The 108,584-nt window shown below is 38.9% G+C and overlaps 5 protein-coding genes and 1 long non-coding RNA gene across 9 annotated transcripts in view; 1 reads left to right on the top strand and 5 right to left on the bottom strand.

The window, feature by feature from the left end:
- The window catches only part of LOC105940036 (proto-oncogene vav), a 25,223-nt gene extending 17,685 nt beyond the window's left edge, over positions 1-7,538 (bottom strand). Inside the window, 6 exon segments of the mRNA XM_036136673.1 lie at positions 2,138-2,199; positions 2,202-2,253; positions 7,232-7,269; positions 7,272-7,347; positions 7,453-7,508; positions 7,511-7,538. Coding sequence (XP_035992566.1) covers positions 2,138-2,199; positions 2,202-2,253; positions 7,232-7,269; positions 7,272-7,347; positions 7,453-7,508; positions 7,511-7,538 — 312 coding nt within the window.
- A 7,194-nt stretch (positions 7,539-14,732) lies between these two features.
- Positions 14,733-41,799, top strand: sh2d3a (SH2 domain containing 3A). 2 transcript variants are annotated; one of them, XM_012882450.3, is made up of 19 exons: positions 14,733-14,832; positions 15,031-15,122; positions 15,258-15,375; positions 18,804-18,865; positions 20,101-20,234; positions 26,890-26,929; positions 27,065-27,181; positions 29,290-29,433; positions 30,261-30,556; positions 30,961-31,046; positions 35,328-35,447; positions 35,525-35,682; positions 35,763-35,963; positions 37,083-37,244; positions 38,482-38,597; positions 38,814-38,985; positions 39,085-39,196; positions 40,405-40,590; positions 41,153-41,799. In XM_012882450.3, the coding sequence occupies exons 2-19, from the start codon at positions 15,033-15,035 to the stop codon at positions 41,347-41,349; spliced, it is 2,511 nt and encodes an 836-aa protein (XP_012737904.2). In that variant the 5' UTR covers positions 14,733-14,832; positions 15,031-15,032; the 3' UTR covers positions 41,350-41,799. The 2 variants fall into 2 exon arrangements, with proteins under 2 accessions (XP_012737904.2, XP_012737905.2); XM_012882451.3 differs by lacking the exons at positions 14,733-14,832; positions 15,031-15,122; positions 15,258-15,375; positions 18,804-18,865; positions 20,101-20,234 and adding an exon at positions 23,736-23,866.
- Positions 19,854-23,634, bottom strand: LOC118563211. Its single transcript, XR_004931102.1, has 3 exons — positions 23,544-23,634; positions 23,390-23,454; positions 19,854-20,261 (listed from the first exon to the last, which is right to left on the bottom strand). It is a non-coding gene; the product is annotated as an uncharacterized LOC118563211 (long non-coding RNA).
- A 2,758-nt stretch (positions 41,800-44,557) lies between the features above and the next one.
- trip10b (thyroid hormone receptor interactor 10b) lies at positions 44,558-73,047 on the bottom strand. Of its 2 annotated transcripts, XM_012882453.3 has the most exons (15): positions 72,813-73,047; positions 65,372-65,487; positions 63,906-63,959; positions 59,515-59,662; positions 59,303-59,365; positions 56,923-57,027; positions 56,657-56,785; positions 56,395-56,541; positions 53,669-53,824; positions 52,870-52,893; positions 47,683-47,792; positions 47,211-47,343; positions 47,064-47,131; positions 45,945-46,054; positions 44,558-45,843 (listed from the first exon to the last, which is right to left on the bottom strand). In XM_012882453.3, exons 1-15 carry the CDS (start codon positions 72,834-72,836, stop codon positions 45,698-45,700), a joined length of 1,533 nt encoding a protein of 510 aa, XP_012737907.2. In that variant the 5' UTR covers positions 72,837-73,047; the 3' UTR covers positions 44,558-45,697. The 2 variants fall into 2 exon arrangements, with proteins under 2 accessions (XP_012737907.2, XP_012737908.2); XM_012882454.3 differs by lacking the exon at positions 52,870-52,893.
- Positions 73,048-91,427: 18,380 nt separating this feature from the next.
- On the bottom strand, positions 91,428-96,336 carry LOC105923467 (microfibril-associated glycoprotein 4). The gene is made up of 6 exons (XM_036137431.1): positions 96,264-96,336; positions 95,680-95,723; positions 94,729-94,926; positions 93,746-93,842; positions 93,449-93,616; positions 91,428-92,215 (listed from the first exon to the last, which is right to left on the bottom strand). Exons 1-6 carry the CDS (start codon positions 96,298-96,300, stop codon positions 91,944-91,946), a joined length of 816 nt encoding a protein of 271 aa, XP_035993324.1. The 5' UTR covers positions 96,301-96,336; the 3' UTR covers positions 91,428-91,943.
- Positions 96,337-98,152: 1,816 nt separating this feature from the next.
- Positions 98,153-102,930, bottom strand: LOC118556419 (microfibril-associated glycoprotein 4-like). Of its 2 annotated transcripts, XM_036137432.1 has the most exons (6): positions 102,863-102,930; positions 102,278-102,321; positions 101,323-101,520; positions 100,361-100,457; positions 100,063-100,230; positions 98,153-98,837 (listed from the first exon to the last, which is right to left on the bottom strand). In XM_036137432.1, the coding sequence occupies exons 1-6, from the start codon at positions 102,897-102,899 to the stop codon at positions 98,566-98,568; spliced, it is 816 nt and encodes a 271-aa protein (XP_035993325.1). In that variant the 5' UTR covers positions 102,900-102,930; the 3' UTR covers positions 98,153-98,565. The 2 variants fall into 2 exon arrangements, with proteins under 2 accessions (XP_035993325.1, XP_035993326.1); XM_036137433.1 differs by lacking the exon at positions 102,863-102,930 and having other exon boundaries at positions 102,278-102,339.
- Positions 102,931-108,584: the final 5,654 nt, after the last annotated feature.

The raw sequence follows: 108,584 nt of genomic DNA, 5'->3' as shown, positions 1-108,584 counted from the left end.
TTTAATTTAGATTCTTCAGACTTGAGGCAAGTTTCCAGTTTACCTTACTTTCCTTCAGAGAAGCGGGACATTGCATATATACGTTTTCCTTTGGTCTAGAGGGCAAATTTTACAAATAATCTGTATTCAGCAATTATGGCATCCAAATGTTAATCACAGCTCTTAAAAATTTTAATTTCTAAATTTTTCTGTCGTTCTTAATCCAAAAGTTTAATTGCATGAACAGGAAACCATCTATAGTACTTTGCAATGTTTTGTTCTACAACAACAAAATATTTCTTGATTCCTTTTTTTCAATTTTTATATCCACTTAGGGTAGTACTATCTAGGGAAAGGAGAAAGAGAGCGATAGTACCTATCTCCACCTACACACACACACATATATATATATATATATATATATATATATATATATATAGTATATATATATATATATATATATATATCAAAATACACATACATACTGAAGCATACATAGTCATATTGAAGAAATTAGAATATGCATTTTAAAGAGGCTTGTTTGACAGATTAAAAATACCTTTTAAAAGACAAAACAACTTTTAAGCCAATATTAAATATACTTTCCATTAAAGGTAGAGTGGACAATTTGTCCAGAAATTTAGGTAAAATACACCCAAGACCCTTTTTAAATGATAGCGCATGTGCAGGACCATCTTATCTGCTCTTCTGGTCCTCAGGGAGATTGTGTAAAACAATCTCCCAAATACACTCTGGTCTTATTTCTTTCTTCTGAGGCCTTCCTCTTCTTCTCATAAACTAGTCAGACAGTTTGCTTCTTGGGACTCTCAGCCAATTTCAAAGTATACGACGAGAGCAGCGGAGCTACAATGAACGGCTGAAACCGAAGCTCACTGAATTCAAAACACTGGAAATGCACATGAGCAGCAAGAGGAATCTAGCAAGGAACGAGCACACAACGCGTTGCCGTTACGTGAGGGTGTCACAATGGTTGGCACGTGGGACAACCAGCAGATAAAATGATCCCCCCAGAGCTCGAAGCAACAATAGGATCGTCCACTATACCTTTAAGTCCCTATTGGTGCATGAAAAATGTTGCTTTAGTTATTGGTCTGATGCAATATTCTGACCTTAATGTTTTGTTTTATTAGCTGGAAGTGGAAAAAAGTCCTAATTAACAGAAATAAAGGCATTAGTAGGTGTTAATCTATATAATGCATTTTCCTTGGTGAACTGAGTTACTGATAAATATTCATATATTCTTACTGCTTGGATAACCTTCACAGTAAATCCCTTTCAGATAGGGCTGGATAATAATTCAATATCAATATATATCGATCGATAGACATATATCGATGATAGGATTAAAGGGTAAATAAAAAGTTCAATAAAATAACAGTTTTCCTTCCTTATTTATTCTAGCCTATCTTGTAGGTTAATACTACAGTCATTACATCCTCCCAACCAATCACAAACGCAGACCCAGAAATGCTCCGTCACCAAGCTCCGCCCCCTTCAACATACAGAGAGCATGTGGTATTTTTAATTTTTTTTTTAAATTTGCAGATTTGGTAAAAGTTGGTGGAATAAAGGGTTGAGTTTGAATACAGCGATTGTGAGTTCTATTTCTAAAAATAGGTCATTAAGCAACAGTATAAAATGATCAGGGCTGCACTTAAGAAATAGATAAATTAAATATATATATATATATATATATATATATATATATATATATATATATATATATATATATAGGGCATACTTTCAGACCAGATATCATTACTTGAGCAGTATTAGCGGCATCCACTTTTATATGTTAATGCTCAGTCAGCTAATCATCTGCAGCCGCACGCACTGCCATGAAACAATTAAATACATAGTGGAAAATGTATATGTTTACTTTCAAGAAAAATGCAAATGCATTTATTCATGGCATTTATTTAAATGAGTATTAAATAATTATTATATTCAATTTTAAAACTTTAAAATAAATTTTACACTTAGTCTTAATTATTTATTTTCTAAATCAAATGTGGCATTTTGCAAACCGCCACTCGCTCCAGATCTTTCTAAAGATAGAAAGTTACACCATAACATTCTGATAAATGAAAAGGCATCTGTGTCCAATTGGACACAGATACAAGGACTGTGTTCATACCTTTCCAAAGTCCCGTACGTCGAACAGTTCAAAGGCTTCAAACAGGTCATTCTTCTTTAGAAAAACTTCTCTTGACAGACAACCAGGAAGGTCCGGATATTTTTCAGGCACAGAAACTAAAAAGAAATAAAAACATTCACTATAACTCTGAATTTAAAAACTCAGTTTACTGACTTTTTGTTAGATTCTGGTGTTTAGTGTTTTTTTTCTTTTTCTTGAACTTCACATCACTTTCTTTGCACTGCAACCAGACAAACTATATATATATATATATATATATATATATATATATATATATATATATATATATAGATATATATATATATATATATATATATATATATATAATAAACTATCAACGTTTCTGGGAACAACGGATTTTATTTTCTAACAACACTCTGACAGAAAATCTCATTATTATATTGATGTGCAGAAATGATTTAATTATCAGTCTTCCATTCTAGCCCATTACTTTACAGACTAACAACTCACGAGTAATTACATAAAGTGAAACCATATCGAAATACTTATTTTCAGCCACACCATATAATAATCTTTAACTTCTACCGTCTACTCCGCTTATCGTTACTGGGTAAAAAGGGGCCCGGTTCCTGTCTCGAATGTTCACTAGGTTAGAGGCACCCAGGACAGATGGCCAGTCAATCACAGAGCAATAAGAGACACACAGAACAAACAGCTATGCACACACACACACACACACAACACACCTAAGGGCATCTTTAAAAACCTGTTAACCTAACATTTGTCTTTTTGGACCATGGATGAACCCAGATGACCCAGAGAAACCCCATATATGTGTGGCACAAACAAGCAAACTGTGCCGAAAGAACTCAGGCTTGGATTAAAACTCAGGACCTTCTTGCCGCAAGGCAACAGTGCTAACAACTGCAGCACCATGCAGCCCACATAAATGAATCAATATTATCCAAATAAAAACAGGGACTGATAAAAACGCGTTTAGCAAAATCTTTTTGTAATAAGCCAAATATAAACAGGAGGATTTCTTAAAAATGCACACTGTTAGATCAAAACAACTCATAAAAACATTACATTTTTGATCTTATGCTGTTTCTTATTTTTAAGATGTAAAAAATAAGACACAATAAAAAAGAAATAGGAACATATACTTAAAAGGAAGCAAAATTTAACATAAATAACTTATGTATGCATAACAACCTATTTAAAAAAGGTGAAAGATTTTGAGTTTTTGAGTTTTTTGTTTTGTACTTCAAAAATAAAAACAAATATCCAGATTAACAACTATTTATATGAACATTTCTTTTAATTTTTTTGTGCTAAAGTTTAGGATACTTATTGTTTTAGTTGTACATGATAAGCTCTCTTTTTTCATGCTTAATGTAAGATTTTACATAAGCATGAAGAAATTAGTGACCTCATTAACAAGATCATGTTGACTGATCTCTTTTTCATGCCACCTGATATATTTCCATGAGGACACAGACCTGGATGGCAAACAGTCTGGATCTGGATTTTTGATGTTGCTGTTAAGACATCCAAGATAATGTCTGGCTTTTCACTCCAAAACAACCAATGATCTCCAGATCACTGGCCTTTGAGATGATCGTTTCTTTAAAAAAGTACTCCTACTAATAAATAGTACGTTCACCCATATAAAAGTACTATTTATTAGCAATGCTATTGACCTATCCTCTTATTGAATCATCAAAAGGTGACTTTTGTACATGCTCCTAATAACAGCTTACAAAATCTTTTTCTTCCTTTGAACAACGAGCCTGGCATACTTTTTTTTTTTGCTTAGAATTAACCCATTTGATCATGGTGTAATGCTGTATAGCCTGAAGCCACAAAGGTAAAGCACATTTAGTGGCACAGTGACTTCCAGACCATTCCTAGATAGTATCCCAACATATATATCACTATGTTGATTTTTTTTTTTCAATTCAGCATTGATCAACATCTTTTTTAGGGTTTGATAAATTATTATTTGCAAGATTTTATGACATAGTTGTCAGCCATGAATCATCCTTGCTTTAAAAATAAGCAATTTGGCAAATGCTCCATTTACACCCAATCCAATCAGAAATTAATGCCTTGATTCCATAATAATTTTAACTTCTTTCTCCTATTTCTCTAGTGTTTTGTATCACATTATTCACTGGAGACACTTAATGTCTCCAGTGTTCCTTGTAGCTGTTCCTTTTAGCTAGAGATGCAAATGTTTAATTGAAATGATGAACTTTGTTGTGTAAAATCGGATCTTGTGGACAGAACGGGTAAAATAAATTCAAACAGAATGCAATAAAATAAAGCAGTATCTTAAAAAAGTCCAAAAGAACTTTAGACGCCAAAATGCAGCAAAAAGAGAAAACATACAGAGCAGTTTAAGTGACACAGTGGTCAGAAATTTGCTTTATGTAACTTCCTGAGCCGAATGTTCCCTCACCATGCTTGCCTTCCTGACTGTTTGTCTCTGTGTTTTTTGTCATTCTGCCTCTGCACGGCTAAATGCAGAACTCTAATTTGAGAAAAGGGGAAACATTAAGTTCTAGCCGCTACTTGTGCACACATCACTTCACACAGCAGTATAAACCAACAAGAACGTTGCGCATTTATCCATGCAGCAGTTACTCAGAATATAATGGTGCAAGAGCAGAAGGAATATCCCCAACTTGTGTAATGTCCATCAGGAGAGCCAGTGTGCCGAATACACACGAGAGTGGACCCTCAGCCGTCTGTTAATTAGCGGATATTTCTCAACCAACTCTGACCTCACAGGATTTCCCAGAGTTTCACGTGCACACTGCAAATGTCAAGCAAAGTCCCAATCGCACCCCACCCCCACTCTCCCCACCCCCCCTCCCCTCCCCCGGCACCCACCACCACACACTCATTTAGATTCACACAAGTGATTGGAAATGTTGCCTTTAAACCGCATCAGAAATAAGACTTACATTAAAGGTTATGCCACAAACTAGACAGTCTCTGTGTGTCAACGTCTATCAAGCCATCCTGTCTTAATGTCTTTCACATTGACCCCTTTGCTAATTATGGTTGTCACCTCACTTGTACCCTGAAGCAGCAGTACGTTTTCACCATTCTGAACCTCTCATAGCCATCCAAAAAAACAAAACAATAAACGTGGGACCAGATCTCTGCTTAAATGTGAAGACATGTCAGTTTTGGTCTGATTTGGACTTTTTTTAACTTTGCATCAGCTCTTTGAGTGATTTAGAAGGCTATATACTAGCTTCAGGAACTAGCACTCCGTTTGCCTAGCTTAAAGCTATCATGTAAAACAGAATTCAATCACCAAAAGTGAAAAAATGTGTACACTTCATACTATTTAATTAGAATCGAACTATGTAGAAGAAGTTGTACTCTAATAAATGTTTTTATTAGTCAAAAAGAGATGTCAAACAGAAGAACATTTCGTTCAAAGCTAACCATGATAGCTAGCCTTATTAGCTTTAGAAGTGCGAGGACAGCTTATGTCATACTTTACCAACAGTGGAACAGTGTTTGACTACATTTATGACACAGTGTTCTTTGTTTTAAAAAAAAAACATTAACTAACTAAACTTAACTTAACTTAACTAACATTAATTGCTTTCAAAAATATTTGAACCAAAACAGGAAAATCCTTGATTCCTCATTTTCTGCTTATATTCAGAATTCAGAGAGTTGAAGTTGAGTAATAAATTGGCATGTCTATGTGCAGCGTTTCTGCAAGATCTAAAAAGGTCAGAAATCCAAACATCTCAATTCAGGGCCTTGAACTATTTCAAATATAACCTGATTTTTCAAGAGGGCTGACATTGCTTTTAGTTATGTCTTAACTGAATGTGTACTAATACAGTACTTCTAGATGACGATGATAACTATTATTAATAAACTTTTTATCTAGTACATTTTTAGAGACTTCTTACTATGCTTACACTGTCCTCAGGGCTGAGGGAAGCCCACTCCCCATTGACAAGACATCCAACAAAGCAAATAATCTGGAGAGAAAGCTAAAAGATGGCTATTTTTTGAGACTATGACTCCCCCAAAGCTGTGCCGCCCTGGGCAGAGAGCTATATCACCCTCGTCAGAGTCTGCTGGCTGTGAAAACACTACAAGGTCCAGTGATTCCCACTTCCCTGCATAACCTAAGAGGAATTTCCCTTTTGGCATGTGTTTGGAGTTATTGATAACTAACGTCACACTTTTTATATGTTATAAGGTTAGCGTATCTTTGAAAGATTTTCAATAACTCACATAGGACATTATAAATGTTTTATAATGTCTTAAATCCAACTCACCAAAACTTGCAGAAGCCCCCGAGCTGGTATGCCAGAGATATTGCTTACATTAAGTCATTTTTATACCTTGTTTTAGATCCATTTTCATAAATGTATTTATTGTATTTAAACTTCCCACAACAAATTTCACATAATACCAAGCATCGACTTTTTGTCTTTTGTCATCGCAAATTCCCAAAATTCTTGTCATTGTGTTACTGAGTTTAATACAAATTTCTTAAGGACAAGCTCAAGATATACTCATATTTCTTTTCTGCCACAATTGTTTTTTGTGTTTTGTTTAGTGTTCACATGTCTGATCTTCACCATTATTTATTGGAGTTGCTCTTAAAATCTCCAAAGAGCTCGCAGTGCTGGGAATGTTCAGCTGATTGATCAAAAATTGGAACAGCACAAAAAATCCCCCTATCTTCTTTTTTTTTTTAGGTGCGTCAAATTTGCCACTAGGCATGCAATATGAAAATGTGTTACATGATTATGCAGACAAGAAACGGAGAAAAAGGCTACACTAGAGGAACGGACTTGAATTATACACTTTTGTTTTTTTTTTGACTTAATAGATAACTTGCATGATATAATTTGTTATTTTTCAATGAACACTGTTTACCTGAAACTTAACCTCATCGGCATCATCTCTGCAACTACTCTGCATGCTTCCAGAGCAGGAAGATAAGATATTACATTATTTTCTTATCGTACTGCCCTTGGGCTTCAGTGAGGCGTGCTGGCTGAGTGGTAGCTATGGAAATCATCTATGGAAATGTAGCAGGAAAAGACTTGTGTGATTCACCTGGGACATCTGTGGCCGCAGGTTGATTTCTTTCAGGTGACGGCCTGAGGCAGCAGGTTGTTGAGCAGCTGGCAGAGCAACACACCATCTCTGAGAGCCTGGGCCAGGTCACACACCTGAGGGCATTGACCACATACACGTTTGAACCGAGAAGTAAAGAGATGGGGGAATGTACATTTGCGAGCAGGTGTTTAGGTGTGGGCGAGATGCAGCTGATATACCTGGGCGCCATCCCATGTGACCCGGTGGTTCTCAGGAAGAACTCGACACTCTATTACCAGATCGCACACTGCCGCCACAGCTCCATCTTTGCTGGTCCTTGTAAATTACAGTATGGACAGATTAATTCACAGTGTATGCTGCTTGAAAAAAAATAAAATAAAAAGCTTGGCTCTTTTTTTGTTGAGCTCTGATACAGTGAGATTCAGTCTAGTCAAGTTAGCAATAATTTGGTTGGCCAACAGAAGGCAGCGAACTGTTACACATGCAGCCATTTCCAAGAAGCAGCAAAAACCTGAAAACTGTTTAAAAATGTGTTCACTTTTAATTCAATATTTTTGCATGAAAATTAAAACGATCTAGTCTTACCTTCACTAATTTCTCCTTAAAGACTTTTTTCTTTTTCTCGATGTTCACTCCTTAACTTAACTTTCATTATCTCATTTTCAGACTTCGGCGCTCTTGTTCTGCCTTTCTTCCGTAGTGGGTGTTTCTGCAGAGCTGCACTCTGTTAAAGGCTTTTAACTTCATCCCGCAACTTCCTTTTTCCTCTGACGCACCCTCTCTCTCTCTCTCAAACACAGACACATACACACATAGAGTTGCTGCTGCTGTTGCTGCTGCAAACTGATAAAAAAAAAAAAAAGAGCGTGAGCCTGCATGAGGAATATGTGTGCAAACTTAATGCAAGGAGTTCATCAGATGCAAAATTACTAAGCATGCATCTGTTTGCGTGAAATGCAGAGCAGAGGGTTGCTTGGATCAATTTACAGAGAAGCACCTTCACAAATCTTTAGCTGAAATGCTGTATGCGGCGTTGTATTACACGTTAAAGAAGTGCACACAACAACAGAGAAATTGTTTTAATTTTAGTCGAGGTAAAAAAGAAATCCTAAAATTGCACATTGTATACTGAAACAGGTCACAAGCAACGAAACACCAACCAGTAGTGATTTTATGTGAGTCACAGCGGAGGAGAAGACCATATTCAGATGTGACATCTCATACAATGCCCCTAAGAGCTTCAAAGAGAGAAACTGTGATTTTAAAAGTGCCGTGACAGAGAGCTAGGACAAGTCCTTAAAACAGACAGAGACATTTTGCTTTTCGGATATATCTGTAGAGGCAAAAAATAGATTTATAGCGCCTTATAAACTGCGTTGTAATACATTTAATCTTTTCTAAACAGTCTCTCTAAAGACTTTAATGTGTTATTGCCCATTATAAGAAATTATTCCAGATTACTTGTGCTTCATTATGCATCCAAAGCTTTACATAGTTCTGATTTACTCATCTTAATCAGCTACAGCATGTTGTTAAAGCTATGTTCCTGTATACTGTTTATAGCCGATAGTATAAACACAGTTAAAGTGTAACTTGTCCGTAAAAGTTAATTGACGCGTTAAATTTAGTTTTTCTTCTTACTCAAAAGTGCATTTGTTGAACTCAGCTTCAACTTGGGTATAAATCTGTAATGCACATAGTATGCATGTTGTTAATTATTTTAAAAATGTCATATTTAAATAAAACTGAGGAAAAATACATGAATTCATCCATAATTGTTTAAATATTACAATTGTTGACTAAATAAACCTCAAATGTATTGATTACGATGTAAAATCATTGCGTGTTAAAAGTACATACAGTTGAGGTCCAGCCATAATGGCGTTCAGAAAGTAGAAGGGTTTAGTGACCTACAAATTAATGTGTTTTAGTATGAAATTTGCATTTCAACCCCAAAACAAAAGCAAAAGACCTTGTGAAGAGGCTGGCTGAAGCTCGTAAGAGAGTATCAGTGTCTATAGCAAAACAAATCTTGTACCGCTATAAGCAGAAAGGTCCCTCAGGGCGGAAGAAGTCATTACCCATAAAGAAACACAAAAAACAAACAGATTAAAGTGTGCAAATGCAATAAAGATAATACACCCTGTGGTTTCTGGCCAAAAAGGAGATGCATGGTAACCCAAGGAAGAAACGTCCTGTGGAAATTAATCTCACACACACACACACACACACACACACACACACACACACACACGCATGCACCCGCACGCACACTTTTCCCATCAAATTGAAAATCAGGACTTTGTGATGGCCACTCCAAAACATTGACGTTCTTGTTCCTAAGCCATTTGGTATCCGATTTATTCTGAAATGCATTTATGGGCAAGAAAATTAGCCTCTGAACCTGACTCCCACTATCTGGAGAAGTGGGACAAAATTCCAGCAAACTAATGTGAGGAGCTTGTGGAAGGATACCAAAGATATTTTAGCCCAGCTATACAATTTAAAATAGAATAGAATGGAGATTAGATTCCTTTATTTAACCAGGTAAAAAACTCATTGAGATTAAAAATCTCTTTTCCAAGAGCGACCTGGCCAAGACGACAAATACACATTTGAATAAATCACACACCATCATCAGTTTACAAAGTGCAGTCACAACATCCAATCATGCTTTGTAAATAGTTCATGTGTGGAGATTCACACAAAGGTAAAAAACAAAACAAAAAAGAATCAGAGGCCGTTAAAAGTTAATCAGAATCAGCTTTATTTGCCAGGTATGCGTACACATACAAGGAATTTGACTCTAGGTTGTACAATGCTGATGATGTGCTTACTTATATAATATAATATAATATAATATTATAATAAACAATAATACAGTAACACAATAATGCAGTATGAAAAGTCAAACAGTCTGCAGTATAGAAAACATGTAGAAAACAAGCGGACAAATTGGGACGATAATGCAATGGTGCAATGAGCAGGAAGCATGCAGAAGTAAATATTATTTCCATTGCTGTAATTATTATCTTCATGTCATAATATGTACAGGTGGAAGTGATGCACATACACATACAAACAGACGTGTCCACAGTGTGATGAGTGCAGAGAATGCTGGAATGACTTAATATTATATATGTTGTTATATACATAAGGTAGGTGGATTTGGTATACAGTACATACAATATGACAAATTGAACAGTGAAAATTAACACTGTTTTTGCCAGAATCAACTGTTCATTAGAGTAATAGCATATGGGATGAAACGGCCAAAATGGAAATCTGTTGAATTTAAACATATGAATTGGAAGGATTTCTCTTTCCCTTTCTTTTTAATCTGGCATAACAATTGTAAACCATTTTGAAAGTCCTTACCAAAAAATATAACAACTTTTAGTCCGATTTGATGTCAGCAAAAATGTATCTTGTGTCATCTGCACATAATGACTTGAGTATGTATTGAGCTCTTTCATGGTTAGTACAGCGCACCATGACATCATTTAAACTGTCGTTGGGGCGCGTTGCGCAAACCCTAAAATCAGATTAGCTAATCTTCACATTAAATCCCCTTCAGCACACTTATCAGTAAAGTGTAAATCCCACTCACTGTCTTTGATGGTTTAAGGCTGATGGCCAAAAAAAAAATCATGTCACTGCAACCCATTATGAACTAATTTGAAAATGGAAAAGAATTATATGAGCTTTTAGTAAATGAAATTGCATATGTAAAATTCTCCCTCTATTCATACCTTAAACCTTTTGTAGGACCTGAGTCAAACATCCTTGTCCCCAACGACTTTCTCAAGAACATTCGACTGTCCACTGTGGCTCTGAGCTCTTGCAGGAGGAGTGGATTGAAAAGTGCCTTGAGATGATGTGCGTTGTGAATTGGTGCTATATAGATGCAATAAAATTGAATTGAATCATCCAACCACCGTGTGGTCAAAGCTCATTTTCGCACCTTGATTCTTTCAGCCCTGATCCGTATCTCATGGTCATAGTTGAGGGTAGGAATGTAGACAGACTGGTCAGCTAGGTGCTTTGCTTGTTGGCTCATCTTCCTTTTCACCTGGACAGACCTGAGTAGCTTACCTGACTCCGCCAGATAGATTTGCTCCGCATATCCATCTGGAAACCTTCCGTTGAAGTAATTTTGGGAAGGGGCGAAAATACTGGTTAGCTGATTGGCCTATGTTGGTGATAGACGGGCCAAATAAACCAATCGGATTTGTCGTCGCCCGTAACAGAGCGACGACGAAAACACAACCACAAGCCAAGCTGCTCTTGCTGCTGCAGGTAAAGGCTCGTTAGCTCAGCAAAGAAATACTCTGTAATTCCGATAAAACTTGCTCGATAGCCACGCTAACGCTAGTTTTATCGGCTGAAGCCGCCATGTTCTTTAGACTGAACTGTCGCTTCCCGTTGCGTCACACCTCAACCTGCCTCAAAGCCATCGCTGATTGGACGTTCGTTTGGTGAACGGCTCCAAATTTTCTTTAACGGAGGGTAGCCAGACTGATCTGCGAGTGAAACCTTGAAAGCTCGCGAGATCAGGATGGTCTCACGAGGCTACTGAGTAGCTCCTTGATTGCCGAAAACGTGACCACAATCCTTCTATTCTTCGTCTGCGTTAGTGTACCATCACTGATGAAGAAGACTCCAAAATACTTCAACTCCTTTGCTTCAGGCGGAGATTCCCCAACATGGAGGTAGCTGTCCACCTTCCTCCAGTTGAGAAGCATGGATTCAGACTCACAGGAGTTGAAGCTCAATCCTGTCGCTTTAACCTCAGCAGCAAGCCGCCTCAATACACACTGAAGGTCATGGTCTCAACACGTCTGAAACCACCTTCATCTGCAAAATGCAAAAATTACATCCTGAGCTTTCCAAACCGTACAATCTCCTTTTCTGTGCCTTAAGCTCCTTTCCATAAGCACTACAAAAACCATTGGGACAAGGGGCAGCCATGGCAGAGCCCAAGCCCCCCTGGGAACAAGCTTGAACTGGTGCATAAGATGTAGACACAGCTCTAAATGTGGTTATATAAGAATCCAACAGCTCTTAAAAGAATCCTCAGCTCCCCCACACTCTGTAGCACCCACCAGAAAGTGCCTGGAGGGACACAGTCACAACACTTCTATAATTGCATTGTACGTTTAGATTGGATGAGCAAACACCCATGAGCCCCTCGGCACTTTCTGGAGGATGAAGATGAAGCCTGGACGTAAGCCGCACTGCTCTTCCTGAATCCAAGGTTTGATATTAGCCCAAGACCTGCTTTCGAGCACCCAATGGTAAACTTTTCCAGGGAGGCCAATAGACATTTTCCCCAGACAGCCATGGGCCAGTGAAGAGCTGCATCGACCAGCCCCACAATATCTATAGGCTTCAGCATCTTGGGTGTGTTTTGTTCACTCCTAGTCCCCTGACAACCTTGATTACACCTCCCCAATGGAGGACAAGACCATTGACCGAGAGGAGCTGACACACACTAGTAGCACAGGGTGGTGTTCTAGGAAGCTAAGACATTGTTGCTTCACTACAGGGCAGGCTGGAATTGTAGCATTTCCTGCATTGCACAGTAGGAATGTCTGTGGTTTAATGTAGCTATGCCTTTATGTGAAATGTTCATGTTCAGGCAACTCCAGGGCAGCAGAGCATGAAAACCTGAACATTTAGTGGTTCACAAGACATTTGGCACAATCATTAGCAAAGTGAATATAAGCGGACTGTGGTGTCGAGCTGCAAAGTTGTTCAAACAGGTTGTGCAAATCTTTGTTGATCAGAAGCCTCTTTAAGGAAGATGTTCATTTTCAAAAGCAACGGGCTCTGCTAAATTCTGTGCTCAGTTGCACATCTAACAACTGATACACATACAAACCAATAGCAATATATCTTATCCTTCATACCCTGCAGCAGCAGGTAAACTAAGACGGTGGCGCCACCAAGTGGGAGGTCACTCTTAGTGCTACTGTGAATTGATATACGGATCACATTTCTGGGTAAAATAAATAAATAAATAAATGACAATTATAGTACATCAACATCATGTTATCTCAAGAGGTTAATAAAATATTTAGATGATTTTTATATATAGCAACTTGGAAAAACACAAACTTAGATTAGGCTTTTACATTGGATGTAGATTTCACGATCCACCTCAGCAACAGACCTAAAATAAACTCCTGCAACTCTGTTGGTTTTTGAGTGCCACTCCGAGGTTAACTAGGGATTACTTCATAGAAACTTTCAACATGTGCATTAAACTAAAGGAGGTGGTTTCATACTGTGTTTCAAACATTTAATGAGGTAAAAATAACAAAAAGGTGCAAATAACTGCAGTTGTTACTATCTTATTTGGAAGGCAGCCCCTGGATTTTAAGGCGGGGATTGGTAAGAAAGTTGTGACTTTCCAAATAGAAAATTTGACCTCAGAACCTTTCTCCTTCACCTTGGTTGAAAATTTTAATTTCTTACGATGAATTGTAAGCAATAAAGAACATTTGTCTTTTGTTTTAATTAAATAACATACATTTACAGTACAATTCATTTTGCAATAATGTAAAATGTGTGTCAAAACAGTGGAACTTGGGAAAATTGATTAACTTAAAAAAGGTCTAAAAAGAATCACTGCTCTGACAGAAGATATGACCCTAAATGTGGGTTGATTTATCCTTTGGAAAAACATACAAATTAGCCCAGTTTTTCCAGAAAAAGAATAATAAAAAAGACACTCACTGAACTGACAGATGAGGTCAAGCAAATGCAGATTATGTAAACTTTAGAGTCGGAGGCTTGTTGGTTTGAGCTGTTATCGCAAAGCAAAAAGGCACTGGGTTAAATTTCCAGCCAGAATCTCACTGCTTGGTCTCCTCTCTGAACATGCATGGATTCTATCCTGTTGATCCCAGCTTCCTCCCATTGTCTGAAAACCTGCATGATAGATTAACTAAACTGTCTGCAGTTTGTGTCTCTGTGCCGGTTTAGTGATGGAGGTGTGTCCTATGGAGGGCATATGCTGCCTCCTGCCCGCTGACTGCTGGAGAAATGCTCTGTGCCATGGTTAACTTAAACACTAGATGTCTCTCTTACACAACCCGGTTTTCCCTGCTGATATGCTGCATGTGTCTGTCAGTTTCCGCTGTCTCGGGAACAACGGCTTGGAGGACACACCAGCGTGCATGCATACCTATCTCTGACATGACATGCTGACTGCTGCCTAACGTTTAAAACCCTTTTCGTTTTTTTTTTTTTTTCTCCCCCACCTCTGACATGCCTGTACCGGCTCTCTCCACCTCCCGGGAGCTTATTCCAAACCTTGCATGGTGATTTGCTGATCTCTTTGGGGTGCTGGGTGCCCGCTGTACAATCTGATTGGCCTTTGAGTGACCCTGCAGGTTTTGAGGGGGAGCGGGCCTCCACTGTAACCACAAGGAGAAAGTAGCACCGTCTTTATGACAGGGATGAGTTGGAAAGGACCGGCTGCAGAGAAAGGCGAGAAGAAAACAAGGGAAGAAGTAAATGAATTAGTGGAAGCACATCTAGAGGTTGGTCAAAAATACCTGTAAGAGGGCCACAGTGGATCCTGCAAGTAGGTAGGTGCTACATTCTCTTTCTCAAGTGACCTCTTCCTTACGCATCTGGTTGAATGTTTTCTATAGGCAAGATGATGTCAATCTAATCTTTCATTTGTCTCTCTGAGAAACTCTTTTGCTCGGAAACATGTTCAAGCATGTGTGTGTTAGTGTTTCTGTTGGTATGCAATCAGTTTTCTTTCTCCTCTGTTTGTTCAGACATGAATAATCGCTCTATCGCCTGGTGGCTGAGACAGATTGAACTGCCACAGTACACCAAGACCCTAGAGAGTGAATACTATGGTCTGGAGGTATGTAAAGGCTCAAAAGGCATCCGTTTGTGTTTCTCTGAGATGTACATTTTTCTTTCTTCTGTGTCGAAATCCCCCCCCCCCCCTTCAATCCGGTGTAATCCCCTGCTGGCTCTCGCTGTTGTTTCTCTGCAGGGTCTGATGCATGTAATGGATGGAGAGCTAAAGGATGCTGGGATAGAGGATGCAGCGCATAGAGAAACAATCCTCTCTCAGCTTTCAAGAGATCGACAGAAGCTGGACCCACTTTCTGGTCAGACACAACGGACACACAGTCTAATTTGCAAAACAAACAGTGTTTAAAACGTTTTTGTTAAGCTAAATCAATGAGAATCACTTGTACTTGTACCGCGATTTAAGTAGTCCGAAGCGCTTTACACTACAGTCAGTCATTCACGCACACATTCACACCCTGACGGTTGTGAGTTACGTTAGTAGCCACAGCCGCCCTGGGGCATACTGACAGAGGCGAGGCTGCCACAACTGAGACGGGGGGGTCGGCAACCTGTCACTTGCAGGAGGACGAACTTCCTAACTTCTGCGTCACTTTCGCCTAGTATCCCAAGCTGAATTACTCACACTGCTGCTAGCAAATTTTGTCATATTGGCAAAGGATTACAGTGGCAGCAAATCCCCCATTGTGCCTGGATCAGAAGAGCTTTCTCAGGAAAACCAGTTGCTGAACACACTCATTAAAACAATTATCTGCCAGACGGACAGCCGCTGGGTGATAGTCAACAGACAGATCATAAACAATCCCACAATTTCCGAGGAAATTGTCAACGGGAGTTTTAAAGTGCTGCTTTTCTGACTTCCTTTTGCCGTTTATTGTGCTGCAGTGCAAATGATAACTTTTGTGTAAACAGATACAACAATTCTGTTTTCCTGTAATTTCTATTTATGTCCTTCCCTGTTCTATTTCCTTATTTGTAAAAAACAAACATATATATTTTTTTAAATACTCTGTTATTATAGTTTTCAGGCCAGCAGCTTACATACACGCATATAATGTGGTCACTGAAATATTACAGCTCACACATCAATCCACTGCTGTTCAGATACTGTATGAGAAATCTCCATCTACTGTTAACAAAATATCCCTTTTATGTCTAACAGAGGAATTATATCCCCTTGAACTTAGCACATTTTGTCAAATTACAACCATCAACTTACATTATTTATTGGGGGATCCATGGGAGAGACAGAGGCAAAGTAGCACTTATTTGATAAGTTGGTAGTAGACGTAGATATTTTACGAACAAAAGCATACAAATTGTTATTCTGAGACCCCTGAATGAAATATAGTGCAAGCAAGTGCTTTTATAAATCACCACAATAATAAATTGTCAATCTGTGTGTAGTTTAATCTGTTTTCAACCAGCTGCTCTGCAAACGGTCCTTGTTTCTTTTGTTTTATTTAGTTTTGAACATCTTGCAGAGCATTGTTCAGTCAATCCATCTAGAAATAAAGAGAATAGCAAATGCTACTAAGAGATGGCTATTGACCTAAAAAGATAGAACAAGCCAAACTCCAGACCTGAATCCAATTGAGAAGCAGGTAGGGACATATCCCTAAAGGCCTGTCGGTGCATCAGACAAATCAGAGGCACCACACAGACTTGCTCATCAGGAAGTTTATAGGCAGACTAGCCAGATGGAGGAGCAGCAGACTTTGTACTGAAGATTTGTCAAAGTTTTAATGACCGTCTGCAGTATCAGCAGTCTGCTTTTTAACTTGGGCTGAAATTGCATCCCTTTCAAAATAGGTAACTTTTTCAACTTTTCCTCATTTTGAAAAAGGAAATAGCAGGTGGTGGAGCTGTAAACTGGTTTAGCACTGCTTGAAGAAGAAGTACACACTGACTCATTTGTGATATCGTGACTCATGTCACGAGAAACTAATAAACTTCTAATGTGACTTATTGCTTTTGATGGGCTGTTGGGACATGCCAAGGCACTTTTAACGGGGGGAGATTTGGGTTTTCGTTATTTTATTATCTTTTATCCTTATTTACTACAGCGCTCATCATTACCCCATTTCCTTTTGTACTAGTTGGACAGCAACCAAACGGGTCTAAAAACACCAAGGTCCTTTACAGCTTCAAGATAATGTGCATCGACATGTTAGTACTAAATTAAAATAAACTTTTAGTCCAATACATTTTAAAAACTTAAGCAAATTACCAGTAGATATAGTACCCTAAAAATCTATCTTAAATCTTTCTTATCATGCTTTTGTAAGATGTTGTTCCCTCCAGTGCCTAATTTATGGCTTTCAGACAGGAAAAGGAGTGAAGAGAGAGAAGGGGAAGAGTTGCTGTGATTGGTCTGGGCCATTAGTCAAACCTGGGACAGTTGTATCGAGGACTGATAACCCTAGAATAGCGTGCACCTACTCTGCCTACTGAGCCAAACTGCACCCCCATTTAATATTTTTTAAAAGGGGCCTTATAATGTATTTTGAACATAAAAAACACAAAAAAACATATATTCATGGCTCCTCTTGACCACCTGTGTTAGCATACACTCTAACCATGTGCGCATTCATTGTCTTCCCCTCTGGTTCGATTATTTCCTCTAAGCGGCTCACCAAAATAAAATCCCCTCTAAAGATGATTCAACTTCAGAGTTCGGCTTAACCATTAATTCTGAATATGGTAGAGAAATGATTACAAGGTTCAGCACTGAGGTCATTAAGACAAAAAAGATGCGGGCGACATCCCGAAGAAAAGGAGCTCCGAATCATGGTCGCCTCGTCTTTTTCTAAACTTTGACACACCCCTAAAAGGAGATTTCCTCCTCAAGTAATATCTGGAGAAAGAACGCGTCATCATAGAGACGTTATATGTTTTACGACGCGAATCCTTGTGTGTCTTAAGTGTCTAACTAAATGCACGCATATAATCCACACAGTACAAATGTCCCAATATTCAATCCCACTTTATCAGTTGAACCAATTCTTACTTTTAACAGCCAAAATAATGCAAGCATTTAATGAACAACTTATTAACAGCAGGTTGTTCTAAACAAACCATCAGTTCAAGGGCAGTCTTAAACAAAAAATACCTTTTTAGTTTTGCAATATGGCAAAAAGAAAAAAAAGATACACACATGTATCATTAAACATTCATTTTCAAGCACGCCAATTGACTTAACATTAAAAGGTGACAATTCCTTGCATTATTTGCAGTTGTAGTCACCTTGTGAATAGTCCACTTCTGTCAACATCCTTATTTAAATCTCTCTCTTTCAGACTGCTTGTGTTCTTGGCGAACTTAAATGCTTGAACTATGCTTACATGTAAAATTTTGTCCAATGCTTTCAACTTGAAAACATCGGTGGTTGCTGAAATAATGTATGCTGAACATGACAAGCTTGCTTGTCAAGTCACCTCATCTGGTGTTCATTAGCCGTTCATTTTGAAAGGAAGTCAAATGCCTCAAGGTAAACACATCAAACAGTTTACATCCTACTTCCACGTTGAGTTTGTAATTGAAAAGCAAGTAAAACAACCAGTCTGACTTAGCTCAAAAGCACTGTACTTAACATGCCTTTTTCTTTCCCTTTTTTTTACAGCTTCATTTTTATCAGACAATTATGAGAGTGGTTTGCAGCTTCTCTTCTGCAAGAAACATTTGCGACAGATCTGCAAATTTTCTTAACGGCTTTTCTCCCTGTCAGATTATCAGGTTGTGAAGCGCAGAGTCAGTCGAAAATATTCCCTGGGATCCTCATCGGACCTGGTGAGGCTGTAATATCTTGTAACATCACACGCCTTCACAAAACCCTAAAAGAAATCTTCACGGTTAAATTGAATTAATGAAGAAATAAGATTCTAGTCCGTAATATAAATAATAAATTGACATATCAATGGTTTGTCTCAGTTTAAAGGTTTCTAATAGGGCCAATGAAAATAAGTTCACCACAGAATGTCGGCAACAACCCAAGTAATCCACAGGTACAAAGAAATCAAAGCAAATTAGTCCACAAAAAATTGGGGGAAACAGCTGGAACGACATAGGGGGTATTGGACTTGTGAAGAAAGGGATGTGAACAGACATAGAAATAAAAAAAAAACATCTGAAACATTTTAGTATTTGGAAGGCATTACAGCTGCTTTGTGCGAATCAATATCAGCTGGCCTACGAAAAGATTTCTCATTACCAAAGAATTGCTCAGTTTTACTGTTGGAGTTGCAAAACTCCAATAGTAAAAAAAATAAAAAGAATGATGGTAACGGCTCTATGTCCATGCTTCTGAATTTTCTACTGCACCCCTGTAAGCAAAAAGGAAGTTCAAGCATGTTTAAAAATGTATGTGAAAGATTTGGACAAGCCACTGGGAGAACACAGGAAGCCAAAGTTCTTTCGATGTCATTGCACACACTGTGTTTACAGGAAGAAGGACTTTGTACATCACCTCAAAACCCCATTTTAAAGGGGCAGTTTGTAGGTAGGAACACCATGGTGCAAGCCTTCTTACAGCATATGGTACAGGCAGACTTCATATAACTGCAGAAACGATATATTAAGAAATGTCCAAAATCTAAAGATGAAACAAATTTGGATTAACATCCAAAACAATTGTCACAAAAAAGGAAACACTTGAAAAAAAAAAGAGTAAAACTGGTAGAATTATCCGGTTTATCACCTGAGTTGCAATCTGTGTGGAAAGATTTGTAAAAAATCACACCTGCACAATGCAGGTTCCTTGGGTTCAATCATCATTCCCTGTACCATCCCACTTCATTACATATAACTTAATTTATTGAATAATGTGCTTTGATTTTGATCAGCATGTGCACTTGGGTTATTGCTGAAATCTGGTGGACATTTTACACCGTTAGCCCCATTGGAAATATTCAAACTAAGAAAAAAACTGACACGTTATTTTAGTACATTACAAAAACGATGAAAGGTTCAATAATTAAAATAACATACAACTATCTTCATCTTGCAACCCTTTCCTGTTGGGGAAGCCAAAGGATCTTTTTCGTCAGAGCGTTCTTCCTCGTCTCCATCGTGCCGACAAGAAACACCGTCTGTCCTCTTCCTGCTCTTTGCTCCACCCTCTGGACGAGGACAACGCTCTCAGTCACGAGGGCAAGCACAGGTGAGCTCAGGTCCATCGTGTTTTTGTCTGTTAAGAGTGTGAAAATCATAATGGCTTTAGGAAGTACTCTGACTTTCTCTTATGAGCCTACTCACGTCTGGCTAATAATTAACATGTCTGTCATAAAGGCCGCGAGACTTTGTGAGCAGAAGACTTGCCATGCACAGAAAATGTGAAAAGCCTTCGTATGATGAGCTGTTCACTTTGTGAAATATTAACTCCCACTTTAATCATCCAAGATAAAAGCATTTTTTTATGAGTAATGCAATAAACGGACCATCTCAAGACTATATTAAAGTATTTAGATTGTTCCAGGGGTGCTTTTGCTTGTTGCTCTGAAGTTCAGGGTCTCCTAAAAGAGACTAAAATAATGAAATTAATCACTGACATTTAAAGCAGAGTTTAAACAAATACATAAGTGCAGTTTTGGGTAAAATTGATATAAAATAAAATAATATAAAGACCCCTGACTCAACAAACTGTTGCTTAAAAATCTCAAGTGCATCTTTAAACTGATTAAATAAGTGTGCGGAGTGATCTAAATCAAAACATTTAAAACCTTTGTCTGAGTTTCTATTAAAAATATGCTGAAGTCATAATGAATAAACCTTTTCCTTAGACTTTGGCCGCCATTTAATTTATTTTCCGTCCAGTTCTTAATGCGTTATGCATGCTGTGCCCAGCGTGCTTAAAGAAAAATAGGTAAGTTTTCAAGTTGAGGAAAACAAAGTGTCAATCTTTGAACTATCTGCAGGACAAAAACAATAGACAAAAGTCATTTTTAAAAGAAATAGCAAATTATTCAGCAAACATCCACCAATCCACACGGACCTAGCGTTTTGGGAGACCACAACCAGTATTTTTTAAAAGCGCGTCCCAGGGATAAGTTTCAGAATGTCGGTTTTCGTGATTCTGTAGACGCTTGTGTCTGATCGCCCGCCATGTTGCTGTGTTTACCTCCCATTACTTTGAGGATTACGAGAAGGCCGCAACCTGTGATCTTTAATTTCATCTCAATCCTAGCCTTTCATGGAGTCATCACCAAAGTATGTTGTTTTAAATAAAGCTTTAGTCACTCAGAAGTACTTTGTATTGAATTACAGAAAAGGAGACAAATGAATCCAAAAGAAGCAAGCAAGATTACCGCAGAGCATTTCAGCTTAATCTCTTCACTTTGGAGGTCAAACAATCCACTTTCTCCATTGTATTCTCACAGACTGATTTACAAATTTCATCATATCCTTCTGTTTTCAAGAAAAAAAGAATTTAATCCGAGTAGCAGAAGGTTGAGGTAATCCTAAACTGAAAATCATGTTCTTTTAAAGAGACAATGACTAACATAAGTTAGAATGTGGGCCATCCAGCCTTGGAGCGATTTGCCTCCAAGATTTTTATTGGGACTAACTCAATGCAGGTGCACTGACTGAAAAAGTTCAGAAACAATAAGTCATTCCTTATCGCCATACACCGATTAACAACAACACTCTGGTTCTTCACTGAAGAGGAACTCAACGAAATCTTCTGACCACACGCTGCATTTAAAAATAAGCCTTAAGTAACAGAGGAATAAAAAGCTCAAGACAATGTGTAGCAAGATATCCAAGGAGCTTAGTAAAATGAGTCATTGTGTTTGGTCGAGTCGTCAGCAATGAATACAAACAGGTTAGGTAAGAGTCACAGAATAAAGCCATTAATAAGTTAATTCAATAATAATAAAAATAAAATGTATTTATAGGTGCTTTTCAAGGTTCCCAGTGACTCACCACATGATGATTACCATTGTTTGAAAATCATCAGCGTCATGGGTAAAGACAAAAACAACAAAGTGAAAAACCAAAACGTCATAAAACCACTGTGAAAAATATATATTTTTAAAAGCATGTAAGGTTGAGCACAAAATTATTGTCACCACTGGCAGATTAAGGTTTAAAGTAATATTTAAATTTTACCAACATGTTTCTTCTGATTTGAAGTGATATTAAGGTTTTGGAGCAGTCCAGAATCTGATAGAGAATCTCAGGGGGAGGGGGGGGGGGGGGGGGGGAGAGCTGAAGATGAGGGTGATGGCAAGAAGACCTTCCAAGCTCAAACACAAGGAGCTCATCACAAAGATAAATTGTCAAAAAATCAGTGGAGACATGCAAAAACTTGGGCAAAAATTAAAAGATCGGTTTGACTGCTGTAAAAATATTCATCTACTGATTATTGAAAAAGGCATAAATAAGTGCTGATATGCCATTTTTTATCAAATAAAAAAAACTACAAATAAAAATAATTTTAAGTCCAAATCTACCAGGGGTATGGATGATTTGGCGCTTGTGGAAGGTTTCTGTAGTGATCGGGATGAGGCCAGGATAATCTTGAGCAGGTCAGTCCGAACAGGTTGGTTTTGACACTCGACTTTAATGTGTGCAAAGATGTTGATGATCAAATGTCCAGAGTGGCTAAAAGATATCAGCCTTATAGTGGACAGATGGGATCAAGGAGTGGAGAAAGCGAAAAGATGGCCGAAGCATGCAGGAGTGAGGGCATATTTGAAGTAGTTCTGGAAGAGCGAGTTCTGGAAGGGGCTTTGAAGGAGTAGAATTTTAAAACCAACACATAAGTGGGGAGATGGGTGATGTGATGTATGAGGGGAGTTCTGAGCGGATGCAGAAGCAGTTTCTAAAAGGGTTTGTGAGGTAAACCATATAAAAAGGGCATTACGGTAATCAAGATGTGAAGAGGGCATTAACCAGCATGGCACTGCCATCAGGGGCGAGTGAAGCCCTTAATGCTGTGGAGGTGAAAGCAAACAGACCAGGAGATATTATTGATTTGTGCAGTAAAGGAGAGGGTGCATGCTGCTGTTGATAACAGCCTCCTGACCGAGGTCAGCATTTAATGGGAACTCACCAAAAACATGTTTTAGTTTATTATTTTCAGATTAAATTACTGGTTCTGACATAAAACCCTTTGGATAATGTTAACGACATAGGTACCTTACTGTGAGTCTCAGGTTGTTCAACAAACGCCCACTGACCTGTGCCAGTCTTCCGGCGTTATTGGCAGCAGCAGGTTGGTAGCAAATAAAACAAACAAACAAAATTTGGGGGGAAAAACACTGGTAAGTACTAATACAAGAGTCCATGTATTATAAATAAATACGCAGATACCTGGTTTGTTGTTGCAGAACTACTGACAACAGTTCTCTTGAAGCCCAAACCAGCGTTTTCGGATCCTGTAACGTGTCCGTGCGCGTAAAAGTAGGTCAGAGTCACGCTTGGGAAGCTTAAATCAGCTGAGAAACAGCGCAGCGCGTTTACCTACAGCCAAAAAGGAAGGCAGGGTAGTCTTGCTGACTGCGGCCAGGTGATGTGCCGGAATCCCAGGAATGCTGACACAGACTGCCGTGTTTCAGCACACGGAGGAGGAGGAGGAGGAGAGAGAGAGGAAGGAGAGCTCGCCAAGAACGTGTGGGAACTCGTCCGACTCTGGGCAGGAAGGATAGTTTCAGGGGTGCAGGGAGGGACCAGGGGAGAGAGACCGACAGAACATTACATGTAACCCCGGCTGTTGTTTGGTCGGTGTTGGCGCCGGGCACAAGCCGCAAAACATGGCCGGGAGGAGCGAGCTGTGAGGCGCTCTTACAGGTAGGAACCACCGCGCTAGTGGTCACTGCTCCACCCCGGTGCGCCCGCCCGGGTACTGACGTTATCATCTCCAGCGCATATCTAACTATTTACTGAGAGAGGCAGGGGTAAAAATAACTTTAGGCACCAAGTTTGTTTTTACGTTGCTTTTGTTATATAGCACAAAAAAGTCCTTATTGTTCACGGTTTGTTTGCTTCCTGTAACCTTCCCCCGGGTTTCCCATTAATACCTGTTGCGCAATTCCACTGGCAGAGTTTTTGACTCTTCAGGTATTTGAATGTGTTTTAGGCCTGGCAGCGGTTGATTTTACAGAGCTGAATTACAGGTGGGCATTATAGGCGGTGGAGTCTGTGGCGTTCAGGTTCACAACGTGGGTCCTCGGCACATTTCACAGGTGTTTGTGGTGGTTATACCGGGGCCAACGCCCCTTAAAACAGGACATGGAACCTTGCTACCCCATAAAAAAAACAGTAAAACGCTGATTATCCGGACTTAGTATTTAACAGGAGTTGGTTGTTCGAAATGTATCAGATATAACCAGCTAAATAAAAAAAAAAGACTAAAAAGACATTGATTTAGAGCTGTCCATTTTTGACTTCTTTTTTTTTTTTTTTTGGTTGGGGGGGGGGGGGGGGGGGTAAAACAACACATTGATGTTTAAATGGTACAAGAAATACAGTACCCTGCAGACATATTAACGTCTCTAGAACTTTTGAGCGAATTTTTTTCATGTTTCAAACACAAACTTTTATGTGTTTACTTGAGAATTCCTAAAATAGACTGTCACAAAGTAGGCCATAATTGTGAAGCAGTAGAATAATGATGAATTTCAGAATTTCATGGCCATAACTATCATAAATGTCAATTTCTGTTCACTCCCCCTGGGTGACATTGTAGAACAATCCTTAAATGCAATTACCGCTGTCAGACATTTCGGGGTACGTCTTTTCCAGCACATCTACAGATTAAAATATTTCCCTATTCTTATTTGCCAAATAGCTCTAGCTCAGTCACGGTCGAATTGAGTAAATCTTTGAGCATCAGCTATAAACAATCTCTTAATTTTGTTTCATAGTTGGCTCATGAGTTTTCTCTTTTAGTTTTATTTACATTTTTGAACGTGGCTTTTAATTTTTTTTATATGTTTTGTTGACAGTGATTTGAAATCCCTATTCCGTTGTCATTGCTTTAACTGAATAAAAATAATGGTAAATGTTAAACAATGATTTCAGTTGATTCTAAAATAAGGCATTTGGATTTGCTTTCTGGATTGTTAGGTTAGGTTGCTTTAAAGTAAACAATGATATAGTCACTTTAACATATGTGCCACTCACAAAGTACAGAGGCTTTTTTTATATGGTTGAGTGGTTTTGTGTGCTTTGACACACATATTTGAAAATCAGTAATGAATAAAAGTGTAAGTATTAATCCACTGGAGTCTATTTTTCTTACTGCATAAAAATAAATGTGTTCATTTCCTTTTTACTCACCGATGAAATTTCAAGCCTTGTTACAAGAATTTGACTGCGGATTTTTGCGTCGCGTACCATTCATACATGGAGCTTCTGCCAGGGGTATAAAGTGACCCGATTCATTTGGCTTTAAAGTTTGAACGTGGAACTTGGAGCGCCACTTCCAAATTAACCATCTGTTTCCCGCTTCTAAGTCAGAAAGTCAACGGGATTTGTTAATCGTTTTGCTCTGTGCCCTTAAGCTAATTACTGTTAGCAAGATAAGAGTGATTTATTCCTCTGCTGTTTATTTGTGTTGTAAAGTGTGACTAAATGAAATATATATCAGTGGAAGTGCAAATAAATTATTTATTATTGAGCCTTCACAATGGAAAATGACAACCATTTTGGATTTTGAGGCCAGGGTTAGTCAGGAACCAGTGACATTCTAAGTTGGAGTAGATATTTCCAATTCAGAGCATACATTTCAGCCTTCCAACACCACTAGGTTAGCTGCAGCAATAACCAGCTTATTAGCACTGCTTTTGATTACATTAGGTCACATATACATTGCTCCAAAAATCACATGTGTAAACATGTCGCTGCAAAACACTGAGAAATACTATCACTGATTTGCCGGGTCACTCAGTACAACAATCGTGACGTTATACTGGTTTTACGGCTTGATGCAGCAACATGGTTGGACCGGGTGTGATATCATTCTGAGATCTGACTTCTGAAGCAAAAGGAACGCACCGTAACTGAGCAACTTTGATATGAGGACATTAGACAGACTTTCAGAAAAGATTGCTGCCTGGAATCTTGCAAAACTTATACTTAAGAAAGACCTAAATAAATGACAAGACTGCTTTTTTTTTTTTAAATCATTACTTCATACTTCTTGCATCTTGGAGAGACCTCAAATGTCGGTGGTTCAAAACTCAATCTGTCACTCTGGGTCCCTGAGCAAGACCGGTATGCCACTTAGTGTTGGCAGCACACTGGTCCCTAAGGGATGGGTTAAATGCAGAGACACATTTGAAGGGAAATATTTATTGTTATTAATATGAGTAGTTAGAAAAAATATTTTTTTATACTGGCAGAAAAATCTGTGGTGTGTTCCTGCCTTTAAATGAGTGAAACATTTATCTGACCTCTTAAAGGGTAGCTGTGATATCCGGGTTAAGGAAGCAGGACATCCCAGCTTTAAACACATCCATCTAGCAACCCTTGAGACTACATTTTTTTTAATTTATTTTTTTGTGCAGCAGTGATTTATTTTTGAAGGCCATATTCGGATTTAGACTTTTAGTTTACAGTTAACCCGGTCTATGTTGTCTTGTTCAGGCCTGATGTAAGGTGGAGGCTAATATGTTTACAGTGGCAGGAAGGGGGAAGCTGAGGGGAGGAAGGAAGCAAGAAAATGAGGCATGCTATTAAAAGTCTGTTGGTTTCTCTGGTACTAATGAAAGACCCAGACCTTGGTCTCCTGTCCTTGTCCAGCAGGAAAACCATAATCTCTGGCCTGTGCTGTAAACCTAAATCCTCTCTGTTTTTTTTTTTTATTTCAGCAAGAGGAAGAGTATCAGTGCATACTTCAGCCATCTAAAGGTAAGACAATAACCAAACAGCAAACTCTTGTTTGTTTGTTTTCTCGCACATGTTGGTCTGCAAAGCCGCTTTACCAAGTGGATTAGGAGAATTAAATTTAAAGGCTTTTTATTGTTTTCGTTGTTTTTGATATAGATGTTTGGTGCTCGGAAAGAGATGGACATTCTTAAGAAGGAGCTGGAAGAGGAGCTGAAGCTGAGCACAGATGATCTGAGAAGCCATGCATGGTACCATGGACAGCTGAGCCGGGAGGTGCACATACTGCATATGAATATATATATATATATATACATGCTGCATACACACAAATTAGATGATATGCTGTAACATGCCTTCTCCTTAATGAGATCAATTAGCAAAATCTTCAGCTTTCCATAAAAATATACAACAAAATATTCTTGATTCTTGAAATATATGTGATACGGGTCTCCTCTGAACTAATACAATCTGCATTCAAATTCTCATAAGGATCAGAAAAGATTTATCCTAAAAGGTATTATTCTCAGTTTGAAATGGTCAGTTAAAGGCAGAAGTACCCCTTAGTTAAAATTATATACGATGCCTTCTAAAAATGGCTTTCATTACAACCACAAACTTATATGTATTTTATTGCGATTTTATGTTAAAGGGTACAATAATTGCTCATCTCTCCTCTGGACGTTATTTTTCAAGTCTTTTTATTTTTATAAGTCTTGCCGCAGGCTCTCAATTAAATATAGGTCTAAACTTTGACTGGACCATTCTAACACATGAATAAGCTTTGATCGAAATAATTCCTCTAGCCTCAACAGAGCGGTTGGATTTATACTAGGGGTAAATTGCTCATGCACAGTTAAGTTACTTCTGAAGGAATTTGGATTTTATTCAGGGGTTTCGAAGTAAAGGAAGGTGAATATAAGGCCCCAGAGTTTTATTTGTAAAAATACAAACAAGCATTGAAATCCTTGTATTCTTTACCTTCCACTTAACAATTACACCCTGGAAGGCCGCGACACACCCTCTTAATAACTTTGGCTGAAATTGATAAAGAACTAACTTCTGTTTTAAAATATCAATATATCAATAATAAAAAATGTAGGTTTTAGGCTCCTTGGATTGTGAATGTGGCCTGACCCCTGTGCTAAAACATAAAATCCCAATAAAACTTGTTAGTTTTTTGTTTTAATGTGACAAAATAAAGAAAAGTTGAAGGAGTATCTATGAATACTTTTGCAAGACAACATAAAGACATATGCAATTTATAGATTTATTTACCAGCATTGTTCATCAAACCTTTGTGATTAAATAGAATATTGTGTTATTTTCCTAGAAAAACCCAGGGTATAAAGTATTTTTCTCACTTCCTCAGACATGTTGACAGTTGGTTGAGTGTTGCTGAGAACTTCTAGGATTGGGTAACTCCCTGGAGAGCAACACGCCTGTGGGATTTTTCTCAGGCGGCATTTCCTCTGAGTTTAGGAACACCAAAGTGTTGTAACCACAAGCAAGTAGATTACTCAGAATTGCATTGAAACTCCTCTGAGACAAGCAGGTGTACTAAACTCCTCTCACACGAAGTGTTTCGATTACATTTTTAGAATAGCTTTAAAGCTGAATAGGTTACTTTTGTAAAAAAAAATATTTTGTCATATTTGTTTAAACTGTCACTACGTCCTTACAGTAAAATATGAGACCGATAATCTGTGAGAAAAAATCCAGCTCCTCTTGGCTCCTCCAAGTAGTCCAACTACCATTTGCAGAAATGCAGCGCTCCCGGTCAGAAACAACCAATCAGAGCCAGGAGGAGTGTCTTAGCAGCTTTAAGAATACCACAAATGTTGTTATAGCTCTATTCATTCAAGCACTAATTCCTCTTTATAAGAGTAAGTTGTGTTGTTAACCTTACTGTCCAAACAAAATTTAATTGTAGTTATTTGTAAGACAGTTACAGATATGACACTGTAATCTGGGCACTGTGATCTGTGTCAGGTCTCTATCCTCCATCAAACTCACTGAATATGTTGTTGGCTTAGTGTGAACCTTTAACTCTTGGCATATATTAGGAAACAATCCATGCATTCCAAACAGTCTTTTGTGATATTGTGCACACTAATACTATATTTATATCATGTATACACGCTATAATATTAATCAAGTGCATCATAAAGTACTTAAAAGGTAAATGAGAGTTTATAGTTGCTGTCTTAGTGTGAGCTATACTGGAGTTAATTTTGACCGTAGTCCCTAAAATCATAACCTTTGTTTTCTCTCTTTTTGTGTCTGATTGTTTGTTCGCATTTTGAATAAATCAGGTGTAGCATCAGCACAAATGTAAGCTTGTATGTACAGCGGACTAAACTAGTCTGCGGCGTTTCTTCCAGGTTGCAGGGTCTCTGTTGGAGAGGGACGGGGACTTCCTGGTCCGAGACTCAACCTCTGCTCCTGGAGACTATGTCTTAAGCTGCTTCTGGAAGAATAGTCCGCAGCACTTTAAGATCATAAAAGTGGTTCTTCGACCTAAAAAGGTGGGTTTATGTACATCTACACATAATGAATTATGCTTTAATTTTTGAAAAATGACCTGTAGTAAATGTTTCTACAATTGTGACTTTTTCTCTTTGGCTTCTGAGTGCTGGCTGCTCTAAAAACTCACTTCCAGATGCCATACCTCTATAAGTTAGAGTCATTTTTTTTCTTTGTTAAAGGGGAGTTTGGAATAAACTTGAAAATGTATTCATGTGAGGATTAGTCTTTAACTTTGGGGTTCTCAATCATTAGTTTACGGGCTGTGTAAATAGTTTTTACACAGTCAGGCTTTGATCACTTTTAAAATAACTGTTTGAATTATGTGTTAGTGGTGTTATAGTGATCATTTGAATTACTTTCTAAAAATGCTGCAGTTATGAAACCAACAATTAAAACCTCAATGAGCGACAAAGAACACAGCTGTTTTGTTTTTTAATTAAGATTTTTACTGTCCAGGTTAACAAAATAATGACTAAACATGTATTTCATTAGTTGGAATTAAAGCTAAAAATTATAGCTGTCACAGAAAAACAGGGAAGTTCTCCTGAAGTTGAACCAGAAAATATCTGCTTTCTCTATTGGTCAATAATTTCTGCCATCCGTATGCAACTGTTGATTGACAGTGATTTCACAGGATTTTGAATATATTGATTAATTCAATCAATTTTGAAGAAGAAGGCTGTGCTGCAAGATTGATTTGAAAAATTTAAATCATTTGTTCTGTTTTTGTTTAAGAATAACCACTGCTGTGTATCTAAACTCACCTGCTTTGGCTCCTTTTGGGCTCCAGAGTATCAGCCTGATACATTTAGCATCTCTCTGACAGGGTTACTCCCGGGAGTTGTTCCAGTTTGAGGAAGAACGCTTCGACAACGTTCCCGCTCTGATCCGATTCCACGTGGGAGGGCGTCGACCCATCTCCCAGGGTTCAGGGGCCGTCATCTTCCACCCGATCAATCGGACCCTTCCTCTGCGTGTCATCAGTGAGCGTTACATGACGGTTAAAAGCGGCGGCGGCGGCACTCTAGGTAGAGGGGGAGAGAACCGGTCTGGGAGCAGCAAAAGATGCAGCCTGAGCTCCTCCCAAAAGGACACGCTGCAGGCCATCAATCCACTGCTAAGGTTCGAGCCTTACTGCTACATAACACATGCAGTAGTATGAAAAAGTTGGTATGCATACCTCCTGTGTTTATATTTTTCTTTCAAGGAGCCAGCCTTGTAGTTTTGTCATCTTTCATGTTCTTTACTCTCCTCAAACTCCAACACTCCTCAGTGTTCTGTCGTAATCCTGCACAAAGACTCAACTAGACTAGATTCACAGATGAGTTGAATAAGCAGCTCTAAAAGACGTTCAAAAGCCTGGAAATCTGTTTGATTAAAATCGCTTTACAGGATTACCAGAAGGTTTGGCTTCTTTTTGAGAGCAAGATAAAAAACAAAAACAAAGGGTGACTGAAAACATTTGCATGTGTCTTGCATGCCTAAAATACCAGAAAACACATCGGTGCATCTTGTATGTGTGACAGGAGTGGAAGTCAGCCCGCTAACATGGAGAATGTTGGACGGAGGCCTTCGCTTCAGACTGCACAGTCAGACAGCAATCTGCGAACTGGTACGTCATCTGCATGGGTTTTGCACATGCCTGTTTCTGTTTTTCTTAGCTTTCAACATCCAGTAGATTCACCTGCATTGTATCATAGCCTATTTTTGATTGCCGAACCAGCGGCTTATTCCACTGAATTCTTCTTGTATTTTTTATTTCTAAAGCCCCCCGTTTTTTAGGTTGTGACATAAAGGATAGAATTAGTTTTCAAGGGTTTTATTTTTGTTATTTAGACATCACATCAGAATTGGTGTGTTGAAACCCTTTGGTAAGATATACTGTACAGGAAAATGTCAAGGGCAGAACTGAAGCAACAGGTTTTGCTTTCCCACAGTGACTGAGGGCTTGACACATCAACTCATTTATTTTTGCAGTTTTTCTGGAAAATGTACCTATTACACAGAAAATAACCTCCATGTTGTAATTATATCCCCCAAAACTAACAGGCTGATATGAGCCTGCTCCAGAGGCCAGCCCGCCGTCAGCTGCCAAACAGGCGCGTCGTTCTTTGCTTCTTTAATTTTAAAACTGAAGTTAACTCAAACTAGTGAGTACGTTTTAATTAGGAGCGATGGGTTTTTCCCATTTAGTTTCCACAGTTTGACCTTCCAAACAACTGACTTTCTTGGAAGTGAGGAAGAAGTTTAGTAACCATTTGAGCCAGCTAACCAGCAACAGGTTGGGGAGGGGCAGCGCTGCTTCAAACAGCCAGACAACACTTATTACAACACATTGTCAGGGATCTCAGTTAAAGTCTGAATGTCCTGATCAGGATGTTTTTTTGGGTGTATTCTGGACCCTGTCATTGGATAATAGGTGTTGAGTCCCAGTCTGATATTTCTGTTTGAGTGGATTAACTCAGTGCCATAAAAATGCTTTGGATTCATAGCTTTAAACTGCAAAATAACAAGCGAGTATTTCAGCTCACTCACCAATGATGGTAAGTGAGCTCCAGTCATAAATGACATGTGTTATCATGGCAGTGGTTTTGTAGGACAGCCTTAATCTGCTGCTCCAACATGGGTTCAGCTAGCTGCTGGAACCTATAATGTGACAACATGTCACCTAAAACATGCACAGGTTCAACATTAGTTTTGGTGCGGTTTGCTTTAGTGCCAAGGGAATGTTTGTATCATTCTTCTGTTTTGATATGACTTATGGATTATTAAGTTTTTAGCGTGTATCGGTGCTGCCCCACTTCATTCTGTATGGATAGACCTGACAGAAATAGATATTTCCTGCTTCAGAAATGTTGAGACTTCACTTTTGTTGTTGTCATGTTGTAAAACCTGACAAAAATGACAAGTGGTTCTGTGGATATCTGGGACAGTTAAATAAGGCAAACATCATCAATAGGTTAAAAAGGCTTATTATGTAAGTGGGGAAAAACACAACCAACTGTCAAAAAATATTTGGCATTAATTACAGAATCATTTTGTAAATGGTCGTGATCATTAATCATTTTGGCTGTGTAAAATGGGGTCACATGTTTCTTGTCTGGGTTGTGGTAATGAGAGCCGAGTGTCATCTCCTGAAACCGATCAATGAACAAGACCTTGATCCTGGGATTGGATCTGGATATCCATACTTTAAACTGTTGGAACGGTGTAATGGAAGATTTTAGCTGTTTTGAAAATGGGAATTTTTGTTACTTAACTAAACCTGGAGAACAGGACTAGGCCCATGCCTAGATGCTAATTTGTTTTAAAGTTGTCAGAGTAAATTTCCCACATTTTACCAAATCCAAATAGGCTTATATATGAGGTAAAATTGGCTGAAGCAATTTGTAATGCAACAAGTTTTATACATTAGATATAATGGGGTGAAGGCATTGTTGTAGCTTTTGTTCATTTTTCCCTTTAAAGGTGGAGGAATATAGCCTCTTTTGACATTATAAGCTCATGTTAAATTTAAGATGAAGGTATTAAGGATGAAAAACTAATGGGAAAATATCAGGATTACTTTGATATGATGCAATCATCATTTTTCTTCCCTTCTTGTTCTGATGGCAGCAGATAACAGCACAGCAAAAGCCTGCTCTATTTTGTTCTAATTTACAAAAAGTTGCAAAGCTATAAAGGAACTTTAGGGATAAAAGAGAGATGCTTTCTAGATTGAACACTTGCAGTAGGAGTCTAACCTTTAACAAAAACATGTCAGATCTTTCTAAATAGGGAAAGCCTTGAAAAGGAGCATGTTGGGAATAAGTACTCACAGAGGAGCACTCAGGTTGAGAAGGAGGGTATTTTTTTTCAGATGTTTTCTTCCCCCAGATTTTCTGCTAGCCTGCCTGAAAGATGATGCTCTCCAGTATCTCTTGCAAAAAGACAACACCGTTGAGGTGCCAGTTTAGTTTGTTAATGTATTTGACAGAACCCGCAGTGGCAGAAAAACAAATTAAGTTAAAAGTCACTATTTTTAAAACCTATATTAACCTAATTTTATTGATAATAGTATTCTGGCATGTTATTGAACATATATGCTCAGCGACATACTGTTGAGACACATAGATCAAAGAGACCGTTTACTTAAGACTAAACTTTTCCTGTTTTAGGTAGTTTAGCATTACCAAAAGGTTTATCTATTTACTAAATGCCAGAATTAAAAATAGAGAATTTTTCAGAGAATAATTTTATACAAGACGACCAGCAGTTGTTTGTGGAAGGCTGTATTTCTTGAGTTGCTGCCGGAAGCACAGTCTCTGTTGGCCCTTCATCTGAGCCGTGTCTGTGTGAGAGGATCCGCTCAGGTTCAAAGAAACGGTGGTTCTTAGGAACCGAGTTACTCCGCAAACCTCAGAGGTTTCCCAAACGGGTTTGCTGAGGGGACAGTCAATTGTCTACAGAGCGAAGAGAAGACAGCCCTGTGGCGCCGGTGCTGATGGTTCTTGTGCGGGAAAAGGTGGCTCAATCAGAATATCCTTATAGAGGAAGGACTCTGTAGCAAAAGTGGGAATGCGTCAGCAGTCGCGATGATAAGTGCTGTCCAAATAGTGGTCTAAGAATCCCACGACATCCCTTACCGGTGCTAAGAACCCTTAAGGTATCCCACAATCCTTTGCGTGACAGGACGTATCAGGACAGCACCCTCACAGTAATCAACAAAAATGTCCGAAGACAAGAGAGCGTGCACCTTGTAGTTCGTTTTGGAAGGTTGTAGACCGCATTTTACTCGCATCCTCCATGTGCGTTTCCATCACGTCATCACGTCGCCGTTAAAGGCTGTCCGAAATTGGCACAGCAGTCCGAAGCTCCTTTCCTCCCCACAATAGCGTTCTTACTGTTGACCCGCTGAAAGGTCAATGAACAGGAGCTAGGCACTATTATCAAGGGTATTCGGATGGAGCCGGTGTCTCAGGGAGGCTGGTGATCCACTGATATTTCTTATATATTTCCTCCGTAAAGTTCTTTCCTCATCGTGTCATAAATCACGTGAAGTGCACCAGTTCCTCCTGCAGCAACATTGCCACACCGCATAATACTCCTGCCCCTGTAATTTACAGCTTGGATGGTATATGCAGGATTATCAACTTCCACTTTTTCCTCTCAAAAACAAAACAAATGTCATTATGAGCAACCACTTCAGTTTTAGTGTCATCCGTTACACCATTTGGTGTAATAGTGTCTTCCTTTCTGAGCAACCTCTCAGTCGATGGCGCTTTAGGACTTGTTCCCACTATGGACAATGCCACTCTCCTCCTGGATTCAGCCAGCATCTTCACAAGACCTTTTGCTTTTGTTCTGGAGCTGATACACAATTCATGTCCAGGACACAGAATCCATTTGCTTCTTTAACGCTTTCAGGCCTGGGCATCTTTTTTTGTTTATACATGCAAATAAACAAAGCGCCTTCATGCAGCAGGAACTTGCACCCAAGGATGAACCAGACATGTGGAGCGACTCTTTCCAAATCTTGGCTGATTTCTTTTTTACTTTTTCATGTTGTCACACAAGCTAGTAGTGGGTCTGAAGTGTGCATCAAAGCACCATTTCCTTTAAACTGCAATGTTCTGAATAGCCTCTCAGCAGCTTAAAAAGTTATGACATCATCAGTTGAGTTTTCTTAAATTGTTTAAATGCATGTGAATTTTAGTGCATGTAGCAGTCTCTAAAAATATCTCAGTAGTCTGGCATTGAGTGAAGGAAATCATTTAATAATTCTAACATAGCCTAAATGGGAAATGTTTAGAATGATTTAATGTCACAGTGAGGATAAAATGTGTTTTTTTTTTCTACAGTGTATGTTATAGATATCTAGTTTCAACGGTTTCTTTTCCTGTTTCTCATTCAGGCGCTCCAGATACCGCCCAACCGGAGGACGCAAACCCCGACCCCATTTCTCCCGTATTTCGTACAGGCAGCGAACCCCTGCTGAGTCCAAGACCACATCACACGCGCCCCTTCCACCCAGGTAATGAAGTAATGGGCTTTCCTTCGCTCAGGAAGGTGTAGTGCATCCACATAAACCACACCTTTCGCTTCCTGCAGGTGGCGGTGCAACTTTGCGAGGCTCAGACGGGCAGCTGCATCCCAGAGCTCCTCCTAAACCCCTCAGGGTCTCCACTGTCTTCGCCAATGCCACGCCACCTCCTCCCAGAGAGCCAGATGAAGACCCCTCGTCATGCTACAGCGAGCTCGTCATACAGGTAAAAAAAAAAAAAAACTATTTTATTGCCAGCAGTAAATTCTCTGCAGACAGTATAAATCCTCATGTTGTTGTGTTCAGATCCCTCAGTCTCAAAGGAAAGGCCATGTGGACCGACTGCGTGCAGAGGAGAAGTGGCAAAGCCGTGCACGCCTCACAGAGACTTCCTTTGGGTTTTTGGATGCCCAGAACACCGGGACATCCTCACAGCTGCTGTTTGAGAAAGAGCTCCAGAGGAAAGCAGCAGAGGAAGAGAGGGACTGGCATTTTGAATGGCCACATGTTTGTATAAATTACATTTGCTTTAGTTTCGGCAGTATTTATATTCACATCTAATTTGAATAGATGTAGTCACGGTCAGAGCTGTTAAATTGGCCTTATTCTGGGCTCTCGCTCGGCCACTCAAAAACTGCTCCTTTGTCACCTTACCTTTGCGCTTCAGGTCATTTTATATTGGAGGATTAATTTTTTCCCTTAGTCTAAAGTCCAGAGCACTCTCAGGCATTTTTTTTCCTAGAAGAATATTTCATATAAAGCTCATTAATAATAAGGGATTGTGTTTCTCATTGTCTGACAATCTCTAAAATGTGTTATGGCAAGATTATTGCAGGCATTTTTTTTTTATTTTATTTTTTTTTACAAGAGTTAGCTTCCATTGGATGATGTTACTAGAAAAGCTTTACTGGTGTTGTGCATTGGATATTTGGTTCTGACAGATTTTTCTGAATCCTGCAGATTTGTGGTTAGACACAATCCCGTCATGGAGGTCTGCAGACATTTCCTTTGACTTCATTTCTTGATTTCCGCTCTCACATGCGATGTCAACTGTGAAACTATAAATAGATAACCACTTCTCCAGATTATGATCCGGATTCTAATCATGTTGCAGAAGCATCTCAAGGATGATCAGAGAAAATCAGATGGTCCTGAGCTCAATTCTGAGTATCATAGTAAAGACTGTAAATACCAATGTGCTGATTATTTTTAAATGTTTACATTTTAGTAGATTTTTGTAATATGACTATATTTGCTGTACTCCATCCGGCGTTCCTGTTTTCTGCTGAAAGGCATGCTCTCTCTCGCTCTCTCACAGCCTAACAAATCTCCACAAGTCTGAGAAAATACAGTCTACTGACTTGATTTGATTTGATTCAAAGTTAAACAGCTGGTCTCTCACAAGATTTGATTGATCAACTTTACTATTTCCAAATATTTTATTAGGTTTGACAGAATCACAAAAATAATAGCAAAATAAAAATATTTCTTACAAAAATTTCAATTCTTTTAAAAACTACATTTTGCTAATTTAAAGAGTTTTAGCTGTTTAACTAATCACATTTTCATGGTTGCCAGAGCTTAATTCAGCATGGTGAGTTCATATTTTTATTGACTTTGTTACAGATAGAGACATCATCCTGTTTCCAGTTGGACCAGTTCAAGTCGCTGCTCTTGCCAGACCACAACAGGCCTCTGGAGTCCAATGTTCTGCTCACAATCAAAGAGCTCTTTAGCCGTTCGGATGCCCAAACTCTAGCTCTGCATATGCTCAGTGTTGACTGCCAGGTAGGAACATGCATTATGTAATGTCAACTGCACTTTTACTCTTTCCTTTATTGTTTTTGATGTAACTAAAAGGTGTTTGTTCAAATTCAAGATTACACGAAATTAGGAATTGGACAACTTCTATACGTTCAGTTGCTTCTTTCTGCTATGCAACTACTATGCAAGTTAAAAGGAACCAAGAAACACTGTTAATACCCTACAAAAAATATGAGTTTGCCCTAATTTTAACAAATTAATCCAAATATCTTGACTGCAACAAGCTCAGGTATGGGAAATAATGTATTTGTACTTCTCAACACAATTTGCCAGCAGGTTGTCTAAATGATTCGTCCATCGGGGCTGCCCGACTTTATGAAAACAGAAAATACCATATTATTGTTGAATACCCCACATTTTTCTTCTTAGTCTAAATGCACGGCTCCTGAAATACCACAGACTACCAGATACTGCATCCAACTAGCCCTTTATAATTAATCCATCTGCCCATCTGTCTGTTTGTTCATATGATGCCTGTAGAAAACTCAGTGTATTTATTCTTTAAACAGAAATGGACTAAGAATCTGGAAATCAGAACATGAAAAATCTTTTGCTGCTCTAAAGGTTTATTTTCCCACTGATTTCAACACGATCATCACCCCCATAGAAATAAATATATATAAAATGAGTAAAAAGAAAATTGTTTGAAATGAATCTTTTGAAAATTATGAATGCACAGCTAGGGCCAGGCAAAAAATTCAATAACAATATGTGTTGATCGATAGATGTGTGGCGCGATAGAAAAAAAGGGTCAGTAAAAAGTTCAATATAAGAACAGTTTTCTTTCCTTTTGCATTCTAGCCCATCATGTAAGTTAATACTACAGTCATTACACCTGCCAACCAATCACAATCACAGACCCAGAAACGCTCCGTCACCAAGCTCCGCCCCCTTCAAAGAGTTCAGAAAGCACGCATTCTTTTGTCTTTTTTAAAAACTTGCAATTTTGGTAAAAAGTTCGTTCAATAAAGGGTTGTGTTTGAATTTAGTGTCTGTGGTCTTTATCTAAAAATATGTTATTAAGCAACAGATTTAAATGGCCAGGGCTGCTATGTTTTGAATTTTTTGATAATTATCGATATCGATCAGTATGATTTCTATTTTATCAACGTGCTTTTTTCTATACCGTCCAGCCCTATGTGCTGCACATGAAGTCAAATTGATCCGAAATTGAAATTAACGTGAAAACATGGTAATGCAGGTAGCGCGCATTGTCGATGTGACCGATGAACAGAAGAGGATTATGGGAGTGAATTCGGGACTGGAACTTGTTACTCTGCCACATGGACACCAGTTACGACAGGATTTGTTGGAAAGGTAATCGTCAGCGAGTTACATTGTTCCTCAAAATAGGACAATTAAATGTGCCCGCCTACTGCCAAGACAACTACAATGTGTTTAAATTTTCTTTAACGAGTGTTTTGTATTCTTTACAATAGCTCTGTAAAGAGTGCATTGAACGTGGGTTGTGCTGAGCTCTGTCTCAATGGTTTTCTGTCAACCCATGCGCATAATTTCTGCTGATTTCCGTAGGCATCATCTGATCTCCCTGGGCGTGGCAGTAGACATTCTGGGCTGCACGGGGACCGTGAACCAGCGAGCAACTGTTTTACACAAAGTAATTATGTTGGCTCAGGCCCTAAAAGAAAACGTGCACAACCTTTTCTCCTTCTCGGCCGTTATGAAAGCTCTGGAGATGTCTCAGGTAGCGAAATTTGTGCGTCTCATTCACTTTGCAAGACGCTGAAAATGCGTAAAGATTTCCTTTCACTCAGCGGCTGCTGTTGTGCCTGCACGTTTTCAGATAGTGCGGCTGGACATGACCTGGCAAGCGCTGAGGAGGAACCACACAGAGAGTGCAGTTTTGTACGAGAAGAAACTCAAGCCCTACATGAACTCCCTGAACGAAGGAGATGGTGAGTATTTAGCATAAAAAAGAAAGAGTTAATACTTTTATTTGTTTATTTCCCTGCAAAACAGCTAAAGATTGGATGGAGGTTTTTATATTTTAAGTTTTGGTGGCAATTATTATGTTCTTTCATTCCAATTTAAAAATATAGCAGGAAATCACAGCTATTGGCTTTTGTTATTTATGCTTTTATGAATGATTAATTGTGAACTTTTCATTTACCAGTATAAAAAATACTTGCTGAAGTAATGGTTATTAGTGCCTCAATGCTGACTAAAGTTAGATACTATACTAAATACTTTAGAGTAGGGATTTTAGAGGAACTGTGAATGCAATATGGTTTAAAGTGGGGATGTATTAAATATGAGGGATTTTCTTCTTCTGTCTGCACTCAGATGTGTATTTTCAAACCTAAAGGACCAGTGACTACAGACACTAAATTTCCACATCCACAATTACAAACTTCATCCACAAAAAGAACTAAAAAAAAAAAAAAAAAAAAAACAACAACAAAAAAACATCTGGACTTCTATTCTGAAGCTGAATACCTTTTGCTTCCCATCCTGGAAGCTTTCTCAATGTCTGGAGTAGTTTGGAGTTCCAAGCTTTATAGACCTGCTGGCGAGGCCTCATTAGAGAGGATTCACATGTAGATTCACCTGGAACTGATCGCCCCTATCAAGTTTGCCTGGCTCACAGGAGAAATGTTGTTGTCACATGTGTGGAGGTGTGAAATGGGGTGAGACTTGGCAGGAATCAAACCTACAGCAGTGTTGTAAGTTTACATTTTACATAAATGGCTTCTTTCACCCCTTTCTCAGACCGTCTGTCTTCTCTGTCCAAAATGTGAAAATTTTGAGCGTCTTCAGCTTCAGAATAAAAGTCCAGTTTAAAAGTCCAGTTTTTCTAACCCGTTTTTTGGATTGATCATCACCTGGATGACGGAGAATCTTCACTATCACTTAGAAACTTCATCCATATGCTGTAAACAGACAACTTGACTGCATATTGCTTGATAGCTGTAATCAGTTTAAACTTTATGTAATTTACTTGGAATCTATCTATGATTAGATTGAATTGACTTGTATGGTTAGACATTTGTTATGAATCTTTACTATATTAATGAACTGAATTCAATTAAAAGAAATACTCAGGAAATACAATTGTAAGCTACTTCTTTGGGCAGTGACTGATGGGATTCATGTGTCTCTGCAGGTTCTGCAGTTCAGGGTCCGATTGCTGTGCCTCACCTGGTTCCTCTTCTTATGGTGATGGAGGGGGAAGACCCCGTGGAAAACAGCGACCGGGGCTGTCAGGTGCTGTACGACGTCCTCCAGTCAGCTCGCAGCGCTGCCTTACACTCCCAGGATTCCCAGAAACACGCACAGTCCCTGCTCACAGGTACACAAACACCTCTACATGGTAGCCTCAGCAGTACGATCAGAGAGGACATTTATTAAAATGGGTTAGTTTGAGTTTTTTAAAAAGAAATGTGAATGGGAGGTGATCAAGGGAACTCGGTGGTGACAGCTGCTGGTCAGGTAACGTCATAGTTAGTGCTTCTTCAAAAAAAAAAAAAAAAAACTTGGCAGATTTACCCTTTAAACTAATGAACTAATCTTTTTGTTTTTCATTTAAATATGTTTTTTTTTGCACAGCCTTTTTATTAAGCGTTAAGTTTTCTGGCTCTGCTGCAATTGTTCATTGCAGCAGATTTCTCCCAGAGGCTACAGGTGAATCTGTTTATGCATGTGGTTCCTGCATGGGGCCCATGTGAGTTAGAATAAACAGTGGTGGCGGGTAGCAAAGCGTTACACACTCCTAAACAAACAGTCTATGCTGTGGAGCTTTATGATGGTGTCTATTCTCTGTCACGCAGCACAGTAGAAGTCCAGTTTCCTTCTACTCGAGCTCTTAGGATTGGCGCAGTCAGTTCTGATCCATGTCTGTCGTATCTCTTCAGCAGGAGGATGGGAGCCGGTTCCCGAGCTGCTGGAGGTTTTCCGGACGGAGTTTGCCCTGCGGCTCTTCTGGGGTCAGCATGGGGCGGTCGCGGACAGGAAGGAGCGATACGAGAAGTTCGACAAGATCCTTCGTGTTCTCTCCGATAAGCTGGAACCTGTGGAAGTCAGTCCACAACAGCCGGGCGCTTTAACCTGAACCGGGTTTCTCCAAAAGGAAGCTCAGAGTCGGACTCCCTTACCAGTGGAAAAAAGGGGAATAACGTTGCTTTAACTGAGCCTTGATGCGTTCAGAAACCGAGGATATCACAGTTATGAGATCTTCACCTGCTGTAGAAAGAGACTCTTTTGTAAAGTTTGTCAGATGATTACTTCATTTTAACTGGAGCATGCGAGCAGACGTCTGCTGTGAACAGGCTTAATTAATTGATTTAATTGAATTTATTTTCCGTTTTATCAGGAAGCCTCAAAAGGGTTTGTCAAAAAGTGTTTTTATTACTTGAGATTTTAATGGAGCGACTTGGACATTTCCAACTGAGCTGTTGGTCCGTTCCCCCCTGGGCTGCTGTTGTATGAGACTTCATTTTTATTTTAAATAATGTTTGTCATTTGGGGGGGTTTGTCTTGCAATAAAATATTTTACTTTGAAGCAGTGTTTCTTAAAACTACTTCTGCAAAGACACTTTGGCACTTTATGATGCACTTCTTTAAAGGGTAATGTGTAATATCTGTTCACCATATCATACACAAAAAAACAATATTTAGTGGTGCAAGGGTGAGAGAAACGGATGATTAAACGTGATGTGACTCAGGCAGAAGGAGATCTCTGGAAGATTTTAGATTGGGAGTTTTCAAAGTTTCAGCCAGGAGTAGAATCATAAATCCCTCATTTCCTGTTTGGAACGTCCTGCATCCAGATGCAACTTATTTATTGCACACTGGGCAGCACAGTGCATCTGGATTTGCAGTTAGAATATTTTTTTGTGGCTTTGCTTTCTTTTTTTAAGTACAGGATTTTGGTAGACTTTGAGACGCTTCTATAATCTCAAAACAAAAACAAAGGAATCCTTTATTTTTCTTTAAATCCTGAAGAACAGCTTCCGTTTTGAAAGGCAGCGCTCTTTCTCTAATGATGAAAACATTGACCCTTTTTAACAGACATTTAAATTATGAAGCCAAATGCAAACTATTACATTGACAATATTTGTGTTACTCTTTCACTCAGTGCCTTGCAAAAGTATTTATAAACCTTAAAGTTTTCCACAATGTGTTGTGTCAGCTTATAGCTCCTTTAGAATCAGTTTGGCAGACAAATCCTGTTATTTGCCTGCTAAACTATTTTATCCTTGATATTTGTGATTGAATCTATGAAGGAAGTTGGGAAAATGTATTTTTGTGACAGACTACTGAAACAAGAATAACTGGAAATTAAATTTGGAATGACGTCTTGCAAAATTATATTTAGATACAAAATGGACGTTCATAGGTCAGAACTGAGTAAGAGTGAGTGAGCTAAAGCTAAAGTAACACATTGCTATGAAAACGATCTTTACTGGACTGAAGACACGAGGAAAAAGCGGCAGGAAATATTTAAAATTTATGAAAAATAACAAAGTCTTGGTACCTTGGAGAGAATTTAAAAAAATAGAGAAACAGATCAATGCATATCAAAAGATCTTGACAGATAAAAAAAAGAAAGTTCACAGTATTTCTAAACAAGTGTTATAAAAGTACTTTGAAACTTTGGAGAATTTTGCACTATAACCTCCCAAAATAAAAGCACTTTTATCCAGAAAGGCTCCTTGTGATCGTTCAGCGTTTCTACGCTGAGCTGCAGAACAGATTCACACCAAAATGTTGCAACATTTGCGTTTAATTACATATTTTGTTATTTAACTGTCACACTAGCTGAATCCGACTGGTGTTTCATCACTTCTGGAAGCACATTAGAAAGGTATAATTCACTGGTAGACACAATTATAAAAACACATTTTTACTTGTTACATAGACACACGACAGACAAAAAAGTGAACCCTGCTTTCACGGTTGCTGTTGGCTAAGTGATTTATTTCATTCACTCCTTCCAGTTTAGTGGTTTTCATCCAGTTAAAAGACATAAAAGCACATTTAATGAGATAATTTCACATTATTGTATCAAGAAAAGGGTTCAAGCAGAAAGTTACTAAATAAAGTTCAGCAGGTTATTAGAACTGATGATGGCTAAGTCATGTAGGAATATATACTGTATATAAGCACTGCTATAAACAAAAACAACACTGATGCTGAGCACGAGTTACAGTAAAAGTATCCATACCCCTTTAACCTCTCTTTTTGACTGATCACAATCCCAAACTTCGGTGTATATTATTGGGTTTTTATGTGTTATGACAACAGAAAGTTGTGCCTAATTGTGATGAGGAAGGAGAACGATACCAGATTTTCAAAAGTGTGGAATGCATTTGTATTCAACGCCATGAGCCATGCTCTGGTAGAACAACCTGTCATTACAGCTGCAAGCCTTTAGAGGTGCGTCTCTGCCAGCTTTGACCATTAAGGATTTCTTTTGTGTGCATTTTTTTCTTTGGAAAATAGCTTCAGCTCAGTCAGATTGGATGGAGCGTGTCCGATCAGCCTTTTTCAAGTTTTCCCACAAATTCTCAGTTCACATAATACTTTAAATTAAACTATCCCATGTAACTCTGGCTGTTTAATTGTTCTGTCCTGCTTGAGGATGAACATTCTCCTCAATCTCAAGTCTTTTGCAGCCTAATAACAGGTTGTCTTCCAGGATTGGCCTGTAATTAGCTCCATTCATTTCCTCATTAATTCCACCCAGCTCAGAAAAGCATCCCCACAGGATGATGCTGCCGTCACCATGCTTTGCTAGGTGGTAGTAGAGCTGGACGACAATTCAATAACAATATATATCAATTGATAGATGTGTGGTGTGATAAAAAAGGGGTAATTAAAAAGTTCAATTGAAGAACAATTCCATAGGTAAATACTACAGTCATTACATCCTCCCAACCAATCACAAACGCAGACCCTGGAACGCTCCGTTGCTAAGCTTAGCCCCCTTGAAAGAGTTCAGAGAGCACACTTTTTTTTTCTTTTTAAAAAACTTGCACTTTTGGTACAAAGTTGGTTGAATAAAGTGTTGCATTTGAATTCAGTGTTTGTGTTCTTTATCTAAAAATTAAACAGGTCATTATTAAGCAACAGCATAAAATGCCTAGGGCTGCACTTTAAATATATGTCTTGAATTTTTTTTGATAATTCTCGATATTGATCAATCTGATTTCTATTTTATTGATATGCTTTTTTGTATATTGACCAACCCTACGTGGCTGTATGGTGTTTTGCATGTCAGCAAGAAAGCTCCAGTTTGGTCTAATCTGAGCAGAGCATTTTTTCGCCTACATGTGTGCTGCAAACCACAGGAAGGACTTCCTGTGACACTTTTTCTGCAATATATTTTTTTCTTTCCACTCTCCCATATATGTTAACCTTATGAATAACAACTAATATTTGTGCCATCTAAAAGTTTTCCAACCTAAACAGTGGATCTCTGCAGCTCCTCCAGTAACCACGGACCTCTTGGGTTCTTCTCTGATTAATGCTTTCATCGCCCAGGTCTCTCAGTTTAGGCAGACTGGTAGGTTAGCAGTTGTGCCATACTCTTTCTTTCTCTTTATAGATCATGAATTGATCAGAGATCCATCAGGTTTTCAAAACCTAGGTCATTGTATATATATATGATGCACCTCGTCCTACTTGACACCCTCTTCCTATGATCACTGATTCTGAACCGACATGACGTGAATTTCTCCAATGTGAGATCAATAAAGCCTATCTTATCTTATTATTTTATGTTTTTAAATGTTCTCTAACAAACGTCTGATGTCCTCACAGAACATATACTGAGATTAAATTGTATATAGTTTCGCTCTGTTTAGTAAATACTTGTCTTCTGGAGGCAATTAGATGCACTTAATATAAGGGTTTTGACATAAAAGGGGTTGAATACAAATGCAGGCCACACTTTCACATTTTTATTTGTAAAAAAAATAAAAATGTATCATTTTTCATTCATTCTTAAAATCATGCACTCCTTTGTGTTCGTCTACCACATAAAACCTTACAAAAAATTACTTTAAAGTGTGTGGTGTTGACCTAACAAGGTGTGAGAAAATCCACGGGGTGTGGATACTTTAACGAGGCACTATACAACATCTCTTTTGTCATCAGACTGAGGCAAAGATAAGGTGAACATTCGGGAGATCTGTTTTTTCTAAGTTTTAAATGCACAAAAATTGATAAGGATCTCACCAGACTGATAACTAGCATATGGAGGCGGCATTTCATGCCACAGAGCGCTGAGATGCAGAATGTACTGTACTGCAATCAGCCTTAAAACCCACTCATATTCAGCTCACTGTAACCATCTCTGGCAGATAAAACACAAGTCGAGAGCAGCTGTAACCATCTTGTGTGACTTTGTGTTGACCTCTGGCTCTTGAACCTTCCAAAACAAACTGTGATGGAGTTTAAGGTGTGAGTCTAACATAGGATGTTGGTATGTAGCCCTCCTCTCCACTGGCTCTAAGGACTCTCGTCCATCCGTCTCCTTTATCCTCCTCCATGATACTCAGTTGCTCTCCTTCCGTAATGGAAATGGTGCCCTCGCTGTTGCCTGAATAAAAAACAAACAAACAAACAAACAAACTTTTAAGTTTTGACATTTAAAAGCGAGTTTATTCACAAAGAAGCTGAACAAGTGCATCACAGACGTACCTGCAAAGGTGTAGAGAGCTGTGCATTGGCCAACAGGACTTTCGATGTCTTCGAACTCATCATCAAACTCTGAGTAGATGTTTGACGACGAATTCTGATGAGCGCTTATGCTGGAGGATAGCAAAGATAAATTTATGGAATTCATTCTTATTCATAAAAGTGCTTCAAATTCATAACAATGACCTGTGAGACAAAAGTCTCATGTAGAAAAATAAAATAAAGCTAATTTCTTTTAGTTTATTTAGCCCATTGGATTAGTTAGACTAAACAATAAAATTAACAAAAAAAGGGTAAAAAGCTGACTATTATAATCTTTAAATTGGATTCTGATCTGTAAGCCATCCATTAATTTTCTTTACCCACTTAGCCAGGGTTTGTGCGTGGTGGGGGCCTATCATCTGCAGTAAGTCAGCATTAGATGGGTTATAACCTGGACCAGTCCATCACAGCGACACACATGCTCATATCTTAGGGCATTTTACCTAGCATTTATGCTTTTGGATGGTAATAAAAAGTCAAAGTACAAATGCACACGCAAACTCCAGATCCACAGAGAAAGAATCTGCCATGTATTTAAATCCAGGACCTAGCAGTCTGTTACAAAGATCCAGTTTGGGCTTACTTTTGTGGTTGAGTCCATTAAAAAAAATTAAAACAACACAATTTGACATACAGAAACTTTTACTTTATCACCATCAAACACCGTTGTCTTGTCTGAAAAGTTGGAAAAGTATAAATGAAAAAGTGTCAACTGAAAGATGATGTATCACTCAGGTCCTTGATGGATTTTTCCTTAAGATGTAACTTTAAGATAGCGTCTATCTGTTTGTTTTTTGTTTTTTTTGCCTGACACCTTTTCCTTAGTCCTCCACTTAACGACGTTCCTGCATTTAATGTCACATGGAACAATAGATACAAATGTATAACATATATACTAAGGTATAGTATAATATAATATGTTATTTCAGAAGATACCAAGGTACAAGAACCCACACCATCACAAGGATATAAAGCATATAAACAAGCAGACAAAATATAAAATAAATCTGAAATGCCTTCAGTCTGGCTTCTTGGAAGTAAAAACCAAACAAACGGCGTGTCCAGTGTTGTAAGCCTTACCCTAACTGAGTGTTATTGTTGGTGTTGTATGAAGAGTCCTCTCCTCCCACTGCCTCCGATAACCACGTCTGTGAGGAATACACAGGTCAGATTTTCAAACCCACACGGTAGTCTAAACATATGCATATCTGCAGTTTATGTACCCACCTCATATTTAGTAAGCTCCCCCCTCAGGCGACCAATGTTCTGACTCGTTTGCGTGATTTGGGGCTCCAGACTTGAGGGGTCGCCCATTTGTGGATTCTGCTCATACACGCCCCTCATCTTGTCCAGTGCCTCGCTGAGGTCAAACAGATAGAAAGGTGTTATTTTTATGGAAATGTGTGCACTGCAATGGAGGGATGGGATTGATGGGAAGTGTTAAGAGGACAAGTTGGATAACTGTCCATTAATAAGGGTGCACATATTTCAGTATCTTTAAGACCAGATAGTTTGTCTTCCTCTGAATAGAACCTGGTAACATTTCCACTTGGGTTTCCAAGCAATGAAAGCTTTAGAGAAGCAGCTTTTACACCTTGATGAATTTGTGCTGTGGTTTCAAACTCATGAACAATGAGCTCAACTTTTTAAAGTATTTTATAGTCGCAGGTGGCTGTCATGTTGTCTGTGGTGTTTTCACCTCTGGTCCTGTTCCTTGGTCAGTTCTTTGCCGATATCTTCGATCTTCGCCTGCAGCTTCTTCTTCCTCTGCTCTGGAGGAAGGTGGGAGAAATCCTCCTGAGAAGGAACCTACACATGCAGAGACAGTGCAACAACTCAGATGAATAGGAAAAGTGGCCAGAGCGTAAGGGAAAGCCCCAAGCAAAAGTGTTCATATCCCTTGAACCTTTCCACAGTTGGTCATATTGCAACCACAAGTCTAAATGTCTTGTTTCTTGTGTGACAGAGCAACACAAATTAGGGCATGACTATGAAGAGGAATTGAAGTGATACATGGGTTTCATTATATATTTTTTTTACAAACAGGAAAAAGGGAACTAAATGTAAGTAAAATTTTCTTGAGATGAGTATATTTTTCCTTAATTTGAGCAGCTAAATAAAACTATCTGCCAATGGAGTGAGTAAGCAACCTCTGTATTGTAGTGAGTATTGAGCAGGCAAGTTTAAATGATCTGCCAATGGAATAAGATTTTTGCACTTAAAATAGGTACAACTCATCTCCATCATCTAATTTCAAGTGTAGTATATCTAAGTATCTTATTTTAGGGGTCACAATACTCATTCCATTGGCAGATAATCTTGTTTACCTGCTCAAATCAAGGACAAATACACTAACTTCAAAGAAATTTGACTTACTTTTAGTTCCCTTTTTAAAGAGTGCTACGGGTTTCTACGGTGGATTCCGGTCTAGTCTGTGACCTTTCTAGCACATGAATATGCTTTGCTCGGAACAAAACCAAATAAAAAAGTTGAGTAAGTCCTCTTGATGAGTTCTTATTTGTTGAAACGTTTAATCTCGTCTCCAAGAGACTTCTTCAGTCTGGCGAGTTTCAGGTGAACTCAGCCTTATAAGCAGTAGCTTCGCATAGTTGCTCAACAAGTTTACTGGTGACACTCAAAACTTGTTGTTCACGTGCAAAAGAGGGCCAGATGATTGTTAGTGCTCTGCTCAATTTTATTGACTCGACTAAATTACTTTTAAAGCCAAATGGTTGCCCTGGATTTTATTTAGGGGTATCAGAGTAAAGGGGGCCTGTAACATTGGGCTTCCTCTTCAGAATCACACAGTACTTTGTGATGCTCTAACAGATAAAATCTAAATAGAAAAAGACTAAAGTCTGTGGTTGTAATGCAGATAAACTTGAAAAGGGTAAAGAAGTATTAATACCGAAAACCAACTCGTCCCGTTCTAATGTCTCGAGAAATGTCTTCAAACACTGACAGGTTAAAGCTCAAAACAGGGTGAAACACAGCTAGGAAAAATAATGTGTAAAGAGACGACAGCTTCAGACAGAGTGAGAACTACATCCTCATACCCTTTACTGTAATTAACCCAGAGAAATTAACAGTGAATAGCAACTCTGTGGTCTGGTTCATAATGGAAATATTACTCAGAGTAAACCTATAAGGACAACTCTTCCACCTGTGATGGCAAATAAATGTCAATAAAAGGGAAGGAAGGTAAGTGATAAAGGTATTTTGAAAGAGCCATTGGAAAATATTCATAACTATGACAAAAAACAATTTTTTTGTATGCTCTCAGTTCCTAAGAATTCGCATTTATTCAGTATTATTTTTTTCATATTCCATCTTTACTCAACAGCATTCTCCTAATTATAAACTCATTATTTGTTTTTTGTTTCTTATGTCTCAATTTGCAAAGGTTTCAGATTAGGAACATGTTATTTCCAGCTAACATTACCTGTTTTCCTCATTTCTTTTTACTTAAATCTGGTTTTAGATACAACAGCAGAAGGTTTTAGTCTGCATCTACCACTTATTATTTTTTTAATTGAACCTTTATTTAACCAAGAAAGTCAATGAGATTAATCTCCTTTTCAAGGCAGACCCGGCAATAAATAATAATAATAATAATAATAATAATAATAATAATATAATAATAAAAACTAAGAAAAATAAAGAAACAAATAGAAATAAAAATTAAAATAGGTCTAGTGCAAGATACGTAAAGATCTCAGTGACTTTGTCTTATGCTCTGCTATTCATGCTGTGGCTGAGTTTGTGTTCTTGAGAAATTTGATGAAAAAGGTTGTAACACCAGAACATCAAAGCCAGAAACTTCCCTCACTGGGAAGTATTCCCAAAACAACTGCTAACAAAGAACACTGCGTGAATATTCAGAGGAGCAGAGGGCCATTTCCCTAAAATAGATATTGTGAGTGATTTTTTTTTTAATGCAGCTCGTGTTTCAACTAGTGTACTGAATCATCAATTAGCATCTATTTCTGGCCTTTTTGATTTAAAAATAATGAGAAAATATTGTTGAAAAAATAATGTTCAGACACAAATACTGAAATTATAACTAAAGTACTCACAATATGTTTAAATTATAAGGATGAATTGTATTGGCTTGAAATGAATTTTCACCAAATTGGACTCCGTATGACGGTAAATGAACTCAAACATTTTGTTCGGGAAAGCCCTTTGAGATGTGATTTTTTTTGTATATTTGTTGCTATAATATAGAATTGCACAACGTATAAATGGACATTGCAATATCAGTGTACGCAGTATTGCATATACAAAGGGATGCTTTGATTCAATGTCTTAGGCTATAACATTAAAGGTGCCAATGCACTAAATTATGCAGAAATATCATCATTGCATTGTCACGTTTTATTTTTATTGCACAGCCCTGGTGTTATGTACAGTGGCTTGCAAAAGTATTCACACCCTTTGAACTTTTCCACTTTACAACCACTAACATAAATAGGTTTTATTGGAATCTTAAGTGAAAGATTAACATCAAGCGGTATACAATTGTGAAGTAGAAAGAAATTCTGCATGATTTAAAGAATTTTTTACAAAGTATTCATCCGCCTTTTCTTTGAGTGCAATCAATTGCACTCAAAGAACCAGCTGCAAAAGCTGGTTCCACAATGTATTGACTCAGAGGAGCTGAATACTTTTGCACAATGCCCTTTTATTTTTTTTATTTGTAGAAAAAAAATCATGTATATTTCTCTGCTACCACTTTGTGTTTGTCTTTCACATACATTTCCAATAAAATCTATTATATTTTTGTTATTGTAATGCGACCAAATGTGGAAAGGCCCAAGGGGTATGAATACTTTTGTAAGCCAATGTAAACAAACTGAAATGAATCTGAATTAAATTAAATGTTATCACGGTTTACACTCTGGTTATGTTTATCTGAAACAAAAAAATTAAATTTGATTTCGATATCAAAGCTAAAAGAGAATTGGACTTCGCTATTTCTATTTTTACACCATCACAGGTAAAGAGTAGGACCACACATGCCTGAACAACAAATAACACATCCTGTTCCAAAAATAAACTGACTTGGGTTAGATAGATTAAATAGTAACTCCACCTAGATTTTTAATCCTGCACTCACATCCCATGATGACAGCGGGGATTTGAATGATAATAATCATCATATTTATTTGTCACTGTAATTTTGTACGTGTCAATGAAGTTTGTCCTGTGCATTTAGCCCACCCCTCAGGTAGCAGTGGGCTGCCACTGTGCAGCGCCAGCATATTGAGTCTAAGAGTCTTGCTCAGGGGCCCAGAGCGGAAGTCTGTGGGATTTCCCAGAATGCAAGGGGCCTGCTCTCTAACCACTAGGCCACCACTCCCTCCACTCATGCGTCACAACTGCATATGAAATTAAAAAATGCTACGTTATAGTAATCCTTCATACTTTAACAAATAAATAAATCTGAAAGCCCTTAAAAGCAGAACCTCAGCTTTGAGCTGGTTGAAACATTTCCTTTCCATTCAAATAAGAAACTTATATACAAACCCTGTATTTACCTACACTATAAGCAGGTTTATTTGTGCCCTGAGCTTATGTCTTGGAACAATCAGGCATAAGATTATGACCAATGTCCTAACATTGTGTTGTTCCATCTGCTGCTGTGGAAACAGCCCTGAGCCACCAAGGTATGGACTGTAATAGACCACTGGACGTGTGCTGTGGTATCAGCACCAAGATGTTAGAGGCAGACCCCCGCAGCCCTTTAAGTTGCAAGTTAGAGCCTCTATGGACGGGGCTTGTCTGTGCAGCACATCCCACAGATGCTCAATCGGCTTTGGATCCCCACTCATCACCTAAAACCCACCGTCATCCTTCTCAAACCATCGCTGAAGAATCTTTGCTTCATGGCAGGGAACCTTATCCTGCCAAAGCCATCAAGGAATAACGTTTCAATGAAATGATGCACATGGTCTGCAACACAGTTTAGGTAGCTGGTATAAATACGGTCAATCTGGATGACAGCACTCAAAATTTCCTAACCAGAACATCTTCCAAAGCATTTGACTGCCACTGACCGTCCACATGATGTAAATCAAGCCGTGATTTATTGCACCACGCCATCTTTCCTTACTGCTCCCTGCTCTGGGTCCAATCCTTACTGTTCATTGTTGGCTGTGTCTTAGCGGGGGGTAGGGAACAACTTCAGAACCCTGACTTTCTGCAGTTTCTGACACAGCCTTCTAGCCATCACAATGCGCTCTCATTCAAATCCTCATGTTTACCCGTTTTTCCTGCTTTTAACACATCAGCTTTGAGGAGCAACATTTTTATGCGGCCTAACTTCACCCACCAACAGTGGACCTCATGACATTTTCAGCATTATTCCCTTCACTTGGCAGTGGTCATACGACAGCTAACAGGCTTAAATTGGAGGCAACCGGACTTTCGTTCAGTTCTTTTTGAAGACGTTTCCACACCTAGAAAAAGACTCCTGGACAGGTTTGGAAACGTCTTCAGAAAGAACTGAACGAAAGTCCGCTTGCCTACGATTTAAGCCTGTTTGCTGTTGCAATGACCCGGACGACTGAGAATTTGCACAGGCACACAGGTCATATGTTTTGTCTGATTGGTAAAAAAAAAAAATCTACAGTAGAAAAATGTACTCTGGTTTTGGAGCCAGTTGGCCATTAAAAAAACAAAACAACTTTTGCACTTTTCACAGACTTAATGTTTTAGCCTCAAATGTTTTCAGCTCGGATGCAACCAGGTATTTAAATGCGTCAGTTTGTTTTTGATGTGCAGAACATCTAGTGTGGAGTTACTGTTTAAATTCCCCGCCAAAAAGATGTCACCATTTCCTGTGATCCAACACCTTCTACATCCTTGTAAAGAAGAGCTTTACCGTGTGCTTTTCAGCATTTATTATCTAGACGGGGAGAAATAATGACACAGGATGAGACGGCGCGACAACACTTCAAGCTTATGACAAACAGTTTTACATTCATTTGTTGGCAACTTTTTCAAATGAGCAGGTCCTGCAGATGTGAACGCAGCCCTGAAAATATAGAGGTCAGAACTAGAGAACCGCTCACCAACCAAGCTTTATGTATGAAGGGGGATAAAAAAACTGCATGAAAGTTGTATTGAACTCGACGAGACTGAGAGACAGAGGGGATCACTGCAGCTTGGAGAGGGGGAAAGAATTGGGAAGGCAGGAAAAGGGTAAAGACTTAAAAATATTGAGCTGTAGACTGGAGAAGAGAGCAAAAAAGACAAGATGGAGGGATTTGTTGCAGGGGGGGGGTTGCAAGCTTTGGAGATGAAGAAATATTTCAAGCAGCAAGGATTAAAAGTCAAAGAGAACACAAGAGAGGCTTTGAGGGCATGTCTGTGCAGCAAACTGGAATCAGAATTTGTCCCTGAGCGAAAATCTTGGTTGATAAGATATGAGCTGTGTTGAAAAGTGTGCATGCATTTGTTTTTAGTCATAGTGTTTCTCATTTCTTGGTGCTAAAGAGACCAGAAAAAAAAAAAAAACTGTACGGAAGAAGGAATGCCATGCTAACGAGTTTTTACATTTATCTAAAGTTGTTGACCAGAACAACAGCTCTCTCTGACTATAGGAAAAAAAGACCAGCTCGTTAATATTTAGATCTCTTTCCTCACTCTCTCCATCCGTATTCAAAGACAGTCGGGTTCACCTTGTGTTTCTTGAAGAACTTGCGCTTGTGCACTTTCAGAGGGTTGAGGCCAGAATCTGGGTTTGCTGGTTTGACGCCCTGGGAGTAGTCCTCAAACTCCACGTCTGCGGGTCTTTCAAAGCCAGACCTGTGTTGGTCAATTAGAAGTTTTGAGTCCTGCATGGAGACAAACGATAAATATCACCACTGAATCAATGCATACAACGATTAAAAAAATTCACCTCTATAAAATTGAAATGACTGAACAGGTAGTTTTGCTTTTCAAGACAATTAGACAATAACAAGAACACATATATAATGAAAGGTTTTGCTCCAGATATGCCGTTTCTGAGTGCTGAATCTGTTTATGCATTTTCAGGTATAGCAGCTGTCAAAGATGAACTCGGATCACAGACTTTAGGACAGCTCGACCAGGAAGAAGATATCATGAAGATATCATGTGGACTGAGGCTTTAGGACCCCTGGCTGTTTATCAAAGCTGCACCAACGGCTGAAACATACGAGATCGAAGGCAGAAGACGGGTCCGAGACGGATTTAACTGAACGGACAAAGTTCAGTCTGTCCATGTGGATTTTAACTGAATCCACAAAGCGGACTCTGTTTTACTATGGTTCGTAAAATAGAGTTGCTGTTCTATTTTTGGTGCAGTCATTTTACATGATGTGTATTTTTGTTTCACTGAACCGAGCTTCCACTCACCACTGACTCAAATATTTTCTGTCAATCATACTGTATTGGTGTTCCCCCCCCCCCCCCCAAATTCGACAATAAATGAACCTGGAGTCCAAAGAAAAACTGAAAAATCTTCAAAAAGCCTTGAATGTATTGATCAAGGCTGTTTAAAGCATTAAAAGTCTGACAGCTGCCTGGTTCTGCTGAGGATCCTTGCACAGAACTATACAGTTTTATAATAAGATACTGGACTTCTCACTTCTCCCCTCTATGAGCGTCTCAGATCACAACCTGAATTATCTCCAGCCTGTACACAGAAAACCAGCTGTGACACGCTGGGAAGAGATGGTCTGAGAAGACAGAAGAGGCTCTGAAGGACTGCTTCAACTGCACTAAGCTGGTCCTCAACCATGTTCACCCCCATGGAAATCTTTGTTGGATCTGTCGGGGTTCGCCTACCAGCCTGGTATCAGTGTGGATAATGTAGTCACCTACCTCCTGCACCAAGCTTTGACCCAGCTGGAGAAGCCTGACAACACTGTTGGGAACATATTCTGTCATTTCTCAAAAGCTTTTCATGCCATCCAGTCTGAGCTTCTGAGAGAAAAGCTGGAGCTGTCAGGAGTGGACCACCACGGACATTAAGACTCTCACAAGCATCTGGGTGTTTATCTGGACAATAAACTGGACTGGAACCACAACACTGTTGCTCCTTAAAGGAAGGATCAGAACAGACTAACAGCTGAGGAGTGCTTCTGCAGACCTTTTTTGACTCTACCGGTGGTATTAACTATCATCTGTGGTATTTAGCTGGAGCAGCAGCTTATCAACAGGTGAGAGAAAGCAAAGGACAGAGCTGGAAAGCCCGACCCAGTGCAGGTGGTTGGACATAGGAGACCTCTAACAAAAATATCATCACTCATCCTTGTCTGGCAGCACCCTGAAGAGCTCCTGCAATGACAGGCGGCTGCATCCTCGATGCACTTTAAAGCTCCATAGAGCGTCATTGTTGGCTCTTCCTCCCAGCAGCTGCCAGACTTCATAACCATCACTGCTTCTGAAAAGCCCACTAAGCTGTTTACCTTTTATTTAAGTTGTCCATGCTTGCACACATTGAACAGTTTTTGCATTCATGTTGTGTTTGTGCAATTTATCGAGTCCGCAGCGGCTCTTTTTCTTAACCATAAAGTTTTCTTAGCATTACTGTACAGGCAGTTAATTGTTTTGTTCTATTTTTACATATTTTTATGTGCATCTGATCAAATAAAGGAGTATTCCATTCGACAATATTATTGTCAGAAAGCAGATATTCTTAAAATTTGAAGATGTAGGAAAATTTCAAAAACATCTCTCCTTTTTTTTAAATTCCAATTATTACCGTTAGATTTTATTTTTGTCTTTCTTTCCGAAGACACACCTGAACCAGTGTTTCTGTGTTTAGCTGAATTTCTTTAATGGACAGCATTGATTGCTCTATTGCTTCCCATTAGGTTTTGCAACTCCTAAATTTTCTTTCTCCTGAAACGTGCATCGGGGCAACACTTCTGTCTATCTCCTGTCTTCTCACTACAAATGTCAATCCAAATTTGGATTGAAAGCAGGACTGGGTTCAGTTGGACTTGTTTTTCATGGCATATTTGTTAGAATGTGGTGCTCTAAACTGGACGGATTCACTGGACCCTTCAGTATAAAACCAAATGCTCACAAGCTGGATGTAAAACAATTCCTCTAACATTAACGTGATGTGATGTGAAGCGAAATTTTGTAAGTACTTCCATAGCATCAGACTACATTGGCCATCTTTTGCTACAAGCTGCAATGTTTAAATAAACATGAAAGCAAATTTTGAGCTCTTTGTAAAAACAAAATAAAATGACCCTCATCTCAAAACATTCCCTTAAATAAAAGAAAAAAGTCCAGTCGATTTGTTTTTTTACTTTTTTTTTTGGAATTCCCTTAAATAGCAGACGATGGAACTGGATCCCTCTGAGTTTGCTTTTTGTCGGATCACAGGCATTTGAGATATTTCTGAGGAAAGAAGTGACAGACTTGCCTTTTTCTCATCAATTTTCGTCCCTGCAGCGGCAATTCCTTCAAGACATCTGGAGATGATTGGCAGGACGTTCTTTTCGATGTGTGAAAACAGGCAGTAACCCTCCGCCAGCTGCCGGATCCTGCGCTCGTCCATGTCTTGGAGTTTCTGTTCAGAACCCACATCAGCAGACTCCTTTAGACTCCAGTTTAATAGAAATGACCAAACATCATCTTTTTTTCCCTCATGCACTGCATCGTTACGCTGTGTTTTAATCTCTCACATTGAAGATCTGTGGGATCTCTGAGTAGTAGAAGTGTTTCTGCTCTTTGTTGTATTTCTGGAGTTCTGCTGCGTAGCTGTTCCTGCACTCTTCTGCTGTACGCGTGCGAGCGAGGGCGTGGTTCTTCGCCTTCAGCGTAACGGAGAAACAGAAAAAGAAAGAGAATTTAGGGTTAAAGGATTCAGATCCAAATGCAGAGGAGAAACCGGAGGAACGGAGGCACTTTGTCTACAAGTGTTCAGTTGATACTGTTTGCAAGTGTTTACCTTATCAACTTCGGGTTTGGTGGCATTATTGTCGCTCTCCGTCCTCTCAGCTTGCTGTGTTGCTTTGTCCGCCTCCGCCCACTCCTTGGCAAAGCGCTTTTTAATCTGCAGGCATGAACGCATACAAACGTATTACACTTCAGCCACAGCGGTATCAATAAAGCAAACATCACGGAACAAGGCCTAATTTAACTAATTAGGCAACCAATTAAGCTTTGTTCTCCCCAGGGTAAACTTGTCATAGGCGGAGCTTATTACCACAAAATAATGATCCAACATCTTAACATATACGAAGACATTTCAAAATATCAACCCATCAAACAAACAAACGGAAATATAATGGTAAATGGCCTGTGCAGAAGTGAGGCTGCCAAACAATCGGCACCACCGGGCCCTCGACCATCAGTTTGAGGCAAAGCAGGAAAAGTGCCTTGCCCATGGACACAACGAATGAGATAGTTGGAGAGGGGGTTTGAACCCACCAGTTACTCCTAGCTCCTGCGCCACTGACACATGATCCATCACTTGTGTTCAGTGGTGTCTTGTTAATTAGACAACATTAACATTGTCTGCGGAGGACACCCCCACAAAAACCTGAGTTTATCTCACAAATACCACCTCTCCCAGAATTATCATTCTTGCAAAAATATTCATACCACTTGAACTTTGTCACATTTTGTCTCAAGACCACAAACCTCAATGTTTTTTACAGGCATGCGTTAGACCAACACAAAGTAGCACAGCATTGCGAAGTGGAAAGAAAAGGATTTTAACTTTTTTTTTTTTGGCAAGTAAAAAGCTGAAGTGGCCTGCATGTTAAGCTCTCTTTAATCTTTAAACCTTAATTAAAATCTAATATAACTGATTTCCTTTAAGAGTCTCCTAATTAGTACATTAGAATCAATGTGTAAACTATCAAATCACTGCATAAATCCAGCTGTGGACGAGCAACAGCATGAAGACCAAGGAACACAACAGTTTGCAATTTGTCAGGTAGGGGACGCAGCAACCCAAGGGAAAAAAGGCGCTCTGGGGAAAAGATTGCCATTTGTGAGACCAAAGGTGTGACTTTTTGATCCACATGTAAAACTTCAAGTGTGATGCAAAAGCAACACTTTATGTCTGACTTGTCACCACTGAGCTATATAATACACTGGAGTGCTGATTTTGCCGAAAAACTGAAGTCGCTGGCCGCCATCTTGCTACTCTCTACTCTCACAGAATCCCATAGGATTTGCTTGCAACAACAAGCAGTTTTCTGGCTGAGTGAAAACGTTTCATAGGTAATTTTACAGTCAGTGGATGTACTAACACTATCAACTACTAGAAAATTAGGTGCTGAAATATTTTACATGTTATTCATATTAGATATATATATATGTATATATAAGCATGTGTATATGTATATATATGTATACACATATGTAAATATATGTTTTTGTATATTGTTATTTATATATTTATAAATGTTAAACATATATATTTAAATGAATAAAATGCAAAATATTTCAGCACATGACTTTCTCAGTACTTGATATTTCTAGAACATAACATAAAACTATATGGCATTTGACATTTTAAAAGTTTTAAGCTCCCCCTGAACATGAGAAAATCCTCGTTATTCGATGCTGTAGCGCACATATTCCCTAGTTACTGAGGGGAAATAGGGAGTACCAATATGGCGGCTGGTGGCTTCAAAGCGACTCGTTCAAACAGACGGCGATTAGCACTCCAGTGTATTATATAGCTCAGTGCTTGTCACACCATCTCCAGTGTGAAACACGACGGTGGCAGCACAATGCTGTGGTGATGTTTCTCTTCAACAGGGCAGCTGCTCAGAGCTTATAGGAAGCCATGCATTGTGTGGGACACGTTTGTGGAAATTGTAGGTTGACTTGCTGTCGATGTGTTTCGAAGACGCTCAGTTCCAAGTCTGAAAGATATCAAATCTGTTTGCCTATACTGGAACTCCAGGGGGCGCCTTCACCCTCCACTTTTAGAGCTTAGGAAAATGATCAACATTTCAGATTAATCATGAGACTTAAAATAAATAAATAAATTAATTAATTATGAGACTTAAAATAAATAACAGCAGTCAAACATTCAACTTTTGTAACTAACATTTTGACTTTGGTCTAAAGAAAAAGTTAAAGAGCTCTCAAAGAAATAGCTGGTTAATCTTTATGGGATAATTGGATCATTTGTTCAATAAACACATAAATGGCCGCCTGCAACAGAAACGCAATAACAAAATACAAAAATGTGTATAGAATAAAATATAAGCAAGAGATGAAATAAATCATGAACAGGTGTTTTCTGGTCTGCAAAGTTTAGCTGTTTGAATATTTTGAACATCTTAGAAAACAAACATTTGACTCACACTTTCTAGGTGTTTAAAGCTGCTTTCTAGATTCTGCTGGGCCTTCTTGGCATCAGACAGGTGCTGAAAACAAAGAGGACGCAATGAGCCTGGTGTAGCTTTGGATGACAACGCTGCAAAATTCAGTGATCCGGAATCAGGAATCAACAACTCTTGATTATTGATTTCAAACTTCCACGCTCCTCCCTCCCTCCCTCCCCTTCCTCCCTCACCGTTTTGCGTTCCTGTTTGAAGTCTTGCAGGTCTTTGGTAAGTTTTTCATAGATTTTGGCCGTCATATTTTCTGCAATGATCTCCCGTTGCCCTGCGTAATCATTCAGCTCATTCAGGATCTCCTGGAAGGATGCATGATTGCTGAATCTACAATAGGAATAAAGCGGAAAAGAAGACAGTTACTAAAAAAAAATAGTCAAATTTTCACTTTAGAGTTACACTCCACAATTTCATGGCGGAACAAAGTAAACAAAGAATATTTTCTAATTGAAAAAAACAATGTTAACATGCATGACTACACAACCTGCTGTACCTTTCATAGTACTTTCATGGTAATGACATTATATGTATTTATACATACTGCACTACATCAGAGAAACACTGCAAGGCAAAAGTTAAAGGTGCATCTCAGATAACTGGATAAATAAAAAAACTATTTAGTTAACTAATTAAACGCAAAAAGGGAAACTCATAACATGGATTCATTGCAGTCAGTTATTTATAGAGTTAGTCTAAGGAGGTATCAGTGTTACATAAGACTAATTAACCATTTTGTTTTATAACATAACTGTTTGTTACAGCCTATAAAATCATAAAGAACACTGCTGACTTAACAGCAGACATCCATTGACATCCTCCATAAGGAAGGTAAGCCATAAAACAGTAATTTAATAAAGTAGGTAGCTGCTCGCAGAATGCTGCATCAAAGCATATCAATGGAAAATTGAGTGAAAGGAGTGTGCAAGAAAAGGCTTGACAAGCAACAGGCGTTGCCACAGCCTGTGACATAAAGCCCATTCAAGAGTTTGGGGAACATTCGCATAGTATGAACTGCAGCTTCAGTCAGTGCTATAAGAGCCATACCACAGCCTTCTTACCTGGAATAAGGATAGAAATAGCTGGACTGTTGCTCAGTGGTCTACAGCTGTCTGTTAATATGTAAATAAAATTATTAATCAGGGCCCCGGTAGCTTGAGGTCCAGAATTAAGGCACCACGGACAACAATGATTTTGGTGGCCATGTCCCTCACTGCCAAAAGAACTCATACCTGATTTAAATATCCATTGTATAATTGTGCTTGATAGACAGACATTCTGGCCTGACCTAAACATTATAGAGCATCTTAAGCCTCTATCAAAGCAACCTGGACCTCCATACCACCTCACTAGGGCCACAGGCTGATCGCCTTCATGCCACGCCACAGTGGCAAAAGGAGCCCCAACCAAGATAGATACCTTTTCAGAAACCTAAAATATCTGTCCTCAAAATCCTTTTTGGTTGATAAATATTCTAAGTAGAAAAATAAAAAAATTAAATAAATTAAGAAACACTTGAAATATATGTGTGTAAATCATCTATATAATACATTTTTGCCCACAATGTCGGAAACATCTTATTTTCAAACACTTTATTCTTTAGATTCTGGTTAAAATTCAATAAAATAAAGAAACAAAAATAAAATAAAGCATTGTCTCTGTGAAAAACAAGTAATACTGAGCCAATCAGTTCATGAGAAAACCTAAAGTTGATCATATTGCATTATTTCGGGACACATGAGTTTCATGTTTTGAATCACAATGTCAACTCAATTACCTTTTGTCGTAAATTATAATTTACTAAAACCTCTATTGCAGTGTACTATATTAAACCAAGTGTTTATTTACGCCATAAACGTATTGATGACGTTTTCTGTGACTCAACATTATCGGTCTACGTTAAGTGCAGAGCATAGTTGCCTACAGTCAGGCTTCTGGAAGCAGAGACTTTCTTGCTGTCCCTCTGCCTATTGCTGTCAAAGCAAATATCTCGCCAAGAACAGTAAGCGTTCTAGCCACTTTGAAAAACAGATGTGCCAAAACTGCTTTTTAGCTGCAGAACAAACTCTGAACATCAAACTGGCCCCTAACAATTACAGTGAAGCCAAAGAAATTGCACCTCAAAACCACATAAAGTCATGTCTTTTTTTTTTTTTAACAAATGTTATAAAGTCATGTCTATTAAGGTTAGATTAACGACAATCAGTGATGATTACTTTATGTGTTTGTCTCAAAAAATACATAACGGAACAGTTGTTGCTACAGCGGATTAGGCGTATTCAGCTCACAGAGCGTCCGGGAAAAAAAAGGAAAGTACAAACATCTGCACAAGTGATTCATCCCAATCGATTACATTTAACTCTGAAACTTGGACGCAATCAGAAAAACATCATCCCTCTGTAATTTTCCATAACTCAAACAGGGAGCACTGCAGGGCCAGCACTACGAGGTGATTTTCACAATCCTAAAACCTTGAGTTAAAATACCATGGTTTCAGGATGAACACAGAAATGAATAACTTCATTTAACCACTTTTAAAACAAAAAGCAACAACTGTTACCTTGCTGCTGGTGAATATATTGAATATTACAGATACGAGGTTGTCTGTGTTATTTATCATCGTTCTCATTGAGGACATGTTGAGGATCTGTTTCATGTACGTTTATTTCAGCTAACAATGTTTAGCGAAATCCTACGTTAAATTGTACTTCAATCACAAGTATTCTAATAAATTTAATGTGCCAATTATAAACAAAAGATAATTTTAAAAGACTTTGTTCTTTCTTTAAAAGACAGTTGTGCATAGTGGTGGAAAGACTAAAGCAAAACATGGCAAATCTTTAGTAGGACTTTCTGGTTAAATAATAATAATGATAAAAAATAAAATAAGTGTCTATGCTGAATTTAGAAGAGTTTGAATAAGATTAGAAGATAAGAAATAACTTTTTGTCCCAAAATGGGAAACAATGTGCCTATTTCAGGGAAGCGTAAATGCCTCTTGCTGCATTAAACTTTTTTAGTCCATCTTGATAAACTGAATTTGGGGACATTTCCGGGGACAGGTAATCCAAAACGGGGAATGTCCCCGGAAATCGGGGACGTCTGGTCCCTAGCTGAGAGCTAATGCTAACATGCTAATTAGCCTAGTGTGGTTTTGCTAGCCTGCACTGTGCTCAGTAGAGACATGCTTTACATTTTTATAATACCATCTTTACTTTTAAAGGAGTGCTAACTGGACAGCAATGGGTGACATTCTTTCGTTTACGGCCCATTATTCCCAATGAGACATCAAGATAGCACGCTTTGCAGCAGCAGGATTGTGATATTTCTGTACCAACTTTTCCTGCCTCGCAAGATAATCAAACTCAGTCGTAGTTCATTTAAACTCTTTAATTATTGCTACAGATATAACAGCAGACTGTAGCAAGTTTTGCCATTTTTTTCTACCTATTTACTGACTTTTGAACATCAACACATCTGCCTTTTCTTAAATGGCATGCTTCTATTGGAAAGTAGGCCGAGAGAAATAATCCTCGAGACATATGTATGTGAACGGGAAGTCCTGGTTCCTGAAAATCTATAAATAAATAGTATCAATTACAAAACTGCTTTATTTCCGTCTGTTTTAAAGAGATTGTGATTTTGTAAAAAAAAAAAAAAAAAAGGGAAGAAAGGCCACTGGGTGAAGATTATCTTCGGATTAAAAGGTAAGAATTTTCTAAACATGCTTCATGTGAGTTTATGCTACTGCAACAAAAGACTAATTTATTTCCAGAATTTTTTGCACATCTTTACCCAGGGGCACTGTACATATTGCATGTTCCATGAGTGTTAACAAACTTACAATACATACAGTAGGATGTCATTATTACGGTAACTTCCTATCTACTTTCTCAATTATTTTAGAACAAGCTGCATAAGCACAACTGTGAGAGAAAAAAACTCCCTGTCCTCATATCCCCGGCTGCTGTTTCCAGCTCTTTCAGGAGGGATAACAAGGCGTTCCCAAGCTGGCTGCAACATAGAATCTGTTCAGCGAGGTCTGGGTCAGCCCAGAGGCCTCCTCTCTCTGGACTGCATCCAAAACACCTTCCCACATGGCCAAACCTCTTCGGACTCTTTCTAAAGCAGAAATTCTTCCAAATAGATGACACGAATACTTATGAGATATATGTTATGGAAATTAGTAATTGCTTCCATTTGTTGTAAATGACAGCACTTCTTGGCAAACATGCAGTATGACTAATTTGGTTTGACTCCAGCCAAATACACAATCGTCTTCAGAGGATATCTAAATGTTAAGGTAACTGAAATAATCTAAAAGTGCAATTTTCCTTAAAAACAGACACCCTCTCTGCCTCGCAAGCTTATTGGCATGGAAGTTTAATATCGGTTTTTTGCCTTTTGATTACATTGATTTTTATGGCTCTTTCACAGGTTTCTTATTTTAATAGAAGTCTAAGTGTGCCAGTAACAATCAAAGTGGCCATCAAGCTGTTTCAAAACCAAAATGAAGGGTAAGAAAAGAAAACCAAAAGTATGCATGTTCTCAATCAGTGATCTGTTCTCTTACTTGCACTCCTGCTCTTCTTTGTTTCCCCTTTTGGAGTACTTCTTTGTCAGGGACCTGTTAGGGAAGAAACAGAAACTAAGCTGATAGTCATACGGCAGTATCAATGAATCTGTTCACTAAAGATGTACAGTTCCCTTCAAAAATGTTCATCCCCTCTAACTTTGTCAAAATCCTTAATGTTGCTGCCCCAAATTTCAATGTGGTTTATTGGGAATTGATGACAGATCAAAAGGAAGCTGTGCATAATTGTAAAGTGTAAAGTAAGGTAAGTGTTTTTTCAAAATATTTTAACGATAGAAATGTTGGGGAAAAAAAGCGAGGCCAGTATTTGCGATCACCCACAAAAGTTGTAACTTTGAACCCCTCACTGCTGCATGTTCAGTTGCACGTCTTTGGGGAAAAGAGTTCAAGTCTAAAAATGTTGCCCAGTCTAGGGTGTAAAAAAAATCCTCAGACAGATCAGATGGAGAGTCTGTGGACATATGTTTTTGAGTCTTGCCGCAGAGTCGCAGTTGGATTCAGGTTTGGACTTTGGAACACGTTTTAAGCTAAACCATTTCACTGTGGCCCTGCCTGTACACCTCTCTAGCTGGTGGGTGAACTTCCATCTTTTACAGCCTTTTATAATTTACCTTTTGTTTATTTAGCATTTTCCCATAAAACCCGACTAAACCTGTCCAAGCTGAGAAAAAACAAATCCCCACAGTATAATGCTGCCACCATGACTACATGCAGTGCCGGTTTTCTGTCATATTTTCAGTTTTGCATGTAGTTTAATTTGACTTTGAGAGCACCTTCTTCCACATGTTTTATGTGTCCTGTACATTACTTGTAAAAAAGAAGAAACAGGGTATCACTTGCTTCTCTTCTATAAAAGCCAGATTTTTGAAGTGTACGACTAATAGTTGTCCTGTCAACAGATTCTCCCATCTGAGCTGCAGATTTCTGCAGTTTCTCCAGAAACGCCGTGGGTCTCTTGGCTGCATCTCAGATGAACATTCTCCTAACCCACATTCTCCAGTTATTCCACACTCTGTTTTCCGATGGGATATTATTTAGAACCTAACCCTGCATCAAACTTTTTAAGTTTTATCCCTGTTTTATCCCCTGTTTGGTATTTTTCTTGATCTTCATAAGAGTGTCGTGTCACTAAAGCTCTCTGACTAAAAAATATGTGACTTTTGAAGGTAACCGGCTGAACCAGATTGTTTTTAGAGGTATTAGATCCAGGGGATGAATACGTGCACACCTTTCTGATTTTTGAAAAGCTGAAAAACAGGAATCCTTTATCTTCCAGCCATAGTCATAGCTTTGTTTCATGTTTGCCTCTCACATAAAATCACACTAAAAGGCGTTGAAGTTTAAAGCAGTTGATGTGACAAAATTAGAACATGCTCTGAATACTTTTGCTGGGAACACTGCACATAACCGCTGAGAGAGAGAGAGAAAGAAAACACTTAGCACACCTGAGCTGCTTGGCGTAGCTCTGTTCTATCTCCGTCCGCTCCTTTACAAACTTGATGTAACGCTCCAGCAGGTCAAGGCCAGACTGAGTGTGCTTGTCGATGACATCATTCTGGTCCTAGAAGGAAAAGCCCAGAGCAATTACATACCTCTTGTGAGACTCACCATTAGGTTAACACATGTAACACGCAGCTTTTCCCCGAGGAAGTTAGTTTAATGTTTAACAGCGACACACTGCCCAGTTATGGGGTGTGTACTTCGCAGGAAATTGTCAGGCTGCTTAGATTCTTTTAGGAGATGTACGCAATGCGTTCTTTCATGGACAACAGTGCTTATTTCTTTTAAGTGGATTGTGGGGTTTTCTAATCAGCTTGCAAAACATAGTAGGAACCTAAGACCTTCTGTGAGCACATTAAACAAACAGTTCACAGGTGTAATAGTAAAGGACCCACATACAGTACTCTCCTTTCAGCCTTCAACTCTTGTCTATTTACACACAATACCCTGCTGAAAACACAGAAACTTGTTGGACAGGTAGCATTTGTTCTCACTGCACCCTTTGGCTTTTATCCCCACAGCGCTGGATAACAACACCCGCTCAAGGGCTTTCTGAAAACAGACCTCCACAAAACCGAGCTGACTGCACACATATAGGATGACGCGGAGACTCGGGGTGGATCCCTTGCTTGTTTGTGTCGAGTGAAATAATAAAAATTAAAATCTGTTTAACGGAGCCGTAAACACAGATACCGAGGTGTCCGAAAGGTGAAAATCTAAATGGGGATCACAGATTAACACAGTTAGTGGCGGTGTGGATAAGGCAGAGCTGGACACAGGCAGTGAGAGAGAAACGAGCAGGAGCAGAGAACAAGGGAGGACAATGGAGCGGCATGTTTGTACCAGGAAGGAAAGCAATCAGGGAAATCAGTTGGCTAGAAAGAAAAGAAAAGCAAAGCAAAGGCTGGTGTTGATAGAAAGATTAACCCGGAGAATGTCTGAGCTATATCACTCCTGCGTAGGAACATACTGTAACTTTTCTCCCTCTGCATGCTTGTGCGAAAAGAGGAAATTTTGTTCGCGAGAGAGAGCTCAGGAATGAGATAACCATTAGCTCAGTCTACCTCCACCCTGTGACTGACCGTCTCTGGGGCTGCTTAGAACCCTGGAACCAGTTTGACACGTTGCGGCTCGCATTATGACGCAGAATACTGGCAGCCGCAGAAATGTTTCTGGTCTTTGCTTATTCTGCCTCATCTGAATCATAATAAAAAAAACTTCACAATGGCAAGACCGGTTCTGCCAGTTGCTGGTAAACTGTTTCTTATCCGCTCTTGGTTTTTTCACCAGGGTTTTTGGTCAAACAGGTGGAACCAATTACATTTCAAAACTGCCTCCAGACATACTTCACAAACACAAATCAATTGTTCTGCTTAAAAAGCCTCTTATTAGTGTGGTTTACTAAAAACAAATGATGCAGCAAAGTGGGCTAAATTACATTAAAAATAAAATCAATGAAATTATAAACAGAGGTTAAGATATAAACATATAACCTCTCTTTTGTTTGATTAAATGTCCCTTAGTAAGCTGCACCGCTTTACTATTTACTTGTTCTTCAACATAGAAAGTCCCCCTGCACCATTGGTTCTGGATCTTTGTTTCTGTGCACTGATCTGTTCTGTAGGAGACTTCTTCCTGTATAGGAGGAATTGTTGAGGAGAAACAATACAATGAGCTCCGTCTCATATATAGAATATTTTGTTGTGCGTAGTTTTCTTTTTAAAATTGTTACCAATTTGTGTAATAAACTGAGCCTGACTGGATTATATCAGAACTGGCATAACATTTGAATGAAATTAATCTATGTGAGCAAGTCCTTTCATTTGCTCCTTTATTCAGGGGTCAGCACAGGAAATAATTTCAGCCTGCACACACCAGAGTTTTTACCCTGGAGGCTCTTACTGACACAACCGTGGTCAAACGCAGGTTCCCATTTCCAAAGAAGCAGACTTAGCTCACTACACCGCCACAGGGCGACACCGAATCTCTCTATGTGGTTCAATTAAAATTATATATACATTGCTGGATCTAGCTTGGATCTGTTTGTCATGTAGAGTGATTTTAGATTTAATTTGTTGTGAACAGGACTGAATTGAATTGTTTCAACAAACTTCTAGCATAATTCTGGGCTGCATATTTGACCAATCTACTTGGCATAATTTGTATATGATAATTGGCTTTTTCCTGGCTGGTTTAAAATTGCATTGGGGTTGAGGTTGGGGCTTTGTGGAGAACACTCTGGAAGACTGACGTTTTCCTTTTGATGTGTCTTTGATTTGCGTCCTATTGGAACACCAAATTCTGTCTAAATTGCCATTTAAATATGCCCGTCAGATGAAAGGAAACTGAAAAGTTTTGGTGTTCAGGAACAACCCAGAAACCATCAAGGCTCGAGCCTGAAATGAACTGGAAAACTATGAACCACCATAGATCATCAAAGACTGAAAGGGTGGCAATCAATGTAACCCTGTTCCAAAACCGATACCTTATGCCCATATGCCTTCAGGTGAACAGTTTTATGGTCAGACGACACAAGGGCTAAACTACTCAGCCAAAATTATAAGGCTTTCAAATCTGAAAACACTGTACCAACTTCCAAGCATGGTAGTGGCAGCACAGTACTGTGGGCCTGCTGTACTGGTGCATTGATGGTTGAAAGCTGAAGGAAACTGGGTGTTCCAACAGGACAATAATCCCAATCGCAGATCAAGTCTGGATTAAGAACAGATAAACCATGGTAAAAAAAATGGGCTCTTGGAATGGCTCTGACCTTAACTCTATTAAAATGTATGGATCATTTTGTCAAGAAACCATTTAAATTGAGTTTTGCCAATTCTACCTACAAGAGTTGTCAAACAACAAACTAAAATCATACCAGAAGCTTGGTGATGGCTGCAAAAAGCCAATATTTGAGTGGTAGCTTGCTTCAGGACAATTATCCAAATATTTGAGAGGGTGTTTGCATACATATAACCTGTATGTTTGGTTTTTTCCCTGATCAGAGAATTTCCCATAAATAAAAAAAAAACAGTTTTCCTTTTTTCATCAGTGATTTTTCTATATTGTATTATCAGTCACCTTTAAAAAAAAGAATTTGTCAAATGTCAAACAACTAAAGTTAAAATGACCTTTCTGATGATTTTGGCACCGGTAAACGTCTGGCCTGCCCTGTACCTAAAGGTTTGACAACCACTCAGAAGTTAACATTGCTGCAGCCGCTGTTTGAAATCTAAACACAACACGACGGCCAAGGAGAATGAAGGTGACAACAGCTTAAGAAGCATTTAATTAATCCCTTGTGACTAAATTCAATTACAAACCTCTTCATCAGCTCGGAACAGGTGGATCAATGAAGTTTGGGCTAATGCTTCATATAGAAGCTATCAAATTGTACCGAAGTAACCGATTCAAGTGCTAAATATGTCATATAAATCTCCTTAAACGTTTTGATGGCTTTATTTATTTTTTTGTTATTTTGTTGGTTGGGAAAGAGTTGAAACTTAAATCTCACCTACACGGTCAAATATGGATAAATTGTCCGGATGTGACACAAAATCTCTAAGTTATGTGTGTGTTTACTGAGGGGCATGAATTAACAAGCAAAGAAAGCACATCCTACAAGACTGGTAAATTTCAAGAAAGCATGTCAAATAATAAAATATGTTTCCATAAAACACTACAAACTGTTCATTGCTTGGAAATTATTGGCACCCAAATGACCTCGTGTCAACATTTTGTAAGGTTAGAGCGCTTAAAACCAGCTACACACACCTGCACCTCTTGTTGTCCAAAAGGAAGAGTAGATTGAAAATCCTTAAAAAATAATAATAAATTGCCAATAGAGATATATAAAAGAGATAAATAATTTCCAAATGCCTATTCTTCCTCAAAGGTGACTTTGGTGAGCTTTGAAGAAAATAGTTCTTATGCTTACACTATAAAGATGCTAAACAGCTCTGTTACCAGAACCCGTTGCAGGGTGGTAACAGCAAGAAGAAACTAATGCAATGATATAGGAAGGGGGAAAATATCAAATGAGAGCAATAATTTGAAGTTTTTTTAGGTATATGTTTACAAACTGGAACTGAAACTACAGTGAAGAGCTACAAACGTATGATACATATATGACCTGGTTGTTGAAAAGTGTGTAATGAAGTCATATTTTTTATTAGTAACTAAAGATGGAGAAACGTTTTACTCTCTTAAAGGAACATAGCGCAGGTTCCAGAGGTTTTGCAAATGTTTTCCCCCTCTGGTGACAAGTTGAAATTACACCAGTGTTGTGCACGTGGAAGGGAGAAGAGAAAAAAGCATCTGCCACTGTAACTACACAGATCTTTTGTTAAGAGGCGTAATTTTCTGAGGTAATAAAGTTATAAATATTGAAGTTTGCTCGTGTTCTCATGCTAGTCCGTCGATGATGACAGAGATTCAATAAAGAAGGTAGGTGAACAAGATCGTGCAGTGCCTCACACCCACATGCACATCCAGAGGATTCGGGCCAAATCACTCTCATAAACTGACTAATTGTAAATAGAGGTTAACTCTTTTTACACGTCAGACACGTCGTGTATTACGGCATGTATGGGAAGCAAAATAAATGATATTCAGTTGCCTCATGCACCTTTAACAATACATACAAGGACAGTAAAAATGTATTTTTTAAGAAATTTTGTCATGTTTACATTTTTAAAAATGTGACTTTGATAGTGATCGCTAGAAGCTAAATTGTTAGAATTTTAGGAATGACAAATCTTAAAAAAAGAAAGAAAAAAAATTTCTTAATTGGGACCATGAAAACTTTTAGAAATGTGGAAAGTTCACAATTTCATCTAAACCTATCAGTGTTAAAGAAACTATGTAGTGGTGTATTTCTTTTCACTTCAAAACAGAAAGGGAGAATGAAAGCACTTTAGCTCAAGTGTGAGCCGCCAGAGTTGACTAAATGTTCTCAGAAAAACTGACCGAAAGTCTGAAAGTCGGGTTGCTTCCAACTTAACCCTGTTTGGTGCTGCCATGATGACCCAGGTAGCTGAGAATTTGCACAGCCATGTAGCATTCAAGCCACATTTGAAACGCAAGCCTTAGGCAAAGTCCACCCTGTTAATCCTTAAGAACTTCCAAAAAAAGTCAAAAACAAAAGAAGAACTGATTAAGAACTCAAGAACTGATTCTAAATCCAGTTCAACCAGGTTAAAATTAACCAATTTATGTTTGTAGTTCATCACCTAAATATTCTGAACGCACTTCAAAGCTCCAATATGAACAACCTATCTTTTAAAACATTTAACAGCATAGCTGAAGGACTTAACGTGATTCACAAAGCGCACTGATTATGTCATCACCCAGCATGTGTTACATAGCTTATGTCAGCTAATTTACGTGAGCTGTTCAGCTAATAAATCATTTTGTTTTCTCCTGTTATCTTTGCTCATAAAAAACTGTATTTGATCATGGCCGATTAAAAAACCCCACAACTGACCATGACATTTTATTCTATTGGGAGTTTGATCAATTTCGTACTTGGGGGGCGACAGTGGCGTGGGAGTTAGGGAGTTTGTCCTACAATTAGGGGGTTGCCGGTTGGATCCCCTGCTTAGACCATCTCAGTCCTTGGGCAAGACATCTGAATTGCCTGCTGGTGGTGGTCAGAGGGCCCGGTGGCACCGATGTGTGGCCTGGTTTCTGTCCCAGGGCAGATGTGACTAATAACATAGCTCACCACTGTCAGTGGCTGAATGACTCACTGTAGTGTAAAGTGCTTTGGAGTTGTCAGCCTTGATAAAGCACTATACAAGTACAAGCCATTTACCATGAACAAAAGTGTCACTGGAGTCTTTAAAATATGTGTCTTTTTTTAACTTGATACATACCAGTTTATATCCAGGTTACTGGTAATTACAGCAAGAAAAACTAACTTGTTACAGGATGAAACTATTGCCTCAAACTACTTTTTATTATTGCCATTTTAGGTAACTATGATGAAACATTTGTCAATTTCTCACCTTTTTTCAGTAAAAAAGTTTTTTTTGATTAAACAATTTGTTGATTAAACTAGGGACATGCTCCAGTGGCGCAGCGGTAGTGAGCGTGACCCATCAATGGAGACATTGGACCACATTACAACTAATCTGGATTCAATTCCGACCTGAGGTCCTTTACAACATGCCCACCCCCCCCTTTAAAACTCCTTTCCGGTCAGCCTACTTTGTAAAAAAAAAAAAAAAGCCACTAGTGCCATAAAAACCTAGAAAAGGAATTTTTGAACAATGTGGCTCTGACTTATTTGTGACCTCCTGGATGAGTTCTCAGTACGCTCATGGAGTAATTTTGGTTGTCTCTTGAGAAGGTTCACCACTGTTCTGTGTTTTCTCAATTTGTGGATAAGCGCTCTCGCGGTGGTTCGCTGGATTCAAAAAATGACTTTTTAGCCCTTTTCATTCTCACTTACTTTGTTTCTTATGTGTTCAAGAGTTTTAAAATTTTACAATGATATGTTGGTACGTGAGCTGTTTTTTGGCTACTTCATGCTGTCACACAGGTTCCATTTAAGTGATTTCGTGTTTCCACAGTTCAAGCGGTAACCAGATATGGGTGCAGCTGGTGAAACCGAACTCAATTTCCAAACAAACAAGCAAAAAAATGCCGGTAACCACAATCAATTCATGATTCAACAATGGGGGCAATTGCTTTTTCACACAGGGCCAGGTTGGTTTGACTAGAGTTTTTTTACCCCTAAAAATTTTGATTATTTTACAATTGGATTGTTATTTGACCATTGTCTTTATCTCATTTTGAGTCTAGATTATTTGAAACATTTAAGCGTGACAAAAAAGGGGGAAAAAACAACTTTTTTACACTACAGTAAACACGTCTTCGCCCTTTAGACTCCATAGATGGCACTGTTGTTATTAAGTTGTGTGTAATATCGGGCTTTTCTAACCTGTTGAATGTTACCTAGATATCCAACTGAAACTGTCTTTTCTATGGAAGATTTGATCCCTGAGGGGGGTTGTGAAGAAAGGAGCAAGAAAGAGCAAGAAAGGCTTGCTAGAAAAGGCTGATAAAGTACACCAACAACAGTGTAAAGAGTGCATAGCTTCCTGTCAGCAGAGAGAGCCATAAACCGTGCTTTTACTACCCCTGCTAATGATGAGGTATGCAGAAGTTGCGAAATCTCCGTATCTGCGGGAGTCTGGACAGAAAGAGTTCCGTAAAGAAGTAATCTGCTCTAGGGTTAGAATTTCTCCACGTTAAAGAACATTACATAATGTGTCTTCAGAAACAAAAGCAGGTACTACAGACTTAGGAGATATTTTAAAGCTGTTTTTTTTTTTTTTTTCCTATCAAGAAAGATCCCAGAATGGTTGTCAGCTGTCATCTCACCCAAAGATCCGTTCCCCAGTCCATGTCTGCAGAAGTTAAGATGTTTTAGGGACAAAAAAAGAGAAATCTTCTCTGCTGTTGAAGGTAAAAACACAAAGCAAGGAAAAATAATATCCTGGTTTAGGAGCAAAGCTTGCACCAAACTTGGTTAGTATGAAAGTGAAGGAAATGTCAAGAGGAAGTCTACGCCTTCCTCCTCCTTGGCACCGACACGGCTGTCTTGTCTCTTCCAGCCGCCGAGAGAGAGAGAGAGAGAGAGAGAGAGAGAGAGAGAGAGAGAGAGAGAGAGAGAGAGAGAGAGAGAGAGAGAGAGAGAGAGAGAGTACCTAGGCGCCGTTTTCCAGAAACAGCTTCGAGCGCTCCTATAGAGGAAGGAGGGGGGAATGCAAACCTACCAGCTGTTTGCTTTATCTTTCAGAAGCAGCTTGAGTTGTTTTCCCCCATTAATGTTCTTGGAAGCCCAACACAGGAGCACAATTATATATATATATATATATATATATATATATATATATATATATATATATATATATATATATATATATATATATATTAAGCATATTAGACTTAACGCACCAGCGAAGGCAAGACATTTTGAAAGTGTTAATATGCAAAACATCATACTCAAGGTGATGCCTTGGCTGTCAAGCGTGAACACAGAACCATATTTATATTACAGACTGGTGGGTTGTTTGTACACTGTGAAAATAAATGTTGAGTTTATTTTTTTACAGTGTAGGCTACATTAAAATTATTGGAATTTTATCAACCATTGTAGTTTATAAAGATAATGTAACATAATGGTTAGGTTCGAACAACCTCACCTGTTTTATTTTGGTAATACATCATACATAAACATTTTGACTGTAAGTGAACTGAAGTGGCTGATTCAGTGCCCCAGTAAAATACCATAACCCAGTAAACCTCCCGATGATGCTGGTGATGATTCTCGGTCATCCAGGTCATGGTCTTTCCAAAAAAAGTAAAAAACAAAGCAACTGGACATGTTTTCCGTAGTTGAAAACAAGTCAAGTTGCTTTGTTTTTTTCCTTTTTTTTTCCTTTTTTTGGACCTCCCGATGATAATTCAACAAACAATTTGGGCCATTAAATAAATAAATAAAAAGTATCAAAATGTAAACTCTAAAAAAAAAATTAAAGAATCTGTTTAGAAGGAGATTCCAACCATTTGCATTTCCAGCTCCACAGCATAGACAGTGACTAAAATCACCTGGTTAAGAGAGAATGAAGCAAAACCAAGCAGGGTTATTACTTTCCTGAAACCGGATTCTCCACCTCTGGAATTATGCAGTATTCAAACGTTACATAGTAGCACAGTTAAAAATGCTCTGAAAACGCTTTGAATAGCAAAGCAATGTTTCATTTGTATATCCCAACTGGGAAGTCATTAAGCTTCCAAAAAGTCTAATTTAGCTCTACAGGAGAAAAAATGGTTTTAATAAAAGATTATGATGCTTCCCCCAACAGTCTTAAAACAAGACAGTTAAGTTGATTGGTCTTTCTAAATTGCCCCTAATGTAAGTATGCTTGGTCGTTTGCTCTGTCTCTGTGTTGCACTGTAATGGACTGGTGACCTGCAGGGTGTACCCCGCCTCTCGCCCAAACACCGCTGGAGATAGGCCCCCATATATAACTCTGAGGTATCACTGCTTTTCCTGTGGCACACAACCGTTTTGAATGAACACAGGGCTGTGTATGTGTAAAACAACATAAGTCCCTCCCAGTTGAGAGTACATTACGACACATGAAAGGGTCATGATGATACCTGCTGTTCGTGATTTAAAAAAATGTGGGTGGGGTAAAGACTTTGAACCTCAGGAATGCAGTTCAGGCAAGCAATTTCCGTGTGAAGCTCTGAAAGGTTCTCCAGCACAACACTGACACCATGTGTCAGGTGAACATGCAGCCAGGGTCTCATGTTAAGTTTTAAAATTAGTTAATTTTACTAAACAATGGAATTTATATAATTTTTGTTTTTTATTATATTGTCAATTATGTATGCTAAACCCACGTTCCCTGTGAGATTTCTATATTTAAATCAACTATACCAACATCCATGCATATGTTCCCTTCAACCGGTAAATCCTTGCAGGATTGCTGGATCCAGTGCAGCAGAGTACACTGTGGACAGATCAGCTGTCCATCACAGGCCAGCCTTAAAGAATAGGGTGATATCCATGCACACATTCTGACACTGAAATTGATTTAAAGGTGACCAGTTAACCTAATATACATATTTTGGATGGTGGGAAGGGGAAACGCAAGCATTCGTGGAGAGAAGACGCCGGCTCCACCGCAAAAGGCTCAAAATGGTGCCATCTTGCAAAACGGCAACAGCAATCGCTAATGCACCACCACAGCCGCCGGAAGAAACCAGTTTCATGATTTAATCCAGCAAATATAACACCTTTAAATGCGGCCAGCAGTTTGATATGAAAAAAAAAAAACACGACTCAAAAATCCAAGCTACAAGCTGTATTAAAAAGAAGCCAAAAAAATAAAAAAATAATTAATTAAATGCTGCGTATATCAAACACACCTCCTTCCACATAAGGAGGAATTTCAGTTTCTACTAATGATATAAATGAACTATCCCTGATTCTGCTCAAATTTGAACTGTGAGTGAGGAGAACAGCTGAGTACCAGTATACAATAACAAAGGTTCTAATATGAGACTTAAAGTTGTTCTAGATCATTGGTCTTTGATCATGCCAAGCTGCTGCTTTACTGTGAGACATTGCAGAGGGTCAGGCTCGGTGATAACTGATTTATAAATTAAACAAACGGGCATTATGATAGTTCTGCGATACTGCCTGAAGATGGCACCACATCTTTTTATAGCTGCTCATCGCGCCCAGTGCTGGATTCTATTTAGACTCAAAAAGGACCATCAAAACACTATCAAGATGGACGCTTGGTGTATATAACTTTATTTTATCATGATCAAATGATTTTTGGTCTTCTTTTTTAAAGCATATAGCGTGGCTACATACCTTTAATGCTCATCATGTTTATGTGGGCATGAATACCTTTCCATTGATCATATCTTCATCACAACAAGATCTTATTCTACTGGGAGTAGGTTTTGCCCTTCTATCCATGGCACTCATTACACCAGGGCTGAGAAATATATCGAGATTTTTAACGTGAGACAATATCATTTATATCAAGAGGGTCTATGTTGCGTTAGAATTATACTTTTATGTATTCCAGTAGTTAGTTTTTCAGCCATTTCTCACATCCATATACAGTTGTTTCTTAAAAAATGTGTCTGTGAGACGTTTGGGATAAAGCTTTGATTCAGAGATGCCTTTTAATAATTACTTTGTGAAAGGAAAAGCATATTGAGATAAATATCGTATATCGACATTAAGCCTTAAAATATTGAGATATTATTATTGATCCATATTACCCAGCTCTAAACCAGCCTATACGTTTTTTCCTCCAACTAAACATTTGTTAAAAGTGACGAACTTATGTCTCTTAAAAAAAGAGGCAGAAAAATGTGAGATCAGGTAAAAATCAGCACCGATTATTTATGCTTTTATTCTACAAAATTGTGGCTTTAGGTACTTTTTTAATCTACTCTTACTGGTTTATCATTACTGTTAGCAACCTTAAAACACTGGGAAATTGTTTATTTTTCAGAAAACAAAATGTTTGTCATTAAAAAAACAAAGTCACAAAAATCAGTGCATTACCACAATAGAGTCTCCAGTTAGATCAGTCTTGCAATCTGCTTTGAGATAATCTAAATAAGGTTCCCGTGCAGTCTGGAAAAGTCCAAAGTTTTGATTAAAGTATTTTCCAGGTGAATTTCTCCAGATGCACACCATAGTTGTACCACCTGGGGTTTCCTGAAGGCTAAATGTGGACATTTGCTTTGCAGAATTTTCATGATTATTGTTTTCACATCTCTGTTAGGCCAGATTTTGTAAAAGATATAAAACATAAATGGATTTTGGTCGCGTGTCAATATATTCAAGCTATTCATAGAGGATTTTCAATCTGGGCGCAAGCGATTTATGCTTCATAGAACTAGGAATGCATGTAATGAAATACCTGCAATAACAGAAAAGCAGACTTTTAAATAAAGTTTTAAAATATAATTATATATTAATTTTGCATCCAAAACATACATTTGCAGCTTTCAAATATTAGTGTTTGGAAACTAAATATGATGCACTCTTTTGGGTTGTATATAAACTGGCAAGAATTTATGGTCAAAGTCAAAGTGTCTATAGAAAGGGGTATTGCTAAGTTTGGCTATCGGACCTAAAGTACAGCTGCTTGTGTTTGTATCAGTGTTTTTATTAACATTTATTCTTCAGTGGCATGCACTTAAATTTTACATGTCTGCAGAGAAACCCCTGAGCAGTATGTCAGAACACTGCATAAGATTTTGGATAATTTGTTAACAAACGAAAATGCATAGAAGCGATTCCTGATGAGGATCTGCTACCAACTCTGGATTCAGCTTTCAGTTTCAGTTCAATTTTGTTAAAGTTGCGCCAATTCGCAACACGTCATATTAAGGCACTTTACAAAGTCAATTCCATTTAACCATACACACATTAATTAAGAAAATTCTATCAAAGGAAACTCAGCAGATTGCATCAAGTTAGTGACTTGCAGCATTCTCTCCTCCTGGATCCGACCAGGACCTGCAACATCATCCATCAAAGTTTCACACAGTCATTCACAAATGAAATGGGCCACACAGACATCCATCATGACTTGTGGACTGTCGGAGCCTTAATCTGGCCCCAATATGTACAAGTGAACCCCTTGCAGCTGGAAGATGGTATTCATCTGACCGTTATAAAAAATAGTCTTCATCTAAGTTTTTAGGGAAAGAGATTCTGAAACTGCTTCAGGATATGTCTAACATTACGCTGTCACGTCTTATTTGGCAATTTGTTAGGCTTGATGGTTTATCGTCCAAGTTGATCTTTTGAATTTGGAAGTGGTGAAAATAGGGCAGCTTTTAAGGATGTAACATGGAGATGAAACAAAAAAGAAACAACCTTCTTATTAAATCAAGGTTAATTTCGAACAGGATTTAAATGGAGGACAAAAAGAGACTATGAATGAGGTGCACAAGACTTTTATTCATCTTCATGAAGTTTATGTCAGTAAAGACTTAACTTCTGTATTGGATCTAAAAAGTATATAAATTTAAAATCAAAGTATATAATGTTAACATTGTATTTTCTTCCGTATTGCTTTTTTATCATTTTCTATTTTATTTGTAATCACCTGTAAAGCCCTTAGGTTTGTATGATATAATGATATAATATTAATAACAAAGTCTCATAGGTTCAGTGGCACACATTTTAAACCCAGTATCCTCAACTTTGTTAATTACAGGCAGTAGTTAGATATTACTACCATTAATACGACTGTAGTGTCCTTCAGTTAAACTGACATTTTTGGTCCCAATACACAAGATGGTTTATATGTATATATATATATATATATATATATATATATATATATATATATATATATATATATATATATATATATATATATATATATATATATATATAACACCTAACACTGCAGGACCTGGAAGACTTGTGGTGTTGAATAGAACCACGGATTCTGCTGTCTACCAAGAAATTGTGACTTCAAGCTGAACCCAACTTGGGTTTTGCAGCAGGAAAACGAACCAAAACACATCAAGTCCACCACTGAATGGCACAAGAAAACAGAATGAAGACTTTGGAGTGGCCTAGTCAAAGTCCTGACCTGAATCCTATTGAGATGCTGTGCCATGACATTAAAAAAGCCGCTCATGCTGGTAAACCGTCCAATGTGGCTGAATTAAAACAATTCTGTAGAGATGACAGGGCCAAAAGGCTCGTTACAAGTTACTGCAAACCAGTTATTAGATTTAGGTGGCAACCACTGTTTCACACAGGGCCTTAAAGGTACATATTCACGTTGACATTTTTTAAATTGATATGCCAGTAACTCACTCTGGTTGCATACGTTTTTCTGAGAGATTATCATGTCCTGCTGTTGTAGTATTTATTTTAGTTTTTGCTCAATTTGTTAGTAAATATAACCTATTCAGTGTATATTTACCATAACAACATCATGTGACTGGAGTTACATCACTACACATGCGTACAATTGGTCAACAAGCCAAAGCAACGGAGGCGAGCGAGTGTGGAACTCCCTGCGTAGTTGTGGGGAAAAAAAAGTCCAAGATCAAGTGTAAAAAGGAACAAGAAGATGTTTCCGTCGGTTTTCCACGAGGCATTACAGCACGACCACTCAGACGGGACTTAATTTGTAGCTGTGTCAATGGCGACCATTTGGCTTTCTAATAGTTCTACAGTACTGCCAGTAGATGGCGCCATGTCTGTTTATGTCAGCTCATCTCGCCCATTGCTGGGGTTCCACCAAGGCTCAAAAAGGACCATCAAAACACTATCAGGATGGATGGTTGTAGTATATAGCCTTATTTTATCATAATCAACTGGAATGTGGTCTTTTTGGTATAGGCATGTAACGTGGCTATATACCTTTTAATAATAAAGGTATATAGCTTTCCCTTATATAGGAAATTTTTGACCAATCTGTATAATCTGACTGATTATGACTTTGTAAAGTGCCTCGAGATGACATGTTTCATGAATTGGCGCTATATAAATAAAATTGAAATCGAATAAAAACCTTCATTGAAAAACAGAATCTTTTGTGTTTTCCTATATTGTCTTTGACGAATATATACATGTTTTTGACGTTTTGAAACACACAAATTAAAACACACAATGTTTGTCTCTCTCTCTCTCACTCTATCTCTCTCTCTCTCTCTCTCTCTCTCTCTCTCTCTTTCTCGTTAGAAGGGTCTCAAAGTAAATTGGCTGGACTTTAACAAAATTCTGTAAAGAAATATGTTCACTGAAACTGGTGTGCTACCCTGTGCCCTAGATTCAAGTCCTCCATTAGTAACCTTTCAAGCCGATCAGCAAACAGCAGGGGCCAATGCAAAGAACTGGGCCTTTGCAGATCTGAACATTTTGGCCATTTGATTGCACTGCATGGGGTTTTTGAGCTCTTGTTTGTAAGGTTAATGATGCTTTATTTGTTATTTTGTTCTAGACTCTGTCCAGCCCTGTGGGTTTAGCCATTCGTTTATGCCAATTCCACCTCATTCTCTGTGTGGTTTTCAACTAGGTTTTTTTTTTTTATCTCCCTGTTAAGCCAGGTCAGCTACGAATAATACAAAACGGACTCAATTTAGTAGAAAAGATTCAGCGACCGATTTTGCTGCCTCACTGCAAATTCCCAAAAGGTCATAAATGAGACATTATATAATAAAAGAGAATCTTATAATGAGCTGTCTCATTCTTTTTTGCTTAGACATTCACCTTCCAACAAATTAAGACCCACACAGAGACAGTCACCTGCTGTTCCTACTGTGAAGCTGCCCAGGTAAAGCTGATGAGCGCTGTACTCAGAGCCGATGGAGAAGGAGGAATACTGACACAAAGCTCATTCTCCATCCTCATAAAAATAAAAATGTTTTCCAGGCCTTAGAAAACACAAAAAGCTTGAACTAACTTGACGTCATGCACCAAGGCCCGTGATAAGGCAACAGTTTACCAACTTTTAATTGCTAATTTAAATCATCTTTTTAGTTTTTCAATCACAGGCTCTAACAGTTCCTCCAAATAAAAAGGAAGCACCCCCACAGTGTTAGTAATGTGGTTTTCCTCTTCTTACCCAGCCAGTATTCTCCAGCTACATTACCAAAGCCTGCTTTATAGTGTTTCCAGGGCCTAAAGAAGCTTTCCATCCCATTCAATTAAATCTTATTTATCTAGTGCCAATTCATGAAACATGTCATCTCAAGGCACTTTCCAAAGTCAAATTCAATCAGATTATACAGATTGGTAAAAAAAAAAAAATCCTATCTAAGGGAACCCAGTTGTTTGCATCAAGTCTTGCCAAGCAGCATTTACTCCTCCTGAAGAAGTATAGAGCCACAGGGAGAGTTGTCTGCATTGTCCATGGCTTTGCAGCAATCCCTCATACTGAGCAAGCATGAAGCGACAGCGTGAAGGAAAAACCTCCGGCAGAACCGGGCTCAGTATGAACGGTCATCTGCCTCGACCGACTGGAGGTTAGAGAAGACAGAGCAGAGACACAATAAGAGAGACAAAACAGCACAGAAGCGCACGTTGATCCAGGAATCTGTTCTATATTAGATGATAATAGCAGGTGATCTGTCTTCCGATGATGTCACAGCTAACAGAACGCCAGACCAAATGAACCTTCTATGAAGAAAAAAAGAGAGAGGACAAAAAGTTAAAAGCTGAAATGACAACAAGCAATGCAAATTGGAGAACAGTAGGAGAACTCAGCAGAGTGAGAAAATTAGACCCTGATGTCCTCCAGCAGCCTAAGCCTGTAGCAGCATAACTACAGAGATAGCTCAGGGTAACATAGGCCACTCTAACTATACGTGTTGTAAAAAAGGAAAGTATTAGGCCTAGTCTTAAAAGTAGACAGGGTGTCTGGCTCACGGACCAAAACTGGGAGTTGGTTCCACAGGACAGGAGCCTGATAGCTAAAGGATCTGCCTCTCATTCTACTTTTAGAGACTCTAGGAACCACCAGCAGACCTGCAGTCTGAGAGCGAAGTGCTCTGTTAGGAACATACGGGGTAATCAGAGCTCTGATATATGATGGAGCTTGATTATTAAGGACTTCATAGGTGAGGAGGAGAATTTTAAATTCTATTATTGATTTAACAGGAAGCCAATGAAGGGAAGCTAAAATAGGAGAAATATGATTCCTCTTGTTGATTTTCATCAGAACTCTTGCTGCAGCATTTTGGATCAGCTGAAGACTTTGAACTGCATTTTGTGGAATTCCTGATAGTAAAGAATTACAATAGTTCAACCTTAAAGTAACAAATGCATGGACTAGTTTCAGAAACCTCCCGTTTCAGAAAGCTGGGTTGGTGGATATCCAGATTAACTTCTGGGATAAATTCCTGCAGTTTCATTTCAGAAAGCTCAGAAGCTTTTACCCTTTGTCAAATTATGACAACAATTTACAACATCCCTGCTACCGAGCAGAGTTGTTTGGGCTAACTCTGAGTTTTTCCTCCTTTTTAGCTGAGATCTGCACAAGCACATGTCAGAAAATGTGTGCCCTTTTCTGAAGGAGCCTGTATGCTGGAGTGCAAATACTCTAAAGAAATCTATGTTGAGAGAGGCTGAGCAGAGCATGATTAAATGTCTTATAATTTCTGGATTAATATATTTTCAAGTGTTACCGTTTTTCGCCACAGTCAATGATTTATCTTAATATTCTCAGTCTCAATATTGATATTACCTTTCCTGAAACCAAATAAGATAAGTATGACAGAGTGAGGTAGATCTACCCAGGGTAGCTGCTTTCTACCCTGGGTAGATCGGTCATTCTTTCTCAAACGGGGCTCTGTTAATTATTTTCCCTTAGTTTTTTGTATCTGTGTTTCTACTTTGCTCTGGTCAATTCATGCTCCTCCTTCAGCTGCTCTACCACCTCTCTGCCACAGCTGCTCCTTATTACATCTGTTTAGCTCTTCTGGTTTGCTTGTCTCGGTATATAAGTGCCAATGAGTAGCGCCTTCTCATTGTTTCCTGCCTGATTCTTCCATTTATCTGCCATGCTCTCTGTCTCCCTGTCAGAGCCCCCTGTTTCCCTGCCTGTCCTCTGCGTACTGTTTTCCTTGTGTCACACCAGTTGTTAGTTATTACTTTATTTTATTAAATAAATCTGTTGCCCTACACACTACAGTTCATGGCAATTTTGTTAAGATCAAGCTTCGGTAGTGTACACTTAAGAATTTTTTTTGTATCAGTTTATTAAAGTGAAGTTATGCAAATTTTTCTGCAGCTAACAGAGGGTGCAGGTAGACCTCGAGCTGTTGCACCTGGTTGACTCATATGAAACATGGGCCTAAATAATTTCAATCTGAAAAACTCACACAGAAAGAAAAGGCAATTAGAAGAATTTTATTGATACAATATTTTAAGAGTTTGGCGCTCAGACCTCGGCAGGAAAAATTCACGCTGAATTATACTTGAATATGCATTAGCAGGCGTATGAGAATAGGGATATTTCCCCCCGGGTCTGAAACTGGTGGTGGAGTGGAGATAAGCAAAGTTTGTTCAGTCCATATGATGATCTGTTTGAGCTTGATGTCCAACTTGAGAAACACAGGTTTGCATGAACTGTCCATGATGAGCAAGCATGAAGCGACTGTGGAGAGAAAAAACTCCCCCTTGGGAAGAAACCTCTGGCAGAACCAGGCTCAGCATGGCAGTCTTCTGCCGGACCGTTTTAATGAGTTACTGGGAATTCCATGAGAGTCCAGGAGGAATTACACTCTAATAGGAACGAGGTTGAAGGAGCACCGTAGGATAGCCAGGCGAAGCTTGCTACGATGGTGGAGAAGGGGATGGAGGTGGGTTGAAACCGGTCGACAGAGTCCAAACCGGACACGCGCAGCCACTGCTTGCTCGCTGAGGAGAAGGCCGAGATGAGGATGTGGAGTTCTTTTTAAGATGAACCCAGGATGCTGATTGGCTTTGAGGAGGAGCAGTTCAAAGCTGATTGGCTTGCGTCGGAGGCGGATGAGTCCCTGATTGATGGAGGTAGGCAATAGAGTTTCTTCAGTCTGAATTTTCGCTTAAGCTGCATTAGTTTTCAGTTGGAAAACATATGCCATAATTTATATCCAAAAAATAAAGAAAAACAACAAACAAAAAAGCTTCAGCTTCTGAGTTTAGCAAAAAATCTAGAATGCAGTTGATCATCTGGACTTCATCTAATCATCAAATGATTAGTGGGCGCACCCCCAGCTCCTTCTATATCTACGCTCCACTACTGATCTAAATCTTTTCAAATCAAACCTCAGAAATAATTTATTCAGGCTGACTTTTAACAGCAAATAGCCCCCCAAGATTCTGTTCCTGATTTTTTATCTTTATTTCTAGTTCTTATAGTTCTATCTTTTGTTTTGTTTGTCTCTGTATGTTTTATTGTAAAGCACTCTGGACATCTTTATTGGTTGTGTAAGGGGCTAAATGAATAAATTGACTCAAATAATATTAAAACAACTGAGTAAACATCCTCCACAAGCAGTCCATGGGTCCGTTCTTCGTACGTTGCTTAAAACATCCAAGATCAAATGAGACATCCAAGATGATTTCATCCGGCTAATCCTGATCCGGCTAATTGGGTTCTTTGAACACACCTGTTGTTTACGATTAGTATCACTGGATTGGGTTATCTGAGACAACTGCGCGTTCATGCGTTTGTTTAAAAGGGGAAATGTATCGATAGTAGAAACAATGATCAGCAGCGCTGCTATTCGCTGTTCAGCATGGCCAAAGAACTCCCACAGTTTTTTCCCCAGCAGAACAAAAGCTTTTAATGGAAGGTTATGCCGAATTTGAGTCATTAATTAAAACACCTAAAAATCTGTTAAAGCCAGGAGAGAGGGCTGGCAAAAAGCAGCAGACAAATTAATGTGTAAATACTGTCCAAGGTAGATGTTTCTATCACTTTCTACAGTATTAATTTTTGCATTTTAATAATCTGTTCTTTTATGTCAGAGCCTCCACAGGACCCACTAGAACATGGGGACAAGTAAAAGTGAAATACAAGAATATTCTACAAAATGGTAGCCTTTAATTATTATACTGTATTTTAAAAAGGCACTTGTTATGTCAAGAGATCCAAATTTCAGTGTCATTCCTTAGATACGGGAAGTAAAGGACACGTGCAAACTGGGAATTTTAACAAAAAAAAAAAAACAATCTTTATCCATAAAAAATGAAAATCTTCCTTTTCCAAGTCATCCACAGTTTACACGGTAAAACTGTATTGCTCCGTGTCTAGATAATCCAACCATAGTTTTTTCTAATACAATATATGGCTCGACAGGAAGCAAGCCTTTCAAAGTAAACTAAACTTCACAATAAAATGGCCCGAACAAATCTTCTTACTGAATAGGATAAAAATAAAAAGCAAACCACCATACAAATAACTTAAAATTTTAGATTTATGGCTCCAACACCACTTTTCCTCTTTAAAAGCCACTGTTAAATTATGTGTTTGTCTGTTTATAACAGCCACCAAGAAAAATCTCTACACTGTCGCGCTGCTCTAAAGGATCCTGTCTATTGTGCAATACGCGATTAATTCGAAAAACTCTGCAAATTATTCTTGCACCTTCCGCAACAGGTTGCTGTCGTAAAAATGGACATAGCTACGGCAGACTTCCCATCTCCTCCGCTTATACAGCCGTGATCTAATCTTGTTTACATGAAATAAGCCTGCTCTGGAGCAGGCTCAAGCTGGCACATTTGTTGCTATGACAACAAGTGCAGGAAGTCTTTCGAAGAACCAAACGATCCAAGATCATACCAAATCGTCAACAATGAAATCCTGCTAACTGAGTTAGCGACGTACGAAGAACGGACCCCATATCTTTTTCCAGAAAAAGTCCAATGTTAAGTCCATATGAAAATAATGAGTCATGTGTCAGAAGACATCTGCATCATAAGAACTACTCTTTCTTTTGCAAAAAGAACAAAAAAAAAAAACATTGGGCTGAGGCAGAGACAAAGCACAAAAATGGTCCAAAAGTCACTAGAGGCTAGAAAGCTTGGGAATAAGGACTAGAACGCTTGCTGGAAGAAACAAAGATGAACTGGCATGGAAAGAAGGGAACAGACTGATTAAATACAAAGGAGGTGATGATTGAGAGCAGGGGTCCGTTCTTCGTACGTTGCTTAAAACATCCAAGATCAAATGACATATCCAAGATGATTTCATCCGGCTAATCCTGATCCGGCTAATTGGGTTCTTCCAACACACCTGTTGTTTATGATTAGTATGGCTGGATTGAGTTATCTGAGACAACTGCGCGTTCATGCGTTTGTTTAAAAGGGGAAATGTATCGATAGTAGAAACAATGATCAGCAGCGCTACTATTGGCTGTTCCGCATGGCCAAAGAACGCCCACAGTTTTTCTCCCAAGCAGAACAAGAGCTTTTAATGGAAGGTTATGCCAAATTTGAGTCATTAATTAAAACAAACACCTCAAAGTCTGCTAAAGCCAGGAGAGAGGGTTGGCAAAAAGCAGCAGACAAATTAATGCGTAAATACTGTCCATGGTAGATGTTTCTATCACTTTCTACAGTATGAATTTTTGCATTTTAATAATTTGATATTAACTTTGTTCTTTTATATCAGAGCCTCCGCAGGACCCACTAGATCATGGGGACAAGTAAAAGTGAAATACAAGAATATTCTACAAAATGGTAGCCTTAAATTATTATACTTTATTTTAAAAAAGGCACTTGTTATGTCAAGAGATCCAAATTTTAGTGTCATTCCTTAGAGACGGGAAGTAAAGGACATGTGCAAACTGGGAATTTTGACAAAAAAAAATCTTTATCCATAAAAATTTAAAATTTTTCCTTTTCCAAGTCATCCACAGTTTACACGGTAAAACTGTATTGCTCCGTGTTTAGATAATCTATCCATAGTTTTTTCTAATACAATATAAGGCTCGACAGGAAGCAAGCCTTTCAAAGTAAACTAAACTTCACAATAAAATGGCCCGAGCAAATCTTCTTACTGAATAGGATAAAAATAAAAAGTAAACCATCATACAAATAACTTAAATATTTTAGATTTATGGCTCCAACACCACTTTTTCCTCTTTAAAAGCCACTGTTAAATGACGTGTTTGTCTGTTTATAACAGCCACCAAGAAAAATCTCTCTACAATTACACTGTCGCGCTGCGCTAAAGGATCCTGTCTATTGCGCAATACGCGATTAATTCGAAAAACTCTGCAAATTATTCTTGCACCTTCCGCAACAGGTTTGTAGTCGTAAAAATGGACATGGCTACGGCAGACATCCCTATCTCCTCCGCTTCTACAGCCGTGATCTAATCTTGTTTACATGAAATAAGCCTGCTCTGGAGCAGGCTTAAGCTGGCGCACATGTTGCTATGACAACAAGTGCAGGATGTCTTTCGAAGAACCAAACGATCCAAGATCATGCCAAATCGTCAACAATGAAATCCTGCTAACTGAGTTAGCGACGTACGAAGAACGGACCCCAGGTGTGTTAAATCAGGCTGGCTGGGAGCAGAGGTGGGGCAAAACAAAGCTGCCACGTCACAAACACCAATTAGGCATATAAAATCCATCTTTTTGCAAAGAACTGACATGATTATTAGAAAACATTTTCTATTTCAGAATGACTAAGATTTGGTAGCGTTAATCAGATATGCTAATGTTATTTTAGAACTTTAGACCTTTATCCATCATGCAGAATGGATAAATATTTGATGTATGGGATACTGTACATTTGTCTCCAGTTCGTTCTGCAGTAAGGCAAGCTGCCAAAGTACAAAGTTCTGAAATGACCAGAATAAAATTCTGCAGGATGCAGAAGGTAAACTTTCCTCAGAGATACATTTCATAAAAGATTTTGCTGCAAGAATCCACCCGTCCAGTGACCTAATTAAACTCTGCCAAAAGTTTTGAAAATGAATGCATTAAATTATTTCACTGGAATTTTATGTGACTGACCAACAAGTAATTGGCTGTTAGATGCAAGGACATAAAAACATGTACTGCACTTTTTCACAAATAATAAAAAAAAGTGCATCAACTCTGGAGGATCAAGAGAAATCTACACCTCTGTAGGAGAACCTGTCAATAGGACATGTATTAGCTCCACTATTACACCATGAGTTTGCCATTTGTGGAAGTCAGGCAAGAAGAAAATCAAAGTTGAAATGTCAAAAGAAGTCCAATTTATTAATCTAGCTATTTAATGAGACATTTAGAGAACAGAGTATACCCAAAGAAATTTGTAGATTTTTGCCTACATGCAAAGTGGAGTGTGTGTTAACGCCAAGGCAGCACATAACTTGGAACACAGTGAAACATGGTGTTGGCAGTATCATGCCATGGGGATGGCCGTCTTGAGACGGGGCAATCTTAGAAGATTATATTTTCCAATCTTTTAAAGAGACTAGGGCAAAGGTTCACCATCCGGCAGGACATCGGCCCTAAACATGCGTTCAGCGATACAAAGCGATATAAAGTCTGGCTCTGTGGCTACAAAACTTGAGAGAGTGAAGTGCCTTACACAATATCGTCCTGCAAAGTTACTTTTTTTATCCTGCAAAGTTACTTTACTATCCTTCAAAGTTACTTCATTTATCTTGCAAAGTTATTTTATTATCCTGCAAAGTTACTTTATTCTGAAATCTACTGCAATTCACTGAAATTCTTAAGCTTTATGCAAACGAAATTTCATTCGGTACGCACTCTGTGCATAACCTGACAACAGCCAGCTGCATGTATCGCTCCGCCTAGCTCCACTCACATACATCTGGGACACCGCCATAGGCATTGCCTTTACTGAAGGCTGGGCCTTATCAAAACTCCTTGCATATGATTGGATAAGCCACTTGTCTGTCATCTTTATCGACGTGCTATTTCAACCAGTCACACCGAAGCTAACCCGTGACGCTGATGAGACCGACGCCGGAAAAAAAAAAACTTATTTGTTTTTTAATGTGTTTGCGGCTCTAGTGCAGGGTTTCCCGCAGCGCTATCTTGGCGAGGCGGCCGCGGAAAACGTGTCGTCCACCCGCCCCCCCCCCCCCCGCTCCGCGGAAAACGTGTCGTCCACCCCACCCCCCCCCCCCCCCCCGCTCCGCGAGCCGGTCCGCGGAGAAAAAGTCATCCACCCCCCCCACCCCGCTCCGCGAGTCGGTCCACCTCGCATAAGCAAATTCCTGCGGGAAACACTGTAGTGGCAAGCGTTTTATTGACAGTGAGCTGACAGGAAGAGGGGGGAAGATAGGCGGCAAAGCGCCGCGGGTCGGAGTCGATCCCGGGCCGACCGCATTGAGGACTAATAGGCCTCCCAATATGGTTAGCGCGTCCACGTACGCGCCCCGGAAAACAAAACTTGCCAAATCCGGTCGGGAGAAGGGCGAAAACATGGTTTCCACCAACAAAAGCCTTCAGAGCCGTTCTCTGATGTTCTTTTAATGAAACAATATCAGATAGATTGGACAACACGGAAGAAATAGCAGCATCAATGCTAACGCTTGCTTCCTCGATGCGAGCCGCCATTGTTGTTGGAATCTCACGGTGGCTTCTCCACTACGTCACATCCATGAAACACCCGCCCTGCGTCCTGATTGGCCAGACCAAAAATTTGGTTGGGGAAATCACTTTCAATGAGCCATGTCCCAGATGTATGTGAGTGGAGCTAGGCGGAGCGATACATGCAGCTGGCTGTTGTCAGGTTACTCTGTGCATACAAAATGACAATAAAGTTTGTCTAAGTCTAAGTCTAATATTTGTGCAAGGCACTTTACATCTTTTAAATAATTCAGATATTGTACCCCATCTCCCCACATCGGTTTCCATGTCACACTAGCCACACAGTAGTGTGTTTGGACCCCCTGGTTAGCTGGTGTAAACCCCACTGGAGTTCTTGGTTTCCCTTATATAGGACATTTTTAAAGGACATGTTTGACCAAACTGTCTAATCTGACCCAATCTGTATAATATGATATGAATTTGACTTTGTAAAGTGCCTTGAGATGACATGTTTCATGAATTGGCGCTATATAAATAAAATAAAATTGAATTGAAGTCATGTTGATAAACCTGGGAGTTTGACTGGACTGAGGCGAGAAGAAGCTGCGAGTAATGTCACCTGGAGGAAATGAAAGAGGACAATATAATCCCGCGGTCATTATTGCTTAAAAATAATGAGTTTCTAGTAAAGCAATTGTTCTTTCTTTTTTTTTTGTTTTCTTTCTGTTTGCAAAATAACCATATTTTCATGCCAAAAGCAATTACCTCAGTTTACAGCCGTCCCTGCAACTTTAAGAGGCGATTAAATTAAAGCAAAACTCCACACTTACACCAGCAGGTGCACACCCCCATTTATTTAACACCTGAGGTTTCCCTGTGGGATAGGCTTGAATGTGTGTTCCTCACACTTGCTGTGATAAGTGGTCCAAACTCTCTGGAGCCGAGGGTTTAGACAGGCTTGTTTAAATTAAAAGCAACGTGCCTAAACTCAAAAACATACAGCTCAAGTGTGCTGGTGAATTTACCTAGAGGACTAGCCGTCTGGAAGCAGTCTGCACGTGCTCCTCCAGAACTGGACCTTTCTTTTAGTGAGTAATTGACAACCAGTAACAAGTGCAGACATAAATAGCCGATTATGTGTTTTATAACAAAATAGGACAAACTCATTTCACATGTTTTTGTTGGGATTTATTTTAAAAAAAAAACAACACAATATTTATCTTACACCAAGAGATCAAAATCAGTACTTAACTATATCTTAATAAACCAGTTTCACTAAAACACTAATTTGAAATTATTACAAAATGAAGGTCAGTAATCTGACTTAAATTTTATGTGTCTGAATATCACATAAATTATATCTTATCAGCATCATTTTGGGATTGGACAATTACCTATCCAATACTGTCCTGTTCAACTAGTGTTGTTGAACAAAATGGCTTAATTCTGTAGTTAAAGAAATTCAGACGTTATATTTCTTCTCATGTATTTACTTGTGGCAAGAACACAGTGACTGCTTTGTGATCTGTTAATTTCTGAGTTACCCAATGTGTTTAACTAGTCTCGGCACGATTTCTTGCCAGGTGGCTTGCAACATAAGGAGTATCGCTCGGATTTGTCATTTTTATGCAAATCTAAATTCATAAACTTAACCGAAGCCAGGAATAATGTTATCTGAATGAAAATGGTATGCATCAGGTTTTGAGGTTGTATGCAATTTATAGATGGAAATTCTTAGATGGATGCCCAGCAAAACAAGGTACAGGAAGGTATTGTGGAACCCATGAAAATGGCAACATTCACTGTTCAAACTGAGTCAAACAGCTTTAGACCAATGGTTCGAACATTCGCAAGATGACCGGCTATCAAATCTAGATTGCTACAAGGTACAATAACGATGTTTTTGCATTTGGGAGTCAGGGCAAATGCTCAGAGGTGTTACACCATCATCTCCTCATCCAAATATGAGGTAGAGCTACAATGGAAAAACGATGAGAAGCTGAACACGAAGACATTTTACTTGACACAAAAGACCTGCAACAAACTGGATTCTCAGTTGCAACGTATCCCATGAGAAATTGAATTTTCACATAACACCTAAACACCTTGACTGGAGGATCTAAAGGGGAAAGATCCAACCATGACTCACATCTAAATAATAATGTTAGTCAGTTTTCATGTTTTAATGTGTATTGTATTTAATCATTAGTGATTTGATCTGAATTTGATCATTTTTTTATGATTCCATTAAGGAGGGGCTCCTTTTGATTCTGCTTGTAATCTTTAGTTGACGTGTAAATATTAGCAGCAATTCCAAAATCTTAATCCTGAGGAACACACCCAGATCTCCTTTCCTCTTCAATATTTGATAAAAATCACTCAATAGGAAGGAGAAGAATTTAACCGTGAGCTCAACCACACTAAAGCATGTTGCTTCAAATTATCTGCTCTTTTAATGTGATTAGATAACAAGATAGACATGTTTCAAAAACAAATAATATCAGACTTAGATTACGAAGTTTGGGTGGGTCACTAAGAATATCTTATTAATCATATTTATCAGTGCCAGCTAAGTGGGTTTAGATAATGGATTGATGAATGCATGACCTAAATGAATAAATTACATTATTCTACAATATCACAGCAATCACTTCTTTTTATTCTTATTATTCTATGTCAAAACAATCCAACACAATCAAAGTGTTGTGTTGGGAATCAAACAACATAAAGGATGCTGAATAAGCAGCACACTTAACTGCATGACACAAACACAAAGAGGCAGTTGCATTCAGTTGCGTTCTCATTTTTAGAATGGTTGTACGAAACAGCAGCAAAAATCTATTTGAACAACTTTTATCTTACGGTGTTTACAAAATCACATCAAAACTCCTGTGATTTAAGTGATGCTGTGCAATCATGTTGCATGAATCTTTAATGCTTATCCAGCTACACCGTACATGAACATTTGGCCACTGAACGGATCTTCATGGCAATATTCTTAAGGGAGTAGTTCCAGCCCTTCCAAGCATGCCAAATAACATGAACGTTTTCAAAGCCGATGGCACCATGAGGCGCGTACATCCCCGTGGGATTGGCATATTGGCAGGTGTTGTACCAGAATCCACCCAGATAGTGCTGAGCACAGTTTTTGTTCCACATATCCTGGTCTTTGTCAAAGGTGGTGAACTTCATAGAGTTGTGGCTGGACAGACTGTCCCCTAGAAAAAGACAGCAGAAAAAAACATTACAAGGCGGTGGAAAAGTCAGGCTCTGATAGCAGTGCACTAAATAATTGTTCATATTCTTTGCTGGAGTTTTATTTTGTTGAAAGCTGCAAACTAGAACAAAAACAAAGATTTAAAAGTGGATTTAACAGCAAGCAGGATTAAATCAGAGGCAACCGGACTTTCTTTCAGTTCTTTCTGAAAATGTTTCAACATCTATCCAAGAGTCTTTGTGAATTCTGGTGACTCGCAGTTGAGCAACCTGTAGTTGTAGCGCTGCTGAACCAGTTTTTGTCTGAGAGTGTTATTAGGTTTGAAATTTGCCGGTGTTTTGTGTTTAGAGAAACTTCTCTTGAGTTTCTATGAAACTCCTGAATCATAATAATGCTGTCAGACAAAAACTGGTTCATCTGGGTGGGTCCATTGATTTGCATGTGACTGAGAAAGTGCTTAGGAGGATGGGCCCCCATGTCCTTTAAAAACAGCAGCGCTCCAACTACAGGTTGCTCAAGTGCGAGCCGCCAGAATTGATAAAGAATCCTGGATAGGTGTCGAAGGCCGATAAAAGAAAGAACTGAACGGAGATCCGGTTGCTTCTCATTTAAGCCTGTTTGCTGCTGCGATGACCCGGAAAACAAGTGCATTTATTTTCTTATTGATTCTCACATTAAAAACATATTCTATTTGACAAGCAAAAGTCTTAATTGATCTGAAATTCCAATGATAATCAGCAATTATCAGTGGCCTGTAAAGTGCATGTAATTCTGGCCTCTGCACTGGATAGCTGTGCTGGATGGCTTTATCTGTAAACCTAAATGTATGATTGAAAAAGCCTTTTTTGTATATATTGAACCACTGATCAGTTTCACCTTGGGTTGCATAGTTTAGGTATTTTATTTGTTGTGTTAGCCTAAACTCTCCCAGGCTTCCTGCTTGTAAATGTAGGCGTGAATGCTAGTTGTCCTCCTCATCCTCTACAGTTACATAAGCCCATGTCTTCCCCTAGACAAGCCATAGCACCTAAATATATTGAAACACCGACCTTATGGTGCAAAACAGATTAAGTAGAATTTTTAAGAGGTTTCTGCCTCACTGCAAAATCACGACTGGTTATAAATGAGATGTTAAACAATAAAAGAAAAGCTGATAATGAGCAAAGTCCCATTCTTTTTTTTTATCTCAGACATTCACCTTCCTACAAATTAAGACCCACACAGTGACAGTCACCTGCTGTTCCTCCTGTGAAGCTGCCCAGGTGAAGCTGATAGCCAGCGCTCTCAGGGCCGATGGAGAAGGAGGAATACTGAGCAGAAGCCTGAGCTCCCTCCCAGTCCTCCATGTCGACACGAAGCTCATTCTCCTTCCTCATTGTCAACAGCAACACATTTTCCAGGCCTTAAAAGAACAACTTATTAATCAATCGATTGGTTTCAGTATGCTGGATGACAGTTACAAATACAATTTATCTTCAAATAAAAAACAAGTATTGCCACAGTGTTGGTAATGTAGCTTTCCTCTTCTTACCCAGCCAGTATTCTCCAGCTACATTCCCAAAGCCGGCCTTATAGTGTTTCCAGGGCCTAAAGAAGCTTTCAGTTCCATCAATCCTCCTGAGAAACACCTTAAAACACAAGTGCAAAGCTTTCTAAGATGCCAAACTGTGCTCTCATAAACAATATTTCTGATTATTATTAAATTAGGTCAAAATTAGTAAGGGTTTAGCCAGTTTCTTCTTAGATAATAATGATACAGATAAATCTTCATTTCGGCATGGATAGAAGGGGATTTTACGGTTAAGCACTAATTTTACCATTAGGTCTAAAGCTAACAAAAGTGTTAAAAAAAAACACTCCTATTGTCATATTCATGAAGATTTGGTCGTGCTCATATGAGGCACCTTTCTTGCTTGAACAATTTATCATCATCCATCATGCAAAAACGATGAATACATGATAGATGGAGCATTATAGATAGATAGATAGATAGATAGATAGATAGATAGATAGATAGATAGATAGATAGATAGATAGATAGATAGATAGATAGATAGATAGATAGATAGATAGATAGATAGATAGATAGATAGATAGATAGATAGATAGATAGATAGATGTAGATCTATATAGATATAAACTAGGTTGAGTGACCTGAATAACAAACAGTTCTGCAACACATGGGCTGTCCCTCACAGCATTGAGACACACTTGATTGGTGGAGGGTTTCTAAGTTTACCTACGTCTATCCATCGTACCTAAACTGTCTAATACAACAAGAAACAACAACATACTGAGCTATAAAGTGCATTACAAAACTATTCACACCCCTTTAATATTTTTGACATGGTTCATCCATACTTCACTCCAATTTCTTTGTATTGTATGTGGTGGTCTGCTCAATAAAATGATTTGTTGCCATAATGTGACAAAAACCTAAAAAAGTTTTACAGTGGGAAGACTTTTCCAAATGTTTATAATGTGTAAATGGGCAACTTCAGCTGTTGTACTCACAGTCCATCTCCCCCCATCAGTTTCCATATCGCAGTAGACATGCAGTGGTGTGGTTGGGCCTCCTGGGTAGATGGTGTACACCCCACTTAAGCTCTTGTTGTCGTGTTTATAAATGTCATCACAGTCGATTGGCAGGTAAACCTGAGAGTTTGACTGGAGCGACACTGCAAGAAGCAGCTGAGCTAGAAGTAAAAAAACCTGGAGAATAGCAAGATTTTAGATTACATTTATGAACCTGCCAAATTTTTGGTTCTCATCCCAAAAATTATTCTCCTATTATAAGCTTTTCACATTCCTTCTAGGTATTTAGCAAAAATAGGCGCAGCCTAAAGTAAAAGGTGAAAAAAACAAACAAACTCTGCACTTACATCAGCAGGTGCATTGAGTTATTACAACACCTGGGGTTTCCCTGGAGGATAAGCTGTGAGCAAAAGAAAGAAATCTCTGGTGCCCACAGATCAGACAGGCTCTCTATAATTAAATTCTCTGATCCTAAACTCTAAAATATCTTTTAAACGGGTCCCTAATGAATTTTCTCAGGCTGTGTGTTTACAGAGGATTTCTAGTTTGCAAGTCATTGACGTAAATTCACTGGAGTTCCTGTTAATGAGTAACAAACAGCAACTGGTGAAACCTTAAAACCAAACATCTGATAACCTCATTTGATAATGAAATAGCACAGTCTGGTACAATATTTTGTTACCAAAACTATAATAAAATTATTATCTTGGACAGTTAATAGGAAAAAAGCCCACGGTTCAAAATTCACATTTAAAGAAATGGTTGTTAAATCTCCATCTAAAAAAGTGCCATAGTCTCTATACAGTATTGATTTAGCATTAATAGGACAGAATAACACAAATGACAGAAAATTGTTTATTTTTAGGTGAGTGGAGTGAATTTAACGTTCTAAATACCATCTGTGAACCGACTGTAAACATGGACTCTTACCTGGATCGTCATTCTGGAGTGGATAGGTGAGCTTTCCAGTCTTTCTGTTGAAATGGACAGTAGAGGGGAACAGGGCAGTTTTAAATAAGTAATGGGTGGGTCTGTGGAGGTCTGCAACATCGGGAATTCCCATAGAGTCATTAAGTTAAAAAGCATGTTTGTGCTGATAGGCATACTGTTGCTGAGTTTGATGTCACTTGTCTCATACACATAACATTGGATGTTTTTAAGGTGGATGCTTCTACACAAAAAAAGTTTGAAATGTATGGAGAGAAAATGGGCTCAATATACCTTTGTGTATGAAATATTTGAATACAAATTAAGTATTACATACACAGAGATTTCTTGACTATTTTCTCTCCATAGAAAGGTTGGCTATGCAGTCCTGTTGTCACAGTGACAGGAGTGAATAAAACTAGTCAAATCAATGACATTTTAAAGGTTTGATAAATGAAATAAACATCAATGTCAGATATTAGAAGCATTATAAACAGACACCCACGCATTCACTTTGAATGTTTACAAAAACGATTGATCATTTGTGGGAAATCCTGAAATGACTTTACCAGCTGATCCTGATTTACCTTGTCTGCAAGCTGAATTCCCGCGGTATTTGTGCATTCACAAACACACAAGAATCACATCAGACAGAGAGAGCACAGAGGGTGCTGCACATTAACAATCTGGCTGGCCAGGTTAATCCTGATTTTGACCCTGACACACATGTTTACCAAAGTATGTTGCAACACTAGATTACTTATCAACCACAAACTCACTGATTCTACAGTTTGATGTATGTCGTTTCAGATTACCTCCTCGTGAGGGAGTTATACAGGTTTGTGTGTCATTTGCATAGTTATGGTAACATATATGTATATGTATTGAGACATGCTAATGTCTATTTGCACCCTTGTCGTTCCCCAGAGAGTGTTTGTTTGGACATTCATGCAAATTGCACATTTCTTTTCTTTTTTATAAATGCATTTTTTACATACTAAATCTGTAGAAACAGGCGGCTAGCAATTGAATAGCCACATTCTTGCAGCTCAAGTGAGCCACCAGAATTGACAAATGCTCCTGGATAGGTGTCAAAATATTTTTAGAAAACTCAACAAAGGTCCAGTTGCCTCTGATGTAAGCATGTTTAAACCTGCTTTATAGGAAAACTGTCCATTTCTGGAGTGGCACCTGCTCAGAAAACAAAGACAGGCAAACATTGGAGCGGTACAGCAGGCTCTGCTGTGAGTTAGGAGCTGTGGAGAAAGGGCTGCAGCAGAGAGCAAGGGGGAGGGGTCTGTAACATGTGCTTGTTCAAATCCACGGTTTCCACAGTTTTTTCAAAACTCCCTACAGTAGCTTTAATTTGAAGATTTAAATGCCAATGACTATTTGCACACTTTAATGTCTGTCTATTACATCAGTGCAATTGCACAGTATTCAAACCTAAATTCATAAACTTAACTGAAGCAAAGAATATTGTTATCTGAATTAAAAAAGTATGCATCAGGTTTTGAGGTTGTATGCAATTCTTAGATGGAAATTCTTAGATGGATGCCCAGCAAAACAAGGTATTGTCATGATGCAGCCTGATGGCTGCACTCCGGACATTTTTCTGCCTCCTCCTTTCCCAGCGCAGCCCTGATTAGGATCCCCTGTCAGGCTGCAATTAACTATGACTGGCTCCACCTGTTCTCACCCTTTTATATACTCACCTCAGTCTGTTCCTGGTTGCCGGCTCGTCTTCAGTCATCCGAACATCACGCCTGTCTGGTTTCTGTCCGTCTCCAGATCCTGCCCTTTCTGCTCCGGTCCGTTCCCGTCAGCCAGTTCCTGCACCCTTCAACTCCGTCTGGTAAACTGACTCTGGCTTTCATCATCCACTACCCACTGTTGCAATAAACTCTCGAAACCAGCTCTGTGTGTGCGTGCTGTGTCCGGGTTTATCCAAGACAAATCATGACAGGTATAGGAAGGTATTATGAAACCCATGAAAATGGCCACATTCACTGTTCAAATAACATAACACCCAAAAACCTGGACTGCAGGATCTAAGAGCCGACTTTCGTACTCTCCAGAAATTGAACCGGCAAAGACTACAGGGGAGAGATCCAACCATGACTCACATTTCAGTAATAATGTTAGTCAGTTTTCATGTTTTGTGTGTCTTGTGTTTAATCATTAATGATTTGATCTGATTTGATCATTTTTTATGATTCCATTGAGGAGTGGCTCCTTTTGAATATTAGCAGCAAATCCAAAATCTTAATCCTGAGGAACACACCCAGATCTCCTTTCCTCTTCAATATTTGATAAAAATCACTCAATGGGAAGGAGAAGAATTTAACCGTGAGCTCAAAAACACTATAGCATGTTGCTTCAAATAATCTGCTCTTTCAATGTGATCAGATGACAAGATAAACATGTTTCATGAATAAATAATATCCGACTCAGATTATGAAGTTTGGGTGGGTCATTGGGAACATTTTAATAATCATATTTATCATTGCCAGCTAAGCGGGTTTAGATAACGGATTGATGAATGCATGACTGAAATGAATGAAAGCCATTATTCTACATTATCACAACAATCACTTCTTTTTATTATTATTATTCTATGTCAAAACAATCCAACACAATCAAAGTGTTGTGCTGGAAATCAAACAACATAAAGGATGCTGAATAAGCAGCACACTTAACAGCATGACACAAACACAAAGAGGCAGTTGCATTCAGTTGCGTTCTCATTTTTAGAATGGTTGTACGAAACAGCAGCAAAATCTATTTGAACAACTTTTATCTTACGGTGTTTACAAAATCACTTCAAAACTCCTGTGATTTAAGTGATGCTGTGCAATCATGTTGCATGAATCTTTAATGCTTATCCAGCTACACCGTACATGAACATTTGGCCACTGAACGGATCTTCATGGCAATATTCTTAAGGGAGTAGTTCCAGCCCTTCCAAGCATGCCAAATAACATGAACGTTTTCAAAGCCGATGGCACCATGAGGCGCGTACATCCCCGTGGGATTGGCCATGTGGCAGGCGTTGTACCAGAATCCACCCAGGAAGTGCTGAGCACAGTTTTTGTCCCACATATCCTGGTCTTTGTCAAAGGTGGTGAACTTCATAGAGTTGTGGTTGGACAGACTGTCCCCTAGAAGAAGACAGCAGAAAAAAACATTACAAGGCGGTGGAAAAGTCAGGCTCTGATAGCAGTGCACTAAATAATTGTTCATATTCTTTGCTGGAGTTTTATTTTGTTGAAAGCTGCAAACTAGAGCAAAAACAAAGATTTCTAAGTGGATTTAACAGCAAACGGGCTTAAATCAGAGGCAACCGGACTTTCTTTCAGTTCTTTCTGAAAATGTTTCAACATCTATCCAAGAGTCTTTGTGAATTCTGGTGACTCGCAGTTGAGCAACCTGTAGTTGTAGCGCTGCTGAACCAGTTTTTGTCTGAGAGTGTTATTAGGTTTGAAATTTGCCGGTGTTTTGTGTTTAGAGAAACTTCTCTTGAGTTTCTATGAAACTCCTGAATCATAATAACGCTCTCAGACAAAAACTGGTTCATCCGGGTGGGTCCATTGATTTGCATGTGACTGAGAAAGTGCTTAGGAGGATGGGCCCCCATGTCCTTTAAAAACAGCAGCGCTCCAACTACAGGTTGCTCAAGTGCGAGCCGCCAGAATTGATAAAGACTCCTGGATAGGTTGTCGAAGGCCGATGAAAGAAAGAACTGAACGGATATCCGGTTGCTTCTCATTTAAGCCTGTTTGCTGCTGCGATGACCCGGAAAACAAGTGCATTTATTTTCTTATTAATTCTCACATTAAAAACATATTCTATATGACGTCTTAATTGATCTGAAATTCCAATGATAATCAGCAATTATCAGTGGCCTGTAAAGTGCATGTAATTCTGGCCTCTGCACTGGATAGCTGTGCTGGATGGCTTTATCTGTAAACCTAAATGTATGATTGAAAAAGCCTTTTTTGTATATATTGAACCACTGATCAGTTTCACCTTGGGTTGCATAGTTTAGTTATTTTATTTGTTGTGTTAGCATAAACTCTCCCAGGCTTCCTGCTTGTAAATGTAGGCGTGAATGCTAGTTGTCCTCCCCATCCTCTACAGTTATGTAAGCCCATGTCTTCCCCTACACAAGCCATGGCACCTAAATATATTGAAAACCAGACCTTATGGTGCAAAACAGATTAAGTAGCATTTTTAAGAGGTTTCTGCCTCACTGCAAAATCACGACTGGTTATAAATGAGATGTTAAACAATAAAAGAAAAGCTGATAATGAGCAAAGTCCCATTCTTTTTTTTATCTCAGACATTCACCTTCCTACAAATTAAGACCCACACAGTGACAGTCACCTGCTGTTCCTCCTGTGAAGCTGCCCAGGTGAAGCTGATAGCCAGCGCTCTCAGGGCCGATGGAGAAGGAGGAATACTGAGCAGAAGCCTGAGCTCCCTCCCAGTCCTCCATGTCGACACGAAGCTCATTCTCCTTCCTCATTGTCAACAGCAACACATTTTCCAGGCCTTAAAAGAAACAACTTGTTAATCAAATGATTGGTTTCAGTATGCTGGATGACAGTTACAAATACAATTTATCTTCAAATAAAAAACAAGTATTGCCACAGTGTTAGTAATGTAGCTTTCCTCTTCTTACCCAGCCAGTATTCTCCAGCTACACTCCCAAAGCCGGCCTTATAGTGTTTCCAGGGCCTAAAGAAGCTTTCAGTCCCATCAATCCTCCTGAGAAACACCTAAAAACACAAGTGCAAAGCTTTCTAAGATGCCAAACTGTGCTCTCATCAAACAATATTTCTGATTATTATTAAATTAGGTCAAAATTAGTAAGGTTTTAGCCAATTTCTTCTTAGATAATGATGATACAGATACATCTTCATTTCGGCATAGATAGAAGGGCATTTTACGGTTAAGCACTAACTTTACCATTAGGTCTAAAGCTAACAAAAGTGTTAAAAAAACATTCCTATTGTCATATTCATGGAGATTTGGTCGTGCTGATATGATGCACCTTTCTTGCTTGAACAATTTAGATCATCATCCATCATGCAAAAACGATGAATACATGATAGATGGAGCAGATTCAGCTTATCTAGATAGATAGATAGATAGATAGATAGATAGATAGATAGATAGATAGATAGATAGATAGATAGATAGATAGATAGATAGATAGATAGATAGATAGATAGATAGATAGATAGATAGATAGATAGATAGATATAAACTAGGTTGAGTGACCTGAATAACAAACAGTTCTGCAACAGATGGGCTGTCCCTCAGAGCATCCAGACGCACTTGATTGGTGGAGGGTTTCTAAGTTTACCTACGTCTCTTCATCGCACCTAAACTGTATAATACCACAAGAAACAACAAAATACTGAGCTATAAAGTGCATTACAAAACTATTCACACCCCTTAAATATTTATGACATGTCACATCCATGCTTCATTGTATTTTCTTTGTATTGTATGTGATGGTCTGCTCCATTAAAGCATTTGTTGCCATAACGTAACAAAAACCGGAAAACGTTTGACGGTGGGAATAGTTTTCTGAATGTTTATAACGTGTAAATGGGCAACTTCAGCTGTTGTACTCACAGTCCATCTCCCCCCATCAGTTTCCATGTCGCAGTAGGCATGCAGTGGTGTGGTTGGGCCTCCTGGGTAGATGGTGTACACCCCACTAGAGCTCTTGTTGTCGTGTCGATAAATGTCATCACAGTCGACCGGCAGGTAAACCTGAGAGTTTGACTGGAGCGACACTGCAAGAACCAGCTGAGCTAGAAGTAAAATCACCTGGAGAAAAGCAAGATTTTAGGTTACATTTATGAACATGCCAAATTTTTGGTTCTCATCCCAAAAATTATTCTCCTATTATAAGCTTTTCACATTCCTTCTAGGTATTTAGCAAAAATGGGCGCAGCCTAAACTAAAAGGTGAAAAAAACAAACAAACTCTGCACTTACATCAGCAGGTGCATTGAGTTATTACAACACCTGGGGTTTCCCTGGAGGATAAGCTGTGAGCAAAATAAATAAATCTCTGGTGCCCACAGATCAGACAGGCTCTCTATAATTAAATTCTCTGATCCTAAACTCTAAAATATCTTTTAAACGGGTCCCCAATGAATTTTCTCAGGCTGTGTGTTTACAGAGGATTTCTAGTCTGCAAGTGAGTGACGTAAATTCACTGGAGTTCCTGTTAATGAGTAACAAACAGCAACTGGTGAAACCTTAAAACCAAACATCTGATAACCTCATTTGATAATCAAATAGCACAGTCTGGTACAATATTTTGTTACCAAAACTATAATAAAATTATTATCTTGGACAGTTAATAGGAAAAAAGCCCACGGTTTAAAATTCACAGCCATTTAAAGAAATGTTTGTTAAATCTCTATCTAAAAAAGTGCCATAGTCTCTATACAGTATTGATTTAGCATCAGTAGGACAGAATGATACAAATGACAGAAAATTGTTTATTTTTAGGTGAGTGGAGTGAATTTAACGTTCTAAATACCATCTGTGAACCGACTGTAAACACAGAGTCTTACCTGGATCGTCATTCTGGAGTGGATAGGTGAGCTTTCCAGTCTTTCTGTTGAAATGGACAGTAGAGGGGAACAGGGCAGTTTTAAAGAAGTAATGGGTGGGTCTGTGGAGGAATGCAACATCGGGAATTCCCATAGAGTCATTAAGTTAAAAAGCATGTTTGTGCTGATAGGCATACTGTTGCTGAGTTTGATGTCACTTGTCTCATACACATAACATTGGATGTTTCTAAGGTGGATGCTTCTACACAAAAAAAGTTTGAAATGTATGGAGAGAAAATGGGCTCAATATACCTTTGTGTATGAAATATTTGAATACAAATTAAGTATTACGTACACAGAGATTTCTTGACTATTTTCTCTCCATAGAAATGTTGGCTATGCAGTCCTGTTGTCACAGTGATAGGAGTGAATAAAACTAGTAAAATCAATGACAAATTAAAGGTTTGATAAATGAAATAAACATCAATGTCAAATATTAGAAGGATTATAAACAGACACCCACACATTCACTTTGAATGTTTACAAAAACAATTGATCATTTGTGGGAAATCCTGAAATGACTTTACCAGCTGATCCTGATTTAACCTTGTCTGCAAGCTGAATTCCCGCGGTATTTGTGCATTCACAAACACACAAGAATCACATCAGACAGAGAGAGCACAGAGGGTGCTGCACATTAACAATCTGGCTGGCCAGGTTAATCCTGATTTTGACCCTGACACACATGTTTACCAAAGTATGTTGCAACACTAGATTACTTATCAACCACACACTCGCTGTTTTTACAGTGTGATGTAAGTGCACATTTCAGGGCACTTTTCACCCTCAATATACCTCAGTCTCCTCTCCACCTCAATAATCATCTACACCTGTCATCCACTATCAGCCAGCACTCAGCACACCTGTCAGCCTCCCTATTTAAGCTCCCTGCATTCAGTCCTTCCTCGTCGGTTCGTTCTGTTTACTTCTGTTGGTTTCTGCTCACTACTGCTCACCTCACCTGTTCTTGTCCAGCCGGAGTTCCCTTCATCTCCGCCTGCCTACTGTGGTTCTGATCCTGCTCTCTCTCTCCGGTCCTGCTAGTATTCACCCAGACGTGCTGCTTATCCTGCTGTGGTTCTGGCTCCAAGTCTCCACTCTGCCGTGCTGCTGGTCTTGCTATCTCCGTGCTCCGGCTCCATCCTGCTTGCCAGCTCCAGCCCTGGACAGACTGTTGGTTTGTTCATCCTCCACTATCCACCACCTTCATTAAACTCTCTAAACTAGCTCTGCTTGTGTGTGGTTGTGTTCGGGTTCATATAAATCATGAAAGTATGTCGTTTCAGATTATCTCCTCGTGAGGGAGTTATACAGGTTTGTGAGTCATTTGCATAGTTATGGTAACATATATGTATATGTATTGTAGGGTTGGGAATTGAAAAGATTTTCACGATTCTGATTCCCTTATCGATTCTGTGAAACGATTCGATTCCTTTTCGATTCTCTTTTCGATTCCAATTAGGGGATAAAAGGAGAACAAACAGTTTGATGATGAGCATCAACTTTGTTTACTTAACTATCAAAAGACCTTACAAACTAACAAGGTCAAGATGTCCACAGCAAATGTGCAACTGGAGTAACATTTATCTTTGTTTAAATAAGAAAAGGAATATAAGAACAAACTTAAATACAGTAGAGGAGTTTTTTAGAATACAAGAAAATGTAAGTTTGTTGTGACAGTGGCTTATTAATCTCTCCTTAGATAACCTCAGTCATCTAAATCTAATGGAGAAGCTATCCGTTTAATGAAAAAGCATTACTGTAAAATTTTGCGAATGAATCTCATCTCCCCCTGATTTAAATAAACAAGCGTCACCTTTCTCTCACTCCCTGAACTGCGGAGCAACTTTGTAGCATGTTTCGTTACATCTATTATTGCAACAGCTGTATCCTGTAAGAAATCCAGATACCAGTAGTTCTAATTAAACATGCTACCAATGAAGGGCTGGATTAACGAGAAAGGCACACTCCCTTAATAACCCCAAAGAGAGGTAGGAAATTGGTTTATTTCCAGAGATGGCATATGATTTTCTAGGCACCACAATAAGCAAAGCCAACAATATCAAACTAAGTACTTACCACCAGAGTTGCCTTCCATGCTTGTAACTTTAGCTTCTGTCCGGTAAGAATCAAAAACACGGCATTTGTTAAATTGTGTGCTATGTTGTGTGCACAGGTGTTTCTGCCTGTTGGATGTATTTCCTCCCGCGGATATAACTGCCACTTTGCAATGATTGCAAAGCGCCTCGTTGCCATCTTTCTCTTCCTTAAAATGAAGCCAATCTTTCGACCGTTTACCCGATGGGTCGGCATTTTTATTTTTTTTCCCGCCTGGTCACGTCGTACTTGCTTACTGAATGCTGTGTGCGTAACTTGCATAAAAAATGTGACATAACTTGCTACCGTTGTGCTGCTCAGAGCCACAGCACGACGGAATCGAAATAAGAATCATTAAGCGAGCTGCCAAATGGTGCCAAGGAATTGAAACACACGGAACCGGTTCTGAACAGGAACCGGTTATCGATTCCCATCCCTAGTATTGAGACATGCTAATGTCTATTTGCACCCTTTTCGCTCCTCAGAGAGTGTTTGTTTGGACATTCATGCAAATTGCACATTTCTTTAAAATTGCTGTACTTTTTTATAAATGCATTTTTTACATATTAAATCTGTAGAATCAGGCGGCTAGCAATTGAATAGCCACATTCTTGCAGCTCAAGTGAGCCACCAGAATTGACAAAGGCTCCTGGATAGGTGTCAAAATATTTTCAGAAAACTCCACAAAGGTCGAGTTGCCTCTGATTTAAGCACGTTTAAACCTGCTTTATAGGAAAACTGTCCATTACTGGAGTGGCACCTGCTCAGAAAACAAAGACAGGAAAACATTGGAGCGCTACAGCAGTTAGGAGCTGTGGAGAGAGGGCTGCAGCAGAGAGCAAGGGGGAGAGGTCTGTAACATGTGCTTGTTCAAATCCACGGTTTCCACGGTTTTCTCAAAACTCCCTACAGTAGCTTTAACTTGAAGATTTAAATTTTTGCCAATGACTATTTGCACACTTTAACTTCTCTGGGAATGTCTGTCTATTACATCAGTGCAATTGCACAGTATTCAAATCTAAATTCATAATCTTAACCGAAGCCAAGAATAATGTTATCAGAATGAAAAAAATATGCATAATTTTGAGGTTGTATGCAATTCTTAGATGGAAATTCTTGGATGGATGCCCAGCAAAACAAAGTATTGTCATGATGCAGCCTGATGGCTGCACTCTGGACATTTTTCTGCCTCCTCCTTTCCCAGCACAGCCCTTATTAGGATCACCTGTTAGGCTGCAATTAACTATGACTGGCTCCACCTGTTCTCACCCCTTTATATACTCACCTCAGTCTGTTCCTGGTTGTCGGCTCGTCTTCAGTCGAGCAAGAATAGACTCCTGGTTCACTATGACATCTATAAAGAGAGACTTAACAGATATAACTTACAATTGAAAAATGCAAGAGAATCTTTCTTCTCTGAGATCATTAAGAAAAACATTAATAATGCTCGTGTCTTATTTTCCACAGTCGACAGGTTAACAAATCCTCCTGTGTCCGTGGCTTCAGAACTCCACTCCACCAGGGCCTGCAATGAATTTGCAAACTTCTTTACTGAAAAAATCCAAAAGATTAGAGGATCTGTTTGTACATCCATACTAAGTTCAGTACCAACGTTGTCTCCTACCAGAATTGATTTTGACCAAATGTCCCAATTCAGCCAAATAAACTCCAAAAGCTTAGAGCAGATAATTCAGCAGTTAAGTTCCTCCTCAAGCTGCCTTGATGTTCTCCCCGCAGCTTTCTTTAAAAAAGTTTTACCTGTCATAGCGTCTGATTTGACTCAGATAATAAACGCGTCCCTTATGTCAGGTGTTTTCCCCCAGTCCCTAAAAACAGCAATTATCAAACCACTGCTGAAAAAGAACAATTTAGACAAACTTCTACTCCAGAACTACAGGCCCATCTCAAACCTCCCCTTTATCAGTAAGATCATTTAAAAAGTTGTATTTCAACAATTAAACACCTTTTTAACTACGACCAGCCGCTTTGATGGTTTCCAGTCAGGTTTCCGTGCTCACCACAGTACAGAGACCGCCCTTATCAAGGTGTTTAATGACATCCATATAAATACAGACTGTGGAAGAACCACCGTGCTGGTTCTATTGGACCTCAGTGCAGCATTTGATACTGTTGATCACTCCATCCTGTTAGAACGCCTGGAGAACTGGGTCGGCCTTTCTGGTACAGCTCTCAACTGGTTTAAATCCTACTTAAAGGACAGGGACTTTTTTGTATCAGTAGGTAACTTTACATCAGAGATGACAAAAATCACATGTGGGGTTCCCCAAGGGTCCATCCTGGGTCCCCTCCTATTCAATATCTACATGCTCCCTCTAGCTCAGATAATAAAAAACAACAACATCAGCTACCATAACTATGCAGATGACACACAGCTCTACATCACCATGTCACCAGGTGACTATGAACCAATTCAGGAACTAAGTAAATGCCTAGAAGAAATCAATGCATGGATGTGCCAAAATTTTCTCCAATTGAATAAAAACAAAACTGAAGTAATAATATTTGGACCAATAGAGGAAAGATCAAAAGTTAGCACACAGCTTCAGTCGCTTCAGCTAAAAACCACCAATCAGGCCTGAAATCTGGGAGTAGTGATGGACTCAGACCTGAACCTTCAAAAGCATCTAAAGACAATTACAAGGTCAGCTTTCTATCACCTGAGGAACATTTCTAGGATTAAAGGACTGATGTCTCAGCAGGATCTGGAAAAACTAATCCATGCGTTTATATTTAGTAGAATTGATTACTGCAACGGTGTTTTCACAGGACTTCCTAAAAAGTGGGTCAGACAGCTGCAGTTGATCCAGAACGCTGCTGCCCGCGTCCTCACTAAGACTAAGAAAGTAGAGCACATAACCCCAGTTCTGAAGTCCTTACACTGGCTCCCTGTATCTCAGAGAATAGACTTTAAAATACTTCTGTTAGTCTATAAATCCTTAAATGGCTTAGCACCTAAATACATCACAGACTTGTTATCAGTGTATCAACCCTCCAGACCACTAAGGTCTTCTGGCTCCAGTCTACTCCACATACCTAGAACCAGAACTAAACATGGAGAAGCAGCATTTAGGTCCTATGCTCCGCTTATCTGGAACAAACTTCCAGAAAACTGTAAAAGTGTGGAAAGCCTGAGTTCTTTTAAATCAAGATTAAAAACACATCTGTTTAAAATTGCCTTTGACTGTTCTAGTTAAACAGTTTTACTGTTTTTAATGTTCTTTTTTGTTACTACATTCTATCCCTTCTTGCTTTTATTCTATTTTCTATCTACATTTTATTTTTTGGTATATCTTAATCATGTAAAGCACTTTGTATTGTCTTGTACTGAATTGTGCTATATAAATAAATTTGCCTTGCCTTGCCTTGCCTTGCCTTACAGGGGAGAGATCCAACCGTCCGTCCATCCGTCTGTCCGTCCATCGTCTTCTGCTTATCCGGGGTCGGGTCGCGGTGGTAGCAGCTTCAGTAGGGAGGCCCAGACGTTCCTCTCCCCGGCCACTTGGGCCAGCTCCTCCGGGGGAATCCCAAGGCGTTCCCAGGCCAGCCGAGAGACATAGTCCCTCCAGCGTGTCCTGGGTCTTCCCCTGGGCCTCCTCCCGGTGGGATGGAGGCCCAGCTTACCAGGGAGGCGTCCAGGAGGCATCCTGACCAGATGCCTGAGCCACCTCAACTGGCTCCTCTTGACGTGATGGAGCAGCGGCTGTACTCTGAGTCCTCCCCGGATGACTGAGCTCCTCACCCTATCTCTAAGGGAGAGCCCAGACACACTACGGAGAAAACTCATTTCAGCCGCTTGTATCTGGGATCTCGTTCTTTTGGTCACGACACAAAGCTCGTGACCATAGATGAGGGTAGGAACGTAGATCGGCCAGTAAATTGAGAGCTTCGCCTTTTGGCTCAGCTCTCTCTTTACCACAACGGATCGGTACAGTGCCCGTTTCACAACGGACACCACACCATTCGTGAACACAACCCCAAGATACTTGCACATCCTCCCCAACCCGGAGAAGGCACTCTACCCTTTTCCAGTTCAACACCATGGTCTCGGATTTGGAGGCACTGATTTTCATCCCGGCCGCTTTGCACTCGGCTGCAAACCGCTCTAGTGAGAGCTGTAGATCACGCCCTGATGAAGCCAATAGGACCACGT

Source organism: Fundulus heteroclitus, chromosome 5, assembly GCF_011125445.2.
Source record: "Fundulus heteroclitus isolate FHET01 chromosome 5, MU-UCD_Fhet_4.1, whole genome shotgun sequence".
Lineage (NCBI taxonomy): Eukaryota > Metazoa > Chordata > Actinopteri > Cyprinodontiformes > Fundulidae > Fundulus > Fundulus heteroclitus.
Note: the sequence above shows the minus strand (reverse complement) of the source record. Positions and strands in the feature narration are given on the sequence as shown.

Coding starts and splice junctions, on each gene's coding strand:
- sh2d3a (XM_012882450.3), top strand. CDS start 15,033: ATGAATAATCGCTCTATCGCCTGGTGGCTGAGACAGATTGAACTGCCA. Junction 26,930..27,064: donor CATACTTCAGCCATCTAAAG/GTAAGACAATAA, acceptor TTTTTGATATAG/ATGTTTGGTGCTCGGAAAGA. Junction 39,197..40,404: donor CTCCCTGAACGAAGGAGATG/GTGAGTATTTAG, acceptor GTGTCTCTGCAG/GTTCTGCAGTTCAGGGTCCG.
- LOC105923467 (XM_036137431.1), bottom strand. CDS start 96,300: ATGCACAAATACCGCGGGAATTCAGCTTGCAGACAAG. Junction 95,724..96,263: donor GAATTCAGCTTGCAGACAAG/GTAAATCAGGAT, acceptor CCATTTCAACAG/AAAGACTGGAAAGCTCACCT. Junction 92,216..93,448: donor CTTCACAGGAGGAACAGCAG/GTGACTGTCACT, acceptor GTCTTTTTCTAG/GGGACAGTCTGTCCAGCCAC.
- trip10b (XM_012882453.3), bottom strand. CDS start 72,836: ATGGACTGGGGAACGGATCTTTGG. Junction 65,488..72,812: donor ACTGGGGAACGGATCTTTGG/GTGAGATGACAG, acceptor TTTTCCTTCTAG/GACCAGAATGATGTCATCGA. Junction 63,960..65,371: donor AGCTACGCCAAGCAGCTCAG/GTGTGCTAAGTG, acceptor CTTCCCTAACAG/GTCCCTGACAAAGAAGTACT.
- LOC118556419 (XM_036137432.1), bottom strand. CDS start 102,899: ATGCACAAATACCGCGGGAATTCAGCTTGCAGACAAG. Junction 101,521..102,277: donor ACTCCAGAATGACGATCCAG/GTAAGACTCTGT, acceptor GCTTTTCTCCAG/GTGATTTTACTTCTAGCTCA. Junction 98,838..100,062: donor CTTCACAGGAGGAACAGCAG/GTGACTGTCACT, acceptor GTCTTCTTCTAG/GGGACAGTCTGTCCAACCAC.